Raw genomic sequence first — 121896 nt, forward strand, 5'->3', positions numbered from 1 at the left:
AGGATATATTTTGAAGAAGGTAAGGTAAAGGTTTCCCCTGATGTTAAGTCCAGTCATGTCTGACTCTGGGGGTTGGTACTCATCTCCATTTCTAAGCCAAAGGGCCGGCGTTGTCCGTAGACACCTCCAAGGTCATGTAGCCAAAGGCATGACTGCATGGAGCGCCATTACCTTCCCGCAGGAGCGGTACTTATTGATCTACTCACATTGGCATGTTTTCGAACTGCTAAGTTGGCAGAAGCTGGAGCTGACAGCGGGTGCTCACACCGCTCCCGGGATTTGAACCTGGGACCTTTCGGTCTGCAATTTTAGCAGCTCAGTGCTTTAACACACTTCGCCACTGGGGCTCTTATTTTGAAGAAAGGCACTAGCAAAACCAACTCTGAGGATCCCTGGCCTAAGGAGACTCTCTGAAATTAAAGGATTGCTGTAAGTTATAAGGCAACTTGAAGGCACACATGTAGCTGTGTGACAAAGGCACGCATGGATACACCAGTGTGATATGGTGGTTTGGGTGTCAGACAAGGGCTGTAGACTGCACTCCACCAAGCAACTAAATGCACTCTTTCCAAGTTATTTTTGCTTCTGGTATCATTAAAGAATGGATGCGGAGAGACCCATCTACTTCATTAACTGAGCAATTGTTCCTGCGTGCCTTCAACTAGTTTCTGGCTCGTGGAGACCTTATCTGAAGTTCTCTTGCTTTGGGGGAAAATTTCCCTCGCTTTCCCGCTGAGGCTGAGAAAGTGTGAGGCAAGACCGGCCCAAGATCATGCAGTGGGTTTCCACGGCTGAGTGGGGATCTAGACCCCGCTCCCCAGAGCCCAAGGCCCAAGCTGCTCTGCCAGGCCACCCAGCCGAGAGATGTGTGAACACAAGGGTGGCTGGCACTCACTTTTTTTCAGTGAGACACCTTCCAAATATTCCAAGTACTTCTTTAGCCAAGCGATGCATCCCAACTCCAAGAAAGTCTTGAAGGACTTGTTGGTGACGTTTCTGGCGTCCCACTCCAGCTTGTTATTCTGCCCCTCAACGCTCAGGGCGGTCCAGCTGCCTTTCACGGTGTCGAAGGCAAGGAAGTCCTTCCCGTTGTAGGCAGTCTTGTAGTAGGAGCTCGTGGTATTGTCTGGATGCAGCATGCAGCCAAAGCTCATCTGCCAAGTTAGGGTACCTGCAAAGAGGGGTGAAACATTGGCATGAGGCTTTCCCCTTGAAATGTTCGCTGGTTTTTGTTCGCCAAGTTTATCTTTATCCTATCGGTTTGCTTTTTTACTTTGGGCCACGAGTTCTATTTCCGTTCATTTGATGAGAAAATTCTGTCACTGTGGTGTGCCTACAAATAGTTTCTGACCTCTGGTATTCCTATGGGGAATACCATTGGTTCTTGGTGGGATTTGTTCAGATAATAATAATAATAATAATAATAATAATAATAATAATAATAATAATCTCAGCTGCTATAATAATAACAATAATAATAATAATCTCAGCTGCTATAATAATAATAATAATAATAATAATAATAATAATAATAAACTCAGCCGCTATCAGGACCTCAAGATTGAACTTCAAAGACTCTGGCAGAAACCAGTGCAGGTGGTCCCGGTGGTGATCGGCACATTGGGTGCCGTGCCAAAAAATCTCAGCCGGCATTTGGGAACAATAGACATTGACAAAATCACAATCTGCCAACTGCAAAAGACCACCCTACTGGGATCTGCACACATCATCTGAAAATACATCACACAGTCCTAGACACTTGGGAAGTGTTCGACTTGTGATTTTGTGATACGAAATCCAGCATATCTATCTTGTTTGCTGTGTCATAATAAAATAATAATAATAATTGCTGATGACCCAAAATGCAGACTGTGCAAGGAAGCTGATGAAACCATTGATCTTATCTTCAGCTGCTGTAAGAAAATCGCACAGACAGACTACAAACAGAGACACAACTATGTGGCCCAAATGATTCATTGGAACTTATGCCTCAAGTACCACCTCCCTGCAGTAAAGAACTGGTGGGATCACAAACCTGCAAAAGTATTGGAAAATGAACACGCAAAGATACTGTGTGACTTACAAATCCAGACTGACAAAGTTCTGGAAGACAACACACCAGACATCACAGTTGTGGAAAAGAAAAAGGTTTGGATCATTGATGTTGCCATCCCAGGTGACAGTCGCATTGACGAAAAACAACAGGAAAAACTCAGCCGCTATCAGGACCTCAAGATTGAACTTCAAAGACTCTGACAGAAATCAGTGCAGGTGGTGATGGGCACATTGGGTGCCGTGCCAAAAGATCTCAGCCGGCATTTGGAAAAATAGACATTGACAAAATTACGATCTGCCAACTGCAAAAGGCCACCCTACTGGGATCTGCACGCATCATCCTAAAATACATCACACAGTCCTAGACACTTGGGAAGTGTTTAACTTGTGGTTTTGTGATATGAAATCCAGCATGTCTATCTTGTTTGCTGTGTCATAATAAAATAATAATAATAATAATTTATTTCATGCTTTTCTCTCATGAAGGGAGTGGCTTCTAACATATTAATATGTACAAACAACAATCCAAACGCATATATAAAACAAATAAAACTATCAATAACCAGATCTTAAAATGAAACAGATGGGTTTGTAACCTGAGGTCAAGAGCATGTTGAAGGTTACCCAACCCATAGTCAAGCTTAATTTGCATGGCAGCTAAGAAATGCATTATCTGCTGTATTGGTCTGGAAGACCAGTTATGAAAGAGGATCTTGTAGCCTCTTTGGGACCAATCGGCAGCAGAAGTGTTTGTCAACAGTATGACCCCTGTATCTGCCAGGCATCTGTTCTCAAACTTTCTGTGGATAACAGTGAACCCTAATGAAAAGAATGACTTCTGCCAGAAGTTACCATACCATGCAGGAATGCAATTTCCTGCTTCTTAGCAGGGGGTTGGACTGGATGGCCCATGAGGTCTCTTCCAACTCTACTATTCTATGATTCTATGAAATTGAAGGACTTAAGTATCCTCTTTATGAAGTTGCTAGTTCCTCCAGGCAATGGTGCCCAACCTCTTTTTGACTAGGGACCACTTAGACCAGGGACCACTTCAGCTAGGGACCACTCTCCATCATTAGTACCAAAAGGGTTATGAATCAGTTTTGGTCTACTTTTAAAAAAATATATTTTATTGATATTATCTCATATTTCATGTTGTGAGTGTATTGCACATTTAATACAAAATTCATACCTACACATCATTTATCTCTTATCACATTTCTCAATCATCTTCCCATCTATATTGTCTACTCACATATCTAATATATCATCATTCTATTCATTCTTTTTTCCCCTTCCCACCCCCTCCCTTCCCCCCACCCTTACCCCATACCACAATTCCATTAGAAATTTAACTCCAACCATGAGCACAACTTTTCCCATTTCTGTACAATATTTACATTGGCTTCGCCTCTTTTTATCCAATCTGAATATATTGTCCATTTCTCTTTAACTTTCCTCATTTTATCTTCCTTCTTATCCTCAGAGGTTACGTTTGCAATAATTTCTGATTGAACCTGGTCAAACAAATAATTATTCCAATTCACCATATTCCACTTTTTTTCATCTCTCCAGCCCCATGCTATTACTGCCTTCCCTGCAGATTCGGTATGGTTATTTGGGGTGCTGATTCAGAAAATTGTATTGGAAAGACCCCATCAGCTCTAGCTCCTGATACAGAACATATGCCATCTAGTAGTCGCCATCTGCTCGCCCACAGAAAACCATATTTAATAATCTAGAGCTGATTTTCCCTGCATGTCTCAGGGAACTTATTTTAGGCCACAGCCCACAGGTTGGGCACCACTGCTCCAGGGTGACTCTATGGCAACTTCTGGGAGAAAAATACCACAGAATCTCCTGGGGATGTAAACAATTCATAGGGAGGACATATTTTCTCAGGTGAAGATAGAACTGTGAGAAGGAAGTTCATAGAATGTATAGGATGAAATGCAGCATCATACTCCACTCCAATGACTCCCCCATGGGGTTATATACACTCATTTGGGTAGTCCTCTAACAACCATCATTAAAACTAAACTTGCCACCTCATGATCAGACCCATACTTGCAAAGGCCTGTTCCCAAGCATCTCACTCCATGCACCTGAGGAGACATGTGAGCCATGTTTCAAGATTTGAAGCATGTCACAATGGGGCGGGGGGGGGGGGGGGGGTATTATGTTCTGCTTTTTTAGAGACTGGGACAGAAAAGGGGCCTACACCAGACTTTGAAGGAGTATGTTCCACATTTCTAATGCTTGCATGGAACTTTTTCTCATACAATTTGAATCCATAGCTCCATGGTGTCCTAGTCTCCAAAAAACAAGCTTGACCATTCCTGCTCCATGGGACATCCTCTCCAATACTGAAATACTGCTCTAATCTTTTCTCTCAGCTTTCTCCAAGCTAAATTTAACTGTACTCTTCATAGGGATTCATGCTTTCCAGACCCTTGACCACTCTGCACAGCCTTCCTGGACATCTTCTAGCTCAAGCATGGGCAAACTTCATCCCTTCCTCCAGATTTTTTGGACTTCAACTGCCAGCTGGTAGGAATTGTGGGAGTTGGAAGTCCAAATCACCTGGAAGGAGGGCCAAAGTTTGCCCATGCCTGTTCTAGCTTGTACATCTCCTTGAATTGTGGTGCCCAGAATTGTATATACAGTACTGTATTTATTCAACTATAAGATGTACTTCTTTACTTATATAAACATCTCTAAAAATGGAGTGCATCTAAGTATAGCAAGTGTATCTTACGTATTTTTGTTGTTTGACTGAAATAAGGGTGCACATTACAATTGATAGCATCTTACAGTGGAACTGTGACTTCACTCAATCTCTAGGCGCTATCCTCCTATTGATGCAGCATGGAAGCACAGTGGCCCTTTTTAGCAGCTGCATCACATTGTTGGCTCGTGTTCAGTTTGTGATCCTACAAGACATCTAGATCCCTTGCTGTTTTCAAGCCATCCTATATCTCTGCATTTCATTTTTGTCTGCCTAGGTGTAAAAAAGATATTGTGGACAACAAGTTAAACATGAGCCAACAAAGTGATGCGGCTGCTAAAAAAGCCAACGGGATTTTGGCCTGCATCAACAGGAGTATAGTGTCTAGATCCAGGGAAGTCATGCTCCCCCTCTATTCTGCCTTGGTCAGACCACACCTGGAATCACACTGTGTCCAATTCTGGGCACCGCAGTTGAAAGGAGATGTAGACAAGCTGGAAGGTGTCCAGAGGAGGGCAACTAAAATTACCAAAGGTCTGGAGAACAAGCCCTATGAGGAGCGGCTTAAAGAACTGGGCATGTTTAGCCTGTACAAATATGTGAGGGGAAGTCATAGGGAGGAGGGAGCAAGCTTGTTTGCTGCTGCCCTGGAGACTAGGACACAATGGAACAATGCCTTCAAACTACAGGCAGAGCCAGCCCTAGGTATTTTTCAAGTGTAGGCGAACAGAAGTTTGGCGCCTCCCCCCCAAACCAATCACTGAAAAATAAAAGCGTTGGATAAGCGAAAATGTTTGATAATAAGGAGGGATTAAGGAAAAGCCTATTAAACATCAAATTGCATTTTTTTCAAATTAAGCACTAAAACATCATGTTTTACAACAAATCAACAGAAAAAGCAGTTCAATACCTTGTGGAGGCAGGCCGCAGAAGACAGGAGTTGCCTCGATGGCGCCCCCAACAAGATGGCGCCACAGGCAACTGCCTAGTTGGCCTGGTGGTTGGACCGCCTCTGACTACAGGAAAGGAGATTCCACCTGAACATCAGGAAGAACTTCCTCACTGTGAGAGCTGTTCAGCAGTGGAACTCTCTGCCACGGAGTGTGGTGGAGGCTCCTTCTTTGGAGGCTTTTAAGCAGAGGCTGGATGGCCATCTGTCGGGGGCGCTTTGAATGCGATTTCCTGCTTCTTGGCAGGGGGTTGGACTAGATGGCCCAGGAGGTCTCTTCCAACTCTACTATTCTATGATTCTATGATTCTAGGTACAGTAGAGTCTCACTTATCCAAGCTAAACGGGCCGGCAGAAGCTTGGATAAGTGAATATCTTGGATAATAAGGAGGGATTAAGGAAAAGCCTATTAAACATCAAATTAGGTTATGATTTTACAAATTAAGCACCAAAACTTCCTGTTATACAACTAATTTGACAGAAAAAGTAGTTTAATACACAGAAATGTTATGTTGTAATTACTGTATTTAAGAATTTAGTACCAAAATATCATGATATATTGAAAAGATTGACTACAAAAATCGCTTGGATTATCCAGAGGCTTGGACAAGCGAGGCTTGGGTAAGTGAGACTCTACTGTATACTGGTTGGAACTGATCCTGCTGTCTGAATGGCCACAAAGACACTCCAGCATATCCTCTGATTTGACCAAAAGACAAGTAGAATTGGGCTCAGGCAGAAGACCCAGAAACTCCTTAGAAGTTGACCCCGTGTCATGGAGACAACCAACGCTGGGTTCAAAATGAGTTCCAGGGGTGTTTGTGTGTCTGTAAGCCCCGAAAGGAGAGAGGGGTCACAGAAGGATCCCAAGCTTCCTCCTCCCCACCAACTTACTCACTCATGGTCTGGTTGATATTGTTCTTGAGGTAGAGCAGGTCTGCCCGCAGCCCCCGCTCCAAGCTCGCGGCTCCGAGCTGGTTCTGTTTCCAGTAGCCTGGGTACTCTTTCTCGGCCTTATTGATCCACGTGGCGTGGGGGATCACCTCCCGGATGTTGTTGTCATAGTAATACAGAGACTCATAGTCCAGATAGTTGTGCAGCACAAAATGGACCGGGTCACCGGTGTGTTCCCACATGGTCAAGGAATAGTAGAGGTTATGTGTGGAGGAAACTGAGAAGGAAAAAGAAAAGGAGTAGAGAAGCCACACAGAGTCCCCCTCCCTCCAAATGTATATAGCAGCTATGATAATTTGATAGCTAAATAAAGACCTATTTATCTATCTGAAATTACACCAAACTGTTTCCCATCTGCCGGACAATCGATAATGAGTCACTAGAGACAGGAGATCTCTTTTAGTGAGCTTATAGTCACTAGAGACAGGAGTTCATTTGATCAGATAAACACATGGTGAGCTTTACAAAGGAAGCACCACACCTACTCTTCGTGTTCAACTTCAGTTTATATAGACAATCTTAACTTTCCTTGGGTGGTTGTGCGTTTTCCAGGCTGTATGGCCATGTTCCAGAAGCATTCCCTCCAGATGTTTCGCCCACATCTATGGCAGGCATCCGTAGAGGTTGTGAGGTATATGAGGTATAACTTTCTTTTCCTGGAGAAAACTTTTCCATCTCTGTGGCCATGCGCCATAAAGTTATTAGGTCATCCTTGTTGCTGGAGCATGCATGTTGAAAACTCATTATGTCAGTGCTAGCTAATCACCCTCCTAGTTTATTCCCATTGCCTATGAGAAGATTTATGGCCTTGCTGCCTCAACCGTTTTACTCCCCCACTATCTCACCCTGTGCTGAGCTTTGAAGTCCTCAGCAAAATAACTACAGTAGTTAAATCTGTTCTTTTGAAATTCTATGCTGGGTCAAGCCGCCCCTTCTAGCAGGCTGTTACAACTAACTAAAACTAACTTTTGGTGAGGCACAGAGCAGAGGTGCAGAGCAGTGATCAATATCAATTTGCATTATTGTTACCGCATATACTCGAAGATAAGCCAAGTTTTTCAGCCCTTATTTATGAGCTGAAAAAGCCTCCCCGGCTTATAATCGGGTCAAGGTCAAGCCATCTTACCCTCCCTTATCAGTGTTTACTTTTCCAAAGCCTCCCTCGCTCTTAACCAAGGGAATGTTTTGAAAGGGGAAAGAAGTCAAGCCAGCAAGAAGAATATATATATATATATATATATATATATATATATATATATTACCATATATATATGGTAAAAGTTTCCCCTGACATTAAGTCCAGTCATGTGTGACTCTGGGGGTTGGTGCTCATCTCCATTTCTAAGCCAAAGAGCCAGCGTTGTCCGTAGACACCTCCAAGATCATGTGGCCAGCATGACAGCATGGAGCACCGTTACCTTCCCGCCAGAGCGGTAACTATTGATCTACTCACATTGGCATGTTTTCAAACTGCTAGGTTGGCAGAAGATATATTAATCCATTAATCTTATAAAAGCATTTCCCCTGAAATATTTGTAAATTTCTGGTACAGATATATAGGCATTTCCCGCTGCAAGCCTTTGCAATCCTTATGTACCTATGTTTCTCTATCTATCTATCTATCTATCTATCTATCTATCTACATTAATTTTATATATGAATTGCCCCCTCATATGTTTGCAGGTCTTTGCAAATTCTATATCCATATAGATATCTAGAGATTTCCATGTACCTGTATATCTGTATCTATGTGTAAACATTCTTTTATATATGAAGTTTTGCCTCACATATTTGCAAGTCTTTGCAAATCCTATACAGATGTAATTATCTATATATAGGGAGATGCCTAGATAGATAGATATGAAAATATTGTAAATATTGCAGGGGAAATGCACAGAGAGAGAGAGAGATTTCTAGATAGATTTAGACATAAATATATAGGGCTTGAAAATATTGCAGGAGGGAAATGCACATATATAGAGAGAGGATTTGCACATACAGTAGAGTCTCACTTATCCAACATACTGGATTATCCAACACATTTTTGTAGTCAATGTTTTCAATGCATTGTGATATTTTGGTGTTAAATTTGTAAATATAGTAATTACTATATAGCATTAATGTGTAATGAATTACTTTTTCTGTCAAATTTGTTGTATAACATGATGTTTTGGTGCTCAATTTGTAAAATCATAACCTATTTTGATGCTTAATAGGCTTTTTCTTAATCTCTCCTTCTTATCCAACATATTTGCTTATCCAATGTTCTGCCGGCCCGTTTATGTTGGATAAATGAGACTCTACTGTATTTCAGGGGAAAATGCATATGTGAAATTAGTATATATAATTATAAATCTATATCTAGCTCTGCATTGTTTATGTAGGCACTCAATGTTTGCCTGTTACTATGTTGGAAGCTGGCCTGAGTCCCCATGGGGAGATAGGGCAGGGTACAAATGAAGTTATTATCATTATTAAGTTATTGTTAATACCATATTGTTTTTGTTGACCCTACTTTCCCACTTACAGAGCAAGTTTACTGTTTTTCTTTGAAATACGGTAAATATTCAAAAACCTTTAACCTACTGATGTCTCATTATAATTTCATTGGGATCTATTTTCATTTTGAAATTTACCAGTAGCTGCTGCATTTTCCACTCTCAGCTTATACTCAAGTCAATACATTTCCCCAGTTTTTTGTGGTAAAATTAGCTGCCTCGGCTTATATTCGGGTCAGCTTATACTCAAGTATATACGGGTAAGCTATTAGGCAATTCTCAATGCACAATGTTGTTGCAAATCAAAGCAGTGATTAACAAACATTATGCAATTAATGTTGTGATTAATACACAATATGCAATTATTGTTATGTACACTTGCTAAGCAGTTATCATTAGCAAATATCACAGAATTCAATTATTCTAACCTGTTTCTTCCTATCTATCTATCTATTTATCTAAACTCAAAGATTGTAGGTGTGCAAGTGGGTTTGTTGGTACAGTAGAGTCTCACTTATCCAACATAAATGGGCCGGCAGAATGTTGGATAAGCGAATATGTTGGATAATAAGGAGGCATTAAGGAAAAGCCTATTAAACATCAAATTAGGTTAAGATTTTACAAATGAAGCACCAAAACATCATGTTAGACAACACATTTGGTAGAAAAAGTAGTTCAATACGCAGTAATGCTATGTAGTAATTACTGTATTTATGAATTTAGCACCAAAATATCACGATATATTGAAAACATTGACTACAAAACTGCGTTGGATAATCCAGAATGTTGGATAAGTGAATGTTGGATAAGTGAGACTCTACTGTATCTGTTTGTGGGTGAGTTCCAAGACGGCTCCCACTTCCGGAGAGCACTGCGACTCCCAGCAGCAATGGATCTGGATCAAATTTGTCACAGAGACCTCCCATGACCAACAGAACATAGTGGAAGGTTTTAGGGAGGATTGACAGTGGATTTTGGAAGTTATAGTTCATCAACCTCCAGAGAGCCCTGTGACTCCCAGCGACAATGGATAAGGATCTGGACCAAACTTTGCGCGCGCACCTAACATGGCCAACTTTGAATACGTGCAACATTTGGGGGAGTTGACCCAGGATGATGGGAGGTATAGTTCATCCACATCCTTATGCATTTTCTAATGGAGCATTTGTGAACCCCAAAAACAAGTGGGTTGCTATCGTGCAGGGATGAGCCAACTTTGGCTCTCCAAGTGTTTTGGACTTCAACTCCCACAATTCATAACAGCTGGTAGGCTGTTAGGAATTGTGGAAGTTGAAGTCCAAAACACCTGGAGGGCTGAAGTTTGCCCATGCATGCTGCAGGGAATTTCATTATTTTAACAATTTTTAAGAGTTAACAGTTCATGACATATCAAGAAAACAGCAACAGCTTGACAGACACAACCCACAACGACTCACCAGAGCGTCCTTCCATCAGGAGAACAAGAGCCCCCAAAGTGAACTGGAACCAAGGGCTCCTCAGGTTCAGGAAGGTGAACTTCACAGGGCTTGGCCTTGCTTTCTCAAGCATTTTTGCTTTGTTGGCTGTCTTTCTGGAGGGAAAGAAAGTCCTGGAGACAGATCTTGAAGATCTGAAAAAAATCATGTAAAGATCATTAATGATAGCTATATAAAATAATAAGAACAGCTTTCCCTCTTCGTACATCCTCTTCTGAATAATGGAACAATAACATTGAATTTGTGTGTGTGTGTATAAATGCATAAATATATACATATACATACATACATACACACACACAGGATACTTATATAAGTAGTAACAACTTTCCCTCTCCATATTTCCCCATTTTTTCCATGGAAAAAAATAAAATTTGAATATTGGAATAAGAAAATTGTGTGTGTGTGTTTGTGTGTGTGTCTGTGTGTATGTATACATAAACACCATATATATAAAATAAAGTATATAATGTGTGTTTGATGTTTAATAGGCTTTTCCTTAATCCCTCATTATTATCCAAGATATTCGGTTATGATTTTACAAATTAAGCACCAAAACATTGTGTTATACAACAAATTCGACAGAAAAAGTAGTTCAATACACAGTAATGCTATGTTGTAATTACTGTATTTACGAATTTAGCACCAAAATATCATGATACAGTAGAGTCTCACTTATCCAACATTCTGGATTATCCAACGCATTTTTGTAGTCAATGTTTTCAATACATCGTGATATTTTTGTGCTAAATTCGTAAATACAGTAATTACTACGTAGCATTACTGTATATTGAACTACTTTCTCTGTCAAATTTGTTGTATAATATGATGTTTGGGTGCTTAATTTGTAAAATCATAACCTAATTTGATGTTTAATAGGCTTTTCCTTAATCCCTCCTTATTATCCAACATATTCGCTTATCCAATATTCTGCCGGCCTGTTTATGTTGGATAAGTGAGACTCTACTGTATATATATACATACACACACACACATATACATAAACACCATATATATAAAATAAAGTATATAATGTGTGTTTGATGTTTAATAGGCTTTTCCTTAATCCCTCCTTATTATCCAAGATATTTGGTTATGATTTTACAAATTAAGCACCAAAACATTATGTTATACAACAAATTGGACAGAAAAAGTAGTTCAATACGCAGTAATGTTATTTACGAATTTAGCACCAAAATATTATGATATATTGAAAACATTGACTACAAAAATGCCTTGGATAATCCAGAACCATGGATAAGCGAGTCTTGGATAAGTGAGACTCTACTGTATACACAAATTATAAAATCGGCATTAAACTTACATTCCCAAAGCTTTGAAAAACATGGGAAGTTATCAATTACAATTTTAGAATAATTCTTTTTCTTTTTGCCTAGATGTAAGAAACTGGCAAATAAACATTCCTTATAGCTCAGGTTTATTATCTACCAATTTTTTTTAAAAAAATTGTAATAATTGGCTGGAGAAAATAATAACAATCTATATATATAAAAGAGTGATGGCATCAGGGCAGCGGACAAAACTACAAAACTACAGGCCCCCCAACCTCAAAATTTGACAACACAACCCATCATTCACGGCTCTAGGTTGATACAACAAAAAGAAAAGAAAAATAAAGTCCTAATTACAGGGAGAGGAATAATAGTTTTTATCCAATTGCTGCCAGTTAGAAGGCTAAGCTCCGCCCACTTGGTCTCCTAGCAACCTACTCAGCCCAGGGGACAGGCAGAGTTAGGCCTCACTTAGGCCTCTTCCACAGATTATCAGATTTTAACTGGATTGTATGGCTGTGTAGACTCAAGGCCCTTCCACATCTAGAATCTTATATTATCTGCTTTGAACTGGATTATCTTGACTCCACACTGCCATATAATCCACTTCAGTGAGCATACTAAACATAAAGACAGCCATACAACAGACTTTCAATACCACCACTACCTCAACAATTTCTCACCAACACCGCCAGACAACGCCACAGCAACGCGTGGCCGAGCACAGCTAGTAATAACATATAAATAGATAAATGCCATTTAAATCAAGAATACCATCGAAAGCATGGAGTTGACTTACGGCTTCTTTGGCCTAGTTTTAAGCCGCCATGGCGCCGTTTCCTTGGGATGCTGGAATTTGTAGTTTGGCAAAGCCTTTCAGGGCCTATATATAGATACAGCCTGGCAGAGGACTCTAAAATCCCTCAGGAACACTACAAATCCCAGAACGGGGAACAAATATCTCTCCAAGTCAGGCAAGAGCTGCCATTTTGGAACCACTTCGAAGTGCATTCATTCCCCTCAGAAGACTGAGGATTCAATTGAAATTTTGTATCTGTTTTTGTATCTGTTATTCTGGTTGGGATGTGTAGTTTTGGTGGGCGGTTAGAATCACCGACCAGGGACATGGGTGCCCCTGTGAACTACACATCCCAGTTATCCTTATGACTTAAATCCTTATTATGACAGGCTCAAAATGCTACGCGAAAGGAACAACACGGCCTCCATCTTGTCATCTTCACCTCAGCAGATTCTCATATATTTCCAGAGATGTGTACTTTGGTGGAACTAAACTGACCAGGGAAATAAGGCCTTTGTGAACTACACATCCCAGTTTTCCTTATTAAAGCATATGAAGCACTGGCTTTTTTAAAAATTATAGATTCAAAATGCTACGTGAAAGGAACATGAAGGACTCCATCTTGTCAGCTTCACCTCAGGAGATTTTCATTGCATCTGTATTTCTATGGACTTCCAGGGATGTGTAGTTTTTGTGGGGACTTATAAATATCAACTAGGGAAATGAGTGCCTTTGTGAACTACATATCCCAGTTATCCTTATGATTTTAATCCTTATTTTGTTAACGATAGGCTCAAAATGCTACAAGAGAGGAATGAGAGACTCCATCTTGTCAGATTCACCTCAGGAAATTTTCATTATATCTCTATTTTTGATAGATTCCCAGGGATGTATAGTTTTTGTGGGGACTTATAAATATCAACTAGGGAAATGAGTGGCTTTGTGAACTATATATCCCAGTTATCCTTATGACTTTAATCCTTATTATGACAGGCTCAAAATGCTACGCGAAAGGAACAACACGGCCTCCATCTTGTCATCTTCACCTCAGCAGATTCTCATATATTTCCAGAGATGTGTACTTTGGTGGAACTAAACTGACCAGGGAAATAAGGCCTTTGTGAACTACACATCCCAGTTTTCCTTATTAAAGCATATGAAGCACTGGCTTTTTTAAAAATTATAGATTCAAAATGCTACGTGAAAGGAACATGAAGGACTCCATCTTGTCAGATTTACCTCAGGAGATTTTCATTGCATCTCTATTTCTATGGACTTCCAGGGATGTGTAGTTTTTGTGGTGACTTATAAATACTAACTAGGGAAATGAGTGCCTTTGTGAACTACACATCCCAGTTATCCTTATGACGTTGACCTTTATTATTTAAACGATAGGCTCAAAACGCTACAAGAGAGGAATGACAGGGACGCCATCTTGTCAGATTCACCTCAGGAGATTTTCATTTTATCTCTATTTCTATGGACTTCCAGGGATGCGTAATTTTGTGGATAATTAGAAATACCAATTAGGGAAACAAGTGCCTCTGTGAACTACACATCCCAGGAATACTTGTGACTCAATCCTTATTATGATAGGCTCGAAATGTTTCATGAAAGGAACATGAAGGACTCCATCTTGTCAGATTCACCTCAGGAGATTTTCATTTGATCTCTATTTCTATAGACTTCCAGGGATGTGTAGTTTTGTGGAGACTTATAAGTACCAACAAGGGAAATTAGTGCCTTTGTAAACTACACATCCGAGGAATCCTTCTTGCTCAAATCCTTACTATTTATTAAAATGACAAACTCAAAATGCTACATGAAAGGAACAAGAGGGACTCCATCTTGTCACCTTTTACCTCAGATGTAACTGTACTATGTTTCTCCTTTCTGAAGGACAACATGCAATGGCTCTTTCATTGGGATTAATAGTTTTTGTGAAGTACCGTACTTTGCATTCTCTGCTATGAGGAATTCCTTCTCTGAACTACACATCCCAGGACTCCTTAATTAATATAGTCATTAATAAAAGTGCATCAAAGAGCTATGGGAAAAAGAAGAGTGAGGGACTCCATTTTGAAAAAATTACCTCAGGAAATCAATGGGATTAATAAGATATTAATTGGCTACAAATTGATATTGAAAATGGACAGAAATCCTTTATCTTAAGCTGCAGCTTGAACCTTTTATTCTGTCACTAGGGGGAATTAGTCTGCCCAGCAACTAATGTGAGACGGCACTAATCTGCCCAGCAGGCAGCAGCTTGAACCTTTTGAAGGGTCGCTAGGGGGAACTAATCTGCCCGGCAACCAAGACAAGAAGGAAGTAATTTACCTAGCAGCTTGAACCTTTTAATCGGTTGCTAGGCGGAACTAGTCTGCCCAGCAACCAAGGTGAGAAGGCACTAATCTGCCCAGCAGCTTGAACCTTTTGATCTGTCGCTAGGGGGAACTAGTCTGCCCAGCAACCAATGTGAGAAGGCACTAATCTGACCAGCAACTTGAACCTTTTGATCGGTCACTTGGGGGAATTAGTCTGCCCAGCAACCAAGGTTTTTATTTTTGTTATTTTGTGTCAAAAGCATTGCATAACAAATACATTTTAAAATGATGAAATCACAAGCAAAAGGAACTAATCCACCCAGCAACTTGAACCTTTTGATCGGTTGCTAGGGGGAACTAATCTACCTAGCAACCACACCAGGATTTATTCTTTCCTTTTTTCTTATTGGTGTGTGTGTGGGGGGAACCAACAAGGAATTAGCAAAGAAATACAGGTTGAACATGCCTTATTCCAAACACTTGGGGCCAGAAGTGTATTTGATTTTAGAATTGTTAATATTTGCAGATGAAATAATGTGATATCTTGGAGATGGGAAGTCTATAAGCACAAATATAATTCATGGTTCATATTATGCACCTTATTAAACACCTATCTTGGAGGCAATTGTGTATCAAATAATAATAAAATTTTATTTTCAAAGATGTTTTGCAATAATAGCAGTTTTGAATGGATCTATCTGCTAACATAGGGGACAGGTCTATCTAAAAAAAAGAAAGAGGGGAAATTCAACATATTGCAAAAAACATTTTCTTAAAAACTAATCAATGATATAGACATGTAAATTAAAATAGCTGAGTCAGGTAAGCTTTGCATATGTAAACGAAAGCATTCAGAGCTTTCTAAAGATCGCTACATCCCAAATGCATCTAGGGCCCCTTCCACACAGCTGAATAAAATCTGCTTTGAACTGGAATATATGGCAGTGTGGACTCAGAAAACTCAGATCAAAGCATATATTGTGGCGTTTTCTGCCTTGATATTCTGGGTTATAGGGTTGTGTGGAAGGGCCCTAGGATAGTATCAAGAGATATTTAAAATCAGAATATAGCTAGATCCAGCTTTATTTCTCCAAACAAATCAAGATAAAATATATGAATGTCAATGTATTACATTATATACTTATATTACAGCAAGATGACTTTATGTACAAACATGGAAGTTGAATAGGACAACATTTTCCATCCTACATCTTTTAAGATGGGAAGTCCAATCTGTTTTTTTACTGTAAAATTTTTAATACTGTTTACATTTAATGATGCTTTAATGTTTGCATATTTGAGTATCTTAAGTCGTACGCTAATGCTTTTATGTCAAGCTGCTTTGAGTCTCCTTCAGGTAAGACAAGTATAAATAAATATAATAATAATAATAATACAAATATATAAATATTTTAACATTCTTAAACTCATCTGTTCGAAAGCATTTTGAGGATGGGAGACAAGCAAAACAAGAAAAAAGCTTCCATTTAAACATTAGGGAGAAATTATTGACAGTAATAGCCATTCCATGGTGGAATATGGACTGCTTTGGAAGGTCTTTAAAGAGAAATTAGAAGGAGAAATTGGGTCCCATTTGCAATATGCCTCATTAATTATGCATATGCAAACAAAGGTGAAAGTATGTAAATGAAACTGCAGGTATTGTTTCTCTGGATATAGAGATGGTACTATATTATAGATTTATATAGTGCCATTGCTTTACATGGAGCTTTACAAGCAAAAGAACAATAAAAAGTATAGCCTCCCAGTGAAGGGGAGGCACATTGCCACTCATTCTGCTTGGGTCAGGCCTCGTAGAGTTGGAAGGGACCCCTAAAAGACATCCAGTCCAACCCTATTTTGCTATGCAAGAGAAGCACCATCAAAGCACCTCCAACAGATGACCATTTAGCCTCTGTTAATCTGTTTATACAGGTCGTGCCTGCTGGTCTCTGCTATGTATGCTGTGCTGGAAATGCTGGAACTGCAACATCACGGGCCGCAAAGTTATGGTCGCATCCAGTGCCAGAAAATATCCCAAAGAAACAGGAATCATCCAGGATGTCCATGGATTCCCAGGTGAGGTCTAAGCACTCAGCAGTATCTCTCTCTGTGTGCCTTTCTGTCTTCTTTGGGGCTTCGGACAAAGGGCTCTTCTCCGTCTTCAAGGCGAGAGATGAGGTCTGGTTTGGGGAATTCTTTCAGAGAAAGAGAGAGGCTGGTTAATTGTCTGAGCAAAAGACACTTCATCAGGATTCAAGCGACCCCACTTTGGGTCTCTTTTCAGTGAGAGAAATGTGGGATATGAATACATAATCAATCAATCGGGGGCAGATAATGACTCTGAAAAAAAAAATCCCCCAGACCAGGACATGAAGCTTGCAAGGCCATTTAATGCTAATCAAGGTGATTAATTAGAACATTCATACTGGCCCTCCAACAGAAAAGAGTTCTTTCCCCCAGCCTGGACCTTCCACAGATATATAAACCTTCCTTGCTTAGTTTCTCCATATACCTCACAACCTCTGAGGATGCCTGCCATAGATGCGGACGAAATGTCAGGAGAGAATGCTTCTGGAACATGGTCATACAGTTCGGCAAACACACAACAACCTTGTGATTCCAGCCATGAAAGCCTTCGACAACACATATGAATACATAATAATAATAACCATAATAATCATAATCATAGTAGTAGTAAAACACCTCTAAACACATTTAGAAGAACACCTACAAGCCACTAAACACCTTTGCAGAATCATGCAAAAAGCTTGGCCTCTCACTGAACATTGAGAAAACTAAAGTGCTCTTTTAACAGGCCCCAGCCAAATTCTCTGCAATGCTAGAAATACAGCTTAATGGCGAAATGTTAGAAAACGTCGACCATTTCATCTATCTTGGCAGCCACCTCTCCACAAAAATCAACATCGAGACTAAAATACAACACTGTCTGAGCTCTGCAAGTGCAGCATTCTTCCGAATGAAGCAAAGAGTGTTTAACGATCAGGACATCCATAGGGATACCAAGATGTTTGTCTATAAAGGCATCACACTAAACTCTGTCAGTTGGTTGATTGAGACGAATCACCTTCCCAACTGCAGTTCCTCCTCTGACAATCCTGGTTATCTGCTCAGAACCCATGGAATGAATTTGCTTCACAACTTCTTTTCAGCTTATCAAAGTTACTCTAGCATTTCATTCCCACTCTATGCATTTAACCTCTTCACTTCTAGATTACACAGACAGCTTTAAACTCCAAGCACAATTTCACACTATACCAATACATTTTACCAACAAACTCCTGGAACAATTCCATTAGCGTTGTCTCTGAAGTATCCTGCAAATCTCTTGGGAATACAGGTGGGCAAATGCCAGCGTTCTGGAAGAAGCAAAGACCACCAGCATTGAAGCGATGCTCCTATGCCATCAACTCAGCTGGACTGAATACCACATTGTTCTAATGCCCAATCACCGTCTCCAAAGCACTCAACTCAAGAATGGAAAACAGAAGGTTGGTGGACAGGAAAAGAGACTTAAAGATGGGCTTAAAAACTGTGGCAACGACACTGAGAATTGGGAAGCCCTGGCCCTCGAGAACTCTAACTGGAGGTCACCTGTTGCCAACCACTTCATCACATTCATTAAACACTACTGAGTTGTATTTGAAGAATCACAAATGGAGGCTGGAAGGGAGAAATGCATGAAAAGGGTGAAGGCGCACCTAGTAAACCCTGACCGGGACCGCCTTCCATCCGGAAATCAATGCCTTCATTGGAAAAGAACATGCAGATCCAGAATAGGTCTTTACAGCCACCTATGGACCCACTGACAAGACCCTACACTGGGAAGGCCATCCTACTTGGACACGAGGGATCGCAGATTAGTAGTAGTAGTAGTATAAAATTACCTTCAGAGTACAATTATAATAAGGTGTCCATGAGTCATTTATAACTCGGGTATGGCCTGTATGCAGAAACATTTCTGATCCCCAGCATTTAGGAGAAGAGGTGCTCAACCTGTATTAGTCCTCTTTGCTGCAGTGTCACACAACAGGCTCCTGTTCAATAATCCTAAGGTTCCTATCGGATATATTGCTGCAAAGCCAAGGATTCCTCCCAATCCTACCAGTGTGCTTTGGAAGGATTGTGGCCTAGATGTGGGACTTTGCCTTTGTCTTGGTTAAATTTCACTCTCCTAGCTTGGAAGAAAACAGTGGGGTAATAATAATTATAATGATGATAATAATATACGAGGGTTATCCAGAAAGTAGATTACGTTTTGGAATTAAAAATGAACAAAGTATAGGAGAAAACAAAGCCACACCCAAAAGCCACACACAAATACCACTTCTCAACATAGTTGCCATTCAAATCTAGGCAGTTATCATAGCGATGAATGAGCTTGGCAACTCTTTCCCCACAAAACTCTGCCGCTTGCGTCCTCAACCAGCCGGTCACCCCTTCCAGCAGCTGCGCATCGTCGCCAAAACGCTGCGTTGAGGACGCAAGTAGCAGAGTTTTTGTGGGGAAGGAGTTGCCAAGCTCATTCATTGCTATGATAAGTGCCTAGATTTGAATGTCGACCAAGTTGAGAAGTGGTATTTGGGTGTGGCTTTGTTTTATCCTATACTTTGTTCATTTTAAATTCCAAAACGTAATCTACTTTCTGGATAACCCTCGTAATAGCAAGGAGTATCCTTACTGAGAGACAACACGTTCCCATAGTTCTCCAGCATGACCTCTTCATAAAGGGTCTTCTGGCCCCGATCCAAAAGGTCCCATTCTCCTTTGGTGAAATACACTGCCACTTCCTCAAAGGCAACCAGGTGCTAGAAGGAAGGAAGGAAGGAAGGAAGGAAGGAAGGAAGGAAGGAAGGAAGGAAGGAAGGAAGGAAGGAAAAAAGAAAACCCATTTCAGGTCAAAGAGAAGAACCTTACAACATTTCTGGAATCACAATCTAAATATAAAACATTTGGCACACAGGTCTCACCTATTATTAAAATCCAACACCATTAGAATGCAATTCCAATTTAATTATGCTGTATTTACTTTGATAGTACTGTATTTGTTTGTTATACTCCAGAAACTTTGTTTTGCCACAAACTAGGTTGTATTGGTTGAGACTTGGTGATGAGATATTCATTGAAAAACTAGAGCCAAATGTGCTATAGCAGGATGTCCCTGCCGTAAAGACAAAGTTTTAGCAGTTTCATAAGCTTTCCCTGTGTTTCTATGATAGAACCAATTAGGGAATGACATTTATTACCCAGTCACATAGTGTAATGATAATAATACATTCCCTGTCTCCCCATGAAACCACTTCGCAGGCCTCTTACTTGGTTCTGCAGGAGCCGCGCGATGTCAAACGTCAAGGGAAGGAAGGACCCTGTGGCAGCAGCTCTGTGTCTCCCATCCCAGAAAGAAGATGAATGAGGTCGAACCAGCAAGGCCATGGTGGAAACCTACAGAAAATGATGGGTGAGTTAAGCCGGATGGCCCTCTATTGGGAGGGCTTTGATGGTGTCTTCTTCCCTGACAGAAGGGAGTTGGGGCCCTATAGCTCTTGGGGTCTCTTTCGAGTCTATTATTCCCATGGGGGCATCTACACTGGAGAATTAACACACTTCAATTGCTCAGTGAGATAGTAATCCTGGGGACTATACTTTTAAAAAGTCGTGGGCATTCTCCGCTGGTGCCTCGGCAAAATACAACTCCAATACATTACTCGTACAAGTGTTATTTTCTATTATTCTTTCTATTGCTATTTTCTATTACAGTAGAGTCTCACTTATCCAACATAAATGGGCCAGCAGAATGTTGGATAAGTGAATATGTTGGATAATAAGGAGAGATTAAGAAAAAGCCTATTAAACATCAAAATAGGTTATTATTTTACAAATTAAGCACCAAAACATCATGTTATACAACAAATTTGACAGAAAAAGTAGTTCATTACACATTAATGCTATGTAGTAATTACTGTATTTACGAATTTAGCACCAAAATATCACGATATATTGAAAACATTGACTACAAAAATGTGTTGGATAATCCAGAACGTTGGATAAGTGAGATTCTACTGTATCTCTATTATTATTTTCTAGTATTATCTCTATTATTTTTTATTATTTCTATTATTTCATCTTATTATTTTCAATTGTTATTTTCTAGTATTATTTCTATTATTTTCTAGTATTATTTCTACTGTTGTCGAAGGCTTTCATGGCCAGAATCACAGGGTTGTTGTATGTCTTTCGGGCTGTGTGGCCATGTTCCAGAAGCATTCTCTCCTGACGTTTCGCCCACATCTATGGCAGGCATCCTCAGAGGTTGTGAGGTATGGATAAACTAAGTCAGGAAAGGAAAGAATATATATCTGTGTAGAGTCCAAGGTGTGGCAAGAGTTCTTTGTCACTGGGAGCCAGCATTAATGTTTCAGTTAATCACCCTAATTGGCACTGGAAATGTTTTGTCCCTTGCCTGGGGGCATCCTTTGTTCAGTCAAGTCCTCATTGTGTTGGTTCCCATCTACTGTTTTGATTTTGGAGTTTTGTAATACTGGTAGCCAGATTTTGTTCATTTTCATGGTTTCTTCCTTTCTGTTGAAGTTGTCCACATGCTTGTGGATTTCAATGGCTTCTCTGTGTAGTCTGACATGATAGTTGTTAGAATGGTCCAGCATTTTTGTGTTCTCAAATAGTATTCTGTGTCCAGGCTGGTTCATCAAATGCTCTGCTATGGCTGATTTCTCTGGTTGAATTAGTCTGCAGTGCCTTTCATGTTCTTTGACTCTTGTTTGGGCGCTGCGTTTGGTGGTCCCTATGTAGACTTGTCCACAGCTGCATGGTATCCGGTAGACTCCTGCAGAAGAGAGAGGATCCCTCTTGTCCTTCGCTGACCGTAGCATTTGTTGGATTTTCTTCGTGGGTCTGTAGATAGTTTGTAGGTTGTGCTTCTTCATCAGCTTCCCTATGCGGTCAGTAGTTCCCTTGATGTATGGTAAGAACACCTTTCCTCTGGGTGGATCTTTGTCTTGACTCTCTACTGACTTTCTACTGTTATTTTCTAGTATTATTTCTATTATTATTTTCTAGTATGTTTCTAGTATTAGATAGGTAAAGGTTTTCCCCTGACATTGAGTCTAGTTGAGTCCGACTTAGGGGGTTGGTGCTCATCTCCATTTCTAAGCTGAAGAGCCGGCGTTGTCCTTAGACACCTCCAAGGTCATGTGGCCACTGGCATGACTGCATGGAGCGCCGTTACATTCCCGCTGGAGCGGTACCTAATAATCTGCTCATATTTACACGCTTTCGAACTGCTACGTTGGCAGAAGCTGGGGCTAACAGCGGGAGCTCACCCCATTCCCCAGATTCAAACCACCAACCTTTTGGTCAGCAAGTTCAGCAGCTCTGCGGTTTAATCTGCTGCGCCACCGGGGACTCCACGACTACAATATATCACTACATGTGTTATTTTCTATTATTGTTTCTGTTATTATTTTCTATTTTTATTTCTATGAATATTTTGTAGAATTGTCTCTATTGGGTTGCTGGGAGTTTTCTGGGCTGTTGGCCATGTTCCAGAAGCTAGTATTTTTTTTAAAAAAAAACCTCTAAAATCAGGACAGCAAACACCGCCCAACAAATGAGTCCTCCAGGCAGGAAGCAGCCATGCTTTGAAGCTGCAAGGCCATTCAGTGCTAATCAAGCTGGCCAATGGGAACACACAGACTTGCCTCAGGCAGACAATAGTTCTTTCTCCGACCCTGGACCTTCCACAGATATATAAACTCCACTTGCCTAGTTTCCAACAGACCTCACAACTTCTGAGGATGCCTGCGTAGATGTGGGCGAAACGTCAGGAAAGAATGCTTCTGGAACATGGCCAGGCAGCCGGGAAAACTCAGAACAACCCAATTGTAGTCCTTCCCAGTTGAGCCTTTACATTGTTACATTTTCCTATTGACTCTCCCCCAAAAGGCCTCTCCTTTTCTCTCCTCCTCCTCCCCCAAATTACCATATTCCGACTTAATTGGCATCTCATTTTACCTTGTTTTCCTCCTATCCTTTGTGCTGCAGTTCCCTGCTATAAACACACACACTTCCTGCCTCTCTAGGAAAACAGACGCCAACTCTCTGCCTCCCTTTGGCCTTGGAGGGCCATGTGCTCGCCTCGGCCACGCCCCCTTCTGAACGTTGGCTCCGCCGTGGTTCCGCCCCCTCCGCCGCTTGGCCAATCAGAAGCAGAGTTTTCCCCAAAGCGCTTTTTAGAGGACTCCATTACCCAGAATCCTTACTCATTGGCCGAGGCAGCTGAGGCTTCTGGGAGTTGAAGTCCCAAATCGCTTGGCGGGCTTATATTAAGCTTGGGAATCACTGCAAAGGCGACCAGGCGGGATGGATGGAAGGTGAGTGAAGAGGAATTTAATCTTTAAATAGGAATTAAAGGGAGGCATTCAATTCAGAGCCCCCTCCTCCAATATTCTCACCCTTATTTGCCCCCCATTAACTCCCCCTCACTTTGGGGTCAGTTGCGTGGGATTTAAAGGGAGGCTTACAACAGTTATCTCTATTCTTTTGATTATTATTTTCTAGCATTTTCCTAGTATTATCTCTGTTACTATTTTCTATTATTTCTATTGTTATTTCTATTATTATTTTCTAGTACAGTAGAGTCTCACTTATCCAAGCTTCTGGATTATCCAAGCCATTTTTGTAGTCAGTGTTTTCAATATGTCATGATATTTTGGTGCTAAATTGGTAAATATAGTAATTACAAACATAACATTACTGCGTATTGAACTACTTTTTCTGTCAAATTTGTTGTATAGCATGATGTTTTGGTGCTTAATTTGTAAAATCATAACCTAATTTGATGTTTAATGGGCTTTTCCTTAATCCCTCCTTATTATCCAAGATATTCGCTTATCCAAGCTTCTGCCGGCCCGTTTAGCTTGGATAAGTGAGACTCTACTATATTATAATTCTGTATTGTAAAATACAATATACATAGTAATAATAACAACCAAAACAACACAGAACAACAAATTGTAAAACAAAAGCATTAAAATGTTTAAATTTTAAAAAATATTATTAAATTTAAACTATATTAACTAAAATATATTTTAAAATGTTACATTTAATTAAATATATATATATTAAATTAAACATCAAAAAATCACAAAGTGTAAATTTTTGTCCCGAAATAAAATATATTATTCTTGAGAGGCAAAAAACTAGCTCCTATTAAGAACCAATTAAAATCCAGTTGGTATTGGAATCAATTTAAAAGCTTCCATCACTTAAATTATATGTGTTGTTGAAGGCTTTCATGGCCGTAGTCACTGGGTTGCTGTGAGTTTTTTGGGCTATGTGGCCATGTTCCAGAAGCATTCTCTCCTGATGTTTCACCCACATCTATGGCAGGCATAGGTTGTGAGGTATGTGGGAAACTAGGCAAGTGGACAATATCAACAGAAAGGAGGAAACCATAAGAATGAACAAAATCTGGCTACCAGTATTAGAAAAACTCTAAAATCATGACAGTAAATAAAGAACAGCACTCTGGAAACAGTGGAATTCCAGATAAGAAACAATCAAGGCCAGCTAACACCTCCCAACAAAGGATTCCCCAGGCAGGAAGCAGACAGGCTTTGAGGCAGCAAGGCTATTCAGTGCTGATCAAGATGGCCAATTGCAACATTCACACTTGCCTTCAACAGACAAGAGTTTTTTCTCCTACCCTGGACATTATTCCACAGATATATAAACCCCGCTTGCCGAGTTTCCAACACACCTCACAACCTCTGAGGATGCCTGCCATAGATGTGGGCAAAATGTCAGGAAAGAATGCTTCTGGAACATGGCCAGACAGCTCAGAAGACTTACAGCAACCCAATTGAAATAATAATAATAGAAAACAAATCTGGGCATGAAGAAGGGTGATTGGAGCTGCTTGGATTCTCATTTTGAGAAAGGAAAGTGGTTGATGAGAAAACTCACATTAACCCACTTAAATTATGTTCAACTATTGTCGAAGGTCTGCTTACACATACATATTTTTAGATGTTTTCTGAAAGTCATTGATCAATCCATCGATTAACTGATTGATTGATCAAATTCATTGATGGACTGATTCATCAATTGACTGAAAGAGTGATTTTTTTTTGGGAGACTTGGGGTGTAGAAGGGTTTATATCATCCTATGGCTTGGAGGGAAATGGGTTATTATGGTTATTTGCTCCCAAGCTGCCCTGATTCCCTCTCTCAGGCTGCTTTTGCTCACTAGGGAATCATAGAAAATAGAATTACATTACTCATATTATTACCATTATTATTATTCTGTGAATATTGCAGTTAACAAGCTTGATTAGCATTGAGTAGCCTTGCAGCTGCAAAGCCTGGACTTTGTTGCCTAGAGGCATCCTCTGTTTGGGAGGTGTTAACTGGCCCTTGATTGTTTGCAGTCTTGAATTCCCATGTTGCTCTTTATTTACTGTCTTGAAAGGTTTCCTCCTTTCTGTTGAAATTGTCCACATGCTTCATGTGGATTTCAGTGGCTTCTCTGTATAGGGTTGTTGTGTGTTTTCTGAGCTGTATGGCTATGTTCCAGAAGTATTCTCTCCTGACGTTTCACCTGCATGTATGGCAGGCATCTTCAGAGGTTGTGAGGTATATGGGAAAACTGAGAAAGGAAGGTTTATATACCTGTGAAAGGTCCAGAATGGGAGAAAGAACTCTTGTCAGTTGGAGGCCAGTGTGAATGTTGTAATTAACCACCTTGATTAGCATTTAATAGCCTAGCAAGCTTAATCTCCTGGCTTCTTTGTTCAGAGTTGTTAGCTACCCTTGATTGATTCATGTGTGGAATTCCTCTGTTTTTAGAGCATTGTTCCTTATTTACTGTTCTGATTTTGGAGTTTTTAAAATAATGGTAGCCAGATTTTGTTCATTTTTATGGTTTCCTCCTTTCTGTTGAAATCTTCCATGTGTTTGTGGATTTCAATGGTTTCTCTGTGTTGTCTGACATAATAGTTGTTGGAGTGGTCCAGCATTTCTGTGTTCTCAAAATAATATGCTGTGTCCAGGCTGGTTCATCAAGTGAAATCCAAAAGCATGTGGACAATCACAACTCCTAGTGGGATTTTTCTTTGCTTTGTTTTAATATGTGTTTTTAAATGATTATGTGTTCGTTCATGCTGTTGTATGTTGTTTTGACAACTGACTGTTTTGTACATGCTGGAAATCTCCCTGAGTCCTCTCAAGGAGAAGGAGCGGTATATAAATAAAGGATTGTTGTTGTTGTTGTTTTGATTATGTGTTTTAGCAATGGTGTAACCCGCTGTGAGGAGAATGTTAGGTTCTCTTCTTCCAGTTGTGCTGTGGGTAAGTCTTCCACTAAAAGAAAGCACCAAGACACATGCTGGTAGATTCCAACAGGTTTTTATTGTACAGAATACCAGAATCTTCTCTGTAGCCCATTTATATAGGGGCTCTCACATACCAGAGGGTAATTGAGGTTTTATGGCTGGCATCTGTTCTTTGTCAGCGCTTGGTCTGTGTCCGGAGATGTCAAAGATCGGAGATCATGACAGAGAAGCAGATAAGAAATATTATTACTATTTTCCTCTTTTCCCAACAGGTATTGAGGCACTGAGAGCACCTGGGAAGTAGCTCTGATATTCTCAAAAATGAGCAAGCATCCAACAGGGAAAAGGCCTTTGGAATATCAAAAGAGAGGAAACCGGTTAAAGAAGGGAAAGAAGAAACCTCTCACTTCTCAAGAGTCTGACACCTGGGAACCACCGGCTGCCCAGAAGCATCTCAAAGGCAAAAGCAGAAGTAAGTGTCCTGTCTGTGGGAAAAGATATATCCATTTAAAGATACACTACAGGTGCCACACAAGCCAATAACTTATCATATCCTCCACAGATGAAAAGCCATATCAGTGTACAGAATGCGGAAGGAGATTCTGTTACAGGGGAAGCCTGGAATCGCATCAGAAGATCCACACAGGGGAGAAGCCCTATGAATGCAAGGAATGTGGAAAGAACTTCCTTCGGAGTGGGGAGTTGTGCTCCCATTTGAGAAGCAACACAAAAGAAGAGTCATATACATGCAGGGAGTGCGGAAAGAGCTTGAAAACCAGCTCAAGTCTGTATTCGCATGAGAAAATCCACCAGGAGAAACCCTTTGCGTGCATGGAGTGCGGAAAGCACTTTCTTCGGAAGGATGCGCTTATAATACACCAGAGGACCCACACAGGGGAGAAACCATACGAATGTGCGGACTGCGGAAAGAGGTTCACCCAGGCTGGGAATCGGGATACACACCAGAAAACCCACAGAAGCGAGAAGCCCTACAAATGCCTGGAATGTGGGAAGAGCTTTGGCCAGAGAACAAACCTATCTTTGCATGAAAAAACCCACACAAGGGAAAAGCCCTATGCGTGTTTAGACTGTGGGAAGAGGTTCGTTTTGAATTGTAGCCTGCGGTCTCATGAGAGGGTCCACACCGGGGAGAAACCCTACAAGTGCATGGAGTGTGGGAAAAGCTTCTCTCAGAGCCAGAATTTCATCTTGCACCAGAGGACCCACACAGGGGAAAAGCCATATCAGTGCTCCGAATGCGGAAAGGGCTTCAGTCAGAGAGGGAATCTGCGCTCGCATGAGAGACTCCACACGGGAGCGAAACCATACAAATGCACGGATTGCGGGATGTGCTTCAGGCACAGTGGATCCCTGAGCCTGCACGAGAAGCTCCACACCGGAGAAAAGCCACACCAGTGCCAGGAATGTGGAAAGAGCTTCATCCGGATTGGCCACCTGCGCCTCCACGAGAGAACCCACACCGGGGAGAAGCCCTATAAATGCATGGAGTGCGGAAAGAGCTTTTCTCAGAGCGGAAATCTACGTTTACATAAGAGAACCCACACAGGGGAGAAACCTTATAAATGTACGGAGTGCGGAAAGAGCTTCAGCCTTAGTCATTACCTCGCATTACACAGAAGACTCCACACAGGAGAGAAACCCTATATGTGCCCAGAGTGCGGGAAATACTTCAGGCAGAGTTCAAATCTCACTACGCATCAAAGAATCCACACAGGGGAAAAGCCCTACAAGTGCATGGACTGTGGGAGATGCTTCAATTTGAGCAGCAACCTCCATTTACATCAAAAGACCCACACAAGGGTGAAGTCGTAAGGGGGAAGTCGTATTAAAGCCATCGGATGTGGAAGGAGTTTCAGCAAGAAGAATGGACAAACTTCAGCCAGATCACAAAAACATACAATGTCGAGAAATGATACTACAGAAGGCCCAGAAATATTGGACTCAAATACACAGGATTCTGCAAAGATATTGTAAAGGTTAAATTGACAATGAAGCCTGGACTGTATTTATTGGGGGTGCAACACGGAAAATTAATTACTGTTCTCTATAATCACAGCAACGAGATTCCTCTCTGCCCAGAGATGGAAAGAACCAGATAGTCCGATACAAGAATGAAATTATGAAAATACACACAGCTGAGATAGACAAATTGACGTCAATTAAAGAGAAATCCTTAACTAAAACCATGAAAGGCCTGGAAATATTTGTTAATGTTCTACAGCAATGATGGGGGCATCCTTCAGCCATTGTTTTTTTGATACGGAAGTGTGTTCTTCAAAGTAGAAAGGTAGAAATAAAGCGATACTTAAAGGGACCAACAAGTTAGAAAATCAACGAAAGAGAGGCGTAAAGATTAGTAGGGGTTTCTTTTAATGTGTAGAGGTTCTATGCTGTAGGGAAAGGTGTATTAGTTAGTTTTGCATGTAATGACAAACTTATTTTTAGCCATAGTTTTAATTCCATTTTGTGTCAAATTTTACAAGCATGTTTTTTTTTTCTTGGTTTGTTCAGATAAAATGTGCAGAAGGTGTAAAAGACTTGTAGTCTAAAGGAAACTTGGGAAGATTGGCTGCTAAACATTTTTTATGGTAAACGGTTAGGAATAGCATAAAAAAGAACATTAACGAGAAAATGACATGTAATAGAACTATTAAGTGGATACACGATTGTATATGTGTGTGTGTGTGAGAGAGAGAGAGAGAGAGAGATGAATTGGGAAATTTGGTGGGACCACAAATTTGGTGGAGGTCATCCACCAAGGCAACCAAAGCTGTCTCCGTTCCGTGACCAAGCACAAAGCCAGACTGTGATGGATCAAGATCATCAATGTCATCCAAAAATTCCTGGAGTTGAGAATCCACTACACGCTGCAGAACCTTGCCCTAAAAAAGGAAGTTTTGAAATAGGCCGGAAATTATTTAACACTGAGGAGTCCAGGGACGGTTTCTTTAAAGTCAGTCTCACAATTGCTCTTTTTAAGCTGGATGATCATTGTCGCATTTATAATCCTCAAGAACCACTCAGCCAATCCATTGCTGATAAGTTTGGTAATTCAGCAAGGGCAAGGGTCTAGAAGACAAAGTTGAAGGTGTTGGAAGAATACCAGTACCGATATCCGAAATGTGACATGTTTATATCGATAGTGTATGTGTTGTTTACTCCTAGATCTGTTTATTGTGTATTAATAAAAATGATTTTTAAAAGAAAATTGCAGTGGATAAATTGCTCTCGGTTCTTAGATACATAAATCAGCGAACCTTTGGCAACACAAGATAGAAGCATGACACGTCTTCTTTGAATAATTGATTCTTCTAAAACCATTGCAACCCAAAGCTGCCATATGAGTTCATTTTAATTTTAACCTGAAAAGGGCTTCCTGTCCTTAAGACGTTTCTCTATTGAGCTTTCCCTTATCAAACCAGAAGGTTTGGTCCGTTTTGGGTAAATCTATTGGGAATGTTTATCTTCATTGGCCCCAAATTAATATTTTTGGGCAGGAACAAGGGTCCACCAAAGGTAATGGAAAATACCCTGCACATCTCTGAACCACAACAACAATATAGAAAATACACTCCACATCCGTGAGAAGCAGTATCAGCAATAATAATAATATTAATGACAACAATAACAGAAAATACTCTCTGCATCCTGAAATAATTTGAAAATAATTATAATAATAATGGTACTGCCTCAGAGACGGAAGTTGTCAGGACCCAGGCTGCAGAACACCAATAACCATGCGCAGAGACCAGATTCTATCTAATATCTTTATTAAGGAATTATATAAAGTCAATAAAAACAAGTGAAGAATATAGTTCAGAAACAGACCTTTCAGGAAAGGCCAAATATTGTCCAGGAAAATAATGTCCAATATAAGATATTAAAGTCCAAAGTTATAATCCACTTGACCGAAACACACACCTTGCCAAGCAATGGTGTGGGGAATGACAGGGTCTTTGAAGTCCAAAGTAGCTTGGCAACAAGGCTGGAAAATAGACTTGAATCTTGGCTAGATCAAAACTTGAAACGAGGCAAACATGAACTGAGTCCAGAGAAGTCCGTGAAACAAGGCAAGGCTGGAAACTTGATCCGTGAAACAAGGCAAGGCTGAAAACTTGATCCGGGAAACAGGGAACTGGGGTACGAAGTCTACACACGATCTCTCTCCTCAAGCTGAACAATTGACTCCGCAAGGTTCCCCTTGCGGCAAAACTCCTATATAGGGTCTTGTTTTCCCGCCAACAGAACACTTTCCCTGGAGAACAAGAAGCGAAACCCAACTCTGTCCAGATGCATGACTCCTTAGAATTTCCCAAGGGAAGCAGACCTAATCAGCTAGTTGTTTGGCAGCGATTCTGAGACTCCGGTGATTAGCCTCCCTGACTCCTCTATCTCTATTATAATTGTCCTTTCGGGAAAACGGGGGAGAATTCTGCCCAAGGCTTGTTTGGTTAACTTCCTGAGGACAAACATCCTCCAGGTGGAGAGGCTCCGATTCAAGCTGAACCGGTGGAAATCCCATGTTTTCCTCCTCATCTGCCACAATAGTACTAGGAACGGGACTACAAGGTCCATGAGACATCACAGAAGTCAAGATTAAATATGGAATTCTGTTATTATTATTTGATACACAACAAGATGAGCACACAGCAAACAAGATCATTATGCTGGTTGTATTGGATCACACGTCGGACACTTCCCAAGGGTCTAGCACTATGTGATGTACTGGCGAATAATGCGTGCATATCCAAGTAGGGTGGCCTTTTGCAGCTGCAGATGGTAATTTTGTCAGTGCCGATTGTTTTTAAGTGCTGGTTAAAGTCTTTAGGCACTGAACCCAGTGTGTCGATCACCACTAGCACCGCCTTGACTGGCTTGTGCCAGAGTCTTTGCAGTTTGATCTTTAAATCCTCGTATCACGTAAGCTTTTCCAGTTGCTTCTCGTCGATTCTGCTGTTGCCTGGGATTGCAACGTCAATGATCCATACTTCGTTTATTGACACAATCGTGAGGTCAGCAGTATGAGACCTGGCTTGAAAGGAGCCCATAGGAAAGGGACCTAGGAGCCTTCGGGGGCCACAAGCTGAACGTGAGCCTAGTGATGTGGCAGCTAAAAAAAGTCCATGCTCTTCTAGGCTGCATCCATAGGAGTTGAGATCGAGGGATGTAATAAGGTGAGGTGAGGAGCCAGGCAAGGATGGGTTCCTCTTGCCAGTTCCCTCCATTTTTCATAGGGACTTGCAAGCAAAGTCTCTCTCAGTCTCATGCAGTCCCTATTAAAAATGGCATACGGCAGCAGAAGAGGTGGCAGGAAATTACCTGTGAATCATCAAAGCTTCTCTTGTTCTTCATCATCATCTTAATTTTGTTTTTGTCCTGCCTTTCTCCCTATAGGGACTCAAGATGACAGCATGATAATACAATAATAACATTTAATTATCAGCTTCTCGGAAGGCTTGAGGCAGGGCACAATGCAGTCAAAGCACATCAACATACGACAAAATACATCAGAATACTCCAGGAAAAAATAAAATACACCAAAACACATTGTAGCACCTTAATCTTCCTTCTTGTTTACAAGTTCCACTCAGTGCACTTTGCCCAGCTCATTTTATGTTTTTATTGCTGTGTTTTTCATGTGTTTTATAATTATGATTTTTAATGCCTTTTAAATTTACTTGTGTGTTTTTGTAAAACCGTATACTGTATGCTGGTTTTATATCTGTAAGCCGCCCCAAGTCCCTCTGGGGAGATGGTGGCGGGGTACAAAAATAAAATTATTATTATTATTATTATTAAAGATAAAAATACAACCCTGCTGTATGTCCAAGCTCCGGATTCATAAGCAATAAATCCCTCTTTCACAACTCCTAATGGGGTTTTCCATTTCTTTGCTTTAATATGTGTATTTTACAGAGTGTTTTTACATGAATATGTGTTTTAACAATAATGTTGTAACCTACCTTGAGCCATGAGGAGAGGTGGGTAAAAATATTATCATCATTATTTTCCTCTTTTTTCAACAGGTAAGGGGCAAGGCAGTGAGAGTGGCCGAGAAGCAGCCCTGAAATCCTCAGAAACGAGCAAGCATCCAACAGGGAAAAGGCCTTTGGAATATCAAAAGAGAGGAAACCGGTTAAAAAAGGGAAAGAAGAAACCTCTCACTTCTCAAGAGTCTGACACCTGGGAACCACCGGCTGCCCAGAAGGCAAAAGGAGAAGTAAGTGTCCTGTCTGTGGGAAAAGATATTTCCGATTGAAGGTACACTACAGGTGCCACACAAGCGAAGAACTCGACAGATCCCGCCCATGTGAAAAGCCACATCAGTGCACAGAATGCGGAAGGAGATTCTGTTACAGGGGAAGCCTGGAATCGCATCAGAAGATCCACACAAGGGAGAAGCCCTATGAATGCAAGGAATGCGGAAAGAACTTCCCTCGGAGTGGGGAGTTGTGCTCCCATTTGAGAAGCAACACAAAAGAGGAGTCATATACGTGCAGGAAGTGCGGAAAGAGCTTGAAGTCTTACACAGGTCTATATTCGCATGAGAAAACCCACCGGGAGAAACCCTTTTTGTGCATGGAGTGCGGAAAGCACTTTCTTCGGAAGGATGTGCTTATCATACACCAGAGGACCCACACAGGGGAGAAACCATACGAATGTGCCGACTGCGGAAGGAGGTTCACCCAGGCTGGGAATCGGGATACGCACCAGAAAACCCACAGAAGTGAGAAGCCCTACAAATGCCTGGAATGTGGGAAGAGCTTTGGCCAGAGAACAAACCTATCTTTGCATGAAAAAACCCACACAAGGGAAAAGCCCTATGCGTGTTTAGACTGTGGGAAGAGGTTCGTTTTGAATTGTAGCCTGCGGTCTCATGAGAGGGTCCACACCGGAGAGAAGCCCTACAAATGCCTGGAGTGTGGGAAAAGCTTCTCTCAGAGTATGAATCTTCGCTTGCACCAGAGGACCCACACAGGGGAGAAGCCACATCAGTGCTCAGAATGTGGAAAGGGCTTCAGATGGATAAGCCATCTGCGCTCGCACAAGAGACTCCACACGGGAGAGAAACCATACAAATGCACGGCTTGCGGGATGTGCTTCAGGCACAGTGGATCCCTGTGCCTGCATGCGCAGGGATGGCTAAGCGAACGAACCCAAAGGGTGCTCACCAATGCGTCGTCTTCATCATGGGAAGAAGTGACAAGTGGAGTGCCGCAGGGCTCCGTCCTGGGCCCGGTTCTGTTCAACATCTTTATTAACGACTTAGACGAAGGGTTAGAAGGCACGATCATCAAGTTTGCAGACGACACAAAACTGGGAGGGATAGCTAACACTCCAGAAGACAGGAGCAGAATTCAAAACGATCTTGACAGACTAGAGAGATGATTGGCCGAAACGAACAAAATGAAGTTCAACAGGGACAAATGCAAGATACTTCACTTCGGCAGAAAAAATGGAAATCAAAGATACAGAATGGGGGACGCCTGGCTTGACAGCAGTGTGTGCGAAAAAGACCTTGGAGTCCTCGTGGACAACAAGTTAAACATGAGCCAACAATGTGATGCGGCTGCTAAAAAAGCCAACGGGATTCTGTCCTGCATCAAGAGGGGAATAGCGTCTAGATCCAGGGAAGTTATGCTCCCCCTCTATTCTGCCTTGGTCAGACCACACCTGGAATACTGTGTCCAATTTTGGGCACCACAGTTGAAGGGAGATGTTGACAAGCTGGAAAGCGTCCAGAGGAGGGCGACTAAAATGATTAAGGGTCTGGAGAACAAGCCCTATGAGGAGCGGCTTAAAGAGCTGGGCATGTTTAGCCTGCAGAAGAGAAGGCTGAGAGGAGACATGATAGCCATGTACAAATATGTGAGGGGAAGTCATAGGGAGGAGGGAGCAAGCTTGTTTTCTGCTGCCCTGCAGACTAGGACACGGAACAATGGCTTCAAACTACAGGAAAGGAGATTCCACCTGAACATCAGGAAGAACTTCCTCACTGTGAGGGCTGTTCGACAGTGGAACTCTCTCCCCGGGGCCGTGGTGGAGGCTCCTTCCTTGGAGGCTTTTAAGCAGAGGCTGGATGGCCATCTGTCGGGGGTGCTTTGAATGCGAATTCCTGCTTCTTAGCAGGGGGTTGGACTGGATGGCCCATGTGGTCTCTTCCAACTCTACTATTCTATGATTCTATGAGAAGCTCCACACCGGAGAAAAGCCACACCAGTGCAAGGAATGTGGAAAGAGTTTTGTTCGAAAGACCCGCCTGCGCAACCATCAGAGAACCCACACCGGGGAGAAGCCCTATAAATGCATGGAGTGCGGGAAGAGCTTTTCCCAGAGAGAAATTCTACATTCACATAAGAGAACCCACACAGGGGAGAAACCTTATAAATGTACGGAGTGTGGAAAGAGCTTCAGCTCTGGTCATTGCCTAACACTACACAAAAGACTCCACACAGGAGAGAAACCCTATATGTGCCCAGAGTGCGGGAAATACTTCAGGCAGAATTCAAATCTCACTAAACATCAAAGAACCCACACAGGGGAGAAGCCCTACAAGTGCATAGACTGCGGGAGATGCTTCAGTTCAAGCGACAGTCTCCACTTACATCAAAGGACCCACACAAGGGGGAAGTTGTAATAAACGCATCAGATGTGGAAGGAGTTTCAGCAAGAAGAATGGACCGGGCTGTGGCGCAGCTGGCTAGTAACCAGCTGCTATAAATCACTACTGACCAAGAGGTCATGAATTCGAAGCCCGGGTCGGGTTAAGCCTCCGACCATTAATAGCCCCGGCTTGCTGTTGACCTATGCAGCTCCGAAAGACAGTTGCACCTGTCAATTAGGGAAATTTAGCGATGCTTTATGCGGGAGGCTAATTTACAACACCATAAAGCTGCCAGCAAAACACGAGGAATGGAATGCGGAAGTACAGCCACTACTGGACGGTGAAGCAACAGCTCCCCCTGTGGCCGGAATCGTGAAGCTGGAAAAATGTTAAAAATGCCTCTGAGTCTGTCTAATGTATGTTGTTTGTCTGTTGGCATTGAATGTTTGCCATATATGTGTTCATTGTAATCTGCCCTGAGTCCCCTTCGAAGTGAGAAGGGCGGAATATAAATACTGTAAATAAAAAATAAATAAATGGACAAACTTCAGCCAGAACACAAAAACATACAATGTTAAGAAACGATACCACAAATGGTCCAGAAATATTGGACTCAGATACACAGGATGCTAGAAGATATTGCAAAGGTTAAATTGACAATAAAGGCTGGACTGTATTTGTTTGTGATGCTAGATGACCAATTAGAAAAGAAACACAGAAAATTAATTATTGCTCTATATGATCACAGCAACGGGATTCCTCTCTGCCCAGAGGGAAAGAACTAGATATTCTGACGCAAAAATGAAATTATGAAAATGCACACATTAGCTGAGATGGGCAAATTGACAGTGTCAATTAAGGAGAAATCCTTGACTAAAATCATGAAAAACTGGGGCGTATTTATTCCTGAGCGCAACCTTCGGCCATTTTTTTCTGATACAGAAGAATGTTCTTAAAAGAAAGGTAGAAATAAAGGGACCAACAAGTAAGAAAAATTAGCCAAAGGTCGGTATGGAGGATGGTTTTTTGTTTGTTTTTTGTTTTGTTTTTGTTTTTTTAAAAAAACAATATACAAGAGGGAGGATTCTTCAAACTGGTCAGAGTTGCAGGAGTTACTATTTCTGTTCCCACCAATTAACTTCTCTTTTTTATATTGGGACTTTGAGAAAGAAAAACACAACACTGTTTGAGGAGAAACTATAAATGAATGTTTATTTGTAGCTTGTAAAGTAAATATGCATAATGGTTTCAGGAACAGTACAGGTGCTTAGTGGTTGCATTAAAGGCTTATTATTTTTCTCTTCAGAAGATATTAATTATAACTTGGTTTCAGTGTAACCCTGTCCCTTTGCCAAGGAAACATAAACAGGACAATTTACTTTTAAATCCAATTCTCCCAGGATTTAAACAGTAATTCCTTAGGCTTTACCATATAGTTCTTAGCCTTTCTCTTCTTAAAGGCTCTAACTATATTTCCTCAAAGAGGCTGCCTTTTTGAAACACAGTTCTCGACTCCCAAAAACCAACTACTAACTCCCTGACTTTCAAAACCAAACTGCTAACTTACTGAAACAAAATGTTCAGCCAACCTCCCCAACTGTCACTTTGGCTCCACCCAACTCCAGTTGCTAAGTAATTTCTCATTTGCATTCAGCCAATCAGGCAGCATCTATGATAATGGCTGCTTGATGGCTCCTCCCCTGGCTCTATTGAATTGCTGCCAATGAAGCCTACAAAATGGCTGTACACCAGTCCTGCGAGGTGGACCACATACCAACCTTGGGAGCTAGGCAAGATCCATTACAATCGGCATATAGATTAATGGCATATAGTTTAATGTGTAGGGGTTCTGTGCTGTAGAGAGAAATGTGTGTTAGTTACTTCTGTATGTAATGAAAACCTTTTCAGCAATAGTTTAAATTTCATTTTGCGTCATATTTTGCAAGAACGTTTTTCTTCGTACGATTGAATAAAACATGCAGAATGTGTAAAAGACTTGTAGTCTAAGGAAAGCTTGGGAAGATTGGCATCTAAACATTTTTTATGATAAACGGTTAGGAATAGCAGAAAAAAGAACATTAATGGGGAAACGACATGGGATGGAACTATTAAGTGGGTACGCGATTCTATGTGTGTGAGAGAGAAAGAGATATGAAATGAGAAATCTGGTAGAATCACAACTTGTTATCTGATAACCTGGGGCAGAACTTGGAAAGAAGGAAATCAATTTAGTTTGATACAAGAAGATAATACTGCAAGATATTAGGGGGCCGGGCTGTGGCGCAGCTGGCTAGTAACCAGCTGCTATAAATCACTACTGACCGAGAGGTCATGAGTTCGAAGCCCGGGTCGGGTTAAGCCTCCGACCATAAAAAAAAAAAAATAGCCCCGGCTTGCTGTTGACCAAGCAGCCCCGAAAGACAGTTGCATCTGTCAAGTAGGGAAAATTTAGGGACGCTTTATGTGGGAGGCTAATTTAACTAATCTACAACACCATAAAACTGCTCACGAGGAAAAGAAGAGGAAGAACAGCCACCAATGGACGGTGAAGCAACAGCTCCCCCTGTGGCCGGAAATCGTGAAGCTGGAAAGATGTTAAAAAATGCCTCTGTGTCTGTCTAAAACTGAATGTTGTTTGTCTATTGGCATTGAATGTTTGCCATATATGTGTTCATTGTAATCCGCCCTGAGTCCCCTTCGGGGTGAGAAGGGCGGAATATAAATACTGTAAATAAATAAATAAATAAATAAATAAGATATAGAATCTTTAGATAAATGTAGAATAGATGCGTATTTTCTGTTAAAGAGGTATCTGAGGCTCAGAATAATGACAAAGAAGATCATGAGAACGAAGAAGACGAAGTTGAACGCGTTAGAAGAATATCATATCGATATCCTACATGTGACGTGTTTATATCGATAGTGTATGTGTTGTTTACTCCTAGATCTGTTTATTGTGTAATTAATAAAAATGATTTTAAATAGAAAATTGCAATGGATAGACAGCTCTCTGTTCTTAGATAGATAAATCAGTGAACCTTTGGCAGCACGAGATAGAAGAATGTCACATCTTCTTTGAATAATTGATTCTTTTAAAATCATCTCAACCCAAAGTTACTGTATGAGTTCGTTTTAATTTTCACCTGAAAAGGGCTTCCTGTCCTTAAGATGTTTCTCCCTTATCAAACCAGAAGGTTTGGTCTGTTTTGGGTAAATCTATTAGGGATGTTTTTCTTCATTGGCCCCAAATTAATATTTTTGGGCAGGAACAAGGGTCCTCCAAGGGTAATGAAAAATACCCTGCACATCTCAGAACCAGAACAATGTTGGGATTTGTAAAGAGGCACCATGATATAATAATGGGTTGACTGGAAAGGAATGTGTCAGCAGCTGATTGGCTGAGCATGCCAGGAATCAACATTCCGATTGGCTGCTGTCTCTAGCTTGCTGCTAAGACAAACAGTTTTAACTGCCTTTTCTCACATCAGAGAGTGAAGTGTGTGCTGACTGGAAATAGCCAGGAAGGAAATGGCTATCAACTCTCTGAAGCCTGATCATTTTTATGGTATTGAGGCTTATTTTAAAGACTTTTTTAAAGGACTGTTAATTCCCTCTGTTCTCTGTAAGAATTCAGATAGACTGCTGTACATATTGTTGCTCTGTTTGATCTTTTGAACTCAAGTAAGGTTACTGTTACTTGTTACACAAACCTGAGTGACACTTTATTATACTGCAGGGTATATTTTGGTTCGGAAACAGTGGTAAAGCTTCTATTTATTTATATCTACAACCTCCAGCAAACAACAATATAGAAAATATACTCTGCACCCTTGAGAAGCAACAGGAGTAATAATAATAATAATAATGACAACAGTAATATAGAAAATACTCTCTGCATCCTGAAATAATTTGGAAATAATAATAATGTATTGCCTCAGAGATGGAACCCAAGCTTAAACATGGATTATTATTATTATTAATATATTATTGACACAACAACATTGTATGACACAGCAAACAAGATCTATATGCTGGATTTCGTATCACAAAATCACAAGTCGAACACTTCCCAAGCGTTTAGGATTGTGTGATGTATTTTCGGATGATGCGCGCAGATCCCAGTAGGGTGGCCTTTTGCAATTGGCAGATCGTAATTTTGTCAATGTCTAGTGTTTCCAAATGCTGGCTGAGATCTTTTGGCACGGCACCCAGTGTGCCCATCACCACCGGGACCACTTGCACTGGTTTCTGCCAGAGTCTTTGAAGTTCGATCTTGAGGTCCTGATAGCGGCTGAGTTTTTCCTGTTGTTTTTCGTCAATGCGACTGTCACCTGGGATGGCAACATCAATGATCCAAACCTTTTTCTTTTCCACAACTGTGATGTCTGGTGTGTTGTGTTCCAGAACTTTGTCAGTCTGGATTCGGAAGTCCCACAGTATCTTTGCGTGCTCATTTTCCAATACTTTTGCAGGTTTGTGATCCCACCAGTTCTTTGCTGCTGGAAGGTGGGACTTGAGGCATAAGTTCCAATGAATCATTTGGGCCACATAGTTGTGCCTCTGTTTGTAGTCTGTCTGTGTGATTTTCTTACAGCAGCTGAGGATATGATCAATGGTTTTATTGGTTTCCTTACACAGTTTGCATTTTGGGTCATCAGCTGATTTTTCGATCTTGGCCTGAATGGCCTTTGTCCTGATGTCTTGCTCCTGGGCTGCAAGGATCAGGCCTTCTGTCTCCTTCTTCAGTGTCCCATTCGTGAGCCAGAGCCAGGTCTTCTATTATTATTATTATTATTATTATTATTATTATTATTATTATTAATTGCCTTTGTCCTGATGGCTTGCTCCTGGGCTGCAAGGATCAGGCCTTCTGTCTCCTTCTTCAGGGTCCCATTCGTGAGCCAGAGCCAGGTCTTCTCCTTATCAGCTTTTCCTTCAATTTTGTCAAGGAACTTTCCATGCAATGTTTTGTTGTGCCAGCTGTCAGCTCTAGTTTCTAGTGCGGTTTTCTTGTACTGTTTTTTTGTCTGCTGTGCTTTGAGGAGTTTCTGATTTTTGACTTCAATCAAAGCATTATTATTATTATTATTATTATTATTATTATTATTATTACTATTAGATACACAACAAGATTAGATTACTGCAAACAAGATCCCTATGCTGGCTATTGTATTGGATCACATGTTAGACACTTCCCAACTGTCTAGGAGTAAGAATCCTCTCTGCCCAGAGATGGAAAGAACCAGATATTCTGACGCAAGAATGAAATTATGAAAATACGCACATTAGTTGAGATGGACAAATTGACAGTGTCAATTAAAGAGAAATCCTTGACTAAAGACCGGGACATATTTATTACTGTTCTACAGCGAAGATGGGGACAACCTTCAGCCATTGGCTGTCTAATATGGAAGAGTGTTCTTAAAAGTAGAAAGGTAGAAATAACGGGATACTTAAAGGGACCAACAAGAAAGAAAATCAACAAAAGGGTGACATACAGATTAATAGATGTATTTTTATGATAAACAAGGACATAGTTGGGAGGTGTTAGCTGGCCCTGATTGTTCCCTGTCTGGAATTCCTCTGTTTTCTGAGTGTTGTTCATAAATATAGTAAATAAAGAACAACACTCAGAAAACAGCAGAATTCCAGACAGGGAACAATCAGTGTCAGCGAACAGTTCCCAACAAAGGTTTCCCCAAGGCAAGTAGCAGGCAGGCTTTGAAGCTGCAAAGCTATTCAGTGCCAATCAAGCTGGCCAAATGCAACATTCACACTTGCCTCCACCCTGGACATGATTCCAAAGATAGATAGATAGATAGATAGATAGATAGATAGATAGATAGATAGATAGATACAGTAAAGTCTCACTTATCCAAGCCTCGCTTATCCAAGCCTCTGGATAATCCAAGCCATTTTTGTAGTCAAGGTTTTCAATATATTGTGATATTTTGGTGCTAAATTCGTAAATACAGTAATTACAACATAACATTACTGTGTATTGAACTACTTTGTCTGTCAAATTTGTTGTATAACATGAAGTTTTGATGCTTAATTTGTAAAATCATAACCTAATTTGATGTTTAATAGGCTTTTCCTTAATCCCTCCTTATTATCCAAGATATTCGCTTATCCAAGCTTCTGCCGGCCTGTTTAGCTTGGATAAGTGAGACTCTACTGTAGTTAGTTAGATAGATGGATAGATACTCCACTTGCCTAGTTTCCAACAGACCTCACAACCTCTGAGGATGCCTGCCTTAGATGTGGGGAAAACGTCAGGACAGAATGCTTCTGGAACATAGCCATACAGTCCGGAAAACGCACAGCAACCCAATTGAAATAATAATAATAGAAGGGACTTAGCTGGGGATGAAGACTTCTTTGAGTCTCCTTTTGGGAGAGGAAAGTGGGATGGTGATGATGATGATGATGATGATGATGATGATGATGATAATAATAATAATAATTGCAAGCGTGTTTCTAGAAGGGCTGGGCTTCTGCTTCGGACCCGAGAGGGTTAAGAGGAAGGAGGGGAACCAGGCTTGCTAGAGAGGCAGGAAATGTCCAAACTTTGGGTAGATAGAAAAGGACTTGGTTAAAAAAAAAAAAGGAGGCGGTTCCTTTAAGAAAGGAAAAAGGAGGAGGTCTCCTTTAAGAGAGGTGAGGATGGCGGCCTTTTGGGGGGCTTTTAGGGGAAAAGAGGCGCCGCAAAGGCCTGCTTTTGGGGCGGAGGACCTTTTTGGAGCCCAGTTCCCTTTAGAAAAGATATTAATATTCAGCTTAAATGTGGTTAAATTGAGTGGTTAAAAGGAGAAAATTATTGGTCTTGCAATAATGCCTTTCGACACAAGGTGACGCTGTGGCGCAATACCTTTCAGGCAGCTGTTTATTTCTATTGGTATTACTATTAGTGCTACTATTATTATTTGTCTCATTAGAACTATTTTTGTTATCTATATATATAAAAGAGTGATGGCATCACGGCGATTCACAAAACAACAAAAGTACAGGCCCCCCAACCTCAAAATTTGACAACACAACCCATCATCCACGCCTCAAGGTTGATACAACAAAAAGAAAAGAAAAATAAAGTCCTAATTAGAGGGAGAGCAATAATTTTTTTTATCCAATTGCTGCCAGTTTAGAGGTCTAATCTCTGCCCACTTGGTTGCCTAGCAACCAAGGGACAGCCAGGTTTCAGTTAGGGGACAGGCAGATTTAGGCCTCACTTAGACTTCTTCCACAGATTATCTAATTTGCACTGGATTATATGGCAGTGTAGACTCAAGGCCCTTCCACACAGCTATAGAACCCATTTATAATCTTATATTATCTGCTTTGCACTGGATTATCTTGACTCCACACTACCATATAATCCACTTCAGTGTGCATTTTATACAGCTGTGAAGAAGGGGCCTCAGATAATCCAGTTCTAAGCAGATAATATTAGAAATATACAGTAGAGTCTCACTTATCCAACATAAACAGGCTGGCAGGATAAGTGAATATGTTGGATAATAAGAAGGGATTCAGGAAAAGCCAATTAAATATCAAATTAGGTAATCGTTATACAAATTAAGCACCAAAACATCATATTATACAACAAATTTGACAGAAAAAGTAGTTCCATGCGCAGTAATGCTATGTAGTATTTACAGTAGAGCCTCACTTATCCAACGTTCTGGATTATCCAACGCATTTTTGTAGTCAATGCTTTCAATATATCGTGATATTTTGGTGCTAAATTCATAAATAGAGTAATTACTATATAGCATTACTGTGTACTGAACTACTTTTTCTGACAAATTTGTTGTCTAACATGATGTTTTGGTGTTTAATTTGTAAAATCATAACTTAATTTGATGTTTAATAGGGTTTTCCTTAATTCCTCATTATCCAACATATTCGCTTATCCAACGTTCTGCCAGCCCGTTTATGTTGGATAAGTGAGACTCTACTGTACTGTATTTACAAATTTACCACTAAAATATCACAAAGAATTTAAAACACTGACTACAAAAACATTGATTATGAAAAGGCAGACTGCATTGGATAATCCAGAACGTTGTATAAGCGAATGTTGGATAAGTGAGATGCTTCTTTAATATGAAATAATTACTGGGATAGAATAATGCAGAACAATATAATCTCTAAAACCAGGACAGTAAATAAACAGGGGAATTCCACACAGGAAACAATCAGGGCCAGCTAACACCTCCCAACAAAGTATTCCCATCATCAAAGTCTGGCAAATCCTGTTTTCTCAGGGCCACAGACAGTAGAAGCACATAAAATATCGCAAACAACACCACTCTGAAAACAAGGGAATTCCAGACAGGAAACAATCAGGGCCAGCTAACACCTCCCAACAAAGTATTCCCATCATCAAAGTCTGGAAAATCCTCTGTTTTCTCAGGGCCACAGACAGTAGAAGAACATAAAATATCGCAAACAACACCACTCTGAAAACAAGGGAATCCAGACAGGAAACAATCAGGGCCAGCTAACACCTCCCAACAAAAAATTCACTCAGGGAGGAAACAGCCAGGCTTTAAAGCTGCAAGGCCATTACATCCTAATCATTTTTCCTAATTGCAGCATTCATACTTGCCTCCAACAAAAAAAAAAACCAATCAGAAATATTGTATATTCACAACCTTTAGGAAATAATATCCCCTGATGGCACAGCGTGTTAAAGCGCTGAGCTGCTGAACTTCTGGACCGAAAGGCCACAGGTTTGAATTGGGGGAGCGGAGAGAGCCCCCACTGTTAGCCCCAGCTTCTGCCAACCCAGAAGTTTGAAAACATGCAAATGTGAGTGCGTCAATAGGTACTGCTCCGGCGGGAAGGTAACGCTGCTCCATGCAGTCATCCCACAAGACCTTGGAGGAGTCCACGGACAACGCCGGCTCTTCGGCTTAGAAATGGAGATGAGCACCAACCTCCAGAGTCAGACACGACTGGACTTAATGTCTGGGGAAAACCTTTACCCTTGACCTTAACTACCACAAATTCCTCAATACTTTATTTCCCAGAACACCAGACTTCACCACAGCAACGCGTGGCCGGGCACAGCTAGTTATATATAATTATAGTATAACATAGTTATAGTGTCTAATATATTATAAAATTTATTATTATTATCTAGCTCTTATATAATATATAATGTAATAAATTAATATTATTTTTCAGCTGATATATACAATATTACATATTATATTATTACTATTTTATTATTACTACTACTTTTATTATATATGATTATAGTATTATACAGTTATAATCAGTATAATATAATTTGATAGTTTTTACTATTATCATTATCCAGCTTTTGTATACTATAATAATGTTATATAATACGTCTAATGAACACATCTACCTATATTTTATAATGTGTTTTATCTTATAATGTGTAATCTAATCTCACATATCTACACTGTACATTTTATAATGTGTTTTTATCAGTTATAATTTTTAACTGATTTATATTGTACTGTATAATTTTTTTATATATGCGTTTTATTGTAAGCCGCCCTGAGTCCCCTGTTGGGTGAGAAGGGCGGGATATAAATATTGTAATAATTGTAATAATAATAATATCATGTATTATTACTGTTATTAATCAGCTTTTATAGAAAATATTATAAAATAAATTATTATCTCTATTATTATTATTATTATTACTAATTTTATATAATCATAGTATAATATAGTTATAGTGTAATGTAATTATATTTACTACTACTATTATTACCCACTTTAGATAATATATGATAATGTTATATAATTTTATATTATTATTTCCATTATTATTATTATTATTGTTAAAGTAGAGTCTCGCTTATCCAACGTAAACGGGCCGGCAGAATGTTGGATAAGCGAATAAGTTGGATAATAAGGAGAGATTAAGGAAAAGCCTATTAAACATTAAATTAGGTTATGATTTTACAAATTAAGCACCAAAACATCATGTTATACAACAAATATGACAGAAAAAGTAGTTCATTACACATTAATGCTATGTAGTAATTACTGTATTTACGAATTTAGCCCCAAAATATCATGATATATTGAAAACATTGACTACAAAAATGCGTTGGATAATCCAGAACGTTGGATAAGCAAGTGTTGGATAAGTGAGACTCTACTGTATTCAGTTTTATACAAATTTTATATATTGTTACTAATATTATTTCTATTATTATTATTACTACTACTCCTTTTATTATTAGATATTATTGTAGTGTAATATAGTCTTACTATAATTACTATAAGTTATTACTAATATTGTTATTATTCAGTTTTATATATAATGATGCAATATAATAATTATTACTATAACTTTTATTATATATAGTTGTAAGTGCAATATAATTACTGTATATGAATTATTACTATTATTATTCAGCTTTTATATAATAATAATAATAATAATAATAACAATAATAAAGACTCTGGCAGAAACCAGTGCAGGTGGTCCCGGTGGTGATGGGCACATTGGGTGCCGTGCCAAAAGATCCCAGCCGGCATTTGGAAACAATAGACATTGACAAAATCACAATCTGCCTACTGCAAAAGGCCACCCTACTGGGATCTGCACGCATCATCCGAAAATACATCACACAGTCCTAGACACTTGGGAAGTGTTCGACTTGTGGTTTTGTGAAACGAAATCCAGCATGTCTATCTTGTTTGCTGTGTCATAAAATAATAATAATAATAATAATAATAATAATAATAATAATAATAATAATAATAATAATGTAATTCTGTCTTCCTTTATGATAGGAGCAGGCTGGCCTGGATGCCCTTAAGGGGTCCCTTCAAACTCTGTGACTCATAATAATAATAATAATAATAATAATAATAATAATAATAATAATAATAATGTGTTGTCGAAGGCTTTCATGGCCAGAATCACTGGGTTGCTGTGAGTTTTCCGGGCTGCCTGGCCATGCTCCAGAAACATTCTCTCCTGACGTTTCGCCCACATCTATGGCAGGCATCCTCAGAGGTTGTGAGGTCTGAGTTTGCTGGTTTGTCTGTTTGCTTTTTTGGTGTCTTCTTGCTTTTGTTGTCGTTTTGTTTTTGTCTTTTTTTTCCCCCCTCCCTTTCTTTATGTTGACCTGATGGGTTTGGTCTTTTGGGTGCACATATTCACTGTATGTTAAATTTTAGTCATGTCATTGTGAATCACATTAATATAAATGTTTGCAATAAAAATTCATTAAAAAAAAAAAAGAGGTGGTGAGGTCTGTTGGAAAACTATGCAAGTGAAATTTAGATATGTGGAATGATATCCAGGGTGGAAGAAAGAACTCTTGTCTGTTGGAGGCAGGTGTGAATATTGTAATTGGACACCTTGATTAGCACTGAATACCCTTGCAGTTTCAAACCCTATGTGCTTCCTGCCTGGGGGAATCCTCTTTTGGGAGGTGTTAGCTGCCCCTGATTTGTTTCATGCCTTGAATTCCCCTGTTTTCAGAGTGTTGTTCTTTATTTACTGTCCTGATTTTAGAGTTTATTAATACTGGGAGCCAGATATTGTTCATTCACTCACAATCCAGGTTTCTACTCATTTTTTTTTTTTTTTTAGAAATTAAATATAAGAGTTTACCCTAACATTCAAACAAAACAAAACAAAACAAATTCAGTGTTAATCAAGGTGGCCAGTTGAAACATTCACGCTTGCCTCCAACAGACAAGAGCTTTTTCTTTCTCCCACCCTGGACATCATTCCACAGGGATATAAACCCCACTTGTCTACTTTCCAACAGACCTCATAGCCTCCAAGGATGCCTGCCACAGATGTTGAAATGTCAGGAGAATGCTTCTGGAACATAACCAGACAGCCCGGAAAACTCACAGCAACGCAATAATAACAATAATAATAATGTAATTCTGCCTTCATTAATGATAGGAGGGGCTGGACTGGATGTCCTTTAGGGGTCCCTTCCAATTCGATGATGATGATGATGATGATAATAATAATAATAATAATGTAATTCTGCCTTCCGTTATGATAGGAGGGGGCTGGGTTGGACGTCCTTTAGGGGTCCCTTCCAACTCTATGAGAATAATAATAATAATAATAATAATAATAATAATAATAATAATAATAATAATAATAATAATGTAATTCTGCCTTCCGTTATGATAGGAGGGGGCTGGGTTGGACGTCCTTTAGGGGTCCCTTCCAACTCTATGAGAATAATAATAATAATAATAATAATAATAATAATAATAATAATAATAATAATGTAATTCTGCCTTCCGTTACGATAGGAGGGGGCTGGGTTGGACGTCCTTTAGGGGTCCCTTCCAACTCTATGAGAATAATAATAATAATAATAATAATAATAATAATAATAATAATAATATCAGGATCTCAAGATTGAACTTCAAAGACTCTGGCAGAAACCAGTGCAGGTGGTCCCGGTGGTGATGGGCACACTGGGTGCCGTGCCAAAAGATCTCAGCCGGCATTTGGAAACAATAGACCTTGACAAAATTACGATCCGCCAACTGCAAAAGGCCACCCTACTGGGATCTGCATGGATCATCCGAAAATACATCACACAGTCCTAGATACTTGGGAAGTGTTCGACTTGTGATTTTGTGATACGAAATCCAGCATGTCTATTTTGTTTGCTGTGTCATAATAAAATAATAATAAGAAGAAGAATGATGTATATCTTCCAATAATCTTTCTTTCTTTCTGTCTTTCTTGAAAGAACATCCCAAGCCAGATCCCAGCTTCAGTCTGGAAGAAGGACCCAGGAATGCCTTTGGACAGGGCTCCATGGAAGGTGATCAACGAGCAGGGGCTATATTTTATTTTTAATTGTCAGGTGCTCACCCCGACACGGGCTGGCCTCGAACTCATGACCTCTTGGTCAGAGTGATTTATTGCAGCTGGCTGCTAACCAGCCTGTGCCACAGCCCAGCCCCTCTACTACTTTTGAGGGATTTTAGGTTCCTTTCATTGGGGTTTTTTAATCTAATGATTTTATCTTATATTGCTGCTATAGTCCCCCCCCACACACACACACACCTTTGAAGTTGACTGAATTGCATTGGTGGTTGTTTGATATTATTACTGTGGTATAAACCTTTGTTTTAACTTCTGTTTTATCATCTTCCTGTGTTTTAAACTGTGTGTATTGTTAATGTGTTTGCACTATTACTTTTGTAACATTGTGAGCCGCCCCGAGTTCCCACAGGGAGATGGTGGCGGGGTACAAATTATTTATTTATTTATTTATTTATTTATTTATTATTACAACATTTATATCCCGCCCTTCTCACCCGAGAGGGGACTCAGGGTGGCTTACAATAAACACACATATAAAATTATACAATACACTATAAATCACATTTAAAATTATTAACTTACATCAACATTCATAAAAAACATTCTAAAATACAAATGGGTATATTCAAGTTCAAAGGACTGGGTCTGTCAATTGAGTTCTGGTGTACATAATAATTAGCGCTGCAGATTCTTATTCAAATGCCTGACCCCACAACCAAGTTTTAACCTTCCTATGGAAGGATAAATAAATTATTATTATTATTATTATTATTATTATTATTATTATTAAACAAAGGGTGGAATAGTTAAGACTGTGTATTGGACTGGATGGCCTTTGCGGTCTATTCCAACTCTAGGATGCTGTGATTCTATCCCAATGGGATCCTTGGTTTCTCTGCTTTATTTCTAATGGTATCTTCTATGTCTTCAAACAGGTCAAGTGCATGAGGATGAAAACTGTGGGAAGCTAAGTGTGGCACCGTGGGAAATGACTCCATGTGTCATGGGAAAAGAGGAATTCGGGAGTCAGAAAGGACTGGAAAGACGAGGAAAGAACGAGGAGAAGAAGGACAACTCGGCGGCCCCTCACGGAGAAGCCCTGGCCAAAGAGTCCAGCCAGGTGACGTGCCCGATCTGCGGGAGAGTGTGCAAATGCAAAGCCCAGTTCGAGATCCACTTCCGCGTCCACACGGGGGAGAAGCCCTACGGATGCAACGAATGCGGGAAGAGCTTCAGTCGGCACGAGCGCCTCCACTCGCACCGCCGGACCCACACCGGGGAGAAGCCGTTCCGGTGCGCGGAGTGCGGGAAGGGCTTCGTCGACAGCGGGGCGTGCGTCAAGCACCAGCGGACCCACACGGGGGAGAAGCCCTACAAGTGCGAGGAGTGCGGGAAGAGCTTCGGTCGGCACGAGCGCCTCCACTTGCACCGGCGGGTCCACACCGGGGAGAAGCCGTACCGATGCGCCGAGTGCGGGAAGGGCTTCGTCGACAGCGGGGCGTGCGCTCGGCATGAAAGAACGCACGCGGGGGAGAAACCGTACACTTGCGGAGACTGCGGGAAGAGTTTCGGCGACAGCGGGGCCTATACGAGACATCAGCGGACCCACACGGGGGAGAAGCCGTACACGTGCAAGGACTGCGGGAAAGGCTTCGGCGACAGCGGAGCGTGCGTTCGGCATCAAAGGACCCACACGGGGGAGAAGCCGTACACGTGCGCTGAATGCGGGAAGAGTTTCGGTGACAGCGGAGCGTGCGCGAACCACCAACGGACCCACACCGGCGTGAAGCCGTACCAGTGCACCGAGTGCGGAAAGAGCTTCAGCCAGCGTGGAAATCTGCAATCACACCAAAGAACCCACACAGGAGAGAAACCGTATAAGTGTACTGAGTGCGGGAAGAGCTTCCGCGACAGTGCGGCATGCCATAAACACCAGAGAACGCACACTGGGGAGAAGCCGTACAAGTGTGCGCAGTGTGGGAAGAGCTTCAGTCGGCACGATCATCTCCACTCGCACCAGAGGGCTCACGCAGAAGCGGAAGCCTACCATTGTATGGAATGCGGGAAGAGCTTCCACACTTTCGGGAATGCGACACCACCCCAAGAAAGCCCCAAAGAGGAGGAGGAGCAGTTTGGCTTTACATAGAAGAACCCACACATTGGCCAAAACCGTATCAACATGCAGAATGTGGAAAGAGCTTTCCTGAGACTCTATGTCAAAGAACCCATGAGAAGCAGAAACCATAGAAAGGCATGGAATATGGAAAGTGAAAGGAACTTAACCATTGTTATGTGCCTTCACATCATCTCTGTCATGAATATTTTTTTAACATTAAAAAGGTTCTTTTCTTTCGTTTTCAGTGAGACAAAATATTAGGCACTTTAATACGAGGGTTGAATAAAAAGTAATGCCTCCACCGTCGTAACTCCTCAACAGATGTCAGTCCTGGTCTGCGGCAGGTCCTGGCTTGTTCAGTAGACTCTCCTCTACAGTTAGCTCCATTTGGCGGGAAGCCTTAGCATTGAACGGTTGTGTTGTTAAAGTGCGAAGTATGGAACCCTGCGCAGACAGTTCCATTTGGAGGGAAGCCTTAGCATTGAACGGTTGTGTTGTTAAAGTGCGAAGTATAGAACCCTGCGCAGACAGTTCCATTTGGAGGGAAGCCTTAGCAGTGAACGGTTGTGTTGTTAAAGTGCGAAGTATGGAACCCTGCGCAGACAGTTCCATTTGGAGGGAAGCCTTAGCATTGAACGGTTGTGTTGTTAAAGTGCGAAGTATAGAACCCTGCGCAGACAGTTCCATTTGGAGGGAAGCCTTAGCAGTGAACGGTTGTGTTGTTAAAGTGCGAAGTATGGAACCCTGCGCAGACAGTTCCATTTGGAGGGAAGCCTTAGCATTGAACGGTTGTGTTGTTAAAGTGCGAAGTATAGAACCCTGCGCAGACAGTTCCATTTGGAGGGAAGCCTTAGCAGTGAACGGTTGTGTTGTTAAAGTGCGAAGTATGGAACCCTGCGCAGACAGTTCCATTTGGAGGGAAGCCTTAGCATTGAACAGTTGTGTTGTTAAAGTGCGAAGTATGGAACCCTGCGCAGACAGTTCCATCTGCCGGGAAGCCTGAGCATTGAACGGTTGTGTTGTTAAAGTGCGAAGTATAGAACCCTGCGCAGACAGTTCCATTTGGAGGGAAGCCTTAGCATTGAACGGTTGTGTTGTTAAAGTGCGAAGTATGAAACCCTGCGCAGACAGTTCCATTTGGAGGGAAGCCTTAGCATTGAACGGTTGTGTTGTTAAAGTGCGAAGTATGAAACCCTGCGCAGACAGTTCCATTTGGAGGGAAGCCTTAGCATTGAACGGTTGTGTTGTTAAAGTGCGAAGTATAGAACCGTGCGCAGACAGTTCCATTTGGAGGGAAGCCTTAGCATTGAACGGTTGTGTTGTTAAAGTGCGAAGTATGAAACCCTGCGCAGACAGTTCCATTTGGAGGGAAGCCTTAGCATTGAACGGTTGTGTTGTTAAAGTGCGAAGTATGGAACCCTGCGCAGACAGTTCCATTTGGAGGGAAGCCTTAGCATTGAACAGTTGTGTTGTTAAAGTGCGAAGTATGGAACCCTGCGCAGACAGTTCCATTTGGAGGGAAGCCTTAGCATTGAACGGTTGTGTTGTTAAAGTGCGAAGTATGGAACTCTGCGCAGACAGTTCCATCTGGTGGGAAGCCTGAGCATTGAATGGTTGTGTTGTTAAAGTGCTAAGTATGAAACCCTGCGCAGACAGTTCCATTTGGAGGGAAGCCTTAGCATTGAACGGTTGTGTTGTTAAAGTGCGAAGTATGAAACCCTGCGCAGACAGTTCCATTTGGAGGGAAGCCTTAGCATTGAACGGTTGTGTTGTTAAAGTGCGAAGTATGGAACCCTGCGCAGACAGTTCCATCTGCCGGGAAGCCTGAGCATTGAATGGTTGTGTTGTTAAAGTGCGAAGTATGGAACCCTGCGCAGACAGTTCCATTTGGAGGGAAGCCTTAGCATTGAACGGTTGTGTTGTTAAAGTGCGAAGTATGGAACCCTGCGCAGACAGTTCCATCTGCCGGGAAGCCTGAGCATTGAATGGTTGTGTTGTTAAAGTGCGAAGTATGGAACCCTGCGCAGACAGTTCCATTTGGAGGGAAGCCTTAGCATTGAACGGTTGTGTTGTTAAAGTGCGAAGTATGGAACCCTGCGCAGACAGTTCCATCTGCCGGGAAGCCTGAGCATTGAATGGTTGTGTTGTTAAAGTGCGAAGTATGGAACCCTGCGCAGACAGTTCCATTTGGAGGGAAGCCTTAGCATTGAACGGTTGTGTTGTTAAAGTGCGAAGTATGGAACCCTGCGCAGACAGTTCCATTTGGAGGGAAGCCTTAGCATTGAACGGTTGTGTTGTTAAAGTGCGAAGTATGGAACCCTGCGCAGACAGTTCCATCTGCCGGGAAGCCTGAGCATTGAATGGTTGTGTTGTTAAAGTGCGAAGTATGGAACCCTGCGCAGACAGTTCCATTTGGAGGGAAGCCTTAGCATTGAACAGTTGTGTTGTTAAAGTGCGAAGTATGGAACCCTGCGCAGACAGTTCCATTTGGAGGGAAGCCTTAGCATTGAACAGTTGTGTTGTTAAAGTGCGAAGTATGGAACCCTGCGCAGACAGTTCCATTTGGAGGGAAGCCTTAGCATTGAACGGTTGTGTTGTTAAAGTGCGAAGTATGAAACCCTGCGCAGACAGTTCCATTTGGAGGGAAGCCTTAGCATTGAACGGTTGTGTTGTTAAAGTGCGAAGTATGGAACCCTGCGCAGACAGTTCCATCTGCCGGGAAGCCTGAGCATTGAATGGTTGTGTTGTTAAAGTGCGAAGTATGGAACCCTGCGCAGACAGTTCCATTTGGAGGGAAGCCTTAGCATTGAACGGTTGTGTTGTTAAAGTGCGAAGTATGGAACCCTGCGCAGACAGTTCCATCTGCCGGGAAGCCTGAGCATTGAATGGTTGTGTTGTTAAAGTGCGAAGTATGGAACCCTGCGCAGACAGTTCCATTTGGAGGGAAGCCTTAGCATTGAACGGTTGTGTTGTTAAAGTGCGAAGTATGGAACCCTGCGCAGACAGTTCCATCTGCCGGGAAGCCTGAGCATTGAATGGTTGTGTTGTTAAAGTGCGAAGTATGGAACCCTGCGCAGACAGTTCCATTTGGAGGGAAGCCTTAGCATTGAACGGTTGTGTTGTTAAAGTGCGAAGTATGGAACCCTGCGCAGACAGTTCCATTTGGAGGGAAGCCTTAGCATTGAACGGTTGTGTTGTTAAAGTGCGAAGTATGGAACCCTGCGCAGACAGTTCCATCTGCCGGGAAGCCTGAGCATTGAATGGTTGTGTTGTTAAAGTGCGAAGTATGGAACCCTGCGCAGACAGTTCCATTTGGAGGGAAGCCTTAGCATTGAACGGTTGTGTTGTTAAAGTGCGAAGTATGGAACCCTGCGCAGACAGTTCCATCTGCCGGGAAGCCTTAGCATTGAACGGTTGTGTTGTTAAAGTGCGAAGTATAGAACCCTGCGCAGACAGTTCCATTTGGAGGGAAGCCTTAGCATTGAACGGTTGTGTTGTTAAAGTGCGAAGTATGAAACCCTGAGCAGACAGTTCCATTTGGAGGGAAGCCTTAGCATTGAACGGTTGTGTTGTTAAAGTGCGAAGTATGAAACCCTGCGCAGACAGTTCCATTTGGAGGGAAGCCTTAGCATTGAACGGTTGTGTTGTTAAAGTGCGAAGTATGGAACCCTGCGCAGACAGTTCCATTTGGAGGGAAGCCTTAGCATTGAACGGTTGTGTTGTTAAAGTGCGAAGTATGGAACCCTGCGCAGACAGTTCCATCTGCCGGGAAGCCTGAGCATTGAACGGTTGTGTTGTTAAAGTGCGAAGTATGGAACCCTGCGCAGACAGTTCCATTTGGAGGGAAGCCTTAGCATTGAACGGTTGTGTTGTTAAAGTGCGAAGTATGAAACCCTGCGCAGACAGTTCCATCTGGCGGGAAGCCTGAGCATTGAATGGTTGTGTTGTTAAAGTGCGAAGTATAGAACCCTGCGCAGACAGTTCCATTTGGAGGGAAGCCTTAGCATTGAACGGTTGTGTTGTTAAAGTGCGAAGTATAGAACCCTGCGCAGACAGTTCCATTTGGAGGGAAGCCTTAGCATTGAACGGTTGTGTTGTTAAAGTGCGAAGTATGGAACCCTGCGCAGACAGTTCCATTTGGAGGGAAGCCTTAGCATTGAACGGTTGTGTTGTTAAAGTGCGAAGTATGGAACCCTGCGCAGACAGTTCCATCTGCCGGGAAGCCTGAGCATTGAATGGTTGTGTTGTTAAAGTGCTAAGTATGGAACCCTGCGCAGACAGTTCCATTTGGAGGGAAGCCTTAGCATTGAACGGTTGTGTTGTTAAAGTGCGAAGTATGGAACCCTGCGCAGACAGTCGGTCAATGTGACTTAAGCAACGTGCAGTCATTGAATTCCTGACAGCAGAAGGTGTCACCCCAAAGGAGATTCATCAGAGAATGCAAGCTGTTTATGGGGATTGTGTTGATGTGAGTCCTGTGCATCGCTGGGCGAGTAAGTTTAAAGATTTTGAGGTGGGAACATAAATAGTTTATTTATATTTATTTATTTATTATTCAAACTTATATGCCGCCACTCCCCTAGGGCTCGGGGTGGCTTACAAAAACAGGCTAAAATCTAAAACAACTTAAAAATAACAGTAATGGAAATCAATAGCCTGCCGAAACAGGTGTGTCTTACAAGCTGGACGTCCTGTGACTGCAACCACCGAGTTTCACAAGCAAAAGGTTGACAGATTGATTCAGGACAATCATCGTATCCCTCAGAGAGAAATTTCAAGCATCATCAGCATTTCACATGAATGTGTGGATCACGTGATTTCTTTACTTGGTTATTGGAAGATCTGTGCACGATGGGTCCTGTGAGACGCTGGTTGCGGAAACAGAGTGTTGACTTCTTCCGTGACAGCTTCAGAAAACTTGTTCATCGTTGGCAGAAATGTATCCAGTTGTCTGGTGATGATGTGGAAGAGTGAATACTGGTACAGTAGAGTCTCACTTATCCAACATTCGCTTATCCAACGTTCTGGATTATCCAACACATTTTTCTAGTCAATGTTTTCAATACATGATATTTTGATGCTAAATTCATAAATACAGTAATTACTACATAGCATTATTGCCTATTGAACTACTTTTTCTGTCAAATTTGTTGTCTAACATGATGTTTTGGTGCTTAATTTGTAAAATCATAACCTAATTTGATGTTTAATAGGCTTCCCCTTAATCTCTCCTTGTTATCCAACATGTTCGCTTATCCAACATTCTGCCGGCCCGTTTATGTTGGATAAGTGAGACTCTACTGTAGTTAAAGAGATCAGGATTATTTCTGCATTTGATTTATTAAAATATTCCCATCTCAACCCAAGTAACGAAGGTGGAGGCATTACTTTCCATTCAACCCTCATAATAATAATAATAATAATAATAATAATAATAATAATAATAATAATAATAATATATTTATATTCCGCCCTATCTCCCGGAGGGGACTCAAGGCGGATTCCAACAAACAAAAAAGGCAAACATTGAATGTCTGAGTGCAACAATTGCTGCCGACTCTAAGGCCGCTCTGAGTCCCCTTCAGTGTGAGAAGGGAGGGATATAAATACAGTAAATAAATAAACAACAGATACAAACATAATAGCCCAAAATAACTCCACTTATTTATTTATTTATTTATTTTTCAAACTTCTATGCCGCCACTCCCCTAGGGCTCGGAGCGGCTTACAAGACAAGCGGCTTATGACAGCAAGTTATAGCATGACATCTATGAATTAAATCAAATGTAACTTTGCAAAACATTATATCAAATGTAAGGGAGAGAAAACACACAACCCAGTGTTTCCAGCCATGAAAGCCTTCAACAACACATGGAATAGATCTAACATTCCATCATCCAAGGCATTTAAAAAGATATTGAAAAAAAATCAATGCTATATATTTTCCGTGGAATATAATCCCATGTGTATATATCCATATATATGTTTTTACCCATATCTGTTTTTTTTGCTGTTGTACTGAAATCCGTCTTATTAGCCGAACTAAATATAAGGTATGAGCTTGTAGTTATTCTATCGGCAAAACCTAAGGCTCAAAAAATATACTACCAAATAAGTTCATTGCTAAGCTTCCTTCTGTTGTTGTTGTTGTTACTATTATTATTATTATTGACACAACGACGTTGTATGACACAGCAAACAAGACAGATATGCTGGATTTCGTTTCACAAAACCACAAGTCAAACACTTCCCAAGTGTCTAGGACTGTGTGATGTATTTTCGGATGATGCGTGCAGATCCCAGCAGGGTGGCCTTTTGCAGTTGGCAGATCGTAATTTTGTCAATGTCTATTGTTTCCAAATGCCGGCTGAGATCTTTTGGCACGGCACCCAATGTGCCCATCACCACCGGGACCACCTGCACTGGTTTCTGCCGGAGTCTTTGAAGTTCAATCTTGAGGTCCTGAGAGCGGCTGAGTTTTTCCTGTTGTTTTTCTTCAATGCGACTGTCACCTGGGATGGCAACATCAATGATCCAAACCTTTTTCTTTTCCACAACTGTGATGTCTGGTGTGTTGTGTTCCAGAACTTTGTCAGTCTGGATTCGGAAGTCCCACAGTATCTTTGCGTGTTCATTTTCCACAACCTTTGCAGGTTTGTGATCCCACCAGTTCTTAACTGCAGGGAGGTGATACTTGAGGCATAGGTTCCAATGAATCATTTGGGCCACATAGTTGTGCCTCTGTTTGTAGTCTGTCTGTGCAATTTTCTTACAGCAGCTGAGGAGATGATCCATGGTTTCATCGGTTTCCTTGCACAGTCTGCATTTTGGGTCATCAGCTGATTTTTCGATCTTGGCCTGAATTGCCTCTGTTCTGATGTCTTGCTCCTGAGCTGCAAGGATCAGGCCTTCTGTCTCCTTCTTCAGGGTCCCATTCGTGAGCCAGAGCCAGGTCTTCTATTATTATTATTATTATTATTATTATTATTATTATTATTATTTATTGCCTTTGTCCTGATGTCTTGCTCCTGGGCTGCAAGGATCAGGCCTTCTGTCTCTTTCTTCAGGGTCCCATTCGTGAGCCAGAGCCAGGTCTTCTATTATTATTATTATTATTATTATTATTATTATTATTATTATTATTATTAATTGCCTTTGTCCTGATGGCTTGCTCCTGGGCTGCAAGGATCAGGCCTTCTGTCTCCTTCTTCAGGGTCCCATTCGTGAGCCACAGCCAGGTCTTCTATTATTATTATTATTATTATCATTATTATTATTATTATTATTATTATTAATGGCCTTTGTTCTGATGTCTTGCTCCTGGGCTGCAAGGATCAGGCCTTCTGTCTCCTTCTTCAGGGTCCCATTCGTGAGCCAGAGCCAGGTCTTCTCCTGATCAGCTTTTCCTTCAATTTTGTCAAGGAACTTTCCATGCAGTGTTTTGTTGTGCCAGCTGTCAGCTCTAGTTTGTAGTGCGGTTTTCTTGTACTGGTTTTTTGTCTGCTGTGCTTTGAGGAGTTTCTGATTTTTGACTTCAATCAAAGCAGGTTCTTCACTTTGTTTTACATATTCTGCCAGGGCATGTTCTTCTTCTTTGACTGCTTGTTTTACTTGCAAGATATACAACAAGATGAGTACAGAGCAAACAAGATCTCTATGCTGGCTGTTGTATTGGATCACACGTTGGACACTTCCCAAGTGTCTAGGACTATGTGATGTATTGGCAAATAATGCATGTTGGAGCATGCAACATCAGTTGGTGAGTGTGTTAACCGAAAATGCAAAGCACGAAGCTGATTGGTTGGGCTACACCCAGGGAGCTAACGGAGCCTGGGAGTTTTGGCCGCAGTTACATAATAGTTTCCTGGGCAGGAGCTTACCAGGAGAGGTCTGCTTCTGGGCTGCTAAAAGGAGACGTTTTACATGGACACCCAAGGACTATTTGAATCTTTCTCTCAAAGGACATTGTGTGGATCACTGCAACTGTGTTATAGGTTGTGGATATAAATAAATAGAAGCTTTGCCACAGTTTCTGAACCAAAATATACCCTGCAGTATAATAAAATGTCACTCAGACTTGTGTAGCAAGTAACAGTATCTTTACTTCAGTTCAAAAGATCAAACAAGGCAACAATATATACATCAGTCTCTGAATTCACACAGAAAACAGAGAGGACAAACAGTCCCTTTAAATAGTCTTTTAATAAGCCTTATTTCCTTATAAATAATCAGGCTTTGGAGAGTTGGCAGCCATTTCCTTCCTGACTGTTTCCGGTCAGCGCTCTCTTCACTTTCCGAGGTGAAAGTGGCAGTTAAAACCATTTGTCTCAGCAGCAAGCCAATCGGAATTCTGGCTCCTGGCTGGCTCAGCCAGTCAGCTGTCGACACATGCCTTTCCAGTCAACCCATTATATCATGGTGCCGTTTTACAAATCCTCACAAACTGTTCATATGACTGTATATATGTTGCTCTGGATTTTTAAAAGGGTCAAACGTGAACTACCCATGATTTTCATTCCTCCATAGATCCAAGTTGGGTGGCCTTTTGCAGCTGGCAAGTGGGGATTTTGTCAGCGCCGATTGTTTTCAAGTGCAGGCCAAGGTCTTTAGGCACAGCACCCAGTGTGCCAATCACCACAAGGATCACCATAACTGGCTTGTGCCAGAGTCTTTGCACTTCGATCTTTAAATCCTCATATCGTGTCAGCTTTTCCAGTTGCTTTTTTCCAATTCTGCTGTCACGTGGGATGGCAACATCGACGATCTAGACCAGGGGTCCTCAAACTTTTAAAGCAGCGGGCCAGTCCACAATTCTTCAGACTGTTGAGGGGCCGAATTATCATTTGAAAAAAATATGAACAAATTTCTATGCACACTGCACATGTCTTATTTGTAGTGCAAAAAACAACAACAATGAAAGAACAATACAATATTTGAATATAAGAACAATTTTAACCAACATAAATCTATCAGGATTTCAATGGAAAGTGTGGACCTGCTTCTGGCCAATGAGATAGTCAAGTTAATTAGGACTGTTGTTGTTGTTGTTGTTGTTGTGTACCTTCAAGTCATGTCAGACTTGGGCGAGCCTGAGTCTAAAATTGTTCATTTATTTATTTACTACATTTATTTACTACATTTATATCCCACCCTTCTCACCCAAAGGGGACTCAGAGCAGCTGTATGTTCAAACAATATATTATATTATTAGCATAGCACAATATTAGCATTATATATTACTATATATTGAACTATACCACTGTACTGTAATATAATATGTAATATATAACATATAATTTAATATTGTTATATGGTATTATTATTAGTATTAAATTGTATAACATATTTTTATCAATATTATATGTATATATAATATATTATTAAAACTGATATAAAAATATATTATAAAACGGAGGGCGGGGGCCAGGTAAATGACCTTGGAGGGCCGCATCCGGCCCCCGGGCCTTAGTTTGGGGACCCCTGATCTAGACTATAACTCCCAGAGCTAAAGGTCAATCACCTCCCAAGTCCACCAGTATTCCCAGTTGGCCATGTTGAATTTGTGTGCCACGTTTGGCTTGGATCTGTCACTTGTTGGGTTCAGTGTTCTCTAAATACAGGTGAAGTATTACTCCTGGATGTCGAGGTCAATCATACCCAAACCCCGCCAGTATGCAAAGTTGGCCATGTTGGGTCTGTGTGCCATGTAAGTTCCAGGTCCATTTTTTTTGGGTTCAGGGTGCTCTTAGATTGCAAGTGAACTATACATCCCAGTCCCAAAAACTCCTATAAATCATGGTGAGTTCTCCCCAAACCTATCTAGTATTTTCTGTTGCTGATCAATTCCTTTGTTTGCTGTGTGCCATAGAAAAGGGTAGGGAAGGGTTAAGGGAGAGGCAGCGGGTGGGGTCATGCAAATGAAGAGAGAAAGGAACACTGGGATGTGCTCACTGTAACCTGCAATGTCCAGGGAGGGGGTGACTTGGTTGCTCCTCAGCACTGGGAACTATGATCTGTTTGTGGAGTCTGGAGTCTGTGTGAGCAGACACCCGTGCCACATACATACATACATACATACATACATACATACATATTTTCACTTTTATTATGTGTATAGAGAGATGTGTTTGTCTGAGGCTGAGAGAGTGTGACTCACCTGACTCACCCATACCTTGGGAAGTCAGACTTGACCATGGCAGTCCACACTCTTGTTACATCTCGAATAGACCAGCGCAATGCACTCTACACGGAGTTTACTTTGAAGACTGTTCGGAAGCTTCAAGTGGTCCAATGACTTCTTACTGGAGCGGCATAAAGGGAGCATACAACTCCCCTGTTGTGTCAGCTCCACTGGCTGCCAGTCTGCTACTGAGCACAATTCAAAGTGCTGGTTTTAGCCTAAAAAGCCCTAAATGGTTCCAGCCCAACTTACCTGTCTGAAAGTATCTCCCTCTATGAACCATCACGGAGATTAAGATCATCTGGAGAGACCCTGCTCTCGGTCCCACTTCCTTCACAAGTGCGACTGGTGGGGACAAGAGACAGGGCCTTCTCAGTGGTGGCCCCTCGGCTGTGGAACTCCTTCCTTGGTGAGATTCAATCAGCTCCTTCCCTTCTAGCCTCCAGAAAGGAAGTTAAAACACGACTATGGGACCACGCTTTTGGAGAATAACTGCAGTGCAATAAATAAACGTAAAATCTGTGCAATTACACTTGGAATGGCCTGGGCTACGACTTTGGATTATGTGATTTTAATAATTGATGTAATTTTTTTAGATGTTTTAGTTCTCTGGTTTTTAATGTGGATATTTTGCCAGTTGAATGTTATTTTAAGGCACGGAATTGTTGCCGATGTTTGAGGCTGCTCTGAGTCTCCCTCGGTGTGATGTCTCAGAGACCCTCGAGTCATGACCCCGCAGCCATTATAGATCAGACTGAAGAGGATATGGGGTTTTTCCCAACTCAGCAAGATTCCGTTCCATTCCAGATGTTCCCTGTTGACAGTTTGGGTCCAAAGCTAATTACGGAAGCCCTTGAAACAGAGCCTGGTTCCCCGGAAAGTGTTGTGTTTGATAGGAAGTTGTTTCTCAAAACACACCGCTCTGAGAAGGAGATTCGGAGACGAAGTGCGAGATTAGCGGAGAGAGAGGATTCTAGTTAAACCGGTTCCCTTGGGAGTTTTCAGGGAGGTTTACATCTGGCAAGTTGTTGCCTTCAGTCCGTTTCCCTTGGGAAAATGTGAACTCAGGCACCTGGTTCGGAGAAGGTTTTGAAGTCCCATAAAAGTTCTGGGCACAGGCTAACCATCGCGGTGTCAACGTGACAGCTGGAAAATTAACATCTACTCTTGATCCTCTGTACCTCAGTGGCCTGACGGCGCGCTACTCTTGAGTAGACGGGCGTTGCGTCTCGTCTCCCTGCCAAGACTGGACTGCGTTACAGTTCCACCACGACCAACTTTGCCTTGCCTTGCTTCCTTGCCGTGCCTTGTTTCCCTGCCTTGGACATTGAACTTGGAACTCTCTTGAGAGACCTTGCTTTATTCCCCACTCAAACTGCCTGGAAGTTTGAGTGTGTTTCGGTTATTGGATTTGAAAACTTGATCTCTAATACTGGATATTAAACTTTATATTACTGGACTATATTTGACCTTTCCTAAAAGGACTATTGCTGGACTTTATATTCTGCCTATTTTTGTTTGATTCCTTTATTGCTTTAATAAAGATATTAGATTGATTATTGGCTTCCGTGTTGGTTTCCAGTGCTCAAGCAGCCTTGAGGTGTTACACTTGGGGTTGAAAACACCGGGGCACAAATATGGTAAATAATAAATCTATCTATACACATTATAAAAGTGAAAAATATTTGTGTGTATGTGGAGAAGGTGTCCACTTACACAAACAGCAATAGTTCCCACTGAGCAGAGGACACCCATGGCCCATCCTCCACTGACATTGCATGTTATAGTGAGCATCATGAACATGTAGTCCAAACCCTGCCTGTGTCCTCCACAAACACCATCCTGCCCCCCACCCAAGTGAAGGCTTTCATGCGGGAACCGTTTCATCCTAGATGTTGTTTTTCCTCCAGAATGGACATCCCAGGGTTCCTTAATTTGCATGACCCCACCCACTGCTTCTCCCTTAACCCTTTCCTACCCTTTCCTATGACACACAGTTCACAGAGGAATTGATCCGCAACTGAACAAGAGGTTTGGGGAGAATTCACCAGGATTTACAAGAGTTGTATGTGACCGACATCCAGAGAGCACTGTGAACCCAACCAACGATGGATCTGGACCAAACTTGCCACGGATGATGGGACTTGCAGTACCATCACTGATACTGTGACCCCCACCGACAATGGACTGGGACCACACTTGGCACAGAGAAGCCCCATGATCAATTGAACATACCGCAGGGGTTTGGAGGAAAGGATCGAGTTGGTTTCCCCACAACAAAGTTCATATTTAAAACTTGAAAGATAACTTACTGATTCTGAAGCTGCCAGACATGGATGTTTCTGAGCAGAATAGGTGACAATTTTCCTGAGGAGAATAGATGACAGTTTTCCTTGTTATCAGTTTTCGGCAGCCTATGATCTCTATAACAGCTCCTTTTACCTCAGGCAGAAGGGGGCGTGGCCTAATAACGGACACAAAATGGCTCCCTCTTCCTCAGACAAAAGGGCAAACAAAATGGCTGACACAAAACAGGGACTCCTAGAGAAAGGAAAGGAAAAGTAGAGGTACGTACAGAGAATGAAGAGGGTGATGGCAGGGTATGAATGGCGGACGTGGCGAGTCTAAAGTTTAGGGCCAGGGCTGGGGAAATGACATTGGAGGCCAAATACAACCCACGGGCTGAAGTCTGAGGACCCACGGTGTAGTTCAAGGTGTCCGGCTTCCAGTCTGCATATCTTTAGTGTGCTTCATGACCCTTTTGTTTGAGAAGGGAGCACCATGAGGCCTCTCTCTTACACACAGACATTGTGGGGATTTGTAAAAGGCACCATGATGTAATGGGATGACTGGAAAGGCATGTGTCAACAGCTGATTGGCTGAGCATGCCCGGAGCCAACATTCTGATTGGCTACTGTCTCTGGCTTGCTGCTGAGAGAAACAGTTTTAACTGCCATTTCACCTCAGAGAGTGAAGAGAATGCTGACTGGAAACAGTCAGGAAGGAAATTGGCTGCCTACTCTCCGAAGCCTGATTATTTCTAAGGCAAATGAGGCCACTCTGAGCCCTGGGGGAGTGTTTTAAAGATGTTTTTAAATATGTTTTTAAGATGTTTTTAAATTGTTAGATTTTAGCCTGTTCTTGTAAGCCGCCCCGAGCCTTAGGGGAGTGGCGGCATATTAGTTTAAATAATAAATAAATAAATAAATACTTAACGACTGTTTATAAGTAGTTTATTCCCTCTATTCTATGAAAGAATTCAGAGAGACTGCCGTATATATTGTTGCCCTGTTTGATCTTTTGAACTGAACTAAAGTTACTGTTGTTTCACAAACCTGAGTGACACTTTATTATACTGCAGGGTATATTTTGGTTCAGAAACAGTGGTAAAGCTTCTGTTGATTTACATCTACAACCCCCAACAAACATGAGTCAGCATTAGGGACTCTTCTACCAGAGATAGGCAAGTTTGTCTGTCTACATTTTTTATTTGAGATATATTACCTGCAACAGTAAAAGTATTTTTTAACCTTTTCAATTCTTACCAGAACATTTATTTATTTACAGTATTTATATTCTCACCCCGATCACAGAACACATATACGGCAAACATTCAATGCCAATCATAACAATGACAAGACAGACAACAGATAGAGGCATATATAGGCTTTTCCATCTTCCGGCATCTTTGGAGGCTGTGCTCGGTTCCAGCCACCGGGGGTGCTGTCGCTCCATCTCTCTCCCAAAGAGCTGTCTTTGTTCATAAACCTGCTCCTTTTTCTGATCGAAATGCAGAGCCTAAATACCTCCCCATTTTAATGCGGTTCCTATTTATCTACTCACAGTTTTTGAACTGCTAGGTACGCAGAAGCTGGGCTAAAGGTCTGGAGCTCACCCTGACCCAGGCTTCGAACTCCCAATCTTCCAGTTGGCAAGATTTATTGCAGCTTGGCGATTAACCTGCTGTGCTAAAGCCTGGCCCTGTTGTCTCTCCTGTTTACAACTGTTGTATGTTATCCTGTTCAGCCTGTGATTGTGTCTGCCATCATGAAGGCAATGATGATCAGGATGATGTCCATGATGACAGGCTTGGGCCAGAGTTAAGTTCAGAAGAGAGGCCTGAGCAAGCATCTGAGCAAGGTCATATTTCTGGAAAAGACCTTTCACTTATTTTCTCAGAGCAGCAGCCTGAAAATGACGCCGAGTTTGCTGTGCCAGGTGCGGAGGGAGAGGATAGTGAAACCTTGAACAGAAAGCAGAGTTTTAATAAACAGAGGCAGCACTTTCAGAATCTCAGGCGTTTGGCTCGTTTACAGCAAAGGAAAGATAGCAACCTGTTATCTAGTGGGAGAGTGAGAATGCTTTCCTGTCAGTTTCGGCTTTTGGAAAGAGTTTATATTGATTCTAATATTTAGTCGAGTCAACGTCAGCTGCCAAGATTTAAGCTTTTTGCCTGGGAGTTTCTGCTGTACTAATGGATCTAGTTTCTTGCTAAAGTTTCTGGACTATCTTGGATTTTATACTGTTTTACTACTCTTTATTGCTTTGCTTACATAACCTGCTTGCTGATTTTACCAACCTGATGTGCTGTTTGGAGTCAGAGAGGGTTCCTGCTCTGGAGCATGACTCCTCCCATAAGCTCATATTTAGCACTGGCTATGCTGAGCTCTATGCTCTTATAGATACCAAATTCTCTCGCACGTGGTTCCCCTCCTCAATTTCACACGTATAGCAACCCAGCTTCTTTTTCTAGCAACACTTGACCAACATGCCATCTATCTTTATTTTGCCCCTTCTTAAGCATCTCAAGAACCAGGCAGGATTATATAGGCAGGATAGGATATGACTTATCACAGGGGTCCCCAAACTAAGGCCCGGGGGCCATATGCAGCCCATGAAAGCCATTTATCAGGCCCCCCGCGGCCTCCATTGAGAAAGGTGTGTGTGCCTTCCAAAGCTTTGCTTGTTTATAATGGTATTTTAATTATTATTTAATTAATAATTAATTATTAAGGTGTGCTTTGCTTGTGCTTTTGGTGCATGAAGGCAGAAGAGGGCTGGACTAAATGGCCCAAGGGGTCTCTTCCAACCCCCTTTTTTATTATTATATTATTATTATTATTATTATTATTGACACAAAGACATAGTATGACACAGAAAACGAGATATATATGCTGGATTTCATATCACAAAATCACAAGTTGAACACTTCCCAAGTGTTTAGGACTATGTGATTTATTATTATTATTATTATTATTATTATTATTATTATTATTATTATTATTATTATCATCATCATCATTATCATCATCATTTTTGTTTTGGTTTTTTTTTTACTTCAAAATAAGATCTGTGCAGTATGCATAGGAATTTGTTCATAATTTTTTTTAAAAAACTATAGTCCGGCCCTCCAACAGGCTGAGGGACCGTGAACTGGCCCCCTTTTTAAAAAGTTTGGGGACCCCTGACTTATCAGATATCATTTATCAGAAGTCATATAGCTCTTTGTAAGTCATGACCATTTGTTCCCAGAAGCAAACTGGCATCCGACGGAGCCACCGGGGCAGGGGAGTTGTGTGATCCTGGCAACCTGGACCCCTTTTGCGGCTTCTCCCCCGAGTGAGTTTTTTGATGCCTAGTGCATGACCCGCTGTCAATGAAACTCTTCCCACAGTCCTGGCACTTATAAGGCTTCTCCCCTGTGTGGGTCCGCTGGTGCACCTTCAAGGAGCTGCCATTGGTGAAGCCTTTCCCGCACTCCATGCACTGGAAGGGCTTCTCCCCGGTGTGGGTCCTCTGGTGCAAAGTCAGGTTGCCGCTCTGGCTGAAGCTCTTCCCGCACTCCATGCATTTGAAGGGCTTCTCTCCCGTGTGGGTCCTTTGATGCAAACGGAGGCTTCCACGCTGAGTGAACCTCCTTCCGCATTCCACGCACTCGTGCAGCTTCTCCCCTGTGTGCGTTCTTTCATGCGCGGCACACGATTCGCTATCTCCGAAGGTCTTCCCACATTCCGTACATTTGTAGGGTTTCTCCCCTGTGTGAGTTCGTTGGTGCTTGAGCCACAAACCGCGTTCGCTGAAGTCCTTTCCACATTCCATGCATTTGTATGGTTTCTCCCCTGTGAATGTTTTCGGACGGCGAGTGCATTCTCCCGTAAGATGGGCATTCGTTCCACAATCTGCGCAAGGTTTCTCTCCTGCGTGGCTTTTTTGGTGCACTGCTAGCTTCTTGCTCCGGTTGAAGCCCTTTCCGCATTCCAAGCATTTGAACGGTTTCTCCCCTGTGTGGACTCGTTGATGCACCGTCAAGCTCCCGCTCCGGCTGAAGCTCTTCCCACAATCGGTGCATTTAAAGGGTTTCTCCCCGGTGTGGGTCCTCTGGTGTACGATCAGAATCTCGCCCCGACTGAAGCTCTTTCCACATTCCGTGCATTTATAAGGCCGCTCCCCGGTATGGATCCTTTCATGCATCTTCAACGTACTGCGGTTACTGAACCGCTTTCCACACTCCGCGCACTGGTACGGTTTTTCCCCGGTGTGGGTTCTCCTGTGTAGTGTGAGGTTCCCACTCTGGTTGAAGCCTTTCCCACATTCCAAGCATTTGAATGGCTTCTCCCCGGTGTGGGTCCTCTGATGCGCATGGAGATTTTCGCATTGATTGAAGCTCCTTCCACATTCCACGCATTGATATGGCCGCTCCCCGATGTGGCTTCTCTGATGGCTAGCGCATTCCTCCTTTCTGCAGCTCATTCCACACTCCACGCATTTATAAGGTTGGTCCCCTGTATGGATTGTACTACAATCGCACAATCCATTTCCACACTCCTTGCACTGACGTGGTTCCTCTCCTGCGTGGGTTCTCTGGTGTAAAGTCAGATGGCTGCTCTGGCTGAAGCTCTTCCCGCACTCCAAGCATTTGAACGGCTTCTCTCCGTCATGGGTCCTTTGATGTGCGTACAGGCTTTCCCGCTGAGTGAACCTCCTCCCACATTCCATGCATGGATAGGGTTTCTCCCCGGTGTGGGTCCTTTCATGTTTGAGACACGACCCACTGCTCACAAAGGCCTTCCCACACTCCGTACATTTATAGGGCTTCTCCCCTGTGTGGATCCTTTGGTGTTTAATACACGACCCGCTATCGATAAACCCCTTGCCGCAAAACATGCACCTATGGGGTTTCTCCCCCGTGTGAGTCCTCTGATGCGAACGCAGATTATGGGACCACCTGAAGCTCTTCCCACACTCCATGCATTTGTAGGGTTTCTCCCCTCGGCAAGTCCTTTGGTGCCGAGTGAAGGCTTTCTTATTCGGGAGACTCATTTCACATTCGGGGCACTGATGCGGTTTCTCTCCTGAGTGTTTCCTCTGATGTATCCTAAGGGCACAGTTAGCAGCGAAGCTCATTCCGCATTCCGCGCACGGATAATGCCCGTCTCCTGTGTGTTTCCTTCGGTGTACTGCAAGGGCAGAGTTTGCCGTGAACCTCTTCCCACATGCCACACATTGATAGGGTTTCTCTCCTGTGTGGACTCTTTCGTGTATGGTAAGGGCAGACCTTTTGATGAAGCTCTTTCCACATTCCGGGCATTGATAGGGCTTCCCCGAGTGGAGCTTTCGGTGCGAATTTAAGCACGAGAGCTGGCCAAAGCTCTTCCCACATTCTGTGCATTTGTAGGGCTTCTCCCCTGAGTGGACTCTCCAATGGATAACAAACTGAGATTTAAATCTGAACAGTTTCCCGCAGACAGGACACGCTTGGTGGTGACTTTCCGGAGGATCCTGGATTTCGCTATTCTCTATCCTCTGAGAAGTCAATGGCTTCTTCTTTCCTTTCTTGGATCGGTCCCTTTGGACACTCGGTTCACTCCACAATCCTTCTTTGCCTGCTTCGTGCCTGGCTGCCTCTGGGAGAAACACGTCTTCTTTCTCATTGCCTCCTGGACCAAAAAGGGAAAGAGAAATCTCATTAGCCACTCAATATGAAAAACAGATCTTACTGACATTTAAAATTAAACCAGCTGCATCTTGTGTGAGATTCTCTGTCTCCTCTTAATACAATCTGTTGAAGTCTCTGCTTCCTTTGAAATATCCTTTAATTTATTATTTATTTATTTACAATATTTATATTCTGCCCTTCTCACCCCGAAGGGGACTCAGGGCGGATCACATTATGTACATATAGGGCAAACATTCAATGCCCATAAACACATCGGACATAGACAGACAGACAGATGAGAGGCAATTTAACCTTCTCCTGAGGGGATGTTCGATTCTGGCCACAGGGGGGAGCAGCTGCTTCATCATCCACTCTGATGGCACTTCCTCACATCCTCATTCAAATGTTGTAAATTAGTTAAACTTGCCTCCCCACTTTTATAAGTGGTACCTTATTTCCTACTTGATAGATGCAACTATCTTTCGGGTTGCTAGGTCAGCAACGAGCAGGGGCTATATTTTATTTTTAATTGACGGGTGCTCACCCCGCCACGGGCTGGCCTCGAATTCATGACCTCATGGTCAGAGTGATTTATTGCAGCAGCTGTTTACCAGTCTGCGCCACAGCCCAGCCCCAATACAGTCATCCCTCCACATTTGCAGGTTAAGCATCTGCAGATTTCGTTATTACTGCCTTCACTCTAAATGCGGTCAAAAATAGGTTCAGTCTAGGCATTTCTAGGTGGAAATATATTCTCTCTAACCCAGCATTTCTCAACCTGGGGGTCGCAAGGGGAGTGTCAGAGGGGTCGCCAAAGACGATCAGAAAACAAATATTTCTGATGGTCTTAGGAACCCCTTTGGCAGAGAAGGCTGAAGATCTCTTTGCCTATCTTTCTCTTCCTTTTTGGAAACAGATGGCAAATCCTCCCACAAAAAGCCCAATTTTCCCAATTCTATTGTTCAGAATGCTCTTTGATTGTAGGTGAACTATAAATCCCAACAACTACAACTCCCAAATGTCAAGGTCTATTTTTCCCAAACTCAACCAGTGTTCACATTTGGGCATACTGAGTATCCATGCCAAGTTTGGTCCAGATCCATCATTGTTTGAGTACACATTGCTCTCTGGATGTAGGTGAACTACAACTCCAAAAGTCAAGGTCAATGCCCACCAAACCCATCCAGTATTTTCTGTTGGTTGGTCATGGGAATTCTGTGTGCCAAGTTCGGTTCAATTCCATGATTCAGAATGCTCTTTGATTGCAGATGAACTATAAATCCCAGCAACTACAAATAACAAATCCCAAATGACAAAATCAATCCCTTCCCAACCCCACCAGTACTTAAATTTGGGCGTTTCAGGTATTTGTGCTAAATTTGGTCCAGTGAATGAAAATACATCCTGCATATCAGATATTGACATTGCATTTTATATCAGAATCAAAATCATAGTTATGAAGTAGCAAGAAAAATAATTTTATGGTTGGGGGTCACCACAACATGAGGAACTGTATTAAGGGGTCGTGGCTTTAGGAAGGTTGAGAACCTCTGCTCTTGGTAGTTAAAATTATGTTCTCTCTCTTGTTTTAATGATGTTGTGACCCACCTCGAGCTGCAGGGAAAGGCGAGAAAAAATATAGTATTGTTGTTATTATTATTATTATTATCCACCCAAACATCCAATTCACCATGGAAAAAGAAAATGAAGGAAAACTGCCTTTTCTAGATGTCCTAGTCATCTGCAAACCCAATCAGCAATTGGGCCACACAGTTGACAGAAAACCTACACTCACGGATAGATACCTACATAAAAACTCCAACCATCACCCAAGTCGAAAAAGAAGCACAAGAAAGAAAAGAAAAGAAGCACAATCAAAAGAAGCACAAGAATCTATGAACCTCACCTCTTCCATAGGGAAGTGAACCACCTAAACTGGGCTCTTCAGGCCAAAGGAGACTCCACCACAGACATCAGAAGAGCCGCAAGGCCAAGAACAAGCCAGGAGAGCAAAGACAAAAATCCACCCAGAGGAAAAGTGTTCTTAACATACATCAAAAGAACCAGTGACCGCACAGGGAAACTGATGAAGAAACACAACCTATAAACTATCTACAGACCCAGGAAGAAAATCCAACAAATGCTACGTTCGGCAAAGGACAAGAGGGATCTTCTCAGCTTTGCAGGAGTCTACCGTACACCATGCAGCTGTGGACAAGAAGTCTACATACTTGCTGCCACCAAGCTCAGCAGCAGTGCCAAGGCACAAATCAAGGAACGTGAAACCAGAGAAGTCAGCCATAGCAAAGCACTTGATGAACCAACCTGGACATAGGATATTATCTGACAACACAGAAATGATGGACCATTCCAACAACCTCCATGTCAGATGACACAGAGAAGCCAATGAAATCCACAAGCATGTGGACAATGTCAACAGAAAGGAGGAAAACATGAAAATGAACAAAATCTGGCGACCAGGATTTAAAAACTCTAAAATCAGGACAACAAATAAAGAACAACACTAAGAAAACAGGGGAATTCCAGGCATGAATCAATAAGGGCCAGTTAACATCTCCCAACAAAGGATTCCCCTAGGCAGGAAGTAGCCAGGCTTTGAAGCTGAAAGGCCATTCAATGCTAATCAATGTGGCCAATTGCAACATGCACACTTGCCTCAAGGGTGGGAGAAAGAACACCATTACCTTCCTGCCAGAGCGGTACCTACTGATCTACTCACATTTGCATGTTTTAGAACTGCTAGGTTGGCAGAAGCTGGGGCTAACAAGGGAGCTCACCCCACTCCCCACATTCAAACCATCAACCTTTCAGTCAGCAAGTTGAACAGCTCAGCGGTTTAACCCGCTGCGCCATGGGGCACTCCTTACTAACAAACAGACTTAAGTAATAGGTTTCTAAAGCACCTTCCACACGGCTGTATAAAATCCACATTGAACTGGGTGATATGGCAGTGTGGGCTCAAATAACCCAGTTCAATGCAGATATTGTGGATTATCTGACTTGTTTTTCTGGGTTATATGGCTGTGTGGAAGGGGCCTAAGAGTAGCTTAGCAATCAAAAGAAACAACCTAACAGGAACAGCAAACAAGAACCTTCAAGAAGAAAAGGAAAGAGGACAACCAACTGGAAAGAAAGATCCATCATAAGAAGACATAATTATTAAAATTAAAGGGAAATAAGATCCCTCTTTCATATAGCAGGAACATGGACTTTCCCAAAACTCTTCTTAGTGATGACAACACAGTAGTCATCATCAAGAAGAGGACAAGAAGGTAATAGTAAGCCACCAAACAGAAGGTTGTTTACAGGATGTCCTTGTAAAAAATCCAATCAGCTCCAGATCAGAACCAGCTCAACTGTGTATTTATTTTATTTATTTATTACAACATTTATATCCCGCCCTTCTCACCCTATAGGTGACTCAGGGCGGCTTACAATAAAACACACATATATAAAAATATATAAAATACAGTGCAAATCAATTAAAATTAATTAGTTAATTAATTACAACAACATTCATAAAAATACTGTGATAAGTAAACAGATGGGCGCAATCTATATATATAAAAGAGTGATGGCATCACGGCGACCCACAAAACAACAAAACTACAGGCCCCCCCAACCTCGAAATTTGACAACACAACCCATCATCCACGCCTCTAGGTTGGTACAACAAAAAGAAAAGAAAAATAAAGTCCTAATTAGAGAGAGAGGAATAATTGCTTTTATCCAATTGCTGCCAGTTAGAAGGCTAAGCTCCTCCAACTTGGTCTCCTAGCAACCCAATAAAAAATAATAAAAAACACTAAAAAAATTAATACAATAAAATACTATAATAACAGAAAATGACTAAAAATAATACAAGAAAATAATAAAATATAATAAATAAAAATATAATTTAAATTAAAATTAATTAAAAAATGCAAATAACGTCAAATAAAAATTACACAACAATTTTTAACCAATACCACCACCACTTTGCCACAGTAACGCGTGGCCGGGCACAGCTAGTCAGGTCTAAAAATGCGGGTCTGTCAATTGAGTTCCAGCACACATAGTAGTAATTAATGCTGCTATTGTTCAATGTGTTGTCGAAGGCTTTCATGGCCGGGATCATAGGGTTGTTGTATGTCTTTCGGGCTGTGTGGCCATGTTCCAGAAGTATTCTGTCCTGACGTTTTGCCCACATCTATGCGACATCTATGGCCACACAGCCTGAAAGACATAAAAAAACAACCGCTGCTATTGTTGTTCGAAGGCCTGGTCCCACAACCAGGTTTTAACTTTCCTACGAAAGGATAAGGGAAAAGGATAAGACTGTACATACAGAGTCCCAAAGTAAGCATGAGCTTGAGACTCTGACAACCTGAAGGCAAATTGACCGTGTGTGTCTTGTGAACGTGACCAAGTCTGTTCACTCTGGCCCACCTCATGGAGCCCACCATAAATACATGGACCTCCATTACCTGCAGGCCCGTCCCTGTCCATCCATCCCAGGTCGAAAGGGTCTCCTCCGTCCTCCAAGCGGGAAATGAGGGCCGGCTTCGGGGATCCTGATGAAGGAACAAGGAGCGAAAAATACTCTAGTTACTCCACATCTTCCCCAGGTTATTTACCTCTTCACTCCCAAGGTTACTTGTGATTTATTCCCCATATCAAGACGTGAGGGGTCCGTTCCCTCCACATATAAGGGCCGTTGCGTATCATATCCTCATCTCCTCACCTGGAGAGGTGGTGTGGCCATAGTTCTCCATCATGACCTCCTTGTAGAGGCTCCTCTGCTCCGGACCCAGGAGGCCCCACTCCGCCTCGGAGAAGAGCACCGCCACTTCCGCAAAGGAGACGCGGACCTGCAAGACGGGTGGTAGGAAGAACAAACAGAAAGGCCTTTCAGGAGACAATTCCTCCCAAAGAAGGCCCAAAAATGCCAGGTGAAAGAGACTATAGGGCAGGCATAGGCCAACTTTGGCCCTCTGGGTGTTTTGGACTTCAACTCCCACAATTCCTAACAGCCTACCGGCTGTTAGGAATTGTGGGAGTTGAAGTCCAAAACACCCAGAGGGCCAAAGTTGGCCTTTGCCTGCTATCACAGCTATTATTATTACTGTTATTCTTCAGCGCCCAAACTCATTTCCCAGAAGGCTTTAGGTTTCCAGACCTTGGTCCACTTGGTCACCTTCCTCTGGACATTTTTTAGCTGGTCAATATCACTCTTGAACTGGACACTGTTTAATTCTAGGTGAGTTCTGACCCAAATTGAATGAGTGGCAATTCCACTTATAATAATAATAATAATAATAATAATAATAATAATAATAATAATAATAACAACAACTACGTGGCCCAAATAATTCATTGGAACTTATGCCTCAAGTACCACCTCCCAGCAGCAAAGAACTGGTGGGATCACAAACCTGAAAAAGTATTGGAAAATGAGCACGCAAACATACTGTGGGACTTCCGAATCCAGACTGACAAAGTTCTGGAACACAACACACCAGACATCACAGTTGTGGAAAAGAAAAAGGTTTGGATCATTGATGTTGCCATCCCAGGGGACAGTCGCATTGACGAAAAACAACAGGAAAAACTCAGCCGCTATCAGGACCTCAAGATTGAACTGCAAAGACTCTGGCAGAAACCAGTGCAGGTGGTCCCAGTGGTGATGGGCACACTGGGTGCCGTGCCAAAAGATCTCAGCCGGCATTTGGAAACAATAGACATTGACAAAATTACAATCTGCCAACTGCAAAAGGCCACCCTGCTGGGATCTGCACGCATCATCCGAAAATACATCACACAGTCCTAGACACTTGGGAAGTGTTCGACTTGTGGTTTTGCGAAACGAAATCCAGCATGTCTATCTTGTTTGCTGTGTCATACAACGTCGTTGTGTCAATAATAATAATAATAATAATAATAATAATAATAGAAACAACATTTGTTGCTTACCAACCTCTCTGCACAGGTTGAGGTGGGGTACACGATAATTAAAACACATATAATAAAAACATTCAGTCAAATAAATATGGATATTAGCATATATAGAACAAAGACATAGTTGGCCCATCGCATCCATGGATTTATTGTTGTTATTGTTGTTATGTTTATTTATACCATGCTTTTTTTCTGTATAAGGTATCTATTATTAGTATTCAAATGCATTATTATTATTATTATTTACACCCTGCCTTTTCTCTTCACAAGGAGACCCAAAGCGGTTATGTATCTCTGCACAAGAAGACCCAAAACAGCTATGTATTTCAGGCCTAACATTTACATTTTGAAGGGGTTTGATACTGGGGAGGTGGGTCGGGTTATTATACTGAAGATATGATTTTATCTATGTTTTAACTTTGGTAATTACGTTTTAATTTTGTATTGTAGAGTCTACATGTTGTAAGCCGCCTTGGGTCTATTTGCTGAGGAAGGTGGGGTAGAAATATCTTATACAAAATAAATAAAATGAATCTATTATTAGTATTTGAATGTACTACTGTTATTGTTGTTGCTGTTATTATTATTATGTTTATTTTTATCCCACTTTTTCTTTTCCACAAGGAGACTCAAAGCACCTTGGAAATGACTTCTTCCCACAAGCAGACCTTGATTTTGCCCTATATATGATAGGGTTTAGTATTATTATCCTTCCTGCCGTTGTCACAATGAGAAAAGCCAGAGAGCTTCTTGATTTCTCACCGGGTTCCCTTGAGATCCTTTTGTGAGACCCCAAATAATGGGGTCGGGGGTCTCCGTTGTGGCCCTTTCCCCCCGATCCTGAGAAAAAGGGCATCCGGAGAGGGCCTTCGAGGCCATTTTGCAACCTGAAGAAAAGAGAGAATAGAATGAATGATGAAGTAAACTCTGGGTGCTTCCAGGCAGGAGCAAATCACATGTTTTCCATGAGGGGCAAAAAAAAAACAAAAACCCGGGACCTGAGAGGATGTCAGCACACAGATCTGTTGGTCCTGGGATTTCTGCCTGCGACGTCCAGATTTGCTGATTTGTTACGGGATGTTGAAGCCTGCAAGATGGCCACCATGGGACGTCCGCCAGAAATTTCGGTCTTTTTAAAAAATATTGAAATGCGCAGATGCGAATATGCGCAGTTTTCTTACACGTTTTGTTCCTGGGTCATACATATCTATTCCTCATTTCATTTATCCTGAAAAGATGGCGAAAGTTGACTAGAGGGTGAAAACTTTGTCCTGGCAAAAGACACTTCATCCGTCCTGGGCCCGGTTCTGTTCAACATCTTTATTAACGACTTAGACGAAGGGTTAGAAGGCACGATCATCAAGTTTGCAGATGACACCAAACTGGGAGGGATAGCTAACACTCCAGAAGACAGGAGCAGAATTCAAAACGATCTTGACAGACTAGAGAGATGGGCCAAAACTAACAAAATGAAGTTCAACAGGGACAAATGCAAGATACTTCACTTCGGCAGAAAAAATGGAAATCAAAGATACAGAATGGGGGACGATGCCTGGCTTGACAGCAGTGTGTGCGAAAAAGACCTTGGAGTCCTCGTGGACAACAAGTTAAACATGAGCCAACAATGTGATGCGGCAGCTAAAAAAGCCAACGGGATTTTGGCCTGCATCAATAGGGGAATAGCGTCTAGATCCAGGGAAGTCCTGCTCCCCTCTATTCTGCCTTGGTCAGACCACACCTGGAATCACACTGTGTCCAATTTTGGGCACCACAGTTGAAGGGAGATGTTGACAAGCTGGAAAGCGTCCAGAGGAGGGCGACTAAAATGATTAAGGGTCTGGAGAACAAGCCCTATGAGGAGCGGCTTAAAGAGCTTGGCATGTTTAGCCTGCAGAAGAGAAGGCTGAGAGGAGACATGTTAGCCATGTACAAATACGTGAAGGGAAGTCAAAGGGAGGAGGGAGGGAGCTTGTTTTCTGCTGCCCTGGAGACTAGGACACGGAACAATGGCTTCAAACTACAGGAAAGGAGATTCCACCTGAACATCAGGAAGAACTTCCTCACTGTGAGAAGGGCTGTTCGACAGTGGAACTCTCTCCCCTGGGCCGTGGTGGAGGCTCCTTCTTTGGAGGCTTTTAAGCAGAGGCTGGATGGCCATCTGTCGGGGGTGCTTTGAATGCGATTTCCTGCTTCTTAGCAGGGGGTTGGACTAGATGGCCCATGTGGTCTCTTCCAACTCTACTATTCTATGATTCTATGATTCTATCCTCCACATGTTTAATGATGTTTGTGGCGCACAAGCAATGTTTGTGGAGTAGGACCACTACTTGCAAAGTCAGGACTACACTATTAAACAGGAACTGACATTTTCAAGGCATTCTCATTCAGAGGCTGCATGGCTATCTATCCAGACAGGTTTGGTGGTGTATTTGTGCCTGGGAACAATGGGGTGATGTTTCTGGGTCATAAGTGTCTGTTCCTCATTGCTTTTATCGTACGATTGATGCATGGAAATTGTTCTTACCAGACATCAAGCGAACCACTGACCGCACAGAGAAGCTGATGAAGAAACACAACCTACAAACTATCTGCAGACCCACCAAGGAAATCCATCAAATGCTACATTCAGCAAAGGACAAGATGGATCCTCTCACCTCTGCAGGAGTCTACCGTGTACCATGCAGCTGTGGACAAGTCTACAGAGGGACCACCAAACGCAGCACCATTTCCGAGGCACGGATCAAGAACATGAAAGGCACTGAAGACTCACTCAACCAGAGAAGTCAGCCATAGCAGAGCCCTTGATGAACCAACCTGGACTCAAAATATTATTTGAGAACTCAGAAATGCTGGACCACTCTCACAACCACCATGTCAGACGACACAGAGAAGCCACTGAAATCCATAAGCATGGGGACAATTTCAACAGAAAGGAGGAAACCATGAAAATGAACACAGTCCGGCTACCAGTATTTAAAAACTCTAGAATCAGGACAGTCATAAAGACCAACACTCAGTAAACAAAAGAATTCCAGACAGGAAACAATCAGGGTCAGCTAACACCTCCCAAAAAAGGATTCTCCAGGCAGGAAGCAGCCAGGCCTTGAATCTGGAAGGCCATTCAATGCTAATCAAGGTGGCCAATTGCAACGTTCACACTTACCTCCAACAGACAAGAGTTCTTTCTCCTACCATGGACATCATTCCACAGATATATAAATCCCACTTGTCTAGTTTCCAACAGACCCTTCACCCTCAGGATTTTAAAAAAATTTTGTATCAGGAGTGACTTGAGAAAAAGCAAGTCGCTTCTGGTGTGAGAGAATTGGCCATCTGCAAGAACGTTGCCCAGGGGACATGTTTTTCCCATCCTTATGGGAGGATTCTCTCATGTCCCTGCATGGAGCTGGAGCTGACAGAGGGAGCTTATTTGTGCTCTCTCCAAGTTGGATTCGAACTGGCAACTTTCAGGTCAGCAACCCAACCTTCAAGTCAGCAGTCCTGCCAGCAAAAGGGTTTAACCACTGCACCACCAGGGGCTCCATAACTCTAAGGATGCCTGCCTCAGATGCGGGTGAAACGTCAGGAGAGAATGCTTCTGGGAACATGGCCAGACAGCCCGGAAAACTTAAAAGCAACCCAATGGTTACAGCCAAGAAAGCCTTTGACAACACAATATATTATAAGGTTATTATTATTATAAATATTAGGTAATCCAATCCTTGCAAATGGACTTATTATATTCTAATACTAGCTGTGCCCGGCCACGCGTTGCTGTGGCAAAGTGGTGGTGGTATTGGTTAAAAATTGTTGTGTAATTTTTATTTGACGTTATTTGCAATTTTTTATTAATTTTATTGTAAGTTATATTTGTATTTATTATATTTTATTATTTTCTTGTATTATTTTTAGTTATTTTCTGTTATAGTATGTTATTGTATTAATTTTTAGTGTTTTTTATTATTTTTTATTGGGTTGCTAGGAGACCAAGTTGGAGGAGCTTAGCCTTCTAACTGGCAGCAATTGGATAAAAGCAATTATTCCTCTCTCTCTAATTAGGACTTTATTTTTCTTTTCTTTTTGTTGTATCAACCTAGAGGCGTGGATGATGGGTTGCGTTGTCAAATTTCGAGGTTGGGGGGCCTGTAGTTTTGTTGTTTTGTGGGTCGCCGTGATGCCATCACTCTTTTATATATATAGATTATATTATGTTGTAATAATAATAAAACAGCATAATAATAATAATAATAATAATAATAATAATAATAAATATGCATTGTAGGAGTCTTAAAAGACAGGAGCCAAGAGTGTGGTGCAATAATATTTATATTGTTTATATAAATAAAAATATAATATAATAAATAATAATGATATATGATAATAACAAAAATAATGTAATACATTCATAATACAATAGAGTCTCACTTATCCAAGCTAAACGGGCTGGCAGAAGCTTGGATAAGTGAATATCTTGGATAATAAGGAGGGATTAAGGAAAAGCCTATTAAACATCAAATTAGGTTATGATTTTACAAATTAAGCACCAAAACATCATGTTTAACAACAAATTTGACAGAAAAAGTAGTTCAATACGCTGTAATGCTATGTAGTAATTACTGTATTTACGAATTTAGCCCCAAAATATCATGATATATTGAAAACATTGACTACAAAAATGCGTTGGATAATCCAGAACGTTGGATAATCAAGTGTTGGATAAGTGAGACTCTACTGTATTCAGTTTTATACAAATTTTATATATTGTTGCTAATATTATTTCTATTATTATTATTACTACTACTCCTTTTATTATTAGATATTATTATAGTGTAATATAGTCATACTATAATTAGTATAAGTTATTACTAATATTGTTATTATTCAGTTTTATATATAATGATGCAATATAATATAATATTATTACTTAGCACCAAAATATTATTACTTTAGCACCAAAATATCATGATACAGTAGAGTCTCACTTATCCAAGCCTCGCTTATCCAAGCCTCTGGATAATCCAAGCTATTTTTGCCTTGAATGTTTTCAATATATCGTGATATTTTGGCGCTAAATTCGTAAATACAGTAATTACAATATAACATTACTGCGTATTGAACTACTTTTTCTATCAAATTTGTTGTATAACATGAAGTTTTGGTGCTTAATTTATAAAATCATAACCTAATTTGATGTTTAATAGGCTTTTTCTTAATCCCTCCTTATTATCCAAGATATTCACTTATCCAAGCTTCTGCCGGCCCGTTTAGCTTGGATAAGTGAGATTCTACTGTATATTGAAAACATTGACTACAAAAATGCGTTGGATAATCCAGGACGTTGGATAAGCGAGTGTTGGATGAGTGAGACTCTACTGTATGTAGTAACAATAATACAGTAATATAATAATAATAAATTGGTGTTGTAGGAGTTTTAAAAGACAGGAGCCACGAGTGTGGTGCAATAATGTTTATATTGTTTATATTAAAAATATATAATATAATGTAAATAATTAATAATGATATATTAGAATAACAAACAATCTAATACATTAATAATAATGATCTATATATATAAAAGAGTGATGGTATCACGGCAGCGGACAAAACAACAAAAGTAAACACCCCACAACCTCGAAAATTGACAGCACAACCCCTCATCCACGCCTCTAGGGTTGATACAACAAAAAGAAAAGAAAAATAAAGTCCTAATTAGAGGGAGAGGAATAATTGTTTTTATCCAATTGCTGCCAGTTAGAAGGCTAAGCTCCGCTCACTTGGTCTCCTAGCAACCCACTCAGCTCAGGGGACCCTTTACCTTAACTACCACCAATTCCTCAATACTTTATTTCCCATACCACCATACTTCGCCACAGCAACGCGTGGCCGGGCACAGCTAGTATATTATAATCTATATATATAAAAGAGTAATGGCATCAGGGCAGCAGACAAAACAACAAAACTACAGGCCCCCCAACCTCGAAATTTGACAACACAACCCATCATCCATGCCTCTAGGTTGATACAACAAAAAGAAAAGAAAAATAAAGTCCTACTTAGAGGGAGAGCAATAATTGTTTTTATCCAATTGCTGCCAGTTTAGAAGGCTAAGCTCCGCCCACTTGGTCTCCTAGCAACCCACTCAGCCCAGTGTTAATAAAAGAATAAAAAATAAATACAAATAAAACACTAAAAAATAATTAAAAACACTAAAAAATTAATACAATAAAATACTATAACAAAATAACTAAAAATAATACAACTAAATAATAAAATATAATAAATAAAAAAGATAAGTTACAATAAAATTAATTAAAAAAATACAAATAATGTCAAATAAAAATTCCACAACAACTTTTAACCAATACCACCACCACTTTGCCACAGCAACGTGTGGCCGGGCACAGCTAGTAACAAATATAATCTAATACATTAATAATAATGATATATTATAACAAATATAATCTTATAAATTAATAATAATGATATATTATCATAACAAATACAACCTAATACATTAATAATAATGATATATTATAATAACAAATATAATCTTATAAATTAATAATAATATAATTATAAATATGTGTTTATTGTGTAATACATAACACCATAATGCAGGGGTCCCCAAACTAAGGCCCGGGGGCCGGATGCGGCCCTCCAAGGTCATTTACCTGGCCCCCACCCTCAGTTTTAGACTTCACACAATCCTACTTAACTTGATTATCTCATTGGCCAGAAACAGGCCCACACTTCCCATTGAAATCCTGATAGGTTTATGTTGGTTAAAATTGTAATTATTTTTAAATATTGTATTGTTCTTTCATTTACTAATACTGTATTGTGCTATGGTAACAATTGACTATATTGTGTATACATAATAATATTGATACTAATATTAAAATGTAATACAATATAATACTAATAATTATATACTGTATATACTTGAGTATAAGCCTAGTTTTTCAGCCCTTTTTTTAAGACTTAAAAATGCCCCCCTCGGCTTATACTCGGGCGAGGGTCCTGGTTGGCTTATATTTGGGTCAGTTTATACTCAAGAATATATGGTATGTTTATTATCTATATATATAAAAGAGTGATGGCGACCGACAAAACAACAAAACTACAGGCCCCCCAACCTCGAAATTTGACAACACAACCCATCATCCATGCCTCTAGGTTGATACAACAAAAAGAAAAGAAAAATAAAGTCCTAATTAGAGGGAGAGGAATAATTGCTTTTATCCAATTGCTGCCAGTTAGAAGGCTAAGCTCCTCCAACTTGGTCTCCTAGCAACCCAATAAAAAATAATAAAAAACACTAAAAAATAATTAAAAACACTAAAAGGTGAATACAATAAAATACTATAATAACAGAAAATAACTAAAAATAATACAGGAAAATAATAAAATATAATAAATAAAAAGATAACTTACAATAAAATTAATTTAAAAATACAAATAACGTCAAATAAAAATTACACAACAATTTTTAACCAATACCACCACCACTTTGCCACAGCAACGCGTGGCCGGACACAGCTAGTTTTTCTATATTATTATTGGTATTATTACATTTATTATTTTTCTCTATTATTGTTGCTACTATTGCATTTATTTTACTCTATTTTTATTATTATTATAATGTAATACAATATAATATTAATAATTATACAACATAATAATATTAATTATACATTATATATTAAATGTAATATTACTAATAATATAATGGTAGTGGTATAGGACAATATAGTAATATATAATGCTAATATTGTGCTATGCCAATAATATATTGTATGTACATACTACTTGTAAGCCGTCCCCTTCGGAGTGAGAGAGGGTGGGGTATAAATGTAGTAAATAAATAAATAAATAGTTGTTTTTTGTTTTGTTTTTTTGGGGTTTTTTTTTTGTGTGGGGTTTTTTTTTTTTTTTGCACTACAAATAAGACATGTGCAGTGTGCATAGGAATTTGTTCGTATTTTTTTTTCAAATGATAATTCGGCCCCTCAACAGCCTGAGGGACCATGAACCGGCCCTCCACTTAAAAAGTTTGAGGACCCCTGCCATAATGCAAAAAAATAATTAATTAATATTTTGTTGTTGTTATTATTACTGTTATTGTTATCATGCCTGACAGGAACCCTCTTGCTCACCTGCTTCCCTGAGGGCGGCTTCTTCTCTCCGGAAGTGACGTCGAGGAAGACAGGGGGGGGGGCAAGGCAGAGGCGGAACTACAGCGCCTCTCTCCTTCCGGCGTTTGTGGACTCCAACTCCCACAATGCCTCACCACCGAAGGGGGCGGGACTTCCTCCCTGGCAGGAAGCGGTGGCTGACAGGAGCAAGAAGAGCAGGAAGGAGGTAAAAATATGAAGAGGAGGAAGCGGGTGTGTGTGTATATATACAAGAGAGTCTCACTTATCCAAGCTAAACGGGCCGGCAGGACCTTGGATAAGCGAATATCTTGGATAATAAGGAGGGATTAAGGGAAAGCCTGGTAAACATCAAATTAGGTTATGGTTTTACAAATTAAGCACCAAAACATCATGTTAGACAACAAATTTGACAGAAAAAGTAGTCCAATACGCAATAATGCTATGTAGTAATTACTGTATTTACAAATTTAGCACCAAAATATCACTATATATTGAAAACATTGACTACAAAAATGCTTTGGATAATCCAGAATGTTGGATAAGCGAGTGTTGGATGAGTGAGACTCTACTGTACTTTATTTCCCCCTCAAAAGCTGGTTGTCTTTAATCATAAAATCCTGCACATGTTTATTATTTATTTACTTACTACATTTATATCTCGCTCTTCTCCAGAGTGGCTTACAAATAATATTTACATACAATCTATCTATATATATAAATGAGTGATGGCATCACGGCGACCCACAAAACAACAAAACTACAGGCCCCCCAACCTCAAAATTTGACAACACAACCCATCATCCATGCCTCTAGGTTGATACAACAAAAAGAGAAGAAAAATAAAGTCCTACTTAGAGGGAGAGCAATAATTGTTTTTATCCAATTGCTGCCACTTAGAAGGCTAAGCTCCGCCCACTTGGTCTCCTAGCAACCCACTCAGTGTTAATAAAAGAATAAAAAATAAAATAAATACAAATAATACAATAAAAATAATTAAAAACATTAAAAATTAATACAATAAAATACTATAACAAAATAACTAAAAATAATACAACAAAATAATAAAATATAATAAATAAAAAAGATAAGTTACAATAAAATTAATTTTAAAAAATACAAATAACGTCAAATAAAAATTCCACAACAACTTTTAACCAATACCACCACCACTTTGCCACAGCAACGCGTGGCCGGGCACAGCTAGTATATATATAAAAGAGTGATGGCATCACGGCGACCCACAAAACAACAAAACTACAGGCCCCCCGACCTCGAAATTTGACGACACAACCCATCATCCCCACCTCAAGGTTGATACAACAAAAAGAAAAGAAAAATAAAGTCCTAATTAAGGTTTTTAAGGGAAAGCCTAGTAAACATCAAATTAGGTTTCGATTTTACAAATTAAGCACCAAAACATCATGTTAGACAACAAATTTGACAGAAAAAGTAGTTCAATGCGCAGTAATGTTATATTGTTGTTACTGTATTTACGAATTTGGCACCAAAATATCACGATATATTGAAAACATTGACTACAAAAATGCGTTGGCTAATCCAGAACGTTGGATAAGCCAGTGTTGGATAAGTGAGACTCTACTGCAGGGGTCCTCAAACTTTTTAAGCCGAGGGCCGGTCCACAATCCTTCAGACTGTTGAGGGGCCGAATTATCATTTGAAAAAAAACCCGAACAAATTCCTATGCACACTGCATATGTCTTATTTGTTGTGCTAAAACAACAACAACAACAACAACAACACAACCAAAGAAGAATACGATATTTAAAAATAAAAACAATTTTAACCAACTCAAACCGATCAGGATTTCAATGGGAAGTGTGGACCTGCTTCTGGCCAACAAGATAGTCAAGTTATTTAGGATTATTATTGTTGTGTGCCTTCAAGTCATTTCAGATTTTGGGCGAGCCTAAGTCAAAAAAAATATTTATTTATTATTTATTTATTTACTACATTTTTATCCTGTCCTTCTCACCCCGAAGGGGACTCAGAGCAGCTTACAATTTGTATCTATATACAATATATTATATTAGTAGCATAGAACAATATTAGCATTATATATTACTATATTAAATTATACCACTATACTGTAATATTATATGTAATATTACATGTAATATATAATATATAATTAATATTATTATATGGTATTATTATTAGTATTACATTATATTACATTATAATATTACTATCAATATTATATGTATATTCAATATTATATTATTAAAACTGATATAAAAATATTATATTATAAAACTGAGGGCAGGGGCCAGGTAAATGACTTTGGAGGGCCGCATCCGGCCCCCGGGCCTTAGTTTGGGGACCCCTGATCTATATATATATAAAAGAGTGATGGCATCACGGCGACCCACAAAACAACAAAACTACAGGCCCCCCGACCTCGAAATTTGACGACACAACCCATCATCCACGCCTCAAGGTTGATACAACAAAAAGAAAAGAAAAATAAAGTCCTAATTAAGGTTTTTAAGGGAAAGCCTAGTAAACATCAAATTAGGTTTCGATTTTACAAATTAAGCACCAAAACATCATGTTAGACAACAAATTTGACAGAAAAAGTAGTTCAATGCGCAGTAATGTTATATTGTTGTTACTGTATTTACGAATTTGGCACCAGAATATCACGATATATTGAAAACATTGACTACAAAAATGCATTGGCTAATCCAGAACGTTGGATAAGCCAGTGTTGGATAAGTGAGACTACTGCAGGGGTCCTCAAACTTCTAAAGCAAAGGGCCGGCCTACAATCCTTCAGACTGTTGAGGGGCCGAATTATCATTTGAAAAAAAATACGAACAAATTCCTATGCACGCTGCACATGTCTTATTTGTAGTGCAAAACAACAACAACAATAACAATGAAAGAACAATACAATATTTAAAAATGAAAACAATCTTAACCAACATAAAACTATCAGGATTTCAATGGAAAGTGTGGGCCTGCTACTGGGCAATGAGATAGTCAAGTTAATTAGGATTGTTGTTGTTGTTGTTGTGTGCCTTCAAGGCATTTCAGAATTTGGGTGAGCCTAAGTCTAAAATTAATTATTTATTTACTACATTTATATCCCACCCTTCTCACCCCGAAGGGGACTCAGAGCGGCTGTATGTACATACAATATATTATATTATTAGCATAGCAAAATATTAGCATTATACATTACTATATTGAACTATACCACTATATTGTAATACTATATGTAATATATAACATATAATTAATATTATTATATGGTATTATTGTTAGTATTATATTGTATAACATTATAATATTTTTATCAATATTATATGTATATACAATATATTATATTATTAAAACTGATATAAAAATATATTATAAAACTGAGGGCAGGGGCCAGGTAAATGACCTTGGAGGGCCGCATTCGGCCCCCGGGCCTTAGTTTGGGGACCCCTGCTCTACTGTATTACATTTATTATTTTTCTCTATTACTGTTGCTACTATTACATTTATTACACTCTATTATTATTATTACTAATACATTTATTATTTCACTCTTATCTTATTATTATTATTGCATTTATTATTTTACTCTATTTATTATTACTTGTATTATTTTCCTGTATTTTTTATTATTATTATTATTATTACATGTGTTATTTTACTCTATTATTATTAAAAGGATACATAAGCACATTTACATTGAAGAGGATGGGAATAATGATTTGATCAGAAATTGACAGTCTTATTTTAAATTTGAGCTTTATGTAAATATTCAAAAACATTTAACCTACTGATGCCTCAATTAATGTAATTTTTATTGGTATCTGTTTTTATTTCTGACATTTACCACCCTCGGCTTATACTGGAGTCAATGTTTTCTCAGTTTTTTTGTGGTAAAATTAGGTGCCTCGGCTTATATTCGGGTCGGCTTATACTCGAGTATATACAGGTACATATATAAATATATACATACAAACACACACATATATATATGGAGATGCCACATAACACACATACAGATTTTCACTTTTATTATGTGTATATAGATATATTGATAGAAGATAGAGATAGAGATAGACAGATAGATTACTGGCAGGGTACAACAAAGTCAAAAACATATGAACATAAAACGTATGCAATAAAGTATAAAATATATACAATATATTATATATAAAAATATATACAAAACTTGTATCAAACACAGATACAGAATTTACAGGCAGTGGCAATATAATGTCAATCAAAACTCATGATTGAAAGTTGACTAGGTTGGCTTGCCGGAAGAGATGGGTCTTCAATTGCATTGGATTCAAAGTGAATTAATTCTCAAGTGTAGATGTATTTCTTTCTTTTTTTAATTCATTTTTATTAGAGAAGAAAGAGAAAATGATACACACACACAAACCTGCAAATATTTTCCTTTTACAATAAAAGTGGGAGAACATAAATAGTAAAGGAAAGTAGGAAAGTGGCAAGGGCGTACTAAAAAGAAAAAGAAAAAAGAAAAAAAATATATACAAAACTTGTACCAAACACAGATACCGAATTGACAGGCAGTGGCAATATAATGTCAATCAAAACTCGTGATTGAAAGTTGACTAGGTTGGCTTGCCTGGAGAGATGGGTCTTCAATTGTATTGGTGTCAAAGTGAATTAATTCTCAAGTGTAGATGTATTTCTTATCAACCCCATAGATCTACTGTCTACCTGTGTTCTTAGATTCATTAACCCTCCACCACCTCCTCTTTCTGTTGTTGTTTTTCTTCTCCTTCTCTTTCTCCATCTCATTCTTCCTTTTCTATTTATTTCTTTATATCCCGCTCTCCACTTTTAAACAAGACTCGAAGCAGCTTCCGTTAACTACCGCATGTTTAGTCTCTAACATGTTTTGAGGTCCTTTACAGGTCTTGGCGCAAAGGATAAAACTTGAGATGTCAAGATGCCTGTTAACATTCATTATTATCCATTATATCCTTGCCTTTTTCTGTACAGCTCAGAGGGTGACAAATCTAAACAGATGCCATCCCCTTTGGAACAATAAAGGGAAAGGTCTAATACGATATCGCAGTAATCTGATTCTTAGGGAAAGGCTGAGGAAGGACACCAGTTCCCGGCATTTCACAGACTCAGTTTCCTCTTCCTTTGTTGGGACAGTCCAGAGACGTGGGACCAGCCTCATTTTCCTCTCCTTCTCTTTTCTGCAGTTTGGGAAATGGCATCCAGATGCCCCCTCGTTCAAGATCGGGTGGAAAGGGACACCATGGAGCCTCCCGTCCCACTTCTTTGGGGTCTTGCAGGAGGATCCCAAGAGAACCCGGTAAGGAAGCGGAAAGCTCTGTGGCTTTTCGCATTGTTGCAACTGCAGGAAGGACGATAACAACAACAACAATAATAATAGCCAACTATTTTTATACTATATACTGGCCCTAAACGACTATATAACCTCTGTTATCTATGACGAAACCTGTTCCAGCCAACAACCGGCCATTCAGGATCAGGATTAACGATGGATCTTTTTCCACTGTTTTTGAATTTACTTTCGTTATACTGAATCTTTGGAGATACCCTATGTCTTTAATAATTATTATTATTATTATTATTATTATTATTATTATTTTACTTTATTTAAAAATAATACTTTATTTTTATATCCTGCCCCATCTCCCCAGAGGGGAGCAGCTTACATGGGGCCATGCCCGACAACAATACAATAACAGCAATAAAACAATAAAACAAATAAACAAAGATCGACAATAAAACAATGTCGCATCAATAAAAACATAACATCAATAAACAGTTATAAAAGTCTTTGACACTATCAGCACAGTAGTTGGAATACCTTATAAGACTACGCATTGCTGTGGCGAAGTGTGGTGGTATGGAAAATAAATTATTGAGGACTTGGTGGTAGTTAGTATATGTTATTTCCTAAAGCTTGTAAATATGCAATATTTCTGGTTGTTCCTTTTTTGTCTGTTGGAGGCAAGTATGAATGCTGCAATTAGTCAGAATGATTAGCATGTAATGGCCTTTCAGCTTCAAAGCCTGGCTGCTTCCTCTCTGGGGGAATCTTTTGTTGGGAGGTGTTAGCTGGCCCTGATTGTGTCTTGTCAGGAATTGCCCTGTTTCCAGAGTGTTGTTCTTTATTTACTGTTATGATTTTAGAGTTTTTTAATACTTGGAGCCAGATTGTGTTCATTTTATGGTTCACAGCAACACAGTAATAATAATGTTAATAATAAAAGTAATAATAATGACTCTGATAATACACACTATTTCTCTCAGCTTCCTGCCTGAGGGAATCCTTTGTTGGGAGGTACTAGCTGGCCCAGATTGTTTCCTGTCTGGAATTCCCCTGTTTTCAGAATGTTGTTCTTTATTTACTGTCCTGATTTTAGATATTATATTACTTTGTTTTATTATACCACAGTAATTTTATATATTAGATTTATAATCTTATATTATTTGCTTTGAACTGGATTAAATGAGGCCCCTTCGACACAACTGTATAAAATCCACACTGAACTGGATTATATGGCAGTTCAAAGCAGATATTTGTAGATTATCTGCCTTGGCATTCTGGGTTATATAGCTGTGTGAAAGGGCCTTGAGTCTACACTGCCATATGATCTAGTTTAAATCAGATAATCTGTGTATCATAGGCAGTGTGGAGGAGGCCTAAGTGAACCGTGCCTGTCCCCTGGGCGCCATTGTGGCTGAGGGGGTTGCTAAATGGGATGGAGCCTACCCTTCTGACTGGCAGCCAGGGGGGAGAACAGCTCTTCCTCATCCTCTGTAATTTGGACTTTATTTTTCTAGGGGTTTTTTTATTGAAAGACATAGATTGGATGACTATGTCTTTTGTGGCCAAATGTGGTGTGATTTGATTCAGTGATTTTGTTGTTTACTCCATGGGAAGAACGCATGTTACATTTATATATATATAGATCGATCTCTATACCTATGTGAATGCATCTCCCTTTATTAGCCAGTTAGAGCATTAAGATCAACTGGGGAGGCCCTGCTCTTAGTCCCACTGTCGTCGCAGGCGCGGTTGGTGGGGACGAGATACAGGGCCTTCTTGGTGGTGGCCCCTCAGCTGTGGAACTCCCTCCCTAGTAAAATTAGATCGGCCCCTTCCCTCCTGGTGATTAGAAAACAGCTAAAAACTTGGCTATGTAAACAAACATTCAATGAGTGACAACAATAGCGTAGCAGATGAATAACAACCTCAGGATCAGTGCAGTTTTAAATTGTTCATGTTCTTGTCTGATGTTTTATAGTTTTTAATTGTTTACTTTATAGCTATAGGTTACTGTTTTAAATGTGTGATGCACTGTTTTACTATTTGTGAGGCACTAAATTTTGCTATTTATTTCATGCGCACCGCTTTGAATCCCCCCGGGGTGAGAAAAGTGGTATATAAATGCAATAAATAAATGTCTCAAAGTTGACCCATGCCTGCCCTGTAGTCTCCTCTATTTGGCATTTGTGGGCCTTCTTTGGGGGAAATTTTCCCCTGAAAGGCCTTGTTATTTATTTATTTATTTATTTATTTACAGTATTTATATTCCGCCCTTCTTTCTCACCCCGAAGGGGACTCAGGGCGGATTACAATGAACACATATATGGCAAACATTCAATGCCAACAGACAAACCACATACATTAGACAGACTCAGAGGCATTTTTAACATTTTTCCAGCTTCACGATTCCGGCCACAGGGGGAGCTGTTGCTTCATCGTCCAGTAGTGGCTGTACTTCCTCATTCCTTTCCTCGTGTTTTGCTGGCAGTTTTATGGTGTTGTAAATTAGCCTCCCGCATAAAGCGTCCCTAAATTTCCCTAATTGACAGGTGCAACTGTCTTTCGGGGCTGCATAGGTCAACAGCAAGCCGGGGCTATTAATGGTCGGAGGCTTAACCCGACCCGGGCTTCGAACTCATGACCTCTTGGTCAGTAGTGATTTATAGCAGCTGGTTACTAGCCAGCTGCGCCACAGCCCGGCCAATTTGAATCTAGGATTGACTCAGGGGTTCAGAATCTCCCCGAAAGGCCTGTAGCTTTGGAAGATGAGGAACAGAGGGTGCAGGTTCAGTTTCCCACAGGGAGGGTTGGAGTAGATGACCCTGAAGCCACTGAAGCCAGCCAGGTGCAAACTGACATGGGAGCAGAGCAAGGGAGGATAGAAGGTTCCCAGCTTAATAATGAGTCTCAGCGAAATAACGAGCAAGCTGACCTTGATGGGACGGGCTCCTTAGATAGAGCTGAGCATTTGGAATTGAGGGTACGGCGTAGTGTGAGAATTGCAAACAGGCGGGGGGAAGTGAGGGGGCAGAGAAATGCTTTCATGTTTTGAAAAGAGTGTTAAAAGGGGTGCGTTCAGGGAAAAGCTTTTGTCAAAGCTACCGGAGAAGCAAGCTTCAGTTTTCCTGCTGTGCTTTGGATTATATTGCAGCCCATGTATCCATGTTTCTTGGAATTTGTCATGCTCTCTTTGGATGTTGTTTATTCCTTGTAAGCTCTGGACTTAGATTTGTAACTGACTTTTGGTGCTTTACTTTTGCCTTTTTACTATTTATCTTTAATAAACTGAAAAGAGGGTTGTTGTATGTTTTCCGGGCTGTCTGGCCATGTTCCAGAAGTATTCTCTCCTGACGTTTCGCCCACATCTATGGCAGGCCTCCTCAGAGGTTGTGAGGTATGGAGAAACTCAGCAAGGAAGGTTTATATATATCTGTGGGAAGTCCAGGGTGAGGGAAGAACTCTTGTCATTTGGAGGCCAGTGTGAATGTTGCAGTTAATCACCTTAATTTGCATTGAATGGCTTCATCTACTGGTTACTTTCTGCCTGGGGACATCCTTTGTTAGCTGCCCCTAGTTCCCATGTCTCAGAGTGTTGCTTCTTATTTACTGTTCTGATTTTTGAGTTTTTTAATACTGGTAGCCAGATTGTGTTCATTTTCATGGTTTCCTCCTTTCTGTTGAGGTTGTCCACATGCTTGTGGATTTCAATGGCTTCTCTGTGTAGTCTGACATGATAGTTGTTGGATTGGTCAAGCATTTCTGTGTTCTCAAATAATATACGGTGTCCAGGTTGGTTCATCAAGTGCTCTGCTATGGCTGATTTCTCTGGTTGAGTGAGTCTGCAGTCCCTTTCATGTTCTTTGACTCGTGTTTGGGCAATGCTGCGTTTGGTGGTCCCTCTGTAGACTTGTCCACATCTTCATGGTATCCGGTAGACTCCTGCAGTGGAGAGAGGATCTCTCTTGTCATTCGCTGACCGTAGCATTTGTTGGATTTTCTTTGTGGGTCTGTAGATAGTTTGTAGGTTGTGCTTCTTCATCAGTTTGCCTATGCGGTCAGTGGTTCCCTTGATGTCTGGTAAGAACACCTTTCCTCTGGGTGGATCTTTGTCTTGACTCTCATGGCTTGTTCTTGGCCTTGCAGCTCTTCTGATGTCTGTGGTGGAGTCTCCATTGGCCTGTAGAGCCCAGTTTAGGTGGTTGAGTTCACCTTGGAGGAGGTGAGGTTCGCAGTTTCTGAAAAGACTCAAACCTGCTATGGAGTTTGTGTGTTAGAGCAAGGTGAATCAAGGCTGAGTTGCGACAGGCCTTTCTGTTTGTTCTTCCTACCGTCCATCTTGCAGGTCCGCGTCTCCTTTGCGGAGGTGGCGGTGCTCTTCTCCGAGGCGGAGTGGGGCCTCCTGGGTCCGGAGCAGAGGAGCCTCTACAAGGAGGTCATGATGGAGAACTATGGCCACACCACCTCCCCAGGTGAGGAGATGAGGATATGATACGCAACAGCCCTTGTATGTGGAGGGAACGAACCCCTAACATCATAGGCTATGGGGAATAAGTCACAAGGAACCTTGCGGGGTGAACAGGCAGATATCCTGGGGAAGACGTGGAATAACTTGAGTATTTTTCTCAACCTGTTCCTTTCGTAGGATCTCCGAAGCCGGCCCTCATTTCCTGCCTGGAGGACGGAGGAGACCCCTTCGACCTGGGATGGATGGACAGGGACGGACCTGCAGGTAATGGAGGTCCATGTATTTATGGTGGGCTCCATGAGGTGGGGCAGAACGAACAGACTTGGTCTCGTTCACAAGACACACACGGTCAATTTGTCTTCAGGTTGTCAGAGTCTCAAGCTCATGCTTACTTTGGGACTGTGCTGATTGGGTTGTTTACAAAGACATCCTGTAAACCACCGGCTGTTTGGGGATTTAGTGTCACCTTCATGTCCTCTTCTTAATTATGACCACTGTATGGTCCTCACTAAGAAGAGTTTTGGGAAAGTCCATGTACCTGCTATATGAAAGAGGGATCTTATTTCCCTTTAATTTTAATAATTATGTCTTCTTATGATGGATCTTTCTTTCCAGTTGGTTGTCCTCTTTCTTTTTCTTCTTGAAGGTTCTTCTTGGTTGTTCCTGTTAGGTTGTTTATTTTGATTGCCAAGCTACTCTTAGGCCCCTTCCACACAGCTATATAACCCAGAATATCAAGTCAAATAATCCACAACATCTGCTTTGAACTGGGTTATCTGAGTCCACACTGTCATATCACCCAGTTCAATGTGGATTTTATACAGCCGTGTGGAAGGGGCCTTAGAAACCTATTACTTAAGTCTATTTGTTAGTAGGTTAGCAGTGTATATACTCATATTATATATACTTAAATCTACTATATATCTTTCATCTCCTCTTCTGTTCTGCTACACATTTCTACTATCCCGTATCTTTTATATGAGGGATTTAACCACATTAACTATATTAATTTAAAATATTATTATTTTTAGATTTATTTATACCCTGTTTTATCTCTCCCAAAAGAGACTGATATAGATGAGACTCCCAAAGGAGACTCATAACTGTTTTGATAGATTTTAACTGTGAATTTTTTTAATGCTGCTTGTGTTTAATTCTATTCTAGGACTCCCTTCTTTACCATTCAGAAATGTAGCTATTATTTTTGTAAATAAACCTTTTGTAATTATAAAGATTAAACTCTGGATCTTTGCCTCCTAAGAAGTCACATGGTTCTTCACACTCTGCTTGCTATGAGCTGAATGCTCAACCAAAAGTACCTATTTGCTTATTTTTGGATGCTCTGCTGTATATTTTTATAAGGATTAAATTCTGGATCTTTGCCTCCTAAACAGCCACATGGCACTCCATGCTCTGCTTGCTGTGAGCTGAATGCTCAAACAAGTATCTATTAGCTTATTTTTGGATGCTCTGCTGTATCTATATATATAAAATGATAAAGTTGTTTGCGCAGTGACTATAACAACAAAACTAAACATCCCAGAAATACGAAATTTGGCAACACAATGCAAAAGGCTTGCCTCCAGGTTACAACAACACAACCACACCACAAAACCACAATCCAGACCCACAAAACTCACAACAACGCATCATGCGATAACAACACAACTAAACGCCCCAGAAATACAAAACTTGGCAACACAATGCAAAAGCCTTGCCTCCCAGTTGTAACAACACAACCACACCACAAAACCACACAGGACCCACAAAACTCACAACAACGCATCATGACTATAACAACACAACTAAACGCCCCAAAAATACGAAACTTGACAACACAATGCAAAAGCCTTCCCTCCAGGTTGTAACAACACAACCACACCACAAAACCACAATCCGGACCCATAAAACTCACAACAACGCATCGTGACTATAACAACACAACTAAATGCCCCAGAAATATGAAACTTGGCACACAACTAAACACCCCAGAAATATAAAACTTGACAACACAATGCAAAAGCCTTGCCTCCCGGTTGTAACAACACAACGACACCACAAAACCACAATCCGGACCCACAAAACCCACAACAATGCATCGTGACTACAACAACACAACTAAACGCCCCAGAAATACGAAACTTGGCACACAACTAAACGCCCCAGAAATACAATACTTGGCAAAACAATGCAAAAGCCTTGCCTCCCATTTGTAACAACACAACCACACCACAAAACCACAATCCGGACCCACAAAACTCACAACAATGCATCATGACTATAACAACACAACTAAATGCCCCAGAAATACAAAACTTGGCAAAACAATGCAAAAGCCTTTCCTCCCAGTTGTAACAACACAACCACACCACAAAACCACACTGGACCCATAAAACTCACAACAACGCATCGTGACTATAACAACACAACTAAATGCCCCAGAAATATGAAACTTGGCACACAACTAAACACCCCAGAAATATAAAACTTGACAAAACAATGCAAAAGCCTTGCCTCCCGGTTGTAACAACACAACCACACCACAAAACCACAATCCGGACCCACAAAACTCACAACAATGCATCATGACTATAACAACACACCTAAATGCCCCAGAAATACAAAACTTGGCAAAACAATGCAAAAGCCTTTCCTCCCAGTTGTAACAACACAACCACACCACAAAACCACACTGGACCCACAAAACTCACAACAACGCATCATGACTATAACAACACAACTAAACGCCCCAGAAATACGAAACTTGGCAACACAACACAAAAGCATTCCCTCCCAATTGTAACAACACAACCACACCACAAAACCACAATCCGGACCCACAAAACTCACAACAGTGCATCGTGACTATAATAACACAACTAAACGCCCCAGAAATACAAAACTTGGCACACAACTAAACGCCCCAGAAATACAAAACTTGTCAACACAACACAAAAGCCTTGCCTCTCAGTTGTAACAACACAACCACACCACAAAACCACAATCCGGACCCACAAAACTCACAACAACGCATTGTGACTATAACAAATACAAAATTTGACAACACAACTCATCCACCTCCCCAATCCCTACATTCACACTTGGCCTCCAAAAAAACAATTACAATAATAACAATGACAACAACAACAACAATAAGAATCAACACCATCACAGGCAAGAAACAGCCAGGCACTGAGGCTGAGAGGCCAATCAGTGCTACACTGGGCATCCAAAAAACAATGCAGTAGCATCTAACTTATCCAACCTTCATGACCACTACAACAACAATAATAATAAACACCTACACAGGCAAAACAAAAAAAAAGACGATTGTACCACAATAAAAATATAAACCGCACTCAACAGAATCAGACATTACAACTAACAACAAACAAAAGACAACAGGGATCTCAAGCAATTATCAATCAACACAAAAATTGAAGAAGGTAACAGACTTCAAATACTACTACTAATGTGAGTATAAAGAAGGTGGAGCTCACAGCATAAATACAACCTAATGTAGACTGACCAGCACCACCAGACTAAGCCACAGCAACGCGTGGCCGGGCACAGCTAGTATTTTTATAAAGATTAAACTCTGGATCTTTGCCTCCTAAGCAGCCACATGGTTCTTCACACTCTGCTTGTTATGAGCTGAATGCTCAACCATAAGTATCTCCTTTTTTTGGATGCTCTGCTGTATATTTTTTATAAAGATTAAATTCTGGATCTTTGCCTCCTGAGCAGCCACATGGCACTTCACGCTCTGCTTGCTGTGAGCTGAATGCTCAACCATAAGTATCTATTTGCTTATTTTTGGATGCTCTGCTGTATATTTTTTATAAAGATTAAATTCTGGATCTTTGCCTCCTGAGCAGCCACATGGCACTTCACGCTCTGCTTGCTGTGAGCTGAATGGTCAACTATAAGTATCTATTTGCTTATTTTTGGATGCTCTGCTGTATATTTTTTATAAAGATTAAACTCTGGATCTTTGCCTCCTGAGCAGCCACATAGCACTTCATGCTCTGCTTATTGTGAGCTGAATGCTCAACCATAAGTATCTGTTTGCTTATTTTTGGATGCTTTGCTGTATATTTTTTATAAAAATAAAACTCTGGATCTTTGCCTCCTGAGCAGCCACATGGCACTTCACGCTCTGCTTGCTGTGAGCTGAATGGTCAACTATAAGTATTTATTTTCTTACTTTTGGATGCTCTGCTGTATATTTTTTATAAAGATTAAATTCTGGATCTTTGCCTCCTAAGCAGCCACATGGCACTTTACTCTCTGCTTGCTGTGAGCTGAATGCTCAAACATAAGTATCTATTAGCTTATTTTTGGATGCTCTGCTGTATATTTTTATAAAGATTAAATTCTGGATCTTTGCCTCCTGAGCAGCCACATGGCACTTCACGCTCTGCTTGCTGTGAGCTGAATGCTCAAACATAAGTACTTATCTGCTTATTTTTGGATGCTCTGCTGTATATTTTTTGATAGTTTTTCCTAACACACAAAAATCCTAACACATCTTCAGTTTTCCATGTTGATTAGCTGATGAGATTTTTATTTCCCTTTTTGGTCCAGGAAGCAACGAGGAAGAAGACGTGTTTCCTCCAGAGACAATTAGGCCTGAAGCAGGAAAAGAGGGGTTGGGAAGTGAACCAAATGTCCAAAGGGACCGATCCAAGAAAGGAAAAAAGAAGCCATTGACTTCTCAGAGGGCAGAGAATAGCGAAATCCAGGACACTACGGAACGTCGCCACCAAGCGTGTCCTGTCTGTGGGAAATTGTTCAGATTTAAATCCCAGTTTGTTATCCATTGGAGAGTCCACTCGGGGGAGAAGCCCTACAAATGCACAGAATGCGGGAAGAGCTACAGCCAGTTGTCGTACCTACATTCCCACCAAAAACTCCACTCCGGAGAGAAGCCCTATCAATGTACGGAATGTGGGAAGAGCTTCATCAAGAGCTCTGCGCTGACGGTCCACGCGAGAGTCCACACGGGAGAGAAGCCGTATCAGTGCTCGGAGTGCGGGAAGAGCTTCACGTCGAACTCTGCGCTTTTGGTGCATCAGAGGAAACATACCGGGGAGAAGCCGTACCAGTGCGCCGTGTGCGGGAAGAGCTTCAACGATGGTGGCGCATACAGCAACCACCTGAAAATCCACACGGGAGAGAAACCCTTCAAGTGCTTGGTGTGTGGGAAGAGCTTCCTCAGGGATTACGCTCTTTTGGTGCATCAGAGGAAGCACACTGGGGAGAAACCGTATCAGTGCACAGAATGCGGAAAGAGCTTCCGGGTCCGTAACACGTTGATAGTACATCAGAGGACCCACACTGGGGAGAAGCCGTATCAATGCGCGGATTGTGGCATGAGCTTCCGTCATCGGGGAGCGTGCACCAGCCACCGAAGAACTTTCACAGGAGAGAAGCCGTACAAATGCACTGAATGCGGGAAAAGCTTCAGTCGGTCCCAGAACCTACGTTCACATCAAAGGACCCACACCAAGGAGAAGCCGCACAGATGCGCTGAATGCGGGAAGGACTTTAGTGACAGTAGTTCATGTATCAAGCATCAGAGGACCCACTCAGGGGAGAAGCCGTACAAGTGCACGGTGTGCGGGAAGACCTTTGTGGATAGCGGGTCCTGCATTAAGCATGAAAGGACCCACACTGGGGAGAAACCCTACCAGTGCGCGGAGTGCGGGAGGAGGTTCAACCAGCGGGAAAGTCTCTATGCACACCAGAGGACCCACTCAGGGGAGAAGCCGTTCAAATGCTTGGAGTGCGGGAAGAGTTTCAGCCAGAGTGGAAACCTGACTTTACACCAGAGAACCCACACCGGGGAGAAGCCCTACCAGTGCATGGAGTGCAAGAAGAGCTTCAGCAACGGCAGCGCATTGAAGGTGCACCAGAGGACTCACACCGGGGAGAAGCCTTACACATGCTTGGAATGCGGGAAGAGCTTCCGTGACAGAGGGTCCTATACGCGGCATCAGAAAACCCACAAGTCGCCAAAGGACAAGGGGATTCTGGGGACACATGGTTGCCCTGCTCCAATGGCTCCCTTGTTGGCTAATTCTCAGTGACCATTCATAGCAGTGGACCTGACCTGTACAGTTGTATAAGGCTTCACTCCAGGACATCTTGGAGGGACAGATCATGTCTACCTGTATGGCAGTGGCATCTCTTGGCTGGCTCGGAGGTTGGAGCATAGAATGACAGGCCACCCCAAGTTACAAACATCTGATTACAAACAACTTTGAATTAGGAACAGAGTGAGACAACATAAAGAGAGGGAAATCTATTAGGGAGTGAATGTAGCGGAACCAGTAGCGTCCAGTTAACACCATGTGCAAAGAAAACTCACACCAGGCAGAGGAATTGAAAGAACAAAGGAACTTTACTCTTGCTTGTTGAGTTCAAATACAAAACAGTTCTGCAATCGTACAATGTCCATGTAGTTGCATAAGATCAATAACTAATCAATCAGCTTTCAATATATCCAGCATAGCATATTCAAACTGCTACTAGACCGTAGCTAGAGAGCCTGACTTTCCTGTGCTCTCTCTTGAAGCTCAAATTCCCAACTGACAAACTCAGCCATCTGCCAGCAAACCGATACATTGTTTGAGGCGTGGCCCGCCCCTGCAAAAGGCTGAGCTCCCTTTTTGCAGAGATCTCTTGCAAACCAACTTTGCAAGGATTTCTTTACACACACACACATAGCAATTTGGCGCAATAAAATCTCCCCCTTAGAAGGAAGATAAATCCACTCCTGAAAGAGTTATTATCATGGGGAAAAGGTCCCTTCTGTTTGTCGCAGCTATCAAACTGAGGTTCCAAACATTCAACCCCTTCTGTGGAAGTTGCACCCTTCGTCCAAGGAGAAAACCCCAAAACAAACTTTCTTTTAGTAAAGAAAGATTTATATGAAAATATATACAAACATAACAGTCCTTGGATTTTATCAGCAGCTTTCAACTGGCGAAAGAAAATGTTATCTTCAAGCTTTCTTCAGCTCCACTCCAACAGCTTTCCAACAGCAACACCATCACCTTCACAATCACATTCACTTTCACCATCACATTCACATACTCAAGATTTACTCAGTCTCTATTAATAGCAGTCTTTAGCAGGTGTCTTGATTGCTGCTGGTCATACATGGATAGGACATGATTCTTACAAACACTTATCCATTTTCACATAAGAAATGACCTAAATAATATAAAACTCTGACACTGTTGTGTAGTCTTCTTCTGAGGAGGAGGAGGTAGAACAGGAGGCTGAAGATGTAGGATTGGGGATTTGGAGCCAAGTGTTGAAGAGGAAGAAGTAGGCGAGGAAAACATACTGCAGGTTCCTACATGTCAGGAATGTAGAAAGGCAAAAGAAGAAAGAAGAAGGTCAGCTAGGGTGGTTGTATGTCTTTCGGGCTGTGTGGCCATGTTCCAGAAGTATTCTCTGCTCACGTTTCGCCCACATCTATGGCAGGCATCCTCAGAGGCTGTTTGGCATGGATAAACTACCCTGTTTCCCTGAAAATAAGACATCCCCAGAAAATTGTCAGAGTAATGCGCGTAGCGTAGCAGCAGATGTTTGATGTCAGTTGAGCGCAGAACGAAGAGATGATCAGAGACGATGTAAAAAGTATTTACAAAGTTTTACTTGACAAGACAAACAAACTTGCAGACAATAGACATAGGACTTTCACTCTAGTCAAACAGCACAGATCTTCTCAGCAGGCAGAACAAGATCTCATCTGATGCAATCAGCTATATACAAACACACTTGTAGTCTGGACACTCCTCTCTGGCTCCAGCCACATATCCAAGGTCAATACAGCTTCTTACCAAATTAACTCTTTACACACTATAGCATTACCTGGATGATGCAATACATGCTAGACACAAATTTCATTTAAACACTACTAATACACAAATCCCACATTAACAAAAATAAGACCTAGTAGAGGTTTTGCTGAATTGCTAAATATAAGGCCTCCCCCGAAAGTAAGACCTAGCAAAGTTTTTGTTTGGAAGCATGCAGGATCGGTAAATGTACATACCAAAGATTGTTGTACATGAAATAAAGGTAATATCAAGAAATAATAATATGATAATAACTTTATTCTTATATCCCACCTTAATCTCCCAGAAGGGACTCAGGGCAGCTTACACAAGGACAAGCCCAACAACAACATAAATTTACATATGAACAGAAGTTTAAAACAGTAATTTACAAACAGTATAGCAATAAAATATAATATAGAAATTCTTGAAAGGATTCACAGTTTGGTTACGCTGGTTTGTGATGACCACTACTGTACAGTAGATAATACATTTTCATTTTTTAAAAAAAATCAACCATAAATGTGAATTCTTCTTTGTGGAAAAATAAGACATCCCCTGAAAATAAGACCTAGCGCATCTTTGGGAACAAAAATTAATATAAGACACTGTCCTATTTTCGGGGAAACAGGGTAGGCAAGGAAAGGAAAATATATATATATCTGTGTAGAGTCCAAGGTGTGGCAAGAGTCCTTTGTCACTGGGAAGCCAGCATTAATATTTCAGTTAATCACCCTAATTAGCATTGGAAAGATTTGTCTCTTGCCAAAGGGACATCCTTTGTTCAGTCATTAGCCGTCCTTGGGGCTCCTCTGCCCTCAGAGTGTTGCTTCCCATCTACTGTTCTGATTTTAGAGGTTTTTTTAATACTGGTAGCCAGATTATGTTCAGTTTCATGGTTTCCTCCTTTCTGTTGAAGTTGTCCACATGCTTGTGGATTTCAATGGCTTCTCCGTTTAGTCTGACATGATAGTTGTTGGAGTGGTCCAGCATGACAAAGTACTCTTGCTACACCCTGGACTCTCCACAGATATATATTCTTTCCTTTCCTTACTTAGTTTATCCATGCCTCACAACCTCTGAGGATGCCTGCCATAGATGTGGGTGAAATGTCAGGAGAGAATACTTCTGGAACATGGCCACACAGCCCGAAAGACATACAACAACCCTGTGATCCCGGCCATGAAAGCCTTCGACAACACAAGGTCAGCTAGATTGCAATATTTCACTAATGTTGTCCTGAAGTTGTAAATTACTGACAAGATGTTGATTCCCTCTCAATTTCTGGGCAGATGTTGACTCTTCTTGAATGGTGTTGCTTCTCAAGGAACCTTGTATTGACTTCTTTCTTAACATAAAGAAACTTTATAAACATTTCCTTAACTCAAAAGAGTCTCTGATTAATGTAAACATATTGTTTTTCCCCAAAAGTTCATCAAGTCAGCAAATGTCAACAGATGTAAACATTTCTCTTATCACTATCACAGTTCTTATTACAGTTCAGCAGCTTTTAAGTACAGTTCAGCAAGCAGGTAGGTAGTCATTGCAGGCCTTAATATTTTTCAATGGTGTCTGCAAAATTATTGGCTCTCATTCCTTCCATTCAGTTCATTCATACCCACACCTATGAAATTCACATTTATCAAATCTGCACATCACATTTCCGTGACACATCTCCCCCTTGAATTGCTTTGCCCAGAAACTGGACACAGGGCTATTATTCTGGCCAAAGCGAAGAGAATAGGACTGCGGCTTCCTTCGATCTCTACATTATGTTCCTATGAATGCAGCCTAGGGTCGCACTTTTTAATTGCCACATCACACTGTTGACTCATATTCAGCTTATCTTCTTTTTGAGACTCCTAGATCCCGTTCCCAGGGACTTTTTTCAAGGCAGGCGAGAACGGAGCAGGGAAAGAGATCCCACCTAAACATTAGGAAGAACTTCCTGACGTTAAGAGCTGCTCAGCCTTAAAATCGTCAGAAAAGGATTAAATTGAGACACATCTACTGTCAGTCTCAAGCTCCTTCCCTTCTCTGGCAATCTAGCAATTTGCTTAGACACACAGACATAAATGAAGACTTTTGATGTCTGCAGTGTTAGCAAGTGTGTGTATAGCGGAACCAGCAGCGTTCAGTTAACACCATGTGCAAAAGACTCAGACCAGGCAGAGGAATTGAAAGAACAAAGAAACTTTACTTGTTGAGTTGAAGTTAGATAAACAGTTCAGCAATCGTGCAATGTCCTTGTAGTTGCATAGGATCAATAACTAATCAATCAGCATTCAATATATACCCAGCATAGCATATTTAAACTGCTACTTGACCGTAGCTAGAGAGCCTGTCTTTTCTGTGCTCTCCCTGCAAGCCCAGATTCCCAACTGACAAAACCAGCCATCTGCCAGCAAATCGATACATTGTTTGAGGTGTGGCTTGCCTCTGCAAAAGAGCTCCCTTTTGCAGAGATCTTTTTGCAAGCAAACTTTGCAAGGATTTCTTTACACACACACACATAGCAATTTGGCGCAATATGCAGAACCCAGGGGTTCTTATCTTTATTGAGTTAATTACAACTATTTACACAGCACAGCCCGAGCGGACCATCTAAGCATCCGGCTTGATTGGCTGAGGAGTGAAGCACATTACAGTAGAGTCTCACTTATCCAAGCTAAACGGGCCGGCAGAAGCTTGGATAAGCGAATATCTTGGATAATAAGGAGGGATTAAGGAAAAGCCTATTAAACATCAAATTAAGTTATGATTTTACAAATTAAGCACCAAAGCATCATGTTATACAACAAATTTGACAGAAAAAGCAGTTCAATACGCAGTAATGTTATATTGTAATTACTGTATTTACGAATTTAGCACCAAAATATCATGATATATTGAAAACGTTGACTACAACGTATCCAGAACGTTGGATAAGTGAGACTCTACTGTATCTCCCACCTGTCGACACCCACATTCTAGAACAGTGACGAATGTCCGTGTTACCGTTTTATGGAAACTGCACACTATTTCTCTCTAGCAATAACTTTCTCTCTATGCATTTAACTCTTACACTACCGGAATGCTGCACTACATTGCACATTGCTTTAAACTATAAGTGAAATTTCAAACTACACAATCCAAAACTCCAACTTCCTTGAAGTCCGTCAGAGACTTCTTCCTCCTCTGGATGTTTCCAAGCCAAGGCTGGATGCCTATCTGTCGGGAGGGCTTGGGTTGTGATTTCTTGCATGGTCTGGATGGTCCTTAAGGTCCATCCTTTTGTTGTAGATTCTGTTGGATTTCATTTGCAAAGAGAGAGACTTGAGTGAAAGAAATGATAGATGCGGAAACAAATTTGTGGGCTGTCTTCACGGCATCATTTTAAGAGTTTCCATGCTTAGAATAGGAAGGCCGAGCAATAGTTTCCACAGCATATACTTCCAGGAAAAGAAACTTATTTTATTGGGACACAATAGATGAGCCTAACAGAAGAAACATGGAAGACTTACTACCGTAAAGGACTCTTGTAGCGAGAATACTATGTGCTCGGAAATGGAAGAGCACAATGATAACAATATAAGAGAGTTGTTAAAATCAAATGCTTTTGGCCGAAAGGAATTAACTTTTTAGAGAAAGTCATTAATGACATGAAAATGGTGTTGTTTTATCATAGTAGGTCTTGATAAGCTGAAGAAGCATATGTATAATGTTGTAGTCCGAATCGGAATTTATATTATCACAGTCATAAGGAAAGTTAGAAAATTTTGTCAATGTTTTTTTCTTCCATTTTGACTGTATTTTCCTCTTTATTTGTGTGTTCTTTTTATATACAGTACAACCTTTATATCCACACTTTTCATTTTTATATTGTCTCCAGGCATTTGTATAAAAGGTGGCCATAGACTGACATGTCTCCCATGCACGCTATATGTCGATGTGTACTTTTTCTATTTTATTGCATGTAAAAAAACTTAATAAAAATTACTGCTATTAAAAATAATAATACAAACAAATGTAGCAATGAGGACATTATTTTTAAAAATATTACGGTAAATAGCTTTATATTTTGCAAAGGACAGAAATGACACAGTCCTAAACGCTTGGGAAGTATTCGACTTGTGATTTTGTGATATGAAATCCAGCATATAGATCTCATTTGCTGTGTTATACCATGTCTTTGTGTCAATAATAATAATAATAAATAAAAAAATTACAAAATTCACTTGGCACACTTTGCCCAGTTCATTTTTATGACATTTATTTTCATGTTTAAATCATATTTTATTAAGCTTGTCATTTTATCTTTATATGTTAATGTTTAAAATGTTATAATTGCACGTTTTGTCATTTGATGTGTTTTATTTTGTTACTGTATTTACCTGGGCTCGACCTTATGTAAGCCGCCCCGAGTCCCTTCGGGGAGATAGAGGCGGGGTATAAAAATAAAATTATTATTATTATTATTATTATTATTATTATTATTATTATTATTATTATTTTATTGTATGACACAGCAAACAAGATAGATATGCAGGATTTCGTATCACAAAATCACAAGTCGAACACTTCCCATGTGTCTAGGACTGTGTGATGTATTTTCGGATGATGCGCGCAGATCCCAGTCGGGTGGCCTTTTGCAGTTGGCAGATCGTAATTTTGTCAATGTCTATTGTTTCCAAATGCCGGCTGAGATCTTTTGGCACAGCACCCAGTGTGCCGATCACCACCGGGACCACCTGTACTGGTTTCTGCCAGAGTCTTTGAAGTTCAATCTTGAGGTCCTGAGAGCGGCTGAGTTTTTCCTGTTGTTTTTCGTCAATGCGACTGTCACCTGGGATGGCGACATCAATGATCCAAACCTTGTTCTTTTCCACAACTGTGATGTCTGGTGTGTTGTGTTCCAGAACTTTGTCAGTCTGGATTCGGAAGTCCCACAGTATCTTTGCGTGCTCATTTTCCAAGACTTTTGCAGGTTTGTGGTCCCACCAGTTCTTTGCTGCTGGAAGGTGGTACTTGAGGCATAAGTTCCAATTAATCATTTGGGCCACATAGTTGTGCCTCTGTTTGTAGTCTGTCTGTGCGATGTTAGTCAGAGACTGGATTTCAGTTTCCGTTTTCCCATACAGCTTCAGGTCATCCATATACATCAGATGCAAAATGTTCTGAGATTTCTTAGATATTTGATAGCAGAAATTTGTTTTTTGTAAGATACTTGACAGAGGGATCATGGCAATAATGAAAAGCAGAGGGGACAATGAGTCTCCCTGGAAAATTCCTTTTATATTATTATTATTATTATTATTACTATTATTGACACAAAGACAGAGTATGACACAGCAAACATATATGCTGGATTTCATATTAAAAAGATCACACTTCCCAAGTGTTTAGGACTGTGTGATGTATATAATAATAATAATAATAATTTCAGTGGTCAAGTATTTCTGTGTTCTCAAATAATATACTGTGTCCAGGTTGGTTCATCAAGTGCTCTGCTATGGCTGATTTCTCTGGTTGAGTGAGTCTGCAGTGCCTTTGAGAACACAGAAATGCTTGACCACTCCAACAACTACACAGAGAAGCCATTGAAATTCACAAACATGTGGACAACTTCAACAGAAAGGAGGAAACCATGAAAATGAACAAAATCTGGATACCAGTATTAAAAAATTAAAAAAAAAATCAGAACAGTAAATAAGAAGCAACACTCTGGAAACAGAGAAGTTCCAGACATGAATCAATCAGGGGCAGCCAATGACTCTGAACAAAGGATGCCCCCAGGCAGGAAAAGCCAGGAGATGAAGCTTTTCAATGCTAATTAAGGTGATTAACTACAACATTCATACTGGCCTCCAACTGACAAGAGTTCTTCTCTCACCCTGGACTTTCCACAGATATATATTAACCTTCCTTGCTTAGTTTCTCCATACCTCACATGGAGAGGTATGGATGCCTGCCGTAGATGTGGGCGAAACGTCAGGAGAGAATGCTTCTGGAACATGGCCAGACAGCCCGGAAAACACACAACAACCCTGTGACCCCGGCCATGAAAGCCTTCGACAACACATTAAACAAATTAACCATTGGGAATAAAGTTAGCATTTTTGTCATTTCAAAACTTATACATTGCTTCAAAATTCCTCCCCTGAAATATTTTCCCCCTTTTAATTTGCTCTTATCTCAAATAGATTGTTATTATTATTATTATTTTAATATTAATTGCTAATCACAGCTTATTGCTGTTGCAAGAAGATACATGAGATAATAATAATAATAATAATAATAATAATAATAATAATAATAATAATATAGATTCAATCACTGGGACTAAAGCTCAACCTTTTATTCATCACCTCACTACTTTCCCCATTTAATTTAATTTTCCTTATCTCGTTTAGTTTAGTTTATTATATTACTAGCTGTGCCCGGCCACACGTTGCTGTGGCAAAGTGGTGGTGGTATTGGTTAAAAATTGTTGTGTGATTTTTATTTGACGTTATTTGTATTTTTTTTATTAATTTTATTGTAAGTTATCTTTTTATTTATTATATTTTATTATTTTCTTGTATTCTTTTTAGCTATTTTCTGTTATTATAGTATTTTATTGTATTCATTTTTTAGTGTTTTAAATTATTTTTTAGTGTTTTTTATTATTTTTTATTGGGTTGCTAGGAGACCAAGTTGGAGGAGCTTAGCCTTCTAACTGGCAGCAATTGGATAAAAGAAATTATTCCTCTCTCTCTAATTAGGACTTTATTTTTCTTTTCTTTTTGTTGTATCAACCTAGAGGCGTGGATGATGGGTTGTGTTGTCAAACGTCGAGATTGGGGGGCCTGTAGTTTTGTTGTTTTGTGAGTCGCCGTGATGCCATCACTCTTTTATATATATAGATAAGATTTGCATGTGGTCTGCTTTGTGTCTTAATCAAGGAATAAAAGGGAGAAATAAATAAACAATTAATTTAACAATTGGAACTTAAGTTAGCATTTTTCCAAATGTATACATTGCTTGAATATTCCTCCCCTGTAATATTTTTCCCCTTTTAATTTGCTCTTATCTCAAATAGATGATGATGATGATTATTTTATTAATATTAATTGCTAATCACAGGTTATTGCTGTTGCAATATGATTCATGAAATAATAATAACAACAACAATCATCATCATCATATAGATTCAACCACTGGAAGTAAAGTTCAATCTTTTATTTATCACCTCACTGTTTTCCCCATTTAATTTAATTTTCCTTATCTCATTTAGTTTATTATATTATACTAGCTGTGCCCGGCCACGCGTTGCTGTGGCAAAGTGGTGGTGGTATTGGTTAAAAATTGTTGTGTAATTTTTATTTGACGTTATTTGTATTTTTTAATTAATTTTATTGTAAGTTATCTTTTTATTTATTATATTTTATTATTTTCTTGTATTATTTTTAGTTATTTTCTGTTATTATAGTATTTTATTGTATTATTTTTTAGTGTTTTTTATTATTTTTTATTGGGTTGCTAGGAGATCAAGTGGGCGGAGCTTAACCTTCTAACTGGCAGCAATTGGATAAAAGTAATTATTCCTCTCCCTCTAATTAGGACTTTATTTTTCTTTTCTTTTTGTTGTATCAACCTAGAGGCGTGGATGATGGGTCGTGTTGTCAAATTTCGAGGTTGGGGGGCCTGTAGTTTTGTTGTTTTGTGGGTCGCCGTGATGCCATCACTCTTTTATATATATAGATGGATAAAAGCAATTATTCCTCTCTCTCTAATTAGGACTTTATTTTTCTTTTCTTTTTGTTGTATCAACCTAGAGGCGTGGATGATGGGTTGTGTTGTCAAATTTCGAGGTTGGGGGGCCTGTAGTTTTGTTGTTTTGTTGCTCGCCGTGATGCCATCACTCTTTTATATATATAGATGGATAAAAGCAATTATTCCTCTCTCTCTAATTAGGACTTTATTTTTCTTTTCTTTTTGTTGTATCAACCTAGAGGCGTGGATGATGGGTCGTGTTGTCAAATTTCGAGGTTGGGGGGCCTGTAGTTTTGTTGTTTTGTGGGTCGCCGTGATGCCATCACTCTTTTATATATATAGATGGATAAAAGCAATTATTCCTCTCTCTCTAATTAGGACTTTATTTTTCTTTTCTTTTTGTTGTATCAACCTAGAGGCGTGGATGATGGGTCGTGTTGTCAAATTTCGAGGTTGGGGGGCCTGTAGTTTTGTTGTTTTGTGGGTCGCCGTGATGCCATCACTCTTTTATATATATAGATGGATAAAAGCAATTATTCCTCTCTCTCTAATTAGGACTTTATTTTTCTTTTCTTTTTGTTGTATCAACCTAGAGGCGTGGATGATGGGTCGTGTTGTCAAATTTCGAGGTTGGGGGGCCTGTAGTTTTGTTGTTTTGTGGGTCGCCGTGATGCCATCACTCTTTTATATATATAGATGGATAAAAGCAATTATTCCTCTCTCTCTAATGAGGACTTTATTTTTCTTTTCTTTTTGTTGTATCAACCTAGAGGCGTGGATGGTAGGCTGTGTTGTCAAGTTTTGAGGTTGGGGGGCCTGTAGTTTTGTTGTTTTGTCCGCTGCCGTGATGCCATTACTCTTTTATATATATAGATTATACATATTATTATTTCATTATATTTATTATTTCATTATGAGAACTCTAGACTCCTAGAATTGGAAGGGACCCTCAAAGGATATCTAGTCCAACCCCTTTCCTGCCATTAAGGAAGACACCATCAAAGCCCTCCCAACAGAGGACCACCCAACCTCTCCTATTATTATTATTAGCAGTAGTAGTAGTATATTACAATTCTCATATTATTATTATTATTATTAGTATATTATTATTCTGAAGCAGAGCTGTAAGATGATGGTGGAGAGGGCCAGCAAGCAAGGCTGTTCTTGCAAAAGAATTAGAAGGATTCCCAATTATAAATAAATACAGATGGAAAAAGTTCCCCCCGCCTTTCAGTCCTCCAAAGAACAAAGCACGGCTTCCTAGAGTGGCTGCGAATTATGATAAGGAGGGAGACCGGAAGGAAGAGAGGGAGGGAGGGGGGTCATAGAGAAACCGGAAATGGGCTAGAGAGGAAGTGGAGAGGAGGAGGCGGCATCATGGCGGACTAGGAGGTAAAATGTCTGTGTGTGTTTCTGTCGCACTCGCTTTGGGACCCGGCGTCATTTGAAAAGATTATTTGACGGCTGGGTTATTTGCCAGGACTCTCTGGACGAGGGTGAACTACAACTCCCATATGCCAAGGTCAGTCACCGCCCAAGCCAGGCCTGTAGGCCCAACAGGGCCGTGTCGGGTCTGTGTGCTAAATTTGGTCCCAGTCCTTTGTCAGTGCGGGTCACTATTTAGCTGGATACAGGTGAACTATAACTCCCAAAATCAAGGTCCATTCCCTTCAAACCCTTGCAGTATGTTCACTTAGTCATGGGGCTTCTCTGTGCCACTTTGTGTCCAAGTCCTTTGTTGGTGGGAGTTACTATTTACTTGCATTTAGGTGAACTACAACTCCCAAAATCAAGGTCCATTCCCCCCAAACCCATGCAGTATCTTCACTTGGTCATGGGGCTTCTCTGTGCCAGTTTGTGCCCCAGTCCTTTGTCGGTGGGAGTTGCTATTTACTTCCATGTAGGTGAACTACAACTCCCAAAATCAAGGTCCATTCCCCCCCCCCCCAACCTTTGCATTATGCTCACTTGGTCATGGGGCTTCTCTGTGCTAAGTTTGGCCCCAGTCCTTTGTCGGTGGGAGTTACTATTTACTTCCATGTAGGTGAACTATAACTCCCAAAATCAAGGTCAATCTGCCCCAAACCCATGCAGTATCTTCACTTGGTCATGGGGCTTCTCTGTGCCAAGTTTGGTCCCAGTCCATTGTCGGTGGTGGTGGTGGGGGGGGGGGGGGTGTCACTATTTCGCTGATTGCAGGTGGGAGTTACTATTTACTTGCATGTAGGTGAACTACAACTCCCAAAATCAAGGTCCATTCCCTTCAAACCCTTGCAGTATGTTCACTTAGTCATTGGGCCTCTCTGTGCCAGTTTGTGTCCAAGTCCTTTGTCGGTGGGAGTTACTATTTACTTGCATTTAGGTGAACTACAACTCCCAAAATCAAGGTCCATTCCCCCCAAACCCTTGCAGTATCTTCAGTTGGTCATGGGGCTTCTCTGTGCCAATTTGTGTCCCAGTCCTTTGTCGGTGGGAGTTACTATTTACTTGCATTTAGGTGAACTATAACTCCCAAAATCAAACTCAATTTCTCCCAAACCTTTGCATTATGTTCACTTGGTGATGGGGCTTCTCTGTGCCAAGTTCGGTCCCCTTCCATTGTCGGTTAGGGTCACAGTTTCTCTGGATGTAGGTGAACTATAACTCCCAAAATCAAGGTCAATTCCCCCCAAACCTTTGTGTTATATTCAATTGGTCATGGGGCTTCTCTGTGCCAAGTTGGGTCCCAGTCTTTTGTCAGTGCAGGTCACTATTTCACTGGATGTAGGTGAACTATAACTCCTAAAATCAAACTCAATTCCTCCCAAACCTTTGCGTTATATTCAATTGGTTATGGGGCTTCTCTTTGCCAGTTTGTGTCCCAGTCCATTGTCGGTGGGAGTTACTATTTACTTGCATGTAGGTGAACTATAATTCCCAAAATCAAGGTCCATTCCCCCCAAACCCTTAATAATAATAATAATAATAATAATAATAATAATAATAATAATAATAAAAACTTTATTTATACCCCGCCACCATCTCCCCCATGGGGTCTCGGGGTGGCTCACAACGTTACAAAAGTAACAGCGCAAATACATTAACAATATACACAGTTTAAAACACAAGAAGATAATATAACAGAAGTAAAAACAAAGGTTTATACAACAGTAATAATATCAAACAACCACCAATGCCATTCAGTCAACTTCAAAGGTGGGGGGGACTATAGCAGCAATCTATATATATAAATGAGTGATGGCATCACGGCGACCAACAAAACTACAGGCCCCCCAACCTTGAAATTTGACAACAAAACCCATCATCCATGCCTCTAGGTTGATACAACAAAAAGAAAAGAAAAATAAAGTCCTAATTAGAGTGAAATGAATAATTGTTTTTATCCAGTTGCTGCCAGTTAATCTCTGCCCACGTGATCTCCTAGCAACCAACTCAGCCCAGGGGACAGGCAGACTTAGGCCTCAGGCCTCTTCCACAGATTATCTAATTTGCACTGGATTATATGGCAGTGTAGACGCAAGGCCCTTCCACACAGCTATATAACCTATTTATAATCTTATATTATCTGCTTTGAACTGGATTATTTTGAGTCCACACTGCCATATAATCCACTTCATTGTGCATTTTATACAGCTGTGAAGAAGGGGCCTCATATAATCCAGTTCTAAGCAGATAATATAAGATACTTTATTTCCCATACCACCATACTTCGCCACAGCAAAGCGTGGCTGGGCACAGCTATCTATATATATAAAAGAGTGATGGCATCAGGGCAGCGGACAAAGCAACAAAACTACAGGCCCCCCAACCTCGAAATTTGACAACACAACCCATCACACATGCCTCAGGGTTGATACAACAAAAAGAAAAGAAAAATAAAGTCCTAATTAGAGGGAGAGCAATAATTGTTTTTATCCAATTGCTGCCAGTTTAGAGGGCTAATCTCTGCCCACTTCGTTGCCTAGCAACCAAGGGACAGCCAGGGTTCAGTTAGGGGACAGGCAGATATAGGCCTCACTTAGACTTCTTCCACAGATTATCTAATTTGCACTGGATTATATGGCAGTGTAGACTCAAGGCCCTTCCACACAGCTATATAACCCATTTATAATCTTATATTATCTGCTTTGCACTGGATTATCTTGACTCCACACTAGCATATAATCAGTGTGCATTTTATACAGCTGTGAAGAAGGAGCCTCATATAATCCAATTCTAAGCAGATAATATAAGATTATCAATATACAGTAGACTCTCACTTATCCAACATAAACAGGCCAGCAGGATAAGTAAATATATTGGATAATAAGGAATTCAGGAAAAGCTGATTAAACATCAAATTAGGTAAGCATTATACAAATTAAGCACCAAAACATCATATTATACAACAAATTTGACAGAAAAGGTAGTTCCACGCGCAGTAATGCTATGTAGTAATTACAGTAGAGTCTCACTTATCCAACACTCGCTTATCCAATGTTCTGGATTATCCAACGCATTTTTGTAGTCAATGTTTTCAATATATCGTGATATTTTGGTGCTAAATTAATAAATACAGTAATTACTACATAGCATTACTGCGTATTGAACTACTTTTTCTGCCAAATTTGTTGTCTAACATGATGTTTTGGTGTTTCATTTGTAAAATCATAACCTAATTTGATATTTAATAGGCTTTTCCTTAACGTCTCCTTATTATCCAACATATTTGCTTATCCAACATTTTGCCAGCCCACTTATGTTGGATAAGTAAGACTTTACTGTACTGTATTTACAAATTTACCAGTAAAATATCACAATGAATTTAAAACACTGACTACAAAAACATTGATTATGAAAAGGCAGACTGCGTTGGATAATCCAGAACATTGTATAAGCGAATGTTGGATAAGTGAGATTCTACTTTGATATGAAATAATTTCTAGGATAGAATAATGCAGAACAATATAATCTCTAAACCAGGACAGTAATAAAGAAATAAAGAAAGTAAATAAAGCAAGGAAATTGGAAAATCCACAAAGGAAACAATCAGGGCCAGCTAACACCTCCCAAGAAAGGATTCTTCCAGAAAGGAAGCTGAGAAGGCAGTGAAGCACTATGTATTACCAAAGTCATTATTATTACTATCATTACTATCATTACTACTACTACTACCACTATTATTATTATTATTATTATTATTATTATTATTATTATTATTATTATTGTGTTGCGGTCAACCGTGAAAATGAATACAATCTGGCTCCAAGTATTCAAAAACACTAAAATCAGAATATATAAAAGTTAATGTGGTATAATAAAACAGAACAATACAATCTCTAAAATCAGAACACTAAATAAAGAACAACACTCTGAAAATAGGGGAATTCCACACAGAAAACAATCAGGGCCAGCTAACACCTCCCAACAAAGTATTCCCATCATCAAAGTCTGGCCAATCCTCTGTTTTCTCAGGGCCACAGACAGTAGAAGCACATAAAATATCGCAAACAACACCACTCTGAAAACAAGGCAATTCCAGACAGGAAAGAATCAGGGCCAGCTAACACCTCCCAACCAAAAAATCACTCAGGGAGGAAACAGCTAGGCTTTAAATCTGCAAGGCCATTACATCCTAATCATTTTTCCTAATTGCAGCATTCATACTTGCTTCCAACAGACAAAAAAAAACAAAAAACAATCAGAAATATTGTATATTCACAACCTTTAGGAAATAATATCCCCTGATGGCACAGCATGTTAAAGCGCTGAGCTGCTGAACTTCTGGACCGAAAGGCCGCAGGTTTGAATTGGGGGAGCGGAGAGAGCCCCCACTGTTAGCCCCAGCTTCTGCCAACCCAGAAGTTCAAAAACATGTAATTGTGAGTGCATCAATAGGTACTGCTCCGGCGGGAAGGTAACGCCGCTCCATGCAGTCATCCCACATGACCTTGGAGGAGTCTACAGACAACGCCGGCTCTTCGGCTTAGAAATGGAGATGAGCACCAACCCCCAGAATCAGACATGACTGGACTTAACGTCAGGGGAAAACGTTTACCCTTTACCTTAACTACCACCAATTCCTCAATACTTTATTTCCCATACCACCATTCTTCGCCACAGCAACGCGTGGCCGGGCACAGCTAGTATATATATAAAAATGTAATGTGCATTTTTCCCATGGAGTAAACAGCAAAACCACTGAACCAAATCACACCAAATTTGGCCACAAAAGACATAGTCATCCAATCTCTGTCTTTCAATTAAAAAAAACCCTAGAAAAATAAAGTCCAAATTACAGAGAACAAGGAAGAGCCCTTCTCCCCTGGCTGCCAGTCAGAAGGGTAGATTTTGCCACAGCAACGTGTGGCCGGGCACAGCTTGTGTGTGTGTGTGTGTGTGTGTGTGTATATATATATATATATATATTGTAAATTCATTCACTCATTCTTATTCGAGCCATCAGCAAATATGAAAGACCAACGGCACTGTTCATATATCAAATGTGATAACTGTATGCTAGACCAAGTTATATATGTATGTGTGTGTGTGTATGTATGTATATATATGTACATGCATACATACACACTAGCTTGGGTACCCAGCGATACCCGGGTTATTTGAAAAAGGCATTGTTTGTTTTGGGGTGTTAGGTAATATCATTTAGTTAATTAGTAACACTATTTATTAGGGGAAAAAGCCAGTCTTTGATTTCATTTTTATTAATACTCCCATTATAAAATACGTAAAAATGTGCATATAGGCCTGGTTTGAGGGGGATTGACCCACGATTCAGGGAATTGTAGTTCACCCACATAGTTATATATTTTCTAATGGAAGCATTCATACAAAACGAAATCAAAGACTGGCTTTTTTTCCTAATAAATAGTGTTACCAGTTAACTAAATGATATTACCTAACACCCCCAAAACAATGTCTTTTTCAAATAACCCGGGCACCGCCGAGTACCCAACAAAGTATGTATATATGTGTGTGTTTGTGTGTATATGATGTATATATGTATACCCACTTTGAGTCTCCTCCCTCTATTTCTACATTACACTATCTCTATATATCTTATATCTAGGTCTATATAATATCTATATGTTACGTTTATCTGTATATTATATCTTATTTCGAACTCTATATTATAGCTATCTCTATATTGTATCTATTTCTACATTATATTATCTATTATCTTTATATCTCTATATTATATCTATATAGTATCTTATATCTATCTCTATATAATATCTTATTTATATATACTAGCTCTATGAGCCGTGGTAGTGCTATAGGTTAAACCCTTTTTAACCTATCCCTAATAATAATAATAATAATAATAATAATAATAATAATAATAATAATATGTTTCTTATAACCTTCCTCCATCACCCCGAAGGGCTTGGGTCGGCTTACATGGGGACAGGAGCAAGAGTTTTCAGCAAAGAGGCTTACAGTAATAATAATAATAATAATAATAATAATAATAATAACAATAATAATAATAATAACAATAATAATGCGATGGACACATTGGGTGCCGTGCCAAAAGATCTCAGCCGGCATTTGGAAACAATAGACATTGACAAAATTACGATCTGCCAACTGCAAAAGGCCACCTGACTGGGATCTGCGCGCATCATCCGAAAATACATCACACAGTCCTAGACACTTGGGAAGTGTTCGACTTGTGATTTTGTGATACAAAATCCAGCATATCTATCTTGTTTGCTGTGTCATAATATAATAATAATAATAATAATAATAATAATAATAATAATAATAATAATAATAATATATTTCTTATAACCTGCCTCCATCACCCTGAAGGGACTCGGGGTGTCTTACATGGGGACAAAGTCCAAGGAATAAAGTTCAACATACAGTTAAAACACAATACAAAATGCAAGATTAAAATGCATAACAGAACAAAATATTAAAACATCTTAAAATGGATCACACAATACCATCACTACAGGGCAGAAGTCGGACTATTCAATTGTATGGGAAGGGCAAACTTGTGCAACACGGGTAATATCTAGGAACAAGGGTCTTTGGCAAGAAGCTGTAGCTGTAGCTGTAGCATGGAGACCAGAACACAAATGCGCCAAGTAGGTTGGTTGTAGCCAGCACTTACTACTGGCTTCGCTGCTAATTTACATCCCTGAGCAGCCAGCTCAGATGTTCCTAGGGCAAGGTCTGATTGCTCAGAGTTTTTGCCGCGATTCTAACTGAACTTCTTCTTTCTTCTTTTGCCCTTTGCCATTCTTGGAATGTAGGAACTTGTAGTATATCTTCGCCTTCTCCTTCCTCCTCAACACTTGGCCCTGAATCCCCAAGTACTACCTCTTCAGCCTCCTGTTCAGCCCCCTCCTCAGAAGCAGAAGAGTCGACCACAACACAGAGGAGCCTCTACAAGGAGGTCATGATGGAGAACTATGGCCACGCCGCCTCCCCGGGTGAGGAGACAAGGATGCGATACACAACAGCCATTATACGTGGAGGGGACGGGCCCCTCAACGTTTCATAAGGCGGATTGGATGTGGGGAATAAGTCACAAGCAACCTTGGGGAAATAACCTGGGGAAGATGTGGAATAACTTGAGTGTTTTTCACTACCTGTTCCTTCAGCAGGATCCCCAAAACCGGCCCTCATTTCCCGCCTGGAGGACGAAGGAGACCCCTTCGAGCTGGGATGGATGGACGGAGACAGGATTGCAGGTAATGGGGGTCCATGTATTTATGGTGGCAGAGTGAATGATTTTATCACATTCAGAAGACGCACACAGCCAATTTGCCTTCAGGTTGTCAAAGTGTCGAGCTCATGTTTACTTTGAAATCGTGTAACTACTTGAGCCAGTTCTGATTTGGAGCTGATTGGGTTGTTTACAAGGACATCCTGTAAACAACCGGTTGTTTGGAGACTTACTGGTGCCTTTATGCCATCTTCTTAATGATATGGTCATCACTTCACTTCACTTTATTTCTTAATTAGTCGCTCTCCACCCAAGTGCTCCGAACGACTTACAATTTAAAATATCATTTCACAATATAAAGAACATTCATCATAAAAACATTCAACATAAAAACATTCAACCTAAAAACATTCTCAACAGTGACTATTTGGCAAATTAGATCTGATTTACTTAAATGCACAACCAAACAGCCAAGTCTTGAGCGCTTTTCCAAAAGGTCGCAACTCCGACATTGCTCTAAGATATGGAGGCGGAAAGTCCATGTTCCTTCTATATGAAAGACAGCTCTTATTGTCTTTTAATCCTAATAATCTTATGATGAATCTTTCTTTCCATTGTGTTGTCATCACTAAGAAGAGTTTTGGGAAAGTCCATGTTTCTTCTAGGTAAAAGAATGATCTTGTGATGGATATTTCTTTCCAGTTGTTGTCCTCTTTCCTTTTCTTCCCGGAAGGTTCTTGGTGGTTTCTTTTTATTGCTAAGCTATTCATAGGAAGCTATTGTCAGAAATATTAAAAATTAACTTGGTATTTTTAATTACAAAAATGTGAGCCAAGCACTGAAAGGGTTAAATGGATGCAATCACTTAGCAAAAGCTGTAGTTCAATATAAGCAAAAGCTTAGAAGGCCTCAGGGTAAGAAGGCATTGCGAGACAAGCCCCAGTATGAGAAGGTCTGGTGTGAGAAGCTTTTTTGAGACAAGCCCCCGTGTGAGAATGCCTTGTGTGAGAAGCTTCAGCGAGAGAAGCTCCAGTGTGAAGGCTGCTGTGTGAAATGATCCTGTTTGAAGCTCCTGTGTAAGTTCGGTGTGAGAGGAGACTCTGTGAGAGCGAAGCTTTTTATCTGCATGAGAAAGAAGCCCAGCATGGAAGCAAAGAAGGAAGTATAAACAACTTTATTTGTGTTATGGAAACCTTCTGTTTGTAAATAATGAAACCATATTGTTTTTGCTACAAAGAAAAGCCTCCAAAGGAAGAGATAACATTGGTCTGGGTGTTTTTGTTCCTGTTATCACTTTTAGCTACTGGTGCTTTGTCACGCTGCTGCTAATATGTTACTCTGCTATGTTTATGAGGAGGGTCTTTTGTTAATAAGCCCACTCGCCCAAAAGCAATTACTTAAGTCTATTTGTTAGTAGGTTAGTATTGTATATACTTATGTTATAGATACTTAATCTACTGTATATCTTTCTCATTCATCCCCTCTTTTTTCCACTACGCAATGAGGACTCAATAATAATAATAATAATAATAATAATAATAACAACAACAACAGGGTTGTTATATGTTTTCCGGGCTGTATGGCCATGTTCGAGAAGTATTCTCTCCTGACGTTTCGCCCACATCTATGGCAGGCATCCTCAAAGGTTGTGAGGTACGTCAGGCGAAATATCAGGAGAGAATACTTCTGGAACATGGTCATACAGCCCGGAAAACATACAACAACCCTGTGATCCTGGCCATGAAAGCCTTCAACTACACAACAACAACAACGCTTTATTTATTTTCCACCCTATCTCCCCAAGGGGACTCAGGGTGGATCACAGTACACATACACTGCAAACATTCAATACTGTTTGGACAGACAGGGCAGGACAAGCAGAAGAAGGTATGTTGTGCTGAGGTCCATTCTCCAAATTGGTGGTCTTTTATCTCATTATTTCATGTTTTAAATTGGTGTCTTACTGTTACTGTATTGCATTTGTATTTATGCCTGATTTTATTGTGTTTTACTTATTCGAAGTTGCTGTTTTTATCTGTTTTATTCTGTTCTATGGTTTTTGGGCTTCGCCCTGTGTTAGCTGCTCCCAGTCCCTACAGGGAGATGGAGGCGGGATAGAAAAATAAAGTTGTGGTGGTGGTGGTGGTGGTGGTTATTATTAGCTAGTAGTAGTTATTATTATTATTATTATTGACACAACGACGTTGTATGACACAGCAAACAGGATAGATATGCTGGATTTCGTTTCACAAAACCACAAGTCGAACACTTCCCAAGTGTCTGGGACTGTGTGATGTATTTTCGGATGATGCGTGCAGATCCCAGTAGGGTGGCCTTTTGCAGTTGGCAGATCGTAATTTTGTCAATGTCTATTGTTTCCAAATGCCGGCTGAGATCTTTTGGCACGGCACCCAGTGTGCCCATCACCACCGGGACCACCTGCACTGGTTTCTGCCAGAGTCTTTGAAGTTCAATCTTGAGGTCCTGATAGTGGCTGAGTTTTTCCTGTTGTTTTTTGTCAATGCGACTGTCACCTGGGATGGCAACATCAATTATCCAAACCTTGTTCTTTTCCACAACTGTGATGTCTGGTGTGTTGTTATTATTATTAATAGCTTTGGTGCCTTGGGGGCAGGGGGTGCTGTTGCTCCCTTCTCTATGGCGAAGAGCCGTCAGGACTTTCTCCTTCGTTTTGGTCACCAGCATTTCTGGTCTTTTTCTTTTTTATATTGTTGTAAAATACCTCCCCTCTTAATTAGTGGTACCTAATGTCTCTACTTACAGCTCTAAGCTGTTTTTGAACTGCTTAGGTAGACAGTGAGCTGGGCTTGACAGTCAGGTGCTCACCCCGACCCAGGCTTTGAACTGGCCACCTTCTAGTTGGTAGATCTTACTAATGCTGGTGATTTACCAGCTGTGCTAAAACCCAGCCCTAAGACAACATTAGCACTGTAGAAAGGACATACTTGTACCAAGAGAGAACATATTTGTACCTACAAATGCTTGAAGTCAGTAGATGCCTAGCCCACAAATGTGGAGGGGTGGCTGTAAAAGCATCTTCCAAAGCAAGCCAAGATCTCCACCAATTGTTTTAAGAGGAAATGGAGACTCTCACACAAGCAGCAGGTGGTTTAATGTACAACTTGTGATGCGATCTTCTGTTTTCCATGTTGAGTGGCTGATGAGATTTTTCTTTTCCTTTTTGGTCCAGGAGGCAATGAGGAAGAAGACGTGTTTCCTCCAGAGACAATTAGACCTGAACCAGGAAAGGAGGGTTTGGGATGTGAAGCGAATGTCCAAATGGACCAATCCAAGAAAGGAAAGGAATGCTTTGACTACGATTTTCCTGCTTTTTGGCAGAATGGGGTTGGACTGGATGGCACACCAGGCCTCTTCCAGCTCTATGATCCTATGCAACCATCGACTTCTCAGAGGACGGAGAATAGCGAAATCCAGGACCCTCCGGGACCTCACCACCATGCGTGTCCTGTCTGCGAGAAACAGTTCAGATATAAATCCCAGTTTATTATCCACTTGAGAGTCCACTCGGGGGAGAAGCCCTACAAATGCACAGAATGCGGGAAGAGCTACAGCCAGTTGTCGTACCTACATGCGCACCAAAAACTCCACTCCGGGGAGAAGCCCTATCAATGTACGGAATGTGGGAAGAGCTTCATCAAGAGCTCTGCACTGACGGTCCACGCGAGAGTCCACACGGGAGAGAAGCCGTATCAGTGCTCGGAGTGCGGGAAGAGCTTCACCTCGAACTCTGCGCTTTTGGTGCACCAGAGGAAGCACACCGGGGAGAAGCCGTACCAGTGCGCTATATGTGGGAAGAGCTTCAGCGACGGCGGCGCCTACAGTAACCACCTGAAAATCCACACAGGAGAGAAACCCTTCAAGTGCTTGGTGTGCGGGAAGAGCTTCCTCCGGGACCATGCTCTTTTGGTGCATCAGAGGAGGCACACCGGAGAGAAGCCGTATCAGTGCGCAGAATGCGGAAAGAGCTTCCGGGCCCGTAACACGTTGATAGTACATCAGAGGACCCACACCGGGGAGAAGCCGTATCAATGCGCGGATTGTGGCATGAGTTTCCGTCACCAGGGAGCATGCACCAGCCACCGAAGGACTTTCACGGGAGAGAAGCCGTACAAATGCACCGAATGTGACAAGAGCTTCAGTCGGTCTCAGAACCTACGTTCCCATCAGAAGATCCACACCAAGGAGAGGCCGCACAAATGCGCAGAGTGCGGGAAGGGCTTTAGCGACAGCAGTTCGTGCATCAAGCATCAGAGGACCCACTCGGGGGAGAAGCCGTACAAGTGCATGGTGTGCGGGAAGGCCTTTGTGGATAGTGGGTCGTGCATTAAGCACGAAAGGACCCACACTGGGGAGAAACCCTACCAGTGCGCGGAGTGCGGGAGGAGGTTCAACCACCGGGAAAGTCTCTGCGTACACCAGAGGATCCACTCAGGAGAGAAGCCGTTCAAATGCTTGGCCTGCGGGAAGAGCTTCAGCCAGAGCGGAAACCTGACTTCCCACCTGAGGACCCACACCGGGGAGAAGCCCTACCAGTGCATGGAGTGCGGGAAGAGCTTCACCAGTGGCAGCACACTCAAGGTGCACCAGAGGACCCACACCGGGGAGAAGCCTTACGAGTGCCTGGAGTGCGGGAAGAGCTTCCATGACAGGGGGTCCTACATGCGGCATCAGAAAACCCACAAGTCGCCAGAGGGTGAAGTGTTGCTGGGATCACAGGGTTGCCCTTCTCCGGTGGTTCCCTTGTTGGCCGATTCTCAGTGACTCTTTCAGCAAGAATACTATATGCGCAGAAATGGAAGAGCGCAACAACTTCAGCATAACAGGGTTGTTAAATCCGAATGCTTTGGGTGAAACGGATATACTATTTGGGAAAACCCGTTAATGACATGAAAACTCTGGGATTTTGTCCTTACTAGATCTTGATGAGCTGAAGAAGTGTATGAATAATGTTGTCGTCTAGGACTTATTGTAAGAAAAGTAAAAATATGTTGTTGTAAATTTTTTCTTTTGCTTTGGCTGTATTTTTCTCTTTATTTGTGTGTGTTCTTTTTGTTAGGATTTTTTTGTGTTAAGGAAAACTACTCAAAAATACAGCAGAGCATCCAGAAATAGGCAAACATACTTAAAGTTGAGCATTCAGCTCACAGCAAGCAGAGCGTGGAGTGCTGTGTGGCTGTAAAGAATTTAGAGCTTAGGAGGCAAAGATGCAGAGTTCAGTCTTGAAGATTACAAAAGGTTTGTTTTAATATATTTATATAACTTACATAAAATACAGCAGAGCATCCAAAATATGCAAACACAGCAATATTTAAGGTTGAGCATTGAGCTCACAGCAAGCAGAGCGTCGAGTGCCGTGTGGCTGTAAAGAATTTAGAGCTTAGGAAGCAAAGATGCAGAGTTCAGTCTTGAAGATTACAAAAGGTTTATTTTAAAATATTTATATAACTTACATAAAATACAGCAGAGCATCCAAAATATGCAAACACAGCAATATTTAAGGTTGAGCATTGAGCTCACAGCAAGCAGAGCGTCGAGTGCCGTGTGGCTGTAAAGAATTTAGAGCTTAGGAAGCAAAGATGCAGAGTTCA

At 40.8% G+C, this 121896-nt stretch overlaps 6 protein-coding genes across 11 annotated transcripts in view; 3 read left to right on the forward strand and 3 right to left on the reverse strand.

Moving 5' to 3' along the window:
* The window catches only part of LOC100555175 (major histocompatibility complex class I-related gene protein), a 33934-nt gene extending 19608 nt beyond the window's left edge, over nt 1–14326 (reverse strand). Inside the window, exons 1-4 of one of the 4 annotated variants that reach the window (XM_062973210.1) lie at nt 14126–14326; nt 10621–10793; nt 6631–6903; nt 896–1171 (exon numbers count right to left, since the gene is read on the reverse strand). In XM_062973210.1, coding sequence (XP_062829280.1) covers nt 896–1171; nt 6631–6903; nt 10621–10732 — 661 coding nt within the window. In that variant the 5' untranslated portion in view covers nt 10733–10793; nt 14126–14326. The other 3 variants (XM_062973211.1, XM_062973212.1, XM_062973209.1) reach the window with 3 other exon arrangements.
* Nucleotides 14327–15699: 1373 nt separating this feature from the next.
* LOC103281418 (zinc finger protein 92) lies at nt 15700–20537 on the reverse strand. Its single transcript, XM_008122941.3, has 3 exons — nt 20412–20537; nt 19777–19903; nt 15700–17272 (listed from the first exon to the last, which is right to left on the reverse strand). The coding sequence occupies exons 1-3, from the start codon at nt 20526–20528 to the stop codon at nt 17169–17171; spliced, it is 348 nt and encodes a 115-aa protein (XP_008121148.1). The 5' UTR covers nt 20529–20537; the 3' UTR covers nt 15700–17168.
* A 2860-nt stretch (nt 20538–23397) lies between these two features.
* On the forward strand, nt 23398–29672 carry LOC103281417 (zinc finger protein OZF). Its single transcript, XM_008122940.3, has 3 exons — nt 23398–23482; nt 26716–26915; nt 27006–29672. The coding sequence occupies exons 2-3, from the start codon at nt 26765–26767 to the stop codon at nt 28274–28276; spliced, it is 1422 nt and encodes a 473-aa protein (XP_008121147.1). The 5' UTR covers nt 23398–23482; nt 26716–26764; the 3' UTR covers nt 28277–29672.
* Nucleotides 29673–41597: 11925 nt separating this feature from the next.
* LOC134296982 (zinc finger protein 501-like) lies at nt 41598–58075 on the forward strand. Of its 2 annotated transcripts, XM_062973214.1 has the most exons (3): nt 41598–41729; nt 47804–47878; nt 48819–58075. In XM_062973214.1, exons 2-3 carry the CDS (start codon nt 47872–47874, stop codon nt 50027–50029), a joined length of 1218 nt encoding a protein of 405 aa, XP_062829284.1. In that variant the 5' UTR covers nt 41598–41729; nt 47804–47871; the 3' UTR covers nt 50030–58075. The 2 variants fall into 2 exon arrangements, with proteins under 2 accessions (XP_062829284.1, XP_062829285.1); XM_062973215.1 differs by lacking the exon at nt 41598–41729 and having other exon boundaries at nt 47786–47878.
* A 5572-nt stretch (nt 58076–63647) lies between these two features.
* Nucleotides 63648–82318, reverse strand: LOC103281421 (zinc finger protein 420). 2 transcript variants are annotated; one of them, XM_008122943.2, is made up of 5 exons: nt 82230–82318; nt 74836–74960; nt 72860–72986; nt 72603–72689; nt 63648–68116 (listed from the first exon to the last, which is right to left on the reverse strand). In XM_008122943.2, exons 2-5 carry the CDS (start codon nt 74950–74952, stop codon nt 65673–65675), a joined length of 2775 nt encoding a protein of 924 aa, XP_008121150.2. In that variant the 5' UTR covers nt 74953–74960; nt 82230–82318; the 3' UTR covers nt 63648–65672. The 2 variants fall into 2 exon arrangements, with proteins under 2 accessions (XP_008121150.2, XP_062829265.1); XM_062973195.1 differs by lacking the exon at nt 74836–74960 and having other exon boundaries at nt 82230–82285.
* A 12-nt stretch (nt 82319–82330) lies between these two features.
* LOC100555376 (zinc finger protein 420) lies at nt 82331–121309 on the forward strand. The gene is made up of 6 exons (XM_062973225.1): nt 82331–82434; nt 87437–87549; nt 91880–92006; nt 92180–92266; nt 96590–97911; nt 119789–121309. Exons 2-6 carry the CDS (start codon nt 87445–87447, stop codon nt 121067–121069), a joined length of 2922 nt encoding a protein of 973 aa, XP_062829295.1. The 5' UTR covers nt 82331–82434; nt 87437–87444; the 3' UTR covers nt 121070–121309.
* The last annotated feature ends 587 nt before the right edge of the window (nt 121310–121896 follow it).

Source organism: Anolis carolinensis, chromosome 2 (assembly GCF_035594765.1).
Source record: "Anolis carolinensis isolate JA03-04 chromosome 2, rAnoCar3.1.pri, whole genome shotgun sequence".
Taxonomy (NCBI): Eukaryota; Metazoa; Chordata; class Lepidosauria; order Squamata; family Dactyloidae; genus Anolis; species Anolis carolinensis.

Bases quoted from the DNA above. Each gene is read 5' to 3' on its own strand.
- LOC100555376 (XM_062973225.1), top strand. From the start codon at position 87,445: ATGGCATCCAGATGCCCCCTCGTTCAAGATCGGGTGGAAAGGGACACC. The intron at 87,550-91,879 runs GTAAGGAAGCGG...TCCATCTTGCAG, and splicing joins GAGGATCCCAAGAGAACCCG to GTCCGCGTCTCCTTTGCGGA. The intron at 92,007-92,179 runs GTGAGGAGATGA...TTCCTTTCGTAG, and splicing joins TGGCCACACCACCTCCCCAG to GATCTCCGAAGCCGGCCCTC.
- LOC103281417 (XM_008122940.3), top strand. From the start codon at position 26,765: ATGAGCAAGCATCCAACAGGGAAAAGGCCTTTGGAATATCAAAAGAGA. The intron at 26,916-27,005 runs GTAAGTGTCCTG...TATCCTCCACAG, and splicing joins TCTCAAAGGCAAAAGCAGAA to ATGAAAAGCCATATCAGTGT.
- LOC103281421 (XM_008122943.2), bottom strand. From the start codon at position 74,952: ATGGCCTCGAAGGCCCTCTCCGGATGCCCTTTTTCTCAGGATCGGGGG. The intron at 72,987-74,835 runs GTGAGAAATCAA...CCCGTCTTGCAG, and splicing joins AAGGATCTCAAGGGAACCCG to GTCCGCGTCTCCTTTGCGGA. The intron at 72,690-72,859 runs GTGAGGAGATGA...TTCCTTCATCAG, and splicing joins TGGCCACACCACCTCTCCAG to GATCCCCGAAGCCGGCCCTC.
- LOC103281418 (XM_008122941.3), bottom strand. From the start codon at position 20,528: ATGGCCTTGCTGGTTCGACCTCATTCATCTTCTTTCTGGGATGGGAGA. The intron at 19,904-20,411 runs GTAAGAGGCCTG...CCTTCCTTCTAG, and splicing joins CGCGGCTCCTGCAGAACCAA to CACCTGGTTGCCTTTGAGGA. The intron at 17,273-19,776 runs GTAAGGATACTC...TTTCTCTGAAAG, and splicing joins TGGGAACGTGTTGTCTCTCA to AATTCCCCAAACCAGACCTC.